General features: G+C 37.4%; 7 protein-coding genes, 1 long non-coding RNA gene and 3 pseudogenes across 22 annotated transcripts; 5 read left to right on the top strand and 6 right to left on the bottom strand.

Annotated features, from left to right (window-relative positions):
• Positions 1-2,996: 2,996 nt before the first annotated feature.
• Positions 2,997-18,233, bottom strand: LOC147508865 (flocculation protein). 2 transcript variants are annotated; one of them, XM_086601227.1, is made up of 11 exons: positions 17,856-18,233; positions 15,422-15,495; positions 13,661-13,776; positions 10,204-10,438; positions 7,848-8,000; positions 7,088-7,417; positions 6,663-6,735; positions 5,016-5,094; positions 4,105-4,211; positions 3,686-3,767; positions 2,997-3,604 (listed from the first exon to the last, which is right to left on the bottom strand). In XM_086601227.1, the coding sequence occupies exons 1-11, from the start codon at positions 18,061-18,063 to the stop codon at positions 3,262-3,264; spliced, it is 1,800 nt and encodes a 599-aa protein (XP_086457353.1). In that variant the 5' UTR covers positions 18,064-18,233; the 3' UTR covers positions 2,997-3,261. The 2 variants fall into 2 exon arrangements, with proteins under 2 accessions (XP_086457353.1, XP_086457352.1); XM_086601226.1 differs by having other exon boundaries at positions 3,686-3,774; positions 4,106-4,211.
• Positions 18,234-24,711: 6,478 nt separating this feature from the next.
• LOC147508864 (uncharacterized) lies at positions 24,712-31,265 on the bottom strand. 2 transcript variants are annotated; one of them, XM_086601224.1, is made up of 7 exons: positions 30,919-31,265; positions 28,606-28,671; positions 26,740-27,269; positions 25,947-26,646; positions 25,660-25,827; positions 25,160-25,580; positions 24,712-25,071 (listed from the first exon to the last, which is right to left on the bottom strand). In XM_086601224.1, exon 3 carries the CDS (start codon positions 27,265-27,267, stop codon positions 26,794-26,796), a length of 474 nt encoding a protein of 157 aa, XP_086457350.1. In that variant the 5' UTR covers positions 27,268-27,269; positions 28,606-28,671; positions 30,919-31,265; the 3' UTR covers positions 24,712-25,071; positions 25,160-25,580; positions 25,660-25,827; positions 25,947-26,646; positions 26,740-26,793. The 2 variants fall into 2 exon arrangements, with proteins under 2 accessions (XP_086457350.1, XP_086457351.1); XM_086601225.1 differs by lacking the exons at positions 24,712-25,071; positions 25,160-25,580; positions 25,660-25,827; positions 28,606-28,671 and having other exon boundaries at positions 25,835-26,646; positions 30,919-31,056.
• Positions 31,266-31,791: 526 nt separating this feature from the next.
• On the bottom strand, positions 31,792-37,976 carry PYR4 (pyrimidin 4). 2 transcript variants are annotated; one of them, XM_086601222.1, is made up of 9 exons: positions 37,682-37,976; positions 36,193-36,250; positions 35,677-35,819; positions 35,395-35,576; positions 34,469-34,605; positions 33,348-33,513; positions 33,115-33,231; positions 32,395-32,555; positions 31,792-32,057 (listed from the first exon to the last, which is right to left on the bottom strand). In XM_086601222.1, exons 2-9 carry the CDS (start codon positions 36,241-36,243, stop codon positions 31,857-31,859), a joined length of 1,158 nt encoding a protein of 385 aa, XP_086457348.1. In that variant the 5' UTR covers positions 36,244-36,250; positions 37,682-37,976; the 3' UTR covers positions 31,792-31,856. The 2 variants fall into 2 exon arrangements, with proteins under 2 accessions (XP_086457348.1, XP_086457349.1); XM_086601223.1 differs by lacking the exon at positions 37,682-37,976 and adding an exon at positions 37,401-37,542.
• A 13,492-nt stretch (positions 37,977-51,468) lies between these two features.
• Positions 51,469-58,095, top strand: LOC147508862 (adagio protein 1-like). Of its 2 annotated transcripts, none has more exons than XM_086601219.1 (3): positions 51,469-51,850; positions 54,785-56,408; positions 57,384-58,095. In XM_086601219.1, the coding sequence occupies exons 1-2, from the start codon at positions 51,612-51,614 to the stop codon at positions 56,391-56,393; spliced, it is 1,848 nt and encodes a 615-aa protein (XP_086457345.1). In that variant the 5' UTR covers positions 51,469-51,611; the 3' UTR covers positions 56,394-56,408; positions 57,384-58,095. The 2 variants fall into 2 exon arrangements, with proteins under 2 accessions (XP_086457345.1, XP_086457344.1); XM_086601218.1 differs by lacking the exon at positions 57,384-58,095 and adding an exon at positions 56,642-57,087.
• Positions 58,096-58,572: 477 nt separating this feature from the next.
• LOC147508861 (hydroxyproline-rich glycoprotein family protein) lies at positions 58,573-71,464 on the top strand. Of its 2 annotated transcripts, none has more exons than XM_086601220.1 (4): positions 58,573-59,117; positions 59,202-59,299; positions 70,953-71,018; positions 71,103-71,464. In XM_086601220.1, the coding sequence occupies exons 1-3, from the start codon at positions 58,865-58,867 to the stop codon at positions 71,004-71,006; spliced, it is 405 nt and encodes a 134-aa protein (XP_086457346.1). In that variant the 5' UTR covers positions 58,573-58,864; the 3' UTR covers positions 71,007-71,018; positions 71,103-71,464. The 2 variants fall into 2 exon arrangements, with proteins under 2 accessions (XP_086457346.1, XP_086457347.1); XM_086601221.1 differs by having other exon boundaries at positions 58,731-59,117; positions 70,953-71,022.
• A 3,546-nt stretch (positions 71,465-75,010) lies between these two features.
• On the top strand, positions 75,011-76,874 carry LOC147508860 (G-type lectin S-receptor-like serine/threonine-protein kinase At1g34300). The gene is made up of 2 exons (XM_086601217.1): positions 75,011-75,255; positions 75,383-76,874. Exons 1-2 carry the CDS (start codon positions 75,219-75,221, stop codon positions 76,570-76,572), a joined length of 1,227 nt encoding a protein of 408 aa, XP_086457343.1. The 5' UTR covers positions 75,011-75,218; the 3' UTR covers positions 76,573-76,874.
• Positions 76,875-87,217: 10,343 nt separating this feature from the next.
• On the top strand, positions 87,218-88,559 carry LOC147508859 (rust resistance kinase Lr10 pseudogene; annotated as a pseudogene).
• Positions 88,560-99,675: 11,116 nt separating this feature from the next.
• Positions 99,676-101,301, top strand: LOC147508858 (rust resistance kinase Lr10 pseudogene; annotated as a pseudogene). The gene has a single exon (XR_015218267.1). The product of XR_015218267.1 is annotated as a rust resistance kinase Lr10 pseudogene (transcript).
• Positions 101,302-102,153: 852 nt separating this feature from the next.
• Positions 102,154-106,093, bottom strand: LOC147508857 (uncharacterized). Of its 9 annotated transcripts, none has more exons than XR_015218266.1 (5): positions 105,605-106,093; positions 104,632-104,704; positions 104,387-104,545; positions 103,848-104,276; positions 102,154-103,064 (listed from the first exon to the last, which is right to left on the bottom strand). XR_015218266.1 is itself a non-coding variant. In XM_086601215.1 (5 exons), exons 2-5 carry the CDS (start codon positions 105,826-105,828, stop codon positions 103,997-103,999), a joined length of 741 nt encoding a protein of 246 aa, XP_086457341.1. In that variant the 5' UTR covers positions 105,829-105,859; positions 105,975-106,051; the 3' UTR covers positions 103,719-103,996. The 9 variants fall into 9 exon arrangements, 1 of the variants encoding a protein (XP_086457341.1); XR_015218265.1 differs by having other exon boundaries at positions 102,154-102,689; positions 102,864-103,064; positions 103,862-104,289; positions 104,387-104,704; positions 105,605-106,045; XM_086601215.1 differs by lacking the exon at positions 102,154-103,064 and having other exon boundaries at positions 103,719-104,276; positions 104,387-104,552; positions 104,634-104,704; positions 105,605-105,859; positions 105,975-106,051.
• A 14,922-nt stretch (positions 106,094-121,015) lies between these two features.
• LOC147508856 (putative serine/threonine-protein kinase PBL22) lies at positions 121,016-124,167 on the bottom strand (annotated as a pseudogene).
• A 2,858-nt stretch (positions 124,168-127,025) lies between these two features.
• Positions 127,026-128,018, bottom strand: LOC147508855 (uncharacterized). Its single transcript, XR_015216451.1, has 2 exons — positions 127,923-128,018; positions 127,026-127,804 (listed from the first exon to the last, which is right to left on the bottom strand). It is a non-coding gene; the product is annotated as an uncharacterized LOC147508855 (long non-coding RNA).
• Positions 128,019-135,854: the final 7,836 nt, after the last annotated feature.

The following is a 135,854-nucleotide window of genomic DNA, read 5'->3' as shown; positions in this document are numbered from 1 at the left end:
CACACACACACACACACTGGTCACTACACATCTGCACACACACACCAATCCACACAACACCCACGAGAGTCTGCACACACACTAGCAAGCACAAACACACATTCCTATAGTCATGCAAAATGCATAATCACATGCACGCATACAACCATACACAATCACACTGCCATAAACAAACCTATGATAAGAAAGAGAAAGGATCCTGGTGGATTTGAACCACCATCACCTGGGAAACATGAAGATGCACTCCAACTCCCAAGTGCTCTCCCATTTGAGCTAAAGATCCATTATGTACTTTCTAAGTTGAGTACAAAAACACACATACTAACCCAACAAGTGCTATTAGATAAATCCAGAACTGCATCTCACAACACGGTATGTCTGCCTCCCACCATTATGTTCACAAATCACACTTCACACCTCTCTTCTTTTTCTTCTTCTTTAAACCATGAGACCACCATTTAAGTTATTTACACCAAACCATACAATTTCTATGATAAAATTTAGCGACAAATAACTCAACGAATGTGAATCAAATAAAATTGAAGAAAAGCATAATAAAAGAATGGTCTGGGAAGTCACACGAGCTTGCACAATCTTTCAAGAATGCAAACGAATTCGTTCTAGAATACTAGATTGTCATTTTCACATAGATAGTCAATGACTCAAAAGCCTAAAGTCCACTTGAATAAACAATATATGTATATCTTTAGATATCAAAGACCATTAATACTGAGTAGTGGAAAATGCTCCCAGTGACCCACGTCAGCCTCCTTTTTTTCTCTGAGACTGATACATAAGATTTTTCATAAAAAAAGGAATTCTACGCTCTTTTTTGCCGATTTCAATTGTTCGTGACCCAAAATAGATAAAAACTTCTTTCCATACTCTTTTTTCAATTCTACAAAACACTCCCAACTCTCCAAAAAAAAAATTCATTTCAAACCCTCTCTTTTATTCTTCTCTTCTTCCAAAATTAAACTAAGGGTGTGTTTGTTAAATTTTAACTCATGGAAAGGAAAGGAAATAAAATGGGTGGTCCACTATGGAATGGAATGGAATGGAATGGAAATGAAATAATTTTAAATGGTATGTGTTTGGTAAACTGGGGAAAGGAAAGTAAAAACTGAGGAAAAGAATAATCATGTTTGTTTGCAAAAACTATGAAAAGGAATAATTGTATTGTTGGGTCATGGGTGTATTAGTAGTAAGTCCCTATCTATCTATTTTCCTTTCCTTTCCTTTCCACAAAATTTTCAGGGGTTAGCTAAGAACACAAAACCTTTTCCATTTGTTTCTATATGGAAAAGCTCATTTCCTTTCCATGGGTAAACAAACGCCTTAAAAACTATGGAAAAGGTGGATCACTCTTATTTTCCTTTCCTTTCCTTTCCATAGTGTTTCCATCATAACAAACACACCCTAAATTTACTAATATATACCGAGTGATCTCAACTTTTACTACAGTTTACTATTTTTTTTTCGGAAAATAATAGTAGGGCCTCTTTTTGGGGGGCAAAATAGTTTAAACTTAAATTACTACGGTTACTCGAGTTCTAGTTCTAAAGAATACTACACCGTATTCTATGTTCTCCAAAGATATGAGGCTATTGAAATGATCGATCCTATCACATTCTTCATATATAGAAGTACAAGCTGAACGTGCTGCTACAACCTCTATTTCGCTGAAAAGCGGCCGTGCAGGACCAAATATCATCGCATAATCTGAGCAAAGATCCTTTCAGTTCCAAATTTCCAATACTCTCATGCGCTAGCCCGAATTGAATTTGTTATGGTTTGGCAACTTAATTTCATCAACCTTTTCGCTTATTATGTCTATTGAGTGAACGACATGCTTTTTACAAAAAAATACCCAGTACACTTTTCCATTAAGCGCTACAATACCTTGCCACAACCATTAGGCATACTCACCTCTCTCCAAGACGTCGTGTCCTTGCAGCAATGACCTCCTAAGTGTCAACACTGAGCAACTTCCATCGTAAATCAAATCACGCTGATAATGTACATTGTCCTCCTCATAATCATCACTACCACTACTACTATCATCGTCCTCTACATTATTAATAATTTCCATTGTCCTCGTTATGACCAACGTTAACAATGTTCTGCCAGACAAAAATCTTGTATTGGTTTATAGTATCATCAAACATGCAGTAATTTACAATAATGATGAGAAATTGGCAATGGAAGAGAGGGAAGTTTGACTGAATATCGAGTAATAGGATTGCAAATACTATACTCATTGAAAACGCTATCTGAATCTCGAGCTGCCTCAACGACAAGTAAACCATCACAAGAGGCAATAATCTGCAAGTACTCCTCCCTAAAAATGTTGCTCAAGTTTATTTCAGAACTCTCTCCAGTCTTGTATATAGTAGCGAGAATGTGTTCCCTATTCTGATCTAATTTCTCCGGATGGTAAAGACTTAGAGATTTTGGCAAACCATGAAGAAGAAGCTGATCTGTTCCAGTGCTTGCATGCAGACTTGAATTCCTTGCGGAAGTACGAGTGAGTATCTCTCATCTGGTAGCTTGCCCTCCTTGTTCGTGTGTAGTAGTCAAAGTTTATGAGGAAAACTAGTTCATGAACTTTTGACTCCGAAGATTTTTACGTGAAAAAGAATATCAAATGCAAGAGATGAAGCAACGGAAATAGAATTATGAGGCAGCAGATTGCTCTAGGAGGACTCTTAACCACAGTGGTTCCATGAACTGCTTCACAAAGATTAACCCATTATTAGCGATGACCAACTGAAAACATTGTACAAAGATGGAACCCATTAGCCATGACCAACTGAATATAGCCATGACCAACTGAATACATTGTATGACCAAGTGAGTGAGTGTCTGAGTGAATACATTGTAGTGAGTGTCTGAGTTATAATATGATGATAGGATGGTAGATTATTCTAGCATGAACTGATTCGTTGAATTTGTTGGTTTCTGAACGAGTAAATATACCATAAGGGCCCAGCAAATTTTCTGATACAACTGAGGATATCGTGTCTGGCATTCACAAGAAAACAACTTTAATAGCACCAGTAAATCTTGAATAATGCCAAATTTTTACAATTTTCAGTAGTTGTAAAACAAGCCTAAACGTCTAGGACTTAAAATAGTTACAACAGAGCCAAGCTACGCTAAGGCCACTACCTTAAGTTAGGCATATTGAACAATGGCTCACCATCGCAAATAACTTACAATAACCTGCTCAAACGTCTACACCTACTCTAGAATTGTACATCAACTTACACATTTCCCTCTACCCCTACCCCTGCCTCTCCTACTGTTTCTAGCGACTTTCTTTTCCACTTGTTTTTCAACCGTAGTGTTAGACCTCTTTTTCACACTACGACTTGAAACTGATGAAGTATCAGGATTCAATACATCTCTTGAGTTCTTGCTAGAATTGTTTTGGGACCCACTGGGAATGCTATCAATTTCCTTGTTTACTGGGATTTCAACCGAAGCCTCACTTAGAAGCTCACAGGATCCTTCCAATTTGCCATCACTTGAGCTGATTAGTTTATGGGCCCCATCGTTGCTTGCTTCCGGGTTTGACGCTGCATTCACTCTGGCAGACAAACTAAAGAAAGAAAGCTTTATCTTTTAAATACAATTCAAACCACGTAGTAGGAAAAAAGAATGGAAACCTTTGAAAGCACACCTTGCTGAAGAAAAACCATTAGTATCAATTCTATCTCTCGATCCATTTAGTTCTTTTTGCAATGCATGATCTGCCTGTGAATCTGCAACCAGATTTAAAATTGGGATGAGTTAGCAAAAGATGACATAACAAGGGTAAAATCCTACATAATCACAAATACTTATATAACAAGCCCAGCCCTGTGAAATACGAAAATTGTAGTTTGTTTTGATAGGTCACACGGCGACTTACAAGGAGAGTACAAGTAAATGCATTTGTAAGCGGAGGGGGTAAGCCAAAATGGACATGGTCTGAGGTGGCGAGTGTACAAAATGGTGTGGGATAAGTTTTATTTGATTGATCCGGTTGAGAAGATTCTTTTGTTCTACAAGTAATCACCACTTGAATATCCAGTATACAGGCTTAAATGAATTACATACCATCAAAGGAATCTGCTTCTTTCAGACCACAACACTGATTTACTTCAGAAGATCTTGTCACTTTCATCCCCTTTGTGTCATTGACTCCAGTCAAATCATTGGAATCACTGCAATACAAGAAACCAATGAAGTAAAACAAAGAGTATACAACCACAACACAGCAAGAAAAAAAAAGGGGCGTGTGTGTGTGTAGGGGGGGAATCAAATGATAAATAAAAAGACCCTCAAGATTCAACAAATGGTAATGGTCTTTGTGTCAAGTAATACATTGCATTGACATTAAAAGAAGCTATCTGAGCTTTGCATCAAGTTCTTGCTTTCATTATTCAGCCCTAGAAATTTGTCGCATTTCAATGTTCTAGATGTCAATAGTGTTTGGTCACAAGTATTACTTCAAGTATCCAGACAAGAGTTCTCACAATTCACAGCCATGTTTTAGCCGTGGGACTTATTATGTCATTACTCTAGAACTAATACTCAACTGCGACAACCTTTTAGATATAATGCACTGCATAACAAAGTGGAAGTATTAGGGTTTAATTACATACGTCCCAAGCTACCTCTCATAAAAAAGATAGGGTGCATGTAGTCTTTCAAATTCAATACTGCTATGATGAGTAATTGCTTTTTTTTCCTTCTCCTTTTGCTTCTTTATAGCGTTCCTACGCTCTCTTAATATTCTTTTGTGGTTTTAGTAATATGAACTGTGGTGGGGGGATGCGCTAAAATAAACATTGTATACTTCGCATCCTTCGAAGTTAACTCAGAAAATCATACCAGGAAAAAGAAAAACTTCACAAAACATCTAAACTGTAGAAGAGAGAAAAGTAGCAGTGAAAAAAAAATGAACAAGCCCTAAACACAGTTAATCCGTGATTAGTGTGACAAGAGCTCCAGAATGAAGAACTAACCTTCCTAACGCAGGCTTGACATCTTCCACCACACCGGTTAAATGAGAGTCAAGCAAGAGAGCTGACTGGTCAAGAAGACCTAACATAATTTGTTCAAGAGTTATATGAAAAAAATAATGTAGCCAACAATTGTTACAAAGAGAAATAGCAACATAAAATATGAGATCTAGACCGATAAGCTGACAAAATAAGTTGTATGGTGGACAAAGAACAAAAATAAATGAAAAGGTCTGACTAGGACTGAAGACCCTGCTTGAAAGATTGAACCATATTTCACTCTGGGTAGGTACTATTGCTCATGAACCAAGTTACCACACTCTACATACAGGTTTTTTTTTTGGATAATTGCTCTACATACAGGGCTGAAGGGCCTCAAAAGTGGAAAATTCACTTCCCAACATTTTCCAACAATGTAGGGCGCAAAAGGAGATATACAACAATATATTGGTTTACTTATATACAACAGTGATGCTGGTTTACTTATAGACTTTCCTCCATCTGACTCCTAGCATTATACATTCTTCTTAATCAGATTAACGGTTACAGCAACCGTTTTTCAGAAGTTTGCACTCTACAGTCAGTTTTTAAAAAGTTGCATCGAGGCATTCACCTCAAGCAGGGGCAAACCCAGGATTTTCATCCAGAGGGGATCAAGCAAACAAACATGATTTTTATATTTTTAACTACAAGAAAACTTGGGCCTTGGGTAAGTGATCCACATATATATAGAGAGAGAACCAACAAAACCTACAGCCTTGGATAAGTGAGATTTAACTTTAAAGTGAAGAACACACTAATACAAACCTAAAAGACAAAACCTACGGCCTTGGATAAGTGAGATTTAACTTCTAAGTTGAGAATACTGATAGCAACCTAAAAGACAACTTATTTCATGGGGGTCTAGCTAATAGACTTGGTCCAAAAAACAATTCAACAACCATAATAATATTTCAAAACCCAACATAGGTCCGCCAAATGGCCTCGAGGCACGCTTCAGAGCCTCATACCAAACAATTGCACTAAAAGATACACCCTTACAGGTAATGCAATAGGCGTAAATTCTTCAAACTGGGTTTCAGAATTCATATGACAATTTCTATCTCATATTTAAACTTCTAATTTTATTTTGATTCGGTTTTCCGTATAACTTAATAACACATGTGCCTCATAAATTTTATATAGTTTATATTTTTATGGATTCCTTTAGGGTGCTCTTACACCTCAATTACCTCTGAGCTAAGTTACATGGACACGGATAGGTGCGTCCATATCCAACACCGTTACGAAGTGTTTGATATGGCGAAATATCAAAAATTGAGGTGCATCACATACAATGTGTCCGAAACAGACACGTGGATACATATCCGACACTGATTATTTTTGAAATATGACGTGTCCATGTTACATAGCCTCTGAGGCTCCCGGTGCCTCAAGCCTCTTGTGCATTTTTTTGAACAAACATTGTATACAGTATCCCAGAAACAGTTAAAAACACCAATAATTTAGACCAAGGTAAGTAATATAAAAACAAAAATAAAGCATTCCTCTAGAGGAGAGACAATCACCCTCAATTAACATTATCACTAAAATTAAAAAAAATTAAAAAATAACACCCTGAATTATGATTTTCATAAATTAGAGTACTACCATCATGTGCCTCAGACACTAGATCTTCCACAGCAGTCTTTCCTTCCAGGGATACCTGTGCACCTCTCAAATCCTACAAATGATTAATAAACATGTAAGTTTGAGGTTTACAATATACTTTGTTTTGCAATTAAAGAAATTAAACCAAACAACAAATCTGGACGGCCACTTCTAAAATTCATGCTATGCAATCAGAGGCATGCCTAGACTCTAGGCTCACCCCTTGAGCCTTGAGCAATTTCGTGCCTACCTCCTAGGTTACCCCAGCCAATGCACCTTTAACTGCCTAGGAATTGAGTGCAGGACATCAAACAATTCTTTTTTCGGCCATTAATACAGAAAACAAAAATTAAAATAAAGAACTGACTTCAAATGATATCGGAAACTGGTAAGTACCACAGTAACCAGGTACACCTGTGACCAACCTGATTTAGTTCATTACTCAGTATAGGAAAGCTGGTGCTTAAGGCTTCATTGCCTGATCCTTCATACAGCGGAAAGTCGCTAGTTGTAGCCAAAGCTGCTGACAAATGTGCAGATTGATTCACAGAATCTGTCAACGGTAAAGACTTTGAATATATGCTACCCAATTCCACATCTCTTTTCTCAGATGCTGCAGAGGTCTTGCAATCCCTTTGTGAATCATCATTCTCTGAAAGAGGTTGTGGAAAATCTTCTGTTGACTTAAAACGCACTCTTCTTGTTCCTTCCAGAGTATTCCATGAATCAAAAGCAAGATAGCTCCTTTTCAAACCCTGTAAATATGCTTTATAAATCAACGTTGGCTGTTGAAATAATGTAGTTGATAATAAGGAATTAAATCTACTCACAAGTTGAATTAAATCTGTGCTTTATAAAATATGTAGTTGATAACAAACAAGAGTTAATAACACAATACTGTCACTCAAGCCGCACCATTAAGGAACTCCCATCCAAAAATAAATTGCTCCCATCTATTTATTCAATTTGCTCCATTCATTCCTATTGTCAATATTTTAGTCTCTTTCCTAAACCAGACTGAAATTTCAGATGTTTCATCAATGGGGTTTCAACAAACCAACTACTAGTGTAACATAAATTGTTTGAAGAGGTGAGCAAAAAAACTTAGAAGTAGCAACCTAATAGAAAGAAAGCAAAGAAAGATTCAAAATAGAATATTAATGAGGGTAAAGCACGAGTACCAACCGAATATGGTGTCTCTTCCTTCAAAAGATGTGTCCCAATTGGTGATGATGATTGAAATCCAATACGGCCTATGGTTGGTGATGCCCACGGTGGGCGAGATTTCATATATGATTTTGCCATAAGCACAGGTGAACCTGATTCTCCTTCAGTAACCTGCAAAACAGCATAAAAACCATAATCCATAAAAACTTCCCAAGAGTCACCTAGTCACAGTAAGAATAAAGTAATCGCTAAAATTGCCTAAAACAAGTTAAATCAGGACCCATTGGATATGTAGGTGCAACTGTGCAAGTCTCAAAATCCTAGATAGAGAAATAACTCTAGCAGAAAAAGGTACTAACATAGTAACATGTAACTGCTTCAGAGTTGCTGGACAGTACTTTGTGAAAATGGAAGAAAGAACAAATACTGATGATTACTTATTTTGCCAAGCATGCAGTAAATGTATCGATAGTTTAGCATTTTAAAGGAGAATCACAGAATATTCTTGTCTATCATTACAAGAAACACATTTATGGGATCGAAGCGCTTATGTAGTTGTGCTTCAACAGTCTTGTCAATTACGTATGTGTAGTGAGTGCAGCAGAAGCAAGATTCCTCTTATGGCTGTGTTGAAAGACTAGGATTGATCAAAAGTGTCCAGCAACCCCTGAAGTGCAGGACCCAAGATCTTGGAACCCATCCCACCTTCACCTGGGAGAGAGAGTCAAAGGGTTTACCTAAGAAAAATGCCTTCTCTCAAAACTTCATTACATTTTTTTTTTTCTTATAAACATTAAAAAAAAAAGAAAAATACTTCTTTATACATATAGGTTTTACAACCCAAGCAACTAGGCACTAGAATCAGTAATATGTCACTACGCCACTTCAGTAGTCTCATTGCCTCCACCTCAAAGAAGACTTGTTTTCTCTCTGGTCCAGCTAGGCGGGGAACACCACTGTCTACCTGCCGCAGGGAAATCGAACATGGACCCAACTATTCAAAAACCTGGCCCGAAGACTCATCACCAGGCCTAAAAATCTTAGGGTTAAAACTCCCCAAACGACGGTAGTTACTTCATTACATATCACTTGCCAATCTACCATTAAACTCAAACTCCAAATAGAGTTCAACCTCTTCCTCACAATAGCAACATTGTGGGAAAATATATAAATTACTAACTTGATACTCTTCCTTGAGCACGAATTTGCTTACACTTAACAGTATGTGCAGTTAAATACTGATAGTTCAATAGTACCTAAGTTACATTGACACGGATACGTATTTCTGTCTTCGACACGGATACAAAGAGTCAGACACGGCAAAATATTAAAAATTGAGGTATATCACATACAATATGTGTCTGTGCTGTGTCCGACATAGACACGTTGAAAGGTATACAACACAGATTATTTTTACAAAAATGGCGTGTCCATGTAACATAAAATAGAACTATGGGGTTTTCTTCCATTTAACCGTTGCTGCTGTGAATCCAGAAATACTTATTTCTAGGAGTAAAATACCAATTGCTTATATACAAAAGAGTATTTAGTTGTATGACTACAAGGAGCAAGACATGAAGATTGAGTCCTACTTCTGACAACCCTATTTCAGTGAAAACACGCTACTGGGATTTTCATATCCTATTGATGGAAAAAATGTGTGGAGAACTTACTGAGTTATGGATGATTATCGTGAGGATAGTATCATAGTAGGATATTGTAGAGAATATACTGACATAGAAGAGTTTGGCTCAAACAAACACAAAGAAGAAGAGTGTTGCTTTTGTCTACGTGGGGAATTTATTGGACAGTGGAAACCAGTTTTCCGTACTATCACACACACCCTTATCCACTCCACAGTCCACACATGACTGAGACTGAGAGAACCAAAAGAAAAGGCAAACATCTTAGAAGGGTCTTGGAAATATGGAGCTAAATATAAAACTACAAGTTTGAGACTGAATACAACCAACCATATTCTGAAAATTAAGTTAACTTTGTAACTAGTCGTCATTACATTGAATTCAGAAGCTCTGCGAGCCTGTGATCAGGTGGTGTTGCATTTAGATTTGATGAAATTTTACATGGCTGAGGCATTAGTTATTGCTCTCCTGCTCAACACAAACACACAGACACCCACCATACCATATCACAATATTAAGAATATAAAGGAAATGTGTACGTAGTCTTAAAGATATATTGACCTATAATTGGGTGTCTACAATACCTACTGAATAAGATCATAGAAGTTACAAAATAATACAACTCTAGAGTAAACCACAAATTGAGAACTCACATTTGTCATAGTGGCACATAAAAAGACCAGTATATACACATGATATTTATTAAGGTTACACAGGAAAGGATTACTAACACTTGACAGCATAGCAGTATTTGAGGCGAAGGTTCCTGGGCTCCTATCCCACTGTGAATATGATTCCAACTTCTTCTCTTGCACCCATTTTTTTGCTTCCATAACAGCTGTATTGCACATATCAGGCGTGCAAACCCCTAATCCAAGAGCCCCATGAGAAACCTCACCCTCTTTCAAAGCAGGAGATTCCATAACACGAGATTCAACAATCTTCACTATTCTGTTGCATTCATCCCTGATGAAAAGGAAGTCCCATTAGCTTAGAAGTTTGAACTGTAGGAAAATAGATGGCTAAACCATAAAAATTTCAGCAATTTCCATTATTGATTAAAGACAAAAAGTTTCCGTATTACAATCTTTCTCACCCTAACTTAGCAACTAGAATATAAAAGAGACGGAAGTGACCGAGATCATCGCAGAATTACGAAGGTCCCACAGAGATTGAAAAGGTAATAACTACCTCAAATCCTCAATGCAGCAAAGACAGATTTGAACTTTTCTTTGGGAAGATAAAATAACATACGGCTTTAGATTAACAGCCATGACAAAAGAAACCATCATAACTATCATTATTATTATCATCACATCAACATCATAGTTATAGTTATAGTAACAATGCAACTCAATACAAAAGAAACTAAAAGATACAAATCTAAAAAAATATGAGATATAAGTACACTATGAGTTCATAACTAGATGTCGCTTAGGTTTCCTTTCTATCATTGCCTGAAAGGAAAGGTAGTTTTAGCAAAAAAAATGCAAAAATGTACTTCCTGTTTGCCTTTTCTTGTAAGCAGAGGTATGTGTGTTGCCTGCTTGTATTTTCCATTTTTTTAGGTGGGGGTACTTGGGTGTAAATGGGTTCTGGTCCTTGAACAATAGTTTTTACTAGCCCTTGGTGTGAATGTAACACACTAATACCTCCTACTTTATCAATGCAACACTTTTATCCAACAAAAAGAATGATGAAACCAAATCATTTATGAATAAATGTAGGGAACACAATCTTTTTGTAATACCGGCATTTGACCAAATTTTGGATTCTAAAAAAGAAACCTAGACCCACTTTAGAGCAAGATAAGAGCTTTTTACGGTAGAGATACAGATACAGACACTACTGACTAGGAGTCCTTTGTTTGGTTGCTTGCCCTTCGGTTTCGCTTTGTACTTGAAGGTTATCATGACCTACTTTATCTCGTGTAAGAATATCTCAAAGAAAAGAAATAAATTAATATTAGTTCAAAAAAAAGAGAAAAGGAATAAACTTAGTTGTTTTATCAGTAAAACCTAATTCACCAACACAAACCTCCTTAACAAAGGCACTAAGATATGTTGAACACAAATTAAAAAAGAAAGCCTTCAAGCAATACAACCTGCTATAGAGGATAAGCAAATTTACATTCACCCAACCTAACATGAGGTCATCTAATCTAAGACCTTATCACCCTGACATCATTAGAATCCCAAAACCAAAGATACAACTCTACATTCCATATGATTTTCTGAATGGGCGAGAGAGTATCTTCAAGATCCTTCGGTTCCTCTCCAACTTACAGACCAGCACAAGGAATGAGGGAGCAACCTATATGACATTTCTCGTAATGAATACATATCCGGACGAGTTAGGATCCAAAACTATGAATCCAGCACTCACCTAGCTCTAGAAACTAGACACAAAGTTAAGATCTTGTGGGAACATGTATCTTTTATAGAAAGGGAAACCAGATTGAGACGCTTGATGAATATAGTATTTTCTCCATTAGGTGTCCAGATATTTTGTCCGGATATTTTCTAAAAGCCTATTTCTATCACCACAAGATTCATACTCCCCTCCCCACTTCCCCACATATTCCTTCAATCCTAACCATCACATTGACGCTACAACCTACGGGATAAGATATACTTTCAGTTATGGTTGTTTAATTGATAGTGGTGCCAAAAGATTAGAGGCCAAACTAACTAAAAGATAAGTATTTGTCAACAGTTAATCTCATCATCAGCAACCTGAAGCGACACATACAAGTAACACATCCGCACTAAAGACGCGACTGTGCTTAAAGCACGCTTTCAAATTTTGGAAGCCGCATTTTTTGACTTTGCAATTCGTTAGACATCAGTTTGTGGAGTTTTGCGCCCAAAAGCTTTTCTTCTTAATGTTTTAATAGATAAATAACCATAAGTCCATAACTACTGGACAACTCTACACTTGTACAGTCAAGGCCAATATTCAATGAATGTGCTATGATGTAGACATGTAGTAGATATTTGTCAAAAAAGTCTTTTCTTTCTAGTTCCTTATTCTTCCATTTCGCCATATGACATTATCAAGAACCCAGTTACAAATCAAGTCCATTTTTCTTATAAATTGTATTATTTTTAGTGAAATACACAACCAAATATACACAGCATAAAATAATTTATAAACAAATTCAATTTTACAAACGAAAAAAGAAGGTCAAGTATATATATATATACTTTGACGCTCTCGACACGCTTTGAATAATTGGAAATTTTCTTGTTGACACTTTAACGCTCGCGCTTCTGCCCTCACTCATGCTTTATGCTTTGGTTACTAAAATCTCATCCGTGAGACAGTCAAAGGCTCAATTGACAAATCAAACGAGACCAAAGCAAATCTTCAACAACAGTATCTATTTTGTAGGTCGGTAGATCCTATATTTGCATCCTTTAGCACAAAGAGAAAAGTACCAAAATCTGGTAGATGAACCATGGTCCATGAATCAGAACATAAATATAACTAGGGCCTATAATGTGGGTTCTCTAACTTGTAATAGATTGGTGTACTATAGAATAGATATTTTTCGGTTGGCCAATTTCAAGAAACAATTAGTGGTCAAAATGCAGTTCACAAGAGAAACACTGCCCAGTTTTAAAAATCTGTTTTTCTTCTTTTTTTGGAAAGGTAAACTATATATAATTTGATATAACCGAAGAAAGATTACATAGATCAATAGTCAGCAAAAATCAAAAGAAACGAAAATCCCAAAATCCTAAATCCCTAATACATAAATCTAAACTGATGCTTAAAAAAACCCCCAAACCCTGTTTTCCACGTACAGCTTTTCAGCCTCTGCAACCAAAGTTGCTGTCACCCATTACCCACGAGACACCCCTGACCAGATCCCTCTCCAGTCTCCACAAACCATTCTAACACATCCACCGATGAGATCCTCCCCTCTTTCTCACTGCCACCTACTCTTCTGTTTCCCAAACTCTCAAAAAACATTGTATACTTCACGTGTTTATTGCCCCATGTCTTTTACCCTCAATACTTGCCAAGAAAGGTAACATGAATGGAAGGGGGACATTTGAGGAGCATCAAGTATTCAGAATATTCAATATATAATTAAATAAATAAAAAATGACAAATGACAAAAACTAAAGATAAACGATCACAGATATAAAATGTGATGGGACTGCAAATATCCTCACCTACCTTGAAAAGGTTACTTGCATAAGTAACCGTTCAATGGCAACCTTGGTTTCATCCTTCTGTGCTATAAGTTGTTGATAATTCTCAGAGCACTTGTTTGCTTCTAAAGTTGCACCATTCTGCCAACATGAATAGAACAAACCCCAATTAAAATTGCTTTGACCACCTGAAGAGTCCATAAGTTGTTGGCGAAGTATAAACCGAATAGTATAATTTAATAAAATTCTGTAAAGATATACTATAGGTCATTCTGTTGACCACTCTGACTCTGACAAACATTCCCTTCGTTCTCAACACACTTCCTCAATTCTTGTTGAAGTTCTCATTGTTTTGCAGCATTTAAGCTAAGTTACATTGACACGGATACGAAGTGTCTGACACGGCGAAATATGAAAAATTGAGGTATATCACATACAATGTGTAATGTGTCCAATATGTGTCCGACACAAACACGAGGATATGTATTCGACACGGATTATTTTTAAAATATGGTGTGTGAGTGTGTCCATGTAACATAGCATTTAAGTAAAGATTCCTACCAAATTTCATAATCATTTCTTTCAAGGTTATATATTCACTGATTAGTAACGAGATTAACCACAACATAATTCAGGTTATTTTTTCACATCATAAGGATGATACCATATCCACATACATTATACCTAGCCTAGGAATGTGGGCATGGCCTGCATTACATACTAAGATAAATACAACAAACTAAAAATGTGTCAGTGCACATTCCATCTTGTTTATAATACTATGTCGTAATGCCTGTAAGACACAAGGCCCAAAATATCGATATCAATCAATATATCGGTGTACCCAAAAACCGATATATATCGGATATATCCATTATTTTGGTGACTATTCCAAACTATTTAAAATATCAAAAATATCAGATATATCGGACATATAATATCGGAAATATATTGGAAATATCGGATTTATATTAAAAAATGGTCAAAAAATCAACCGATATATATCGTAAATATCGGATATATCGATTATATCGGCGATATAAAGTTTTATATCGGAAATTCCGATATATATCGGAAAAAAAGAGTTCTATATTCGGTGGATATATGTCGGAAATATCGATGTCGGTGTACCAAAATACCGATATATATCGGATATATCGGCGATATTTTGGTCCATGGTAAGACATACATTTGTTTGATGGTAATGTGCTAACTTTAAAAGATGAAAAAAAAATTGACACTAAATGTTCATATAAAGCATGCATGCCTGGAGAGAGAGAGAGGGGTGGTCTGCACCTATCTCAGATCATGTCATTCAAATTATCTTGCACAGGTTATAATACTTATTAAAACACTTTTATTTCCAACAGAGAAGATAACTTGATCAAGGACATGTAAAATTGATGTTTTCCCTACCAAGTTCCGGTGACAATTTGTATGTTCACGTTCAAAATGCTTTAAGAGTTTATGTTAAATATAACAGCGATTTGAGAATATTGTGCTTCTGATTGGTCCATTACAAGTGAATCTTTGAGGGGAGGAGAAAAAAAATGGTTATAGAGAGAGAGAGAGAGAGCAATTAACAACTAACTTCAAAAGAGTTTAAGTTTAAAAAAGAAACGGGGGATAAATTCCAATTGAGCATCTATGACCGCAGCATTAAATAATTATCAAAAAGCCTAAACCAATCAGAACTCTTATCAAGTTTCCTGTCAATTAGCAGATGAGAACAAACAAGTCATAATAGAGTTTATCTTCGGAGTTTGTTCGGTAAGTAAACTCTTACCTGATTTGATCTATCTTTTACTTCAGTTGACATATAATCATCATCATCATCATCATCATCATCACTCTCATCCTCTGCATAACAGAATCAGATTAAAACATTAATAAACTACAAAGGAGTAAAGTAAAGCATCATATAAGCAACCGATTAAACTATCTGTATGCTCACTGCAAATGAACTAAGCCAACAGTGAAGAGTGTGCGAGTGTGTGTGTGTGTTTGTTTGTACTTTTATCTGTATAAATGTACTTAAAATCAAGGACAATGTTAAAGGGACTGCCAAACCTTTCGTGTAAAAAATCCATACAACAGAAATTAAGACAGGTCCAGTAAAACAAAACATGTTGAGAACTTCATTGCGTAAATCCTGATCATAAACCCATGCCAAAGGCACACATACCAGAGGCACATTGACCAAATAACCCGCTCTACCTTCTATACATGGCAACCAAACTTGCATCGTACTGTATTTCTTTACAAGCCATCTTTAAAATAGTTTCTTGCAACAAACCAACTTGTCACATAGCTTGATTTCGCAATAAATAAGCTCCCAGCTTCCCACAACAATTCTCATGTAAAGCTGACTTCCAAGGGAATGCTGTCAGCCTGTTGTAATCACCTTGCACTATCACTATTAATACGAGCTGCCTAATAAGAAAGGTTCATCTCCCTCAGTTTCTAGTGCATGGGCTACCATATCATCATACTCGTTAACTATTAGCACTCTAATCATCCTCATCCACAATACAGATCCAGGGGTTGTTATGTTGTTGTTAACATTGACCAATCCTTTAACTGCTTCTTGTTGTTCATTAGTTGTATCAGTTAAGACATCACTAACCATCACTTAAAAGAAATATTCTTCATCTCTACAGAACCACCTGAACAGTCTTCCTTGACTTGTAAGTTGTAACTCCTTCTAGCCATGTGTCGCATTGGTATTGATGGACTTCTCTTGACACGTGTCGTAGCATTTGGTGGTGATGATTATCTCCCTTACAGGCAGGTTGCTCTCCTTGATGTGAAAGCATGTTCATAATGCATAGCAATTTATTTGGCTCCCTTGATAAAACATTAGTCTCGCTTAAATCACATATTAACCTCGTGTAATGCATGAATCGCCACTTTTTAGAGTCTTTTCAGGTCAAGTTTTTGAAGGCCACAAGGATCAAAAGAGAGCTCCGGGCATCTTCCCACATTTTATGGAATGAGCAGAGGCCTGGTTAGCCACTGGACATTCCCTAAAATTTAATTATCTTAGAAAGAATTCGCAAGTCAGAAAAAACCCTTGAGCGCCATGTCATGCTTAATTTTGCCAATACATATCAAGAGCAATGCTATGAAATCACATTTTCCTACTACTCTTCTTTCTCTCCTCTTATAATATATTCTCCCATCTCGCTGAAGGTGACACATTACTACCTTAACTTCCATGAACCTGCACAACTGCCTTATCATTATTCCACCCTACTTAGGCTAAATCCCACCAAATCTTATGAAGTATTCCACACCCTAATTCTGTGGGGAGTTGTTTATAAAATAACCCATGTTCCAAAACCAAGAATAAGTGAATAACTATTTCTAGACAACATCAACTTGCTCATGTAAAGGCTGCATTCCTCTTAAACAACCAAGATAGCAGTAGAGCACTAAAACCAGCGGATCAGCAACCAATCCCACCACTACCAAAAATACCATTTCTAGAAATTTGCTCAAGGACACAAGATCATACATTTCATCTTGCTAGAAGCACATCCATTCATGACTAACTGCACAGAGACCCTTGATGAATCCCTTCTTGAGACACAATAGTATTTAATGCCAATAAAAATTATGCTTACTTTTTACTTTCTATTCTCCTATTGATCATTTAGCATAATCAATCCTTAATGTCTCTAATCATTTAGCATAGATCAATCCTTAATATCTCAACTTCAGACACCAAGGCAAGACCATCCGACTTGCATTTTTCTATTTCCCCTCTTACTATCAATCCGTAACACTAAATTCAATTCCTCCCTTCACTCCTAGAAAAGCACAAAAGCAAAAATTCATTCAAATCGACGATAACCTTTCCATTAGAAGTATACAAACAAGAAGCTCAACAGCTTAAGTAGGTCAATAATGTAAGATGACAAAACTTAGGTTTTCTCTGCCCACTAACTTTACCTAAACGATAACGAAACCAAACTTGATCATACCAAGACTGAAAGACATCTCAGTGATGAAAAGGAATCTAGCCCATACGTTTTCTCATTTCCCTATATACCCTTTATCTTACAGAGACCCTTGATGTCTCCCTTCAATGGCAATACGATTTATAATTCTCTACTCGAAATCTCTTCTTCCGACATCAGACTATAACATAATAATTTGTAGCAAAGTAAAAATAAAACATGCCCAAGTTACAGAAAAGAAAGTTGAATTATTATTACCTGAAGAAGAAGAAGGGGAATCAGGAAAGAAGACAGTGGAAATCATTTTGCCAGCACCAGTAATAATTCTAGAAGCGGGTGAAATTAAACCAAGTAATTTTTTATTATTATCAACGGGTGATGGCAGCTCAACTACTCTTCTTCCTCGTACCATTTTCCCACCAGATTTATTGTTTTCGTTTTTTCTCGCCCTAAAAATTCTTGACATGTTTGCTTTGAGGTCAAGACTGGAAAACAATGAAATGATTTCTAGATTCTTTTTGTTTTGTTTTTAGCGGTTTTTTATGGTGAAGTGGGTGTTTGTGATTGGTTGATCATAGATCTCGTACGATTTGTTCAAGTAGCAGTTATTTTTTATTTTATTTTTTCGATAATGGCAGTTATTTATTTTTTGATAATTGATATATATAGGTCAGTGTAATTTGACTGGTCAAAATCATTTTGGGCTTTTAAAACGAGTTTTTTCAGCATGATCATTGATTTACCATAGGCTTGGTAAAGTCTTGGAACCAGTGTTTATCCAAAAAAAAAATCCTATAACCTGTAGCGTTCTCTCGTTTGGTAGGCCCATGCACAAAAAAGATGATAATTTCAATTTCCAAAGTGGATTCCATCGGTCACTCATCAAATTGGATTGGCCAACCCCTCAAAAAAAAATTACAAATTTGCCATCAAAACCCACGCCCAGCAACCGATTCAACCGGTCTCGCCAAAACGAACCCTCCCGCCCGTTTCTATATACACTCAAACCCGTTTCTGTATACACTCAAACGACGTGACCATTTGAGTGTACATTCAAACGATATGGCCCTGTTGTTTTGGTATACATTCTAACAACATGCCCACGTCGTTTTGGTATACACTCAAACGACTGAGTGTATACTTAAACGATATGGCCAAGTCGTTTAAGTGGTTTGAGTGTATACTTAAACGATATGGCCAAGTCGTTTAAGTGGTTTGAGTGTATACTTAAACGATATGGGCACGTCGTTTGAGTGGTCATATTGTTTGCGTATACACTCAAATAACTTGGTCATATCGTTTGAGTATATGACCACGATATGACCAAGTTGTTTGAGTGTTAGTGTGAGTAATACTCAAACGATATGACCACGTCGTTTGAGTATATACTCAAACGATATGGACACGTCGTTTTGGTATACACTCAAACGATTTGGTCATATCATTTTAGTATACACTCAAATGATATAGTCACTTAGTTTGAATGTATACCAAAACGACGTGGCCATGTGTTTGAGGATACACTCAAACGATATAGTCACGTCGTTTGAGTGTACACTCAAACGACTTGGTCATATTGTTTGTGTGTGCATTTTAGATTTGGCTAATTTGGTATCACATGCAAGCGGTATGGCTGGGTCGTTTAGGACTTATATGGGGCGATATGGTGAAGTCGTTTGGACATAAACACCAATTACATTTTTCTTATACATAAACACTAACATTTTTCTTATAATACAAATAATTAATCGATCATAAGTGTATAATAATTTATTTAAACAATTATGTGTAAAATTGAATTAGTAATAATCAAATTATCAACACATCCGAATTGAATTAGGAAAATTGAAATCCGATTTAAAAAATTGGGTTAGAAACAACACAATTAGTTACACCAACACAATTACATGCACTTTGCACTCTTTATCTGTTATGACATAGTATCTATATAACCAAGTTAAAGCATGTAATCAAACATGCTAAAATCTAAAATAATAATTTGTTTTATATCTAAACTTGTTATTATTATTATTATTTTTTCAATTGTGAATCATAAACTAGTTTGGGATTTGGAGTTCAGGGTTCAGGGTTTAGGGTTTAGAAATTTTGTACCAACATATTTCACTTAATTATTTGAAATAATAATTTGTTTTATATCTAAACTTTTTATTTTTTATTTTATTTTTAAAATTGTGAATCATAAACTAGGTTTGGGGTTTAGGGTTTAGGATTCAGGGTTTACAAATTTCGTACAAACATATTTTACTTAATTATTCAAAATAATAATTTGTTTTAATTTATATCTAAACTTATTATTTTTTATTTTCTTTTTCAAATTTTGAATCATAAACTAGTTTGGGGGTTTGGGGTTTGGGGTTAGGGTTCAGGGTTTACAAATTTTGTACCAACACAAAAAAAAAAAAAAAATCAAACACATTTCACTCAATTAACCAAATCTAAAATAATAATTTGTTTTATATCTAAACTTGATATTTTCTATTTTTTTTTTATTCAATTGTGAATAGTAAACTAGTTTGGGGTTTAGGGTTTACAAACATATTTCACTCAATTATTCGAAATATATCAAATTTTCAAATATATATAGAATACTCATTACTCCTCCTTGCTCATTTTTTCATCAAAATATTTACTCCTTACATAGAATATTCAAGTTTCTCTACATACTCAAGTTTCTCTACATATTAGAATACTCAAGTTTCTCTAAATGGAACATGAAGATGAAGATGAAGCATTTGAGGTAATGTTTGAGATGCAACAACAAATTAGAAAAGGAGAAAATAGAAGATATGTTGAAAGTGAAGAAATGGAACAAAATGTTGAAGGTCAAGGTGAAGAATTTGAAGAATTTGAAGATGTGACTAGTCGAGCAAATGAGATGTCGAGAAATCGTTAACAACAAAGTGCAAACCTAAATAATGAGGTAACACTTGATTAAAATGAATACAAAACACTTGATTGATTGAATAAATGAATGGATGCAAAACACTTGAATGAATGCAAAGCCTGAGTCCAAACGACATGGCTAGGTCGTTTGGAAACACTATAGAACGACATGGCGGTGTCGTTTGGGAACACTATAGGATGACATGGCTGGGTCGTTTGGGGACACTATAGAACTACATGGCCAGGTCGTTTGGGAACACTATAGAACGACATGGATGGGTCATTTGGGGACACTATAGAACTACATGGCCGGGTCATTTGGACCCTCTATGAAACTACATGGCTGGACCATTTAGACTAAATTTAGTTAAAAGTTCATTTTTTTTCTGTGACTTTGAAACTAAATGCAAATTTTTTGAGACTCTTGTTTTATTCTTCTATATGTAGAATTCTTTGCCGCTATCCAGGAACCGATCCTCTGCAAACTCGAATGATGTGGATTGTCAACCGATTTTAAGTGATACAACAAAAAAATTTACTACGGAAGAGGTATGATTGAGTAGGCATTGATTTTTTTTTTTTAACTTTCTAATTGTAATTTTATTAGTGTATTAATAATAGTTGTTGTTTTTTATGTGTTTAGGTCTTTCATACACGTAGAGAGGCAATCAGTTAGGCAACTGCTAGAGGAAGACAAGTTAATGTTATTGTGGTCATTGAAAAGTCGGAGTGTGCCAAGGGAAACCGAGCAGCAAGGTTGAATTTGGCTTGCGAGTGCTCGGGTGTGTATTGGTCACACAAGAATGAAGGTGAAGGGAAAGCTAATAAGAGAAGGCCGGGAACCAAGAAATCGGGATGTCCATTTAAGTTAAAAGGTGTTTTCCAACGCGGCACTGTTGATAGTTGGAAAATATAAGTTAGAAATGGTATTCACAACCATGTATTGGCGAAGACCCTTGAAGGACATGCATTTGCTACTTGTCTGACCGTTCCAGAGTTCGAGTACTTGTCAGAGATGAGTAAGTGTGGAATAAAGCCTAAACAAATTTTGGATTCCATCAAGAATAGGTATCATGATAACATATCTAGTATATCCCAAGTCTACACTGCAAGGCAGAAGGTGAAGAAATTGGATATGAACGGTCTCACACAATTGCAGAGATTGCGTGAGTTGTTAGCAAAAGAACATTATTTTAAAGAGTTGAGACAGGATGAGAATACCGAGGAGATAACGGGGTTGTTATGGGCCCATCCAGAAGGTGTTAAGTTGGCTCGGACTTTTCCAACAATTTTCATGTTAGACGCTACCTACAAAACTAACAGGTATCGGTAGCCTTTCGTACAGTTTGTTGGGATGAGTTCAACGTGGAAGTCTTTCACCGTGTGGTAGGTGCTGCTTCAGTCTTAAACAACAGTTGACTATGAGGGGGGCCTGCATCATTTTAGTGGCTTGCTTAGTGACATAAGCACATCCGTGATCGTGTCTGATAGGGATTTGGCCCTGATGAGTGTCGCTGACAAAATTTTCCCTAGCGCACACAAGCATCTATATAGATGGCATATCGCTACATGCGTCCTTTCAAAATGTTACGATATTTTTCCAATTACAGAACTTGTAGAGAAGGCCCAATTCTCGTGGAACACTGTAGTCAAATCAAAGACAAATGTTATTTTCCAGCGTAGATGAGATGGTTTGGAAAAATATTACAGGGTTGAGTACTCCAATTTTGTTAGTTATTTGCGAGAGACTTGGTTTCCTCACAGGGATCGATTCATATTTGTTGGACTGACCAACACATTCACTTTGGGAGTACAACGACCAATAGAGTTGAAGGGTCTCATGCTCAGGTGAAGCGTGTACTAGGAAATGCAAATTGTCACGATTTTTTGAGTATGTTTAGCTTAATCCACCCGATTCTAGAGATCTAGATGTCTGAGATTAGAGCTACATTCGAGAGAAGTATGATTGTAACTCAACACCACCACCGGATTCCTTTGTTTCGTGAACTTAGAGGTCTTGTCTCACGTAAGTGTTTGGACTTGCTATTTGAAGAAATAGATACCCGCGAAAAGCGTGTTAAAGATGGATAGATCATGTGTTGGTGTTATTTGCGCACGAGCCATGGACTACCATGTGCTCATGAATTAATTGAGTTTGAAGAGCAAGAGCGGTCCATCCCTTTGACTGCTATCAACCCCTTTTGGAAAACATTGTCTGCTTCTCCCAATGTATCAGTGGGTGTTGGTCCCGATGTTACACCTTCGGTGGACTTGTTCATGAATAGGTTTGCAATGGTTTCTGAAGAAGAGCAAAAGGTTATGATTAGGAAGCTTATGGAGATTGCCGTACCAGAAAGTATATGGCTAGTACCGCCTCGTGAGGAAGCAAAAACCAAAGATCGGCCGAAAGGTAGCTACAGCAGAAAGCTTCCAACGGAGGATGAGAACTCTTCAAAACGAGATCCATTTCATTTTGAACATTCTTAACGTGATCATGAGGAGTGGGTCTCGTCACAACCAAATACTACGCCAACTCAAAACACCCACACCACACCAACAAATAAGCCTTCTCCAAAAACACAAAAAACAACCACACCAAGAAATAAGCTAGCCTCCAAAAACACCAAAAACAATCACACCACGAAATAAGCCTTCTCCAAAAACAGCCACACCACGAAATGTGAGAGATGGGTTAGACTTTGGAAAGACGGGGGGTCCTAAGGATTATGGGTTGGATATTCCTGAAGAAATGCATAAATACATTGTTAGAGTCCATGACCCTGTTGGCGATGACAACTGCGGTTATAGAGCTTTTTGCATTGCATTAGGAAGAAGTCAAGAAGATTGGCTGCAGATGAGAAAGGACTTGTACCAAGAGCTTATTAACAGCCTCCTCCTTTATTGTACTTTGTACAGTCAAAGTGAGGTTGTTTATGCGATGAAGGAAATCCTACATTAAGAAGGTTACGCACCCTTAAATAAGTGGATGAGCATGCCCTTTGGTGGATACCTATTTGCTTCAAGATTTAATGTTGTCCTCCTGCATTTAGGAGCTCATCAGTGCTTCCTTATCGTGCCGCTAAGAACCCAAGCAAATCCTGAAAGAGTGACCCAAGTGTTGGGTAGCGCACATGTTGGTGAAAATCATTTTGTCAATATTGAACTTGTTGAAGATTGTCCGGTTCCTCCAATAATGCGCCAATGGCTTAGAGCTCGATATGATATTGCTGAAAGTTGGAATTTGGCATTGACAGCAAGGCAATTGCAATTTATGACATTGAACATTCCCAATTTAATATGGGAAAATGAGCCCGTTGAAGACCCAACAGTACATTTTATCGACTAAGTTGTTTGTATGTTGTCGATACGATATTTTGATGTAATTTGATATTTTGATGTAATTTGGAACAAGTGTAATTTGATTTGATTTTTATGTTATTTGGAAATAATGTTAGAGCTTTTATTTGATTTGATTTGGAAATCAAGTGATCAACTAAGTTGATTTGGACGGCAATCGAGTGATTTGGAAATCGAGCGATCGACTAAGTGATATTTTGATATAATTTGATATTTTGATGTAATTTGAAACAAGTGTAATTTGATTTTATTTTTATGTTATTTGGAAATAATGGTAGGGCTTTTATTTTATTTGATTTGGAAATCAAGTGATCGACTAAGTTGATTCGGACGGCAATCGAGTGATTTGAAAATCGAGCGATCGACTAAGTTTATTCAGACGGCAATCGAGTGATTTGGAAATCGAGCGATCAACTAAGTTGATTCGGATGGCAATCAAGTGATCGATTAGTTGATTCGGACGGCAATCGAGTGATTTGAAATAATATTCGTATGTTGTCAATAATGACCGAAACGACATGGTCAAGTCGTTTGACTTTTATACCAAACGATGTGGCTGGATCGTTTGGGCTTAAAGGCAAACGATCTGCCGAAGTCGTTTGGCCTTTATAACAAACGATGTAACTGGGTCATTTGGGATTAAAGTCAAACGATTTGCCGAAGTCATTTGGTATAAAAGGCAAACGATCTGACGAGGTTGTTTGGCCTTTATACCAAACGATACGGCTAGGTCGTTTGGACAAAAAAAATTTGAAAGTTCATTTCGTTTTTACAACACTTTCATATTCATCAAATTCTACTTAATCATCATTCAAAATCAATATTCCACTTAATCAAACATCATTCAAACAAATTACATCCATCAAATATCATATTCATCCATTCAAACATCAAACATCATATTCATCCATTCATTCCAAATCAAATAATCCATCCATTAGAAGTTAACAAAGTTACAAACCCTAAACTGAAACAAATTACATCCATCAAACTAAAACTGAAACAAAGTTTCAAAAATCCATCCATCAAACAAATTACAAAATTACAAACCCTAAACTGAAACAAATCATGAACTATAACGCCCACCACTGTACTTGCACATAGTCAAGTTGTACGCCCGTTCGAAGGAGGACCTTGCTTCCTCTGGCATATTATTCTCAGCCAATTGCAGACCTCTCTCTAGCAAACGACTGGTTTAATCGATGACGTCGTTCTGTCGAAAAAGGGAAATTAAGATAAGTTACCAATCGAATGCAAAAAATCACAGTTATAGAAACTCCATTAAAAATCACAATACTTACAATCGGTGAACAATTAGGCAGTGTCTCCAGGGAGGGATGAATAGGAAGATGCTCAGGGTTCACCAAAACTACATGAGAATTCATCGCATACCAAGTCATGTAGTTTTGATGACACTCCCATGGATAAGACGAGATATAGGTCCTCGATTGCAGGGTTGGATCACGTGATTCTGCCATGACTCCCAATAAAGTGGCCCAATATTGGTCCAGTTCACCTCATACCCGCGTCCTGCCACAATTCTTGTTCTCCAATTTGGTATTAGAGGATTTACAGGTACAAACTGCACATGACCCAACTGACGCACTACCCTTGCGACTGCGTAAAACTCGACAATGTTGAAAAACAAAGCAATCCCTCAAAAAATGCAATGTCATCGATCGGGTTTGTATCTCTGATATTTTTGTAGGGATGTCAATCAACCTGAAACAAAATCAAATGTGTCATTAACAACTCTAATGATCAATTACTAAAAAAAATATAAACAAACTTAAATACTTACATTGAAATAATTCAAATCATCAAGTATCGCTCGATAATACTGCAATGCATGCGTTGTATCATAATAGTATGGAGCGACTACTATGTGTCTATGAGCACGCGGCTGAGACGAGGTATAGTTGAAGTTTGGGACTGCTCTGAGTACCGAAAAATGCTCATAGATCTACGCCTAGATATACACAAATATTTAACATATTGATAGAGTAATAAAATTAACATTAAAAAAAAAATTCTAAAATACTCAAGTTTTATCTGTAGAAGAGTCATATAGTCTATAACCCCTTTCACCTTCGCACATGTAGCAGCCCCAAGACCTCTATACAAAAATGCCAAAATTGCTACACCTTATGCATACTCTTCTATCTCACTGAATTTCAACAACGGCCTCAAATAACATATAGGCACTCCAGTCCCAGACTTGTCAGTAAAAACGGCACATCCAAAAAAAAACAGGATAAAAGCTCTGACAGCCTGTTGGACTTCCTAGAAACTCGAGGCCTTCTCCACCACCTTCCCAGCAACGTCACGTATGGGGCTATCATGAACCTTGTTCGCAAAATGCTTCTGGATGAATTCTAGCCTTACTTTTGAAGTGAACCTGCTAGATTCCATTTCCGCCCTAATCAAATCAATAGGGAGCCCCAGAGCAATATGTAGGAGATTTACCGATTGTTGCAAGTTCAGCTCACTGTCCCCTTGCACCACTCTTCCTCTAACTGTGACTCTACAGATTTGGACAACATCGTCCAAAGTCACAATTATCTCCCCAATTGGCATATGGAAGGTGTTATTCTCCGGATGTCATCTTTCCACAAACGCAGAGATCAATGGTGGATCTATATGCTAGTGATAACCTTCCACGAGATCAAACAACCCAGTCCTTCTTAACTGTTGGGCAAATCTCGAAGACCTTTCACATTCATTCTTAAAAATCCCATTGGGATAACTTCGCTAAGTGTGAAACACACTTCAACGCTCCACAATCCTCCTGAAACAATTGGGCACGCATTAGATATATATGAACAGAAACAAAAGATTTTGTAAAAGAAAATCAAAGTACCCAAGAAAAACAAAATATTACCCTTATCTCCCAAACATCGCGAGCGACATGCACCGCATAGTCATACAACAACTCTTACTCATACGGGCCTCCCCCATACACACCTCTTTGAAACTCCAAATCATCATTGGATTTTCTTACGAAATCCAATATCGGAGGTGCTTCGTCCACTGGTGGTACGTCTTCTACCACATATTCTTCCACATCATCATCCTGCTCATCCTCCTCCTCATCCCCATCCTCACCCTCCTCATCACCCTCCTCATCATCCTCCTCACTCTTCTCACTCTCATCTTCCACTATACTCTTCCCTTTGTCCATATTTACATCTAAACCTACATTGTTATCACTATCTACACTATCTTCACTTGATGAATCAACCTCAGGAACCTCATTTTCCAAATGGTCCCCTCTACGTGCTGATGGCATTGAGCCCTCTGCCCTTTGTCTCTTTCTTCCAACTGCGTCACCACTAGAGGAACCGCCACCAAACAATTTCTTCACACCCTTGAATGTAGTTTTCGCTACATTCTTTAATCGAGGACCCATCGCTACAAAGAAAAATAAAACAAGTATTAGTATACCATATTTAAATAAACCATATTTAAAGAAACAATGTACAAAGAAAAACACTAAAAAAAGAAGATCATCCTAGTCGTAAAACTAATATACTTATAAGCTTGCTATGATAACTCCAAGTATATATAAAGAAATAGAATGAGGCGTTACGCTATCCAAATTCTATCGAATTTTGGGCAAAGTTTCTTTTGTTTGGTCAATATTTCGTATACTTAAATCTGTCATAACCTGGAAATCAATAATGACATCCTTCTAACAACCATATGTACATATAACCTAACTTTTACACGACATTGAAAATGTATATATATACAAGACTGTTTCTGTATGAACCGTCATTTATGTACATCAAGTATTATGCGTACACGACTGATGAAAGATTGTGTTTAAGATTATTCGTTCAAGATTATAATACTTAAACGACACACTTTTGATGCCCAGATGATTTTTTGATGAAGCTTGTAATTACAGCATATCAAGATCTTTCAAATGAAAATCAACTACAAGTCAATGTGTTTATAGGACATGGATATATGTCGGAGGCACGCTTCTGCACATATAAATTTGTTCTAAATATGGGTGACTTAGATAGATAAAGTTGTGACATGGGAAGCCACTAGCAATATAACAGCAGAAGCAAATGAAACATGTAAAGTTGCCAATAAAAAAAAAACATGTAAAGTTATTTTCATCATGTACGGCAACAAATGATCAACAAGCTAAACAGAAGGAGGTTAAAAAAATCATCAAGTTAAATAAGAAAGAATACAAGCCAAAATAGTTCGAATTTGACCAATAAGAAACTTGGATGGTAAGACATTAAAGACACAATGAAGCAATCATCTAGTCTTAGTGTAGTGTTTGGCATTATCAAAACAGAAGACAAGTTTGGTGCTCCGTGTCCCACTGTGACCTGCAGATTACGGGTTCGAAAGTTGCGTAAACAACCTCTCCACTTGTACAAATTGACTACATACCCTACCCATAATTTGAACCTGCCGAGCCTCATGTATCTTTGCCTCAACCGTTTTTGACATACAAAATTGTAATACATGTCCCTCCGAATTTCTCTAAAAAATTTGCTCGCTTGAACAAAAGGACATTTTAGATAGAGAAGTGTTATCGCACATTTTCCTTCAATTGTTTAAAAAAAAATCCATACTTTCGCCATATAGCAGCCTTTACTGCATTCATTCATCTCGTAACGATGACCAAATTTTCAAGAGAAATTCAACAGGAATTCTAGTGAAAAAAAAAAAGTTGTTCTACTTCTACCAATGTACTTGAGACACAATTGGGGCTTCTCACCTATAATGCTTTACCGCTTCAGTTTTGTTCCCCTGTATCCAGACCTTAAGCAAGTACTCGTAAAAGCTACATGTGATCAAGGTCATTACTCATTAGTCAAGACTCAAGAACATAAGCAAGATGAAAGGTGAGTAAATGAATGTACGTAAACACTAATCATAAAATGGTAAAAGTATATTCTCTTATAACATCAGGCCCTAAAGGAAAATACTAGGTATGAAAGATGAGCACTATGAAAGTTTAGCAACAAGATGTAAAGCAACTCATTTTTTAATTTTCAAACGGGGCCCTAAAGATGTAGACTATATTTTGTTGGCTCTACATGGCAACAAAATATATCTTACATCTATTTTTCTTAAGTTCTCTTTATGATCTTACAGCTATTTTTCTTAGAAATAACTACTTCATTGGCGAAGTTCCTAGTGGTTTTAGTTCATTAGAAGTTGTAGATTTGTCATCGAATTTGATTAATGGATCTTTACCGAAGAATTTCGGTGGAGAGAGTCTTAACTACTTGAATTTTTCTTATAACAAGATCAGTGGAGACATTCCAATTGAATTCGCCAAGAAAATTCCAGCAAATGCAAAATTGACCTATACTAATATCAAAGTAGCACAATTTGGCATGCAAAAGCCAATCCCTTGTTTTGATTCCCCTTAGGCCTATCGGTAAGAATTTAGACATCAGAGTAGTTATTCTTTGCCCCCACACTTCCTTCTCTTTTTTATTTTTAAGCCGTTGCGTTGCGGTATAATGCTAAGATTGCTAGGGCAATGACTTGTACGACAAAAAACAGGTAGTTCTAAGCTCCATGCTATACAAACTAGTAACGGCAGACCTAGTTTTATTACCAGATGGTGTCCCGGAGGGAGTGCTAAAAGTGCCTGGCTCAAAGGGGTGCAGGCCGCAAGGAAGGTTAGTCCCACGTAAGGTAGGTAACGCCCAAGACCTGGGGTACTCAAGTGACACTGACATCTTTACTTAGTACCGAAACCCAAGGAAAAACCTCAGAATGAGCTTATGAGCAGTGGTTATGTGGGACGGCGGTAGGAATGATCTAGGATTACTAGCCCCTCTTTCTTACACCAGGATTGCTAACACACTTGCGGTGGTAGAAATTGGGCGCAAGAAAGAGGGGCTAGTAATCCTACATCAAGGAGTCACATTGCACGCATAGAGATGAGCCCCTGCTTGTTCTTTGATCTACAAATGTGGCTGAAATGTTTCAGCTCATCAAAACAAATAACTATTTCTCAAACATCATCAGCTCAGGGGCACACTACTAGTATGTCATTCTGAAAGTGAACTGCATCATGTTTCTAGCTGGCTCCACATTTTAGTCACGTAGCCCAGCCTCGTACTAGTTGGCCATACTTCAATAGCTTATACCACCAATGAGTACAATGGGAAAAAAATAACAAGATAGAGCTATTGCAAAATCAGAGTCAAAATCTAGAAATATATATAGGAACACAGATATCAATCTTTGGATTAAACACCACTATATGTTAAACAAATTAATTCACAGCTGATATAGACAATGCATCACATATTATAAACTTCTATAACTAGAGTACCCACACTGACTACTGGATTTTCACTATCTCGCAAGGCGATGAGGAACTGCACATCAGACGACAATCAGGACAATATCAGTATCACACTATCACAAATCAAATAACCTAAGATTATTTGATTAGCATTGTGAGTATCAATGTTTACTTGTCGACACTAAGCATTGTGAGTATCTAGCTTCAGTAGTACCCCCTCAACAAAAAACGATCAACTGCCATTAACCTAAGATTAGCCTTTCCTTGACTCAACTTAATCACATACTCCACAAATCCAATCTGATCCTCCAACTCCATTGCTCTAACAACTTCCATTATCGACTCCACAGCCGCAGCCCGAGGTTCTGACCTCTCAGGAGCTCTACTAACCAAATACCTAGGAAGATACACAATAGCCTTCCTAACATAAACATTCCCCTTAGCCACAACAATCATCTGTTCCCTTACAAATCTTAACGCACACGTCCTAACTTGTGATTTCAACAAAAGAATGGAAAACATTAACGCCTTCAACACTTGAACAGCCGTATCAGTCTCATTACCATGTTCAGGCCTTAACACTCCACTCAATATCTTATATAGTCCTAATCCAAAACACATCACATTATATAACCCCCATCTTACAATCATACTACATCAATGAATGTCTAAAATAACTTCCTCCTATCTAAACATAATATATGTTTTCTATCCCAGAGCGCAATGTATATAAATCAAGCTTGAAAATTAAGAAGAACCAACCTGAATTTTAGAGCAATTGAAGAACTCGCAATGAGAATACTTCACTGAAATTGAATTGGATTGTCTCCCAACTTGCAAAAGCTTCAATGACCACGACGAAGGGTTCAATTTCGTGATTGTTTATGGATTGTTTCAATTGAACTGAAACTAAAACTGAACTGTTTCAATTGGATCGTCGAAGGGTTCAATTGGATTGTTTCAATTTCGCGATTGTTTATGGATTGGATTGCTTCAATTCGCAAAATTGATTTTGGGTTTTTTTTGTTAGGGTTTCGCGATAATTTTGGCAACGTCGAAGGGTTTTGCGCGAGAGAGATGACTGGTTAGAATAGGTTTCCCGGTTTCGCGATTTGGTGGGGGAAGGTGTACTGGGCTTTTGTTTGGGCTTTGTTGTTTGGGTTTGGGTTGGAGGCTGCCCAATCTAATTGTAGTGACGCCCAATACAGGACCCTTTCCAAAACTTTATAGCCGCACCCGATAATCAGGCCAGTGCCACTAACAGTTGAGGTTCTCCTAGCAAACTAATACTCATCAAAACAATCTACTCCAGAAGCAAATAACATTTCAAATTATCAGTACAACATTTACTCAAAGATAATTAACATCTCAAAACACCAAATTAACCAAACACATTCAAGTCGCAAGTAGGCCACCATATAAGCTTTTGTGGGCGTGTAAAAAATCCTTCCTTATCATAAGAAGCAATTCTTGGACGCTCAAACTAATATCTCTTGCTTGAACTCTTGAAGGGGCAAAAAAGCAATAATGCTAACACATTTTTAGGGGAGGGACATGTCCTGTTTGTTTTCTTCTCTTTTTTATAAAACTTTGAAGACGAATGAAAAATTTAAAGTATACCAATTGCAAAAGAGAGAAGAAAATAAATTATTATTGATCAATTATCGATTAATCATGTATATCAGTCGGATCCAGATGGCTCAAATGGCAGCAGCAGATGGATACCAGTCAACAGTTTCTCCTGCTAACATGGGTACAATTGTTCCAGAAGGGTAAGTGTAAGACTCCGGGATTTTCCAAGGGGCCTTGACCAATTTTATTTTGGACTCATTTCTTGGAAGACCATAAAAATCTGGCCCATTAAAGCTTGTAAACGCCTCTAGCTTGTCAAGTGCACCCGCCTGGAAACAATCAGCAAGACCTTTGTTTCATCAAACAATGTATAAAAATTTGTATATGAATCAAGTCAAATTTCAATGCTAATCAACCAACTCTAAAATCATGATATATAGGTTTAAGGAAAAGCATTTCCTATGAAGCCCCTGAAGAATGAAGGGTTTAGAACATGATCCCATTCTTTTATTCATGCAGTGCTTCTCTTAACAGACTTGAGGCTCACTACCATTAACAAAAATAGAGTCGGAAGGTCCAAGACATTGAGATAGGTCTACTATGGCAAACATTGAATTATGTATGTATAATAACCAGAGAACAAAATAAGCATGGGAGAAAGATTACCTCTTCGAATACCTTCGCGTAGACTGACAAGGCAACAGGAGCATTATACATACCCGCACACCCACAAGAACATTCTTTTCGTTGTCTCTCATGAGGAGCACTATCAGTTCCCAGAAAATACTGATTACTTCCACTAGTCACTGCTGATATAAGAGCCTTTCCTGAATAAGATGTAAAACAATATCTTAGAAGAAGTTACTGAATAGAAGTGTTCTTTCAAATTACTATTACACCTTAGTACCTTACCATATCATCCAAAAGAAACTATGAATATTCAAAAATATAGAGAGATAAATTATATTAGTATGAAGATGGTTGCAACTATTGGCAATGATGAAAAGAAGTAAGAAAAAATAACACCGAGCTCGAAAAATGTTGAATAGTACAAACTGAATATCAATGCTGCTCTCATTGACCTTAGCTGGGAACCCTATATACTGGTCATGTCAGCTAACTTATAAACCTTAAAATGCTAGAATGTTGAAGAGCATAACAAAAAGACTTCTTAATACGAAGTTTATATCCTATTACAAAAGCATATCATGTGTGGGAGCTGCGTCTATAAATTTTAGGTAAGTTTTTGTTCATATTCGACGACATATACTGCTGAGGCGCTGATAACATTGCAAAAGTATTAACTTAGAAAGTGTATCATGTAAATAAAATAAAATTGAAAAACTCCAGTAACTTGGTTCATTTAAAGAGATAGAAAGAGCATACGATGGATCTCTCTTTTCAGAACTGGAAGGCAAAAGTTATGGGGTTGTAATCCTCCTTGAAATAAAGAATTCCTATTCAGAAGAAGATGTTGTGGTGTCACTGTGGCAGCAACTGACCCTAGTAAATGCAGAATACAGAAGAATAAGTACCTAAGAATGTTTAGTATAAATACAGGTTAATTGATAACAACATATACATCAAAGATATGAGAAGTTGCACCGGCCTAAAATTACCTTCTTTACAAGATTCAATAAACCTCACAGCATCTTGAGTGGTAATATGCTCCATGACAACTTTCAAATCTGGAAGTTTCTTTATTAATGGCCTTAAAATGGTCTCAATAAAGACTTTTTCACGATCAAACATATCAACCTCTGGATCTGTAACTTCTCCATGGACCTACAAGGTAACTCACTTTATCAACTTTCCTGTACATGAGAACACAGTAAAGCATGATGGTGTTCAACAGTGAACATTGTTTGAAAGACAAAGTATATGTGGCTAATGCAGCCAAAAGGCTATTGCTTCATTAAAAACTGCCACTCTAGACTCTAGTTGATGTAAAGTTGTCTACTACTGGTGGCCCATTCCGGACATGTTTCTTAACTAATGAGTAATGACATCAATCTTTCAACATTCTGAACAAACTGTTCAAACTATGATATGCAAGCCAAAGGTTTTAGTTTCGCCTTTATCCTTATTAGAAGTAATTTGTAAACTACTAAAATACTTATTGTTTGTGTGTAAGAATCCTTATTGAGAAAGAGTGTGGGTTACAATTTGTGCTAGACTATTCCTCACTAATTACTAATAAAAGACAAACTGCAAGAGATATATAAAATAAGTTTGTTGGAAGAAACTTTTTCACTAGGGGAGGATCGAGGGTAACAACACTTGTGATCCCTATGAGTTCTCTAGATTGTGAATGAACCCCCAAAGCAAAAGACCTTAGGCAGTGGGTTGCCATCAGAAGAAGATAACAGTTGTTTTCTTGACTAACTGGGTAAGCCACAGTAGCACGGTTAAGAATATCCCTTTTTTCTTATTATTTTAACGGCTTAGTCAGACACATCCTAAATATAAGAATCCAGACATTTGTAAGCTGGGCTTCATTATGAGTAGATGGTTGTCAAATTTTGTGAGGAATCGGAGCTATTGCTCAAACCAACCTCATGAAGAAGCTTCTGCAGGATTAAATGCTTAGGAGATACTTACACTGTAACATGCTTAACCAATATAGTGGGGTATGAAAAAGATTCAAAAGAAGGATCAGCCACAACTTAAAATGATGACTTCAGATCCAGAAAACAAGTTTTAAGTTGCAAGTATCTATCTACGACACGAAAGAAATTACCAGCAATGGCATGTTCTGCTCGACCATCTCCTTAAGAACAGGCAGACAATTCCCAATGAGATCTGTGACACCATCTTGAGAATTTGTAGTTGCCCCAGCAGGGTACAACTTTACAGCGAAGACCATGCCACTATTCCCTGCCAATCAACCAGTACCTTCAGTTAACCACATAAATGTATATGATCTTGGTGCAACTCATAAAAATAGGGACCTAACACACAAGTATGACCAGCCATTAAATGGCTCCCACGTAGAAGAAATACAGGTCTGTGTTCTCTCTGTGTCTTCTTGAGAACCTGCATATTATGGTTTCATTGTTTACAAAAAATAAACAGATATAATAAATATCAATCAACTTATATACAAATAAAATTGACTCTTCAAGCAAAATGATCGAGTTTGTAATGGTTGGTGTGCTTAACAAATTGTATGAATGCATTCCTTATCCGAAATTGCCGTTTTTGTTCCTATTTTCTTTCCATAACAAATAATTAACTAGGTATATTGTTTACTTTACACTAAAAGAACGAGTAAAATACTTAATCAAGTATAAGTATTGACATTCTTAACTAAGTATGAAATTTCCTTTAGCAAAATGTTTGTTCTTCTATATCTTTGCACGCAAAGACACCAGATATTTCCTGTATATTAACAAATTTTGGTTGGGACTTTAGCTGTCAATGCACCGACCAAGAACTTGAAACTTTTCTTTATATATGTAAGACTCGCTATGCAAAATACAATATAGGTTAGTCACCACTCTGGCAAACGGTGCTAAACTGAAACATGGTTTTGGAAATGTGGAAGATCCAGTAAAAAAGTGATTACAAAACAAGAAAGCAGAAATACCAAGTTAATTGTTTGAGTGATATGCATTTCCAACTGAAGTATAAATCTAAAAATCCCAGATCGAATATTGGACTCACTGGCATGCTTTATCTCATCAGGGTGGGTCTTATCTGTCAGGTAAAGTGTCATAAGAGGCTCAAAATCACTGCTGGATGGAAGTGCTTTCAGTATGGATTCTCGATAAGCTAATGCAGCAGCTGTTGTTGTAACAGGAGGTTTTAAATTTGGCATCACAATTGCCCTTCCAAAATGACTTGCACTGCAGGTGGGAGGGATACTTAAAATTAACGATCGTGACTTTTAAGACTATGAACTCGATCAAAATTTAAACAATAATAAGCAAACAAGCAATGACTAACCTGTGAGAGACAACTGTTTCCAGAAGGTCACCATCACGAAGATGAAGATGCCAGTCATCAGGTTTTGTTAATGAAACTTCCATCCTTACCCGAGTGTTTACTCGACGAGGCCACCCAACCTTTCCATATGGAAAGTTCAATACCTAACAACAGACGCTTATCAGTAAGTCCTTCCAAAGAGGAACCATGTAACAATTTCTCCATGAAATTTTGATAGGAGGAGAAAAGGTATGTCTAATTTAACATATAAGAAGTCATTGAGTAACCAAACTCTAAAGGGAAATCATTGGCTCAAAAATTGGAGGGGCAAACTCATAATACATGGTGCATATATAGTAGCTCATTGGCGTCCATTTTCAACAAATACTGCTTCCAAAATGTCCACTAGCGCGTTTTTACGTATAATATGCATATTTACATGAAAACCAGCATTGTTCCTCTTTCATCCGCAACATTGAGAAACAAGAAACAAATAGAATAAAAAGGATAGCTCTAAAAAAGATAAGTAATCAGTACCTTGCAAGGATTTGGAGAAGCCGTCATTCCGAATGCTCTCAAACAACCCATAGTTTCTCTGTTGGACAAATATATGACGATTAAGATGTATGAGGACTACACTACTTCACCCAATTTGGGGTTAGGTTAGATCAATTGACAACCTAATTTGACAAAAATCAGCTCATTTCCAACTAACTAAAACACAGTCATGGAATTTGCTCACAAGCCTCTCATTCAAATAAGTCAAAGGCTTGACATGTGGAGAAAATTTTCAAGGTTTGCTTCTCTCTGGGGTTTGTGCGACAATACACTTTGGGTTGCATTTCACATTTCACCTTTATGGACCTGACTACAGAATGTGAGTCTGACTCCATCCATAGTGACAAATGACAACTGAAACTAAGAATATGGTGTTGCAAGGAGCCGAGTGTCATTAAACTTAAAAGGAACTTTATAGACAAGCTATGAATTCTGGGCTAATGAAATCGCATATAAAATAATTCAACTTTCAAAACATGAAAATATTAATCTATTTTGTTTTGATGATGATGAAAATCTTAATCTCAAAACATTATGAGCAGTTCATTTTTCCATTACAATAGCACTAAAGTTATATAACATTCCCATCACACTGTTACTCTTCACCATCATCATTGTCACTTGGTTCCTCATAGTCTTCTCCATGAAAAAACCAACAGGTGTAATTCTTGTCCATCCCGTATATGTCCAGATCATCGCTTACCTCGTCGATGGGCTTGTAATTCCTATTTTTGCATTGTTTGCATGGACACCTAGTCCTACCTGCTCTGTCTGTATGACCACGAGCAATCTCAACAAAATCTCTAATTCCTTTTCTATAGTCTAGCCAAAACCTATTCGGTGATTGAATCCAACTCTTATCCATTTCTAGGTAATCAAACAATGAAAGTGTGAATCGAGATTGTATTAGAGCAGGAAGTGAAATGTAGCTTCTAAAACTATTCATGTCGACTGATGTTCAGACGTTTTATTGAAGTATATGACATGTACAACTTTTTATATATACGGTAAAGGCAAACATACCTCGGCAAGTAAGCGAAAATAAAAACAAACTATAATCAATGTGAACGAGAGACCAATAAACTGATACAAAACTGAATGAAAGAAATGTTTATGGCCTCTAATCAACAAGACATCATGCCATCTTGGTTCCTCACAAACTAATCCAAAGTTCCCAACATACTTACACTGGTAAAAATAAGATATTTTAAATCGGTTACAAAAATTCCTTTGTATTGTTTCTTAACAAAACCGATGCAGGGTATCGATTGTAAGGGAGGAATGCCTCAGTTAAAAATTTGTCTGGGTTCATCATCTTGGCATTTAACTATGTATTCTGATCTTATTTTATTGATTATGTGTTTCCTCAATACATTTCTTGTGAATGAAGAAGGGAGCAAGTGCATTACAGCAAACAAAAACTCAACTTTAACTACGGATAATAAAAGAGAGAACATCATAAGAATACCTGAGAAAGCTTCAAGTTTATTATTTCCTTGGTGCGTGCGCTAATATATATTATACATACCCTGCTTCACTTTACTAGTAGAGAAAGAACAAATGAAAGGAAAGGACAGTAATACCCTACGTACACTCTTCCAGACGATCGTGTTATTTATTCGTGTGTGTGCTTCTGGTAATTTCCCCACAAAACAGAGTAATTATTCTAATTTATGAAGTATTGCGTTATTGTTTTCTTTTATTTATTTTTACTTAATAAAGACAGCTCTTTCTCTAATAACCCCAAAACCCCTTCCATCTTTGATTTTTTAAGATGTGAAATTTCTTTTTTATATATATGTATTCTTTTGACTTTCTTCCCCATCATGTGTTTGGTAAGCCATTAAAATTATGGTGATGTGTGAAAAAAAAATACCTTGTTTTTAGGCTTTTGCTTAAATAGTAGTATAGCTTTGTTTTCAATTTTTCATTAACTAATAATAAACGATTCCAAAAACATTAACATTTATAAAGTTACATATTAGAGATATATTAAGATAAAGGTGTCATAAACCTAATATAAATTACAACCAAATTGAATTTGGATCAGTAAATTTTAAACTCAATTTCGTTGAAATTATAATCCTATTACAAAACTCGAGTTTTGAATCTTACGCCACACATAGCACCTGATCAACGTATTGGGTGCTCAAAAACGCACTTCGTCGGAAGTTTAGTAAACTTTTAACCTTTTACCAATTTGTAGCAGTGTTCATTATAGTAAAAACATTACCACTATTGTTACAACATACTATAAAAATTAGTATACCATGAAAAACATATCAATATAACAAGGGAGGAAAGTTTTATGACCCACAGCTGGGATTTCATCCTACGGTGGGCTGAGTGGTGGTTGGGATTACATATAACACCTCGATTACTGTGTTGGAGTTTGATGGTAATTAAGACTTCCCATTAATTTAGCAAATCAATTAATAGTAATTAAGACTTTTATTTATTAAATCAATAAATAATAATAGTTAAAATTTTCTATTAATTAAGCAAATCAATAAATAATGGTTTAATTGGTAATTAAAACTTTTCATTCATTTATTAAACCAATAAATAATGATAGTTAAAATTTTCTATTAATTTCACAAATAAATAAATAATGGTTTAATTAGGTAATTAAAAAATAACTTTCCAATAATATCAAATTAATTAATGCTTTTAGCAATATTTCAAAAATTAAAATAAATAACTCAATTCAATCAAAATTTTCAATTTTTTTTTTTAATAAAAGTTGATATTTAAGGAATCAAAAATCCTACACATTGATTGTTCCCACATAGTCACCACAGTTGTCAGGAGGTCACCCGTCTTATGACTACTCCTACATGAGCAAGCTTCACTACATAGTTCCCACGAATCTATAAATCAGAAAAAAAATCTCTATGTTGGGATTTGGCGGATGAATTACTTATGTCTTAGATCTCAAACAACTTCATAAATGCTAGAATTCATACATGAGGCGACCCTTTCCCCACGGGCTAGGCACCTTTCCAAGTACATGTTTCAACCTCGCTTCACGGGCTAGGCGCTACAGTATATTCCCACGGGTCGGGGTATTACACTATATGTCAAAAATTTAGACTATCTAAAATACTAAAATAAAAGTAACAAATTATTTAAGATTTCTACCATTTTTCCAAAAGCAATTTACTAAAAGACAAGTCTACAAAAAAATAAAAATAACAAATAACAAATAACAAATTTATTGAGAATTTCTTATAGAGATGATCAACGGTTCAATGAGGCTTTTTCACGGGTATTTTAATTTCTTAATCGATAGCTTACAAGAATTTAAAAACGGATCGAAAAGTTATGATAAGTACGAATTGGATATTACTACAAAGTTAACTGGTTAAAATATGTGATGCATAAGACATACTCTAAAAAAGTAGGATTTCAATCTCAGTCAATAAGATACGAGGCGTTAAAATATGAGGACGACAAAACCATTATGCAACATTTTAAAATGGATAGTTGGTTTACATCGTCTCGATGAACAGTTGGAATTATAGAAAAACTATGAGTTAACGAAAATGAAATAAACAAAAAAGCAACTCAAAACCATAAAATGAAATCAAATTATGAAATTTAGGAAAAGTACGTACCTCCAGTGCATGTAGTCTTCGTTATATATATATGAATTAAGTTTCTTTTTATATATATATATATATATATATATATATATATATATATATATATATATATATATATATATATATATATATATATATATGAATTAAGTTTCTTTTGATCTACAAAATTTCATGTTCAGTCAATTGAAGTATGTTCAAAATAATTTTTGTAGAGTGAATTTGACACAAATCTTTTTCGATTTTTTATTTCATGTCTTATACTTCACCAGTTACGCTGAAGTAAGAGATGAGTCAGGTGTGTCGTCATGAGTCAAACAAGGGCAAATTAACATTTGTTGATATATCCTTACAATGTGCAAATGATTGTTCAAAATGTAGTTAACCGTTGCATTGAATATTCTCAATTATATAGCATGGTTCAATTACCTGACCGATAACTTTGTTATATTTGCAATTTGCATAGGTTTTTTGTTTACATTTTTAGTGTCAACAGTGGTTGTGTTACTTCATTCCAAAGTAACAAACACAATTGATGTTTTGCCAAAATTCTTTGCGACATGGCGTTCATGGGCGTGTAGAGATAGCACCAAAGATAAAAGACAACAACATGATTTGTGCCTTCATAACTAGCCATAGCATTTCATATTCATGTTTTGTATATAATATATATATATATATATATATATATATATATATATATATTTGTAGTTTTTTCTTTCAATATCGGAAACTAAATAATTAGGAGGGTGTATATACATGCTAGGGATACATATTGCCAAAGCATGTGTGATATATAAAGTTTGTGGACAAGCACGTTTAATGTATTATATTGGTCAAAATTGTTTCGGTGGGATGAATTTTTCACGAGTAATTTTTCTTTTTCTTTTATTTTTTGAAATTGGGAAAAATACGTGAATTAAAATATATATGTCCAAGACAAAAAAATTGTACCAAAATCATAAAATAATGTATCAATAATTATTATTTAAATAAGAGACGAACAGAGAGATAATGTTTGTTAAAACTGTGGTTAAGAGAAAAAAAATCAGTGAATAATGTTTGTTAAATAAGAGACGAATAGAGAGATAATGTTTGTTAAAACTGTGAATCTTGTGATATACCCCACACCAATTTCCTTTAGTATCTATTAGGTATTTTCTTTTATCAAGTCATTATTTGGTCAAATAGTAACATTTGTAAATTTCAGATTGACACTAGTGACTGCATATTGTGCATGTACCTTGATGTCACAGCTTAATGTCAAATTGAAGCCTGAACATCCCTCTTTACATGTTTTCTCTTCTTTGAAGGTATGTTCCTTGATATGAGCATCGAGAGCAAATAATTAATGAAGATGGATTCCCTCTTTGACATGCAGTGTTGGTTATCTGGTAAGTGTCACTATTTATCTCTTTTTCTATAGTTTGGTCGCTATGAGAAACAACTTGTTTCTAGGGAGTGACAGCCTGTGATTATATTTTGAGTTGATTGAAATATTTTCAGCATGTGATCTGGGTTTTTTTAGCACTAACAAGATTTGTTCAACTAAGATTTTGTGTGGTAACCATAATTTTCATTCCAGTTGAAAATATGTGTGACTTCACATACATTGATAATGTTGCATATGCTCATGCGTGCGTAGAGGAAGCTTTACGGTATAGGACTGCTTTCATTAACTATATGTTTGGAAGCAATACTCTCTACCAAGTCCTTTATAGAAACAATATTGAGTCTGAATTGATGTCATTAACTCGGTGAAATTTAGAGTTGTGCTAGAATTATTGGGTCTTTGGACTAGTATTTGAATGGTAGAGTCTGCAAGGTGACATTAACTCAATGAAATTTAGAGATGTGTTAGAATTCTTGGGTCTTTGGACTAGTATTTGAATGGTAGAGTTGAGGTGACGAGGTTCAGACCCAAATCCAGGAGTGAAGTTATTTAGGGTTGGATATTTTGGGGCAATGTTCTAATTGACCTACTAATCTGAAGTAACTCCAAAAGGCTAGTTCAGTGAAGAGAACGGCTGGTTTAAACTTTGTTGAGAAAATCTTAGTTGTTGTTGTTGTGGTGGTGGTGGTTGTTGTTGTAGTGGTTGCGGTTCTGATTCTGGTGCTAGTTATTGTGGTTGTTGATGTGGTTGTGTTTGTATTTGTGGTGCTAGTTCTTGCTCTTGTGGTTGTTGCTGTTGAGGAATGTCGAATGGTAGTTGTTTTGCTTGGTTATTTACTTGTTGGCCAAAGGGACCTTTATGACCATGAATAGGAGGACTTAATGGAGGATGTGCTGGTGATAATTCAAGTGTTCCTATAGATCCACATTTTTGGTTAAAAATCGGATTGTCGCTCGCCTTCCATTTAAGTTCGTCTTCCCACTACAAGAAAAAAGGTTTTATATCACTATTAAAAACAGTGACAAAAAGTCTTTTGTCACTATTTTTTTTTTTCCAAAACCGTGACTGAGTGAGAGTCATTTTTTTTTTCAAAACCATCACAAATAATTCCTCTAGATAAGCCTATATCCACCACATAAAATCGTAACAAACACTTAAAAACAGTCACAAAAAAGCATATCGTTTGTGACAGTTCTAACAAAACAGTAATATAATCGTCTAGTAACTGTCACAAAAAAGACAACTATTCATGATGGTTTGGTTAAAACCGTGATAAATATATATTTTGTTTAAAAAAAAATATCGAATACACGTGAAAACAGACCTCACATGGAATTGGACCTGAAATAAGCCACTATGAATATTATCCATTAAATTTCAAGTAGCATTCATAAAGTGTTAATTCCATTGAACTATCGCCCAATTCCCTTGGATAACCAATATATATTTGTATATTCCAAAGCATAATGAAGTAAATAAAACATTCCTAATGTAATACATATAAATTAAATCAGCCAAATCCAATTGAAAAAAAGAACCTAATCTTGCCCAAGACGGTCACCCACGTGTATGTTTTAAGCCTTGTGGTTGTTCTACATCTGGTTTTCATCTTGCGAATAGTTCATAATACATTCTTGGATGAACTGAACAAACTCTATTCGAACGTCACTCTAGTATCTCTTTGTAGGTGTAAGCCATTTTACGCCCAAGGTTCTTTATCTGAAATATAATAAACCAACTGTATAAAATAATTGGAAAAGTTATGTTGTGCTTCCTTACAAAAGATACATTGACATATTAGAATCTCCAAGTATCCAATGTGGTATTTCATAAAGTTATGCTAGAAGCAAAGCCCATTTCTCAATACCAACCTAATCTATGAATTCTTTGGAAGCAAGGTTTACAAGGTCTTACAGATCAATATGTCAAATCAACACCTAATAGTGGATGGTACAGGAGGCCATTATTAACATAGTGCCAACACCTAAATTATTCACAAACTAACATAATGTCATAATAGGTTGTCAAACGACAGTCTTAGAATAATACCCATGTGCCGCAAGCTCAAGGCTACAATTTGTATTGTAGTTGCAAACTACTATCATATCTATTTCCAAGGGGGGTCCAAGGCGAAACTATATAACCTAGCACCTTGCCTCACCCTGATCCGTTGTGTTAGAAAGCTTTAGGTCAAAGAGTAATCGTAAACATTTATTGAGAAACATGACACAACATTAAGATGTAAAGGAAAGATGGGCAGACGAAATGCATAAGAAATAAACGTACACAAGATTGCCTACACAATGACATTCACTTTATTGAAGTGGTACCTTAACACAACCTATCACAAACCTCCATTACTTAAGAGACAGAAAGGCATAAATTGCTTGCTTGTCACCAATCTTGTCAAATTTCTTCACCTAAACTCTGTTGAGCAAACAAAACATTCATGGAGTAAGGATTTAACATCATTTTCATAACAATACCACCTTAAACTCTATAAAAACATAGTGTTTCTACTAGAAATCTAGATTAACTCCTCAAAAAAAAAATTAATACCAATGGCAAGAGTCCTCACCTAGAGTAAACTTAGCATCTATGAAGAAGAAATGCTAAGAGAAGAAGTTATGGAATGACATCTATACAGAACTATAGCAAGTCATGTCAATGCAACCAAACCTATAAAGGGGTTGAGAGTACTTGTACAATATATATATGTTTAATTTACAAATTGTTCCAAACTCAACGGCATCTAATTAACTAAATCAGATCACAACAAAGAATTTGCATGGAAACATCAACCCAGAAAAGGCAATCAACAGCATAACACTCATTTTATTTTCTCCTAGAAACTATCATCTTCTATAAGAAGATATTTACCAGCTAAAAGGACTCCAATGAATAAACCAACTGACGGAGTGACAATCTTCATACACTACGCCTTGGTTCCTTATACAACACCCAACTAATTTAAATCTACAAGCTTCAAAAAATTAAATGGACCTAAAATGATAGCCTTCAATCACCCCACATTCCTGCCACAATTGAGGAAATCACTAAGTTAATTAGCAAAAGCTGTCATTCTTTGTGAAATATTGCAGAAAACAAACCCCTAAATTCAAAGAAAGAGTGAACATATACAAGTTAAGAAAACCTCATGTGTGGAAACGAACATCTGAATTGAATAAAAATATACAAGCTACTACCAATGGGTTAATTCTTTGAACAATAACCTACATGACATCAAATCAAGCAAGAATAGGAAGAATATATTTTTAAAAAACATTAATGTAACACTGTTTGCTTGGCAGCACTATATAAGATGAGTTAAGTTAGATTTTACAGTCATCTAATTAGTTTCCAATTTTTGAAAAGTCTTAGAGAATACTGAATTTATGTAATCAGTTTTGAAACTCAAACCAAACACCTGATCATATATCAGTGACTATCTTAGAGAACTGTGCTATTTAAACATGCCAATATATAAAATGAAAAACCAGAAGCTGATTTCAACATAACCAAAAATAAAATACCAAAGATTTGGCACTTCAAGACGAATAATTCCGGCAGTAGGCACATCAAAACTCCATTGATCTTCATGTCGCCAATAGCTATAATAATTTGGATCTTGCATCATGCAAGACCGATTGTTTAGGAGATTCACAGGACCTACAACTATAGAAATTAGTTAAAGATCTTCAACCATGAGAACTACTACACATGCAATCAGCACAATCAGTAGCAAAATAAAACCTAATATGGGACAAGAACAATGTTAAGTCACAACTAGAAGCATAAGTTAAGGTCCATAACTAGAGTTTGAGAACCATTCGTACTAAACTCATGTCTGCCTTTGTCACCATTTTTCCATTGCCTAAAATAAATGAATTACAAAGTGAAATTACTGTTGGATTAAACTACCAACTATTTCAGATTAAACAAAACCAAGAGTATGCATCCGCATTTTATAGTACTGTTTTAAAGAAAGCGCAAGAAGTACACCTCAAGCCAAACCAAAGTAAGATTTCTTGAGACATGCCTCAAGCATTATGGCCAGTAAGGCATACTATTATAGGCTTATAGCAGGCATTGATTTATTGTTTCCCTTTTTATCCTGTTCTTTGTTTGACTAGTACCATTCAACACGTGCACACAAAGCTAGTTGCCATTTAAATGCAAGTACAAAGAAAATATTCAAACAACTCAACATAGCCATGGAACTTGAATCTGCGAGTAACAATCAAAGATCATCACCGCTTATATCCTAACTTTCCATCTAACCAAGGTCTCAAACTATTGGAATCTAGAGACATTTACAGGACACTTCAACTACTCATACATTTTACATCTTACATTTTCTGGTGCTAGCAAAACCAAAGAATAGTAGTCTTATTATCAAACATCTTTGGAATGCAGTTGTAATTTATGGCATGAATGTATTGTGAAATCATACAAACAGAGTGGTCTTTGATGACAAATGTAACAACTCAAGATGGAAATGAATTGCCCCACTTTAGAGCATTCTGCAATCACATGCAGGTTCAGCAGTACAAATTTAAAGAAACACAACAAGGGACATAATAACGCAATTAAAACTATGGCTTCCATCTTAATAATGTGAAGCAGAATTACTAACAAAAATGTGCACATGCCCAAGGCCACACAAGAGAACAATATATAAGTTAAAAACAATGCAAATGAAACACCGTTACTAGATAACAACTACATGTAAGAACTCCATTAACTAGAGCAAGAACTGAAAATACATGGGAACCAACATTATAACTTCTATATTTCCAAAACAGGGCTAAGATGTAAGTTATTCTAATCAGATGAAACTAAACAAACTAATAAGTCAAGGCATTGAATCAACTACATACCTAAAATAGCAAAAAAATAAAGTTCGTTCCTTTTCAACCATTTTCAATTCAAGCGATGGCATCCTCTTCAATTTCTTATTCTCACAAATCCCCTGAGAAAAAGCTCATTCCTAACACGCGATATATGAAAATAAAAATCGAATATTTGCATTGAAGAACACAAGATATCAAAATAAAATAATCAAAATTTTCCATTGATGAATACAACTTATCAAAATGAAAACATACCTTTGATTATAACTGAAGCAACTAGCACTGAAATTAATTTAAGTTGTGGATTAAACACCTACCAAAAAGTCTAAATTAGCTGATAAAAATTATCAATCCCTAAATAAATTAGCTGATAAAAATTATCAACCCCTAACCTTAGAAAAAGAAGAAGAAAGGGAGTACTACTGGATGGCGGCGGATTTCGAGGGGATGAAAAACCGAGAGATATTTTAGAAGGGAGAAGAGTACGATCTTTTTATTTTTTCCCTCTCGCCAAAAATTCTAATTTTGGTGGTTATTTTTTTTATTTTCTCTTATTACCTTGACCTTTACGGTTTTCTGCCCAAACAAAACTTTTAAAATACGATACAAATTAATTCTCAAATCTGGAAAAATTAAAGTAACACTTTATATACAATGTTAACGCCCAAAAAACATTAGGAACGTAAGCTTACAAAACGTTAGGAACCTAAAAAACTATGCGTTACTAATATCCTATTTTGGTGTAGTGTCATGAAAGAAAACATTGTTAAGATGAGAGAAGGAGAAAGAGAAAAAATAGAAAGAAAAAAAAAATGGTTAATTGGCAAAGGCGGTGGCGGACGAAGCTAAGTGGGTGAAGGAGAAAGTTGGCTCATTTGGAACTGTCTAGTATTTTTTTTAAGTGTGTTTAGTGTTGGGATTATTTTAGACGATATTTTTTTCTTCTTCTGGTGGTACGTAACCACGTATGGGCTGAGAGTGTTTGTAGGAAGCGGGAGTCTGAACGTGGGCTTACTGGGGTGTGTTTGTGTATCTAAGTAGTTATTTTTAAGTGGAGTTATGGCGCAGACCGAAAACTAAATGAGGTCATTTAAGATGGTGACATAAAGTGCGGGAGTATATAACTATTTTGGCAGAATAGTCACAAATAATCTTCAATACACGAATTTTTTCCAATAAAAAAGGATTTGTGGCGATTCTAGATCCGACAGTCACAAAAAGCATTTCAAAACAGTCACAAAAGCTCTTTTTTGCAATTTATGACTATTTTGAACAGAACAGTAACAAATAACATTTTAAAACAGTCACAAAAGCCCTTTTTTCTACTAGTGAATTCCTTGTTCATTATCCGTATGTCACCAATATCTACCAAGACTAACGTCTGCATGTGAGCATCGTCGTCCTCAACATCCATATCCCATAAAAATATAAAACAAAGATAAGCCGTTGCATCCAAATATTATCCAAAGCAAGACAAAGTTGTTTGATGAAAGAATAAACATAACCAAAGTTCAAAAGCAAACAAAAAAACAAAGTGTACGTAGTTTACATATAAATAATATAACATAATACTAATAATAAGAAACTAGAAATTCGTCTAAATCACATAGCTCCACAAAAGCTCTCCACACCTCCAAACGAATTGCTTCTAGTGCCTTCAACTTTTTTAATTCTTCTATATTCATGTGCGCCATCAGCGCTCTTAAAGATCACATGGTGCACAAATAGAGTCTATAACAACAGTCAACAAACTATGACAACAATCAATAGCCCTATTGAATTATTGGGAATTCTCTTAAAAATCTCTTCATATTTAGGACAGAAAAATAGTAGTGAAATACTTATTTCTGAAACTAACAAAGCATAATCCTTACGAGATTTTTCCAAGTTCAACCGCAGAACACATGCCTGATGAGCCAATGCATTTTCTGCTTTTACAATATAAAAAACATAAGACATAGTACAAAAAGTTATATACAAATTTCCATATCAACCTTTTTACGATTAATTATAACTTCGAAGTTTGTATTATAGGAGACACATAAAGGGAGGAAAATAAAGGAAATGGAAGTGTTCAAGTGACAGGGTGAACAAGTGAGCAGCACAAACAACACCTCTGAATGGAAATGCAAAGATTCCAGTTTGAATGGAGGGTTGTTCATAACTCATTAGAAATTAGCCTCAATGCAAAAATCATCATCGATATCTGCCTTATTTGATTGTTCACTATACAAGTTCCAAACATTATGAATCCACTCAAAAAATTCCTATTGAGCTAGAAAAAAAATTACTTTCAAGGTTTAACGAAACCCACTATTCAAGATATTAAGTGATTGCAATTTAGGCCTAAAAATCTTCAAAACAGTTAAGACTTTTTGCAACAATCGAAACCAAAAAAATCTTTCAATCCCAGCCCATAGTAGTTCCCCTTCGTGCAAACGAGTCTCTTCATCCTACTGGTAATTCAAGACCGCTCGGTGCCGCCATTACTAAATCTCGATAGTTTGATGAAGAATTGAGAAGAGAAAAAAGTGTTTGAAATTTGAGAAAACTAAAAATAATGGGAGATAGAGAGCGAGAGTTTAGAGCCAATTTGAAACTTAGAACCGTATGAGAAAAGTAAACAAACTTTATGGCTAGTTTTCTTTCGGTTTTACCCTTTAAACATTTTCTCATCTTAAATGCGAAAGATCACAGATGTACGATCCATATATGAACACATTGGAATGCATTGGTAGTCTTGCACATTGTAGATTTGGTATTTAAACATACACAAAATATACTGTATAAATATTGCATAATAATTAACAAAATCTTTCATCAAGTTTAAATACAAACAACCTTGTCAATTCACTATAAACACATATTAAATGTTGGAAGATTTTACTATGAGGTCTCACCTCAACATATTTATTCTCAACTCAAATGACTTCAATTAGAGCTCATACCAATATAATGAAGTCACTCCCTCAAAACTTTTGTAGTAATTAATACAACAAATACAATAGAGCATATGCTATACAATTTCCATACGCAATAACTATAGCAAATGATAAAGATAAATAGGAGAAGATACTAAAGGTTTGGGGCTTGAAACTAGGGGTGGGCAATGGGCCGGGTCGGGCTAGCCTGACCCTAAACATTTAAAGCCTTTTAGATATTAAGGTCGGGTCAGCCCAACCCTAAAGTCGGCATAGGGTTGGGTCGGGCCGGGTTACAAGTCTAAATCTCAAGCCCTGACCTTACCCTAAACCCTCTTTAAAGGCTTTAGGGCCGGGCCTATATATTTTATTCTTTTTACTACATCAGTTTTAAAACTCATTTATATTACAAAAATATACAATGATCTACAAACTCAAAGTCCCACCAATCTAGTAATAATCATGGATAAGTCCAACAATTTAAAATGCACATCCATAATCTAATAAACTAAAATACATCGAAAGTTCGGAATTTGTTCTTTCTTGTACTCAAACCTCACTAAAATTACATTTAACATTGAAATATACATACAAATAATTATATTATCATTTTAAAGAAAAAAGTAATAGATATAAAGAAGGAACATAATAACTTTGGTTAAGGGTCAGAGAAGTTGTTAAACTGTTTCCAATATCATAAATTGTTTCTATAATATATTCAAACAAATATAATATTTTTTTTTATAATTTAAAAGTGATTCAAGCTTTGTATGTGAAAATGAAAATATTGGCTTTTGAACAAGTGATGGAGAAAGGTTTGAGATTACAAATGTCATTTTTCTGACAAAGGTTGTTTTTTGGTTTCTATGTTACAAATGTCTGCTCTGTATTTTGCTTTAATGGTGTGGAAGGAAATTTTTAGTTTTAGACTTGGCTTGGATGTGAATAAAAATATAATTTATAAGAAGTAAGTGAGAAAAGAAATTGAGAATAATAAGTTATGGACTTTGACTTGACGATCAAATGAATATATAAAAGTCTTATTTTTTATTAAGCTAGTGCTCATTGTTTTTCATGACTGTTAAGTTGACAAGTTTTTGTTATATAAGACAAGTTATTGGAAGTACCCTTTGGTGTAAGTGATAAATTACAAATGACAATATTATTTTAATTAAAAATATTTAACAAAAAGTTGGACAATTATGATATGTGTATTTATGGTGAAGGGCAAATTAGGGTTGAATTAGGGCCGGGCCTATGTTTTAGAACCTTAGCTCTAATCCTGCCCTAGAAGGCATTAGGGCCGGGCCGGCCTGCCCTAAACTTTGTGAGGGTTTTATAGGGCTTAGGGTCGGGTCGGTCAGGGCCGGGTTAGGGTCGTTAGGGCCAAATTCCCACCCCTACTTGAAACACACCATCATCAAAGAGTTACTAATCTTATTTAATCTACTCACTACAAACACCAACTCTACAAAAATTTAACTCATTTGGAAATCTCTAATATAGGCAAAAAATGATTGCAAAAATACTATTTTTCTGAACCGTTATATATTTGTTTAAATATGACAATAATTTTTATCTAAGTTAGAGGTTTCAAAATGAGTTGAAATTTTGTGGAAATGGTATTTATGGTGAGTAGATGATATCCACAACAAATTATTTTTGAATTCATTTTATAGGTGAAGTTTTACGTACGTACTTATTTTAACTAAAAATAAGTAAGTACTTATAAAATCCGAACTATATATATATATACAGTATTTATCTAAAAAATAACTACTTAAGTTAACTTAAAATAAGTACGACGCACGTAAAATTTCATATAGAAAATGAATTCAATCCCAATGTTTTGTGGATATGATATACTCACTATAAATATCATCTCCATAAAATTTAAGTTCATTTGGAAATCTCCAACATTGGCAACAAATTATTGCAAAAACTAGACATTTCGAGACTCTTAATTTTTTTTTAAAATATGACAACAATTTTTATATGTGTTAGAGGTTTCTAAGCGAGGTGAAATTTTGTAGATATGATATTTATTGTGAGTGCTTCAAAACCACAAAAATTAGTTTTGAATTCATTTTATAGGTGAAGTTTTACTTTTTTATATATATATATTTTCCAATAATATTTATAATAATATTTAAAAACTCGAGAGCTTCCACCGTTTGATTCCGAAATAGATATCTCAATTATAATCTCCATGGCATCATCTAAAAAATTTACAAACTTTCGGTAACGGTCCATTATATATGCGCGCTAACAAACCACGTCGACACTATTGTTCTGTTGTCGTAATAAAACCTGTCCCTACATCCTATTCCCTCCACCGTCCAACCGCATGAAATAACTATCTCGATGCATATAAACGGTATATGTGAACGGTAGCACACATCAAATCACTCAACCCGGTTTCACAATAGGCAATCCGAGTGTCTAAAAATATCAAAACTCAAAAAAGAAAAACAAAAAACATTTCTAATACCGAGCTAGTTTTGTTTGTTTCATCACACGCCACTCATTGTCTGAGAAACCAAATCTCTCAATTTTCATAAACTTTACTCAAAATTCAATCATCAAGTGTTTGTTTCTGTTCGTCAATGGGTTGAAATATCGGTTTTGATGGAGTGGGATAGTGATTCAGAAGTAAGTGGAGATGAAGGAGTTGAAATTGAAGGAGGGGGTTTTTTATTGAATGATGGGAATAGATTTCCATTTGCAATTGGGAGTTTATTGACAACTACACCATGTGGATTTGTTGTTACTGATGCTTTAGAACCTGATAATCCTATTATTTATGTTAATACTGGTTTTGAACTTGTTACTGGTTATCGAGCTGAAGAAGTTCTTGGAAGGAATTGGTACGTACTTGTAAAACCTTATTGTTGTTTAAAGTTTTGATTTTTATGTTTTCTACTTGTTTGTTTGTTGAATTGTTTACTTTAATACTTACTGTTACTGTTGAATTGCCTAATTCTTCTAAAGTTTGTGCTGTTAGGAAGAAGACTAGAAGTGGAGTGGAGCTATTATAAGTCTGTAGATATATTTATCAAAGCAATATGATAGTTTTTAGAGTGTTTGATGGTTTACATGGGTGATTTACTAGTTTCTTTTAGTAATCTTCGTATTGTATGAGATACTGGTAAATGAAGGATTTAGTTTACTGGGGTATTATAGGTCGGAGTGAGGAGGCGACTTGATTGCCATTGTTGCTTCTAGGAAATTATTTGATATGAGAACCAAAACTGTTCTTTTACTTTTGATCTCTGCAATAAAATTGCAATTATTCTTATGGGTTGAATATCACTTACTCTACTACGTTGGAATAGGTGGGCATTAATTGTTTGGTTTGATTGAAAAAAGTTATAATATCCAATATAAGAAGCAGCATCTGTTCTGGTGCAGAAAAAGAGTATAAAGAACAACAACCAGAAAGGTATTTGGATTAAGTCATTTGGATGGGAAAGTAGTGGGGAAAAATCAGTCTCGAGTGAAATAGTATAAAGGAGATGAAACACAAGGCACACTAATGAGGAAAAAGTACAGAATCTGATCTATGAGGAATTAGAATGCATTTACTGGACTAAAGGAGGCGTTCGTTCAACTCCTTTGAGAGATCTGACTGAGTTGTGGGGTTTGATGGAGTGACTAGTATATACTAATGCGTCCAAGTGATGCTGTTTTAATAATTGCATGGTGCATCGTTTGGTGAATAGCGGGTATATAGGCAGGAAGTTGTTAGACATGATTTTAAGGATTGCACCACTGTGGTAACACGTGCAAACTCTAAGACTTTGAGATACAGAAGGTTAAGTACACCTGAGCGAACCAAACAACTTGCTGAATTGCGTAAGCTTATTTTGTTCCGGTCCCTAAAGGCATGCACTATTATCTTGTGTCTTTCTTATCCCCATGCTGCAAACATGGTTGAAGGGTTACGTCCTGCCTTTTGAGAGTAGTTTGCTTCAAGGAGCGCTTATGGCCTGTATGGAGTTTTCGGTAGAGTTGTAAATAATGTTGGGAGCTTATAAATGTAATAGCCTATCACGTTGAAGAACAGTCACAGTTGGACATCTGTGGTACTCATCCTGAGAATTTATGGAGGTGAGGATAATTTGGAATTCAGACTGCCAAGTTTAGTGGTTCTGCATATATAGTTAGTTAGTTTCCATACATTTTGTATTTAGGTGTTCATGATCGAGTGACATTTTCTTATCTTCTTAACAAAGGGTCTCTGATCCTACATGAAATCTTGATTGTCCATAGAATTGTCAAGGAAAATTTGGGTGGCGAAATTAATTGTGATCTCTTGCGTAAGTGTTGGGTGCATGATTTAGTGAAGTGGATGATGTGGGTTTGGAGATGTGTAAGTGTAACTTCGGTTTTCAGTATAAATTATATGAATCTTTTCCCTATGAGTATCTATAGTTGTCGTGTCTCAGTAAAGATGAAGCGTAATTGCACTCCTTGGGATTTGTTTCTTGCAGTATTGAGTTTGTGAGATGTGTGCATGCACGTTTTTATTGTTTTAGATTTCTTTGTTACTTCTTCCAGTAGAAAACTGGGAGAATTCTGTGGCAAGGTATAATCGTTTGGCTCCCTATATGGGAAATATTACACTTAGATTATATGGGAGAAAGCAATTCTGGATGTGTAATGACTAATGAAAAGTAAGCAGGCTGTTATCAAGGTTAAAGCCTTATAAGTTATTATGGTGTAGTGCCGAACATTTTTTCTATTTGAGGGGTTTAATGCTTGAGTTGATGATAATCGATGGAGGAAATGTTGCAAGGCAACCGAGATCAACGGTCTCTCTGTCAGATAATATGTACAGTGAGCGAGTGAGAGCGATTACTTCACACGCTTTCATTCTATTACCGATCAAAGTGTGAGGAAAAATGAAGAAGAATCACGTGTTTCTTCCATCATCTCCTCAATGAATTCTGATTATAAAGACTACAGTGTGACTGTTTATTTTAATCTGTGCTTGTCTGCACCCTTTGCAATTTTTACCACTTAACACTGTATCTGTAACCTGAATATCTTACATGTTATAATTGTGATGAATTTCAGAATGTATGTGAATCTTGTGGTTCTTCTATACTTTTCCAAGTTCCAATTGTTGGCCGTACTGATTCTACTTTTAGCTGCTGTAATGCTGTATGTACAAGTGTTGTGCCCACTTCACACCCTTTCTTTCTGTTACTGATTGAAGTGTGAGGGAAAATGTAGAAAAATCATGTGGTTCTTCCTTTTGTCTTGTCAAAGAGAACTCGTATAATAAAGACTACAGTTAGTGATTGTTTATTTTCAACTTTGCTTGTCTGCACCCTTTGTTATTTTTACCACTAAAGTTTGTTTATCTGTTACCTGGATATCTTTTTATCTGTTACCTGGATATCTTCCATGATATAATTGTGTTGAATGTATGTGAATTCGTGGTTCTTCTTCTATAATTTATAATCTTTCCAAGTTCCATTTGTTGGTCGTACTGATTCTACTTTTTAGCTGCTTTATGGTTGTATGTGATAATTGTGATGTTGTAGGCCCCTGCTACTTTTTTCTGTTGATTAGCTGGACCTTTGTTTTCTATTTCCTCTTTACAAATTTTACGTTGGTAGATCTGAAAACTTCTTTCCATATTTCGGTCAAGTAGTATGTGTTGAATGTAGTTATCCATTCTTCTTTGTGTAATAGTTTCAGTAAGTTTGGCATAATCTCTATTTAAAGTTCTCTATGACATGCTTGTGAAGTCAGAAAATGTTCTAATGCCTTATTTTGTTATCTGCTTCCAGCCGTTTCTTGCAGTGCAGGGGCCCATTTGCTAAAAGGAGGCATCCTTTGGTGGATTCCACTGTAGTTTCAGAAATAAGAAGATGCCTTGATGCTGGGGTTGAATTCCAAGGCGACCTATTGAATTTTAGAAAAGATGGATCTCCATTGATGAATCATCTGCGACTTTCCCCGATATATGGTGACGATGATGTTATTACGCATATTATTGGCATCCAGTTTTACACTGAAGCAAATCTTGATCTGGGCCCGTTGCCTAAATCTTGTTTGAAGGAGACCGCACGTTCGTCGGATCGTTTCCACTCTGATCTTTCCTCTTATCGGCCTATTCCTGCTGGACATGGAAATACTTGTTTTGACCATTGTGCCATTTTCCAACTAAGTGATGAAGTATTGTCTTACAAGATTCTTTCAAGGCTAACCCCAAGAGATATTGGATCAGTTGGTTCCGTGTGTAAGAGGCTATACGAGTTAACGAAGAATGAGGATCTCTGGAGGATGGTTTGCCAAAATGAATGGGGTAGTGAAACAACTCGTGCATTAGAGGCTGTACCTGGGGCAAAGAGATTAGGGTGGGGTCGGTTGGCACGAGAACTGACTACTCTGGAAGCTGCTGCATGGAGCAAGTTAACTGTTGGAGGTTCCGTCGAGCCCTCTCGTTGCAATTTCAGTGCTTGTGCTGTTGGGAACCGGGTGGTTCTGTTTGGTGGTGAAGGTGTGAATATGCAGCCAATGAATGATACCTTCGTATTGGACTTGAATTCCAGTACCCCAGAATGGAGACATGTTAAAGTGAGCTCCCCTCCACCAGGGAGATGGGGTCACACTCTCTCATGTGTGAATGGGTCTTCTTTGGTAGTTTTTGGAGGATGTGGAAGGCATGGTTTACTAAATGATGTTTTTGTTCTTGATTTAGACGCGCAATATCCTGCATGGCGGGAAATATCTGGTTTGGCCCCACCACTTCCCAGGTCATGGCACAGTTCCTGCACCCTCGATGGTACTAAGTTGGTAGTTTCTGGTGGCTGTGCAGATTCTGGAGTACTTCTTAGTGACACCTTCCTGCTTGATCTTACAATGGAGAAACCTGTCTGGACAGAGATACCTGTAGCATGGAGCCCTCCATCTAGGTTGGGCCACACACTTACCGTCTATGGTGGCCGGAAGATACTGATGTTTGGGGGTCTTGCCAAGAGTGGCCCCCTTCGTCTCCGATCAAGTGATGTGTTTACAATGGATCTAAGTGAAGAGGAACCATGTTGGAGATGTGTAACAGGAAGTGGAATGCCTGGTGCTGGAAATCCAGCAGGTGTAGCTCCTCCTCCTAGGCTTGATCATGTGGCTGTGAGTCTTCCAGGTGGTAGAGTTTTAATCTTTGGTGGATCTGTTGCTGGTCTTCATTCTGCCTCCCAGCTTTATCTCCTAGACCCGTCTGATGAGAAACCAACCTGGAGGATATTAAATGTACCTGGACGGCCCCCAAGATTTGCTTGGGGTCATAGTACATGTGTTGTTGGAGGAACGAGAGCTATAGTTCTTGGAGGACAAACTGGAGAAGAGTGGATGTTAAGTGAACTGCATGAGCTATCTTTGACAAGCTCTATTGTGTAAATCAGATGTACAGTGGTAAGTCATGTGAAGAAACTATTTCTATAGCTTCTAACCTCCTTTTTCACTAGTATTTAGAAACGATGTCTTGGTCAGTCGTAAAACAAAGAATCTGATGACTACTGGGTAGGAGTGATTTATTTGTTTGTTGTACAATTGCCTTTACTATGTTGGTTTTCACTAGACCTCCATTATTTGTGTGTCAATAATCCTCAATTTATTGCTGTTAATGATGCAATTGTGTGTTACAGGTAGTTTAATGGGCGATCAATCTGTTAATGAGTGGTGAATTCTGACATGAATATTTACAAGTGCCCGTGAAATTACTCCAAAAATTCATCTGTTTGTATCGATTCCTATACTGAGTTCCCGTGTCTGTACTGGGTAGTTTCTAGTAGAAAGGTAGTGCGTAAATGCTGAGTTCTTGTGTCTGTACTTCGTAGTTCATAGTAGAAAGGTAGTGAGTAAATGCTATAATATGGGTGTATTTGTATTAGTTATTTTTGCTCTCCTTTTTCTGTCTTCGCTCCTTATATACTTATATATTGGAGAAAATGTAAGGTGCATGTATATATTGAGTATTCGAACTCCAAGATAGTCTTTATCATGTATTGCATGCCTTATCATCTTTTCTTCCCATTTTATGTATTGAGTAATTAGTTCAAATATAACAAACCATCATTTTTGTTCTTTATAATGGATGTTTCAAGTCAACTTGATGACATTGTGCTTATGTTTCTTTGCATCATGAAATCGTGAACTTTGAGTTGATTGAGAACGAAAGACCTTCATCTAGGTTTCTACTTATTGGCTAAGACTGAATTTTGAGATTAGAAATTAAACACTTGTTCCTGCATTCAGTTTTGGTGTAGCTAATCATTGAAAGAGCAAGCATGGAAACTTTTATATGAACCTGTTACGGCACTGAATGTCTGAATTCATAAAAAATATAGTTACACGTCTGACCAGATGTTAATACGATATCGTTTGTAGTGAAGCAGAGCCGAAATCTCGGCACACAACTTCGATCTTTTCCTTGTGGGGTGGTGTGGAAAGTTCCCATTCTTTTGAAAGTGAAATTCTTTTTCTGGGGCGCCATTCATGGGCGTACTTTGATTGCGGATGCTCTCATTCAGAGGGAAACAATTGTAGCTCCAACATGTGCTATGTGTAACCTGCTGGAGGAGAATACCACTTATGATGCAGCCTGTGCAAGTAGCTTTTTCTGTGGTGTCCTGTGCAAGTGGTTTTTCCTGTGGTGGCACAGGCTGAATCGGTAGAGGACTTGCTGTCAAGATGGCCAAGGAGGAGGGGTAATAACTTTGGTGCAATCTTATGGTGGTTATTGCCATATGCTGTGATGTGGGTGCTGTGGAAGATGAGGAATAATCTTATCTTTAAACACAAAACACCATCCATGACAAAAACGATTCTCGAAGTAAAAGGTTTGTTGTGGACTGGATGTCATCATCTTTAGATAGAAGGAAATATCATTTTAGGGATTTGGTTGTGTACTGGTCTAGGGTGATCTTGGGTCATTGAGTGATTCTTTGATGTAAGAGTTGTTTTTTGTGTTTGGGCAGATATGTAGTCTTCTGTGAGGAACTCACTCACTGCTGTAGTGCTACATATCACCCCTTGTAAGCTTGCTTCTCTTGTGCTTGTGCACTTTTTCTCAATAAAAATAACTTATCAAAAAAAAAAACGATATCGTTTGTAGAACTGTAGTGGTAGGACTCAAGAAGCAAATGAAAATGGAATTTGATGAAGAGGTATTGGGACTTGGGAGGTTGTTTAATGTCATACACTCATACTGGTGAAGCCTTGGGAGGTTGGATCCAAAGGCTGCTGCACTTCCAACAATGCTGATGACATAAAGTTGAACTGAGTGAAAACAGTTTGGTATTGTTGTTGTTTCACCACCACCCCATCATCAAAGAACAGAACAGAACGGAACCATTTGTATAAATGAGTGGTTTCGTAGATTAAGGTGTGCAAGGTTGGATTGAAGAAGAAAGGGACTCTTCATTCTTGGTTAATTACAAAAAATAATAGATAAACCTACAAAGACAAACAAGAAACAAAAAACCTAGAAGATAGTAGGCTCAAATATCAAGGAAAGTCAGAGCACGAAGTCCCAAATCCTGAATAAAATCATTCCTACTTCAAATTTTCAGTTGGTATAGTTTTCCATATTTTGTATTTAAAGTTAAACAGCACCAACGTTTTGAAATAATTTCAGCAACAACGATTTTATATGGTTTTTACTTAAAATTCAGTTGAAGTAAATATGAGAAAGAGGTAAAATAAAGAAGCTTTATTAAAGATTCCCATTGGACAAAATTCTCATGTCTCAAAAACTCTTTCCTTTTCACACACACTCTCTCTCTTTCTTCCATGGAAAAATCTTCTCTCAACATCTAAAAACTCTTCTTCTTCTTAAAACACTCTCACACTCTCTTTAACATTTAAAGATGCCCATCAATAAAGAAACAACCCCTCCACCAGTTATTGGTAAAGCAGGAAGGTACACTGTGTTTATAACTCCACCAACAACACCATCTCCAAAGCCTCATTTTGAGCTCAACTCTGAATCACCCAAGACCCCTGCCCCTCTAAAGATTGTTCCTCCACCTCAACAGTTTGAGAAATCAACCACTTTTCAGTCTAAATCTAGCTCATCTACCTTTGCCTTTTTCTGGAATGCTGTTACAAAAGTTCAAAATGGTATCTTTTTTAGTTTTAGTGTGAATGCAGTGTGGGTACTTGTTATTTTGTGGTTTTATTGACTGTTTTAATGATTAATTGCAGCGCATTCTAGCTTAGATGGGTATTTGGCAGAATGGTTTGGTTTAGATCATTCAAAGTATCAGTGGGCATTGGATGATTATTATGAAAGCAAAGGAATGGTGAGTTTTTATTTATTTATTAATTAATGTTTGGTAAAGTTTTTTCTTTTTGTTATGGTGTTAGATCTGCTGGTTGGATTGAGATGCCTTTGTTTATTTGCTTTCTTTTTGTGGAACATTATGTGATAGTGGTTGGTGGTGTCTTAATGATGTGAAGTTTGAAGGATTTTGAGTAAATCTTTGAAGTAAAAAGTAATAATTTTTTTACACATTGAAGGAAACAGTTGCCTATTTAGTCTGTTTCTTTATCTGAAGGCTGAAGCTGACATAGTGTTCTGTTTCTTTTACTTGGCTTACAATCTGAGGTATTGAAACAGAAAAACTTCATAAGAAGCAACTCTAGAAAGATTGCTTGTTGGCATTCCTCATGGACAAAACACATAAGGTTGGGTCTTAATTTCCCGATAAATTTTTGGAGAATAACAAGCTTCAAATGACATTTCCCGATAAATACCTATAAAACGTTTCTACCATTGTTAACGATAAGTCAATGTAGACTTTTGTGAAACAGGGATTCTTGGATCTTATCATTGAGGATACTTTACTTGTATTATGCTTTTATAATCGTTATTTCAAGCTACCTGAAGGGGAAAATAAAAGTGAAGGAAGTTCTGTATATAGAACCGAGAGGTGCTAGGTTTTGCTGAATTTGATGCTTTCTTGACACGCTGTGGTTGTTTCTTGTTTGTGCCTCTTAAATAATGAAACCTTTTGTTTGTCTTAAACTGTGAAATGGTAAACTCTTTAGAATATCTGTACGCAGCCAATTCCTGGAAAGATCTTATTTAGTGACTTTTAGTATATTTTGTCAACAATTGGTATTGCCCAACTTTATGTTAGTTCAGTTTAGTTTTAATTTGTACGTGTGCGTAATTTGTATTTTTGATGATAAACTTTAAAGCTTATGTGTAATAATAAGTAGAAGAACTGAAACTATGGCTCTGTTGATTCAATGAATTTGATTTACAGTGTGAATTTGTTTCCACTGCATTGAGTTTTTGCATGGGAGACATGTCATCTTTTGCTACATTGGACTGGACAAAAGGAACACAACTTAATTAAAGTCAAACTTGTTCTGATCAGATGGAATCACGTTAGTCCAATAGAAATTTAAAGATCACATTTTATCTAAGAAAGAAGAGATGATAAAACCAAATTGGACTTAGAGTTCGACCATTATCTACTTTATTAGTTGCTAGCTCTGGGGTCAATAGAGGAGAGGCACAAGCTGGCTTTATCTCAACTGCCACTGCTTGGTGGGGTTAAATAAATGTCAAATTATTTGACGAGGAAATTGACAATATGCCACAGCTGGAGCAGGGGAGATCAGCAAAATGTGGACATTTTTGTTATTTTGTATGAACTCATGAAAGTAGTGGTTTTCATTCTGAACCTGGAAGAATGAGTCTCTCAGAGTTAGACAAGATAAGAAGAAAGTGGGGTTAGTGGAGTTGGACCATGAAGCCAGAGAGGCGGAAGCACTGAAAATCGAGGGAGATAAGGCGGGGTATCCAGGCTTTGACCCATGATGTAAGAACCTATCAGCGCAAGGCGAAAGGAAAGAGGAGGAACAATAACTGGAAGGTCTGATGTCTGAAGTATGGAAGACGGTGCTTGACTCCATTAAACCTAAAGAAGTTACCTCAAAAACATAATGCGGGAAGAAGGAAGGCACCAAGGAAGGTAAGATAACAATGGAAGCAAAAAAGAGGATGAGCAGCTGTTAGACTTTGGAAATAGGTGGGGCGTGGGAGTTACTGAAAGGGGAGGAAATATTCAAGAACTAATTGACAATAGGAGAGAGGAAGTGGAGCTAGAGAACAAGAGGATGGTGGACTACTATGAAGTGTCTGAGGAGTTTGATGATTTGTACGATTTGGAGGACGAGAAGCTAAACTTGGAGCTGTCAGAGGAAGACAACAATAGGGAGAGGGCAAAGAGGGTTGAAGGAGTGGTTTGAATTGGGTGGTGATAAGACTGTTGGTGAGAGTGATAGGGTACTGGTGCTCAGGGGCGGCCCTCAGTTTTCGGGGGGACTAGGCGATTTAATGTGACCCTAATAAAAATTTATCACACACGATTTCATGGAGAAAATGGTAGGGAAGATTGAGTTGGTTTTTCTTACTCTAAAAGTCTAAAGAAATAAAACTTAAAAGTTGAAAACATTGTAGAAGGCAGTACAGGTACTTGGCAAGTTGGCCATATTAACAGACATAAATTGTAGATTCAATTGAAAGGTGGGGTGAGCAATTTACAATAATACTTACTTTGATTCGAGAATAGTTTATTCCATCTTACCTTGGTATCATAGGTTTGAACCTCGGCTAACCTTAGTAACTTTTACCAAATCAATAAACCATAGACATTGACTATGAACGTGGCTGAGGCTTGAGGGGATTTGGGCCTAAAAAGTATATGGAGGACTTGATTAGAAGTTACAATGGGCTCTTCGGTTGGATAGATATAATGGGACCTTGCTTGGCTGGGGGCCCTATCTTGGGCCAAAAGTTTGGGGGCCTCAGCTGACCTCCTGTCTCGCTTGTCACCAGGCCGGCCCTGCTGATGCTATTAACTTGGGTGGTCTTTGGGGGTCTTTCCTTAAATATATATTATAGCTGTACCCTCTTGGCTCTATTTTTTGAGCCTTCACAGAGTCTCCAATATTTGTAAAACTCTTTGGCTAATTACAAAAAAGTAGGAGACAAATAAGATAAAATCAGACAAATAAGGAATTTCCAACTTTGGAATGGACGTTTATACTCTTTTTATTTCTTTTATTTTCAAGATGGTTAAGTTGTCAAAGTTAAGAGCGTATCTCCTTTTTTTTTACCAAGGCAAGCAGCAAAATACTTTTCAAGACCAAAAGAGATATGTTCTGAGCTAGGTATCCTATGTTCAAGCCCTTCTATGCTAGAGAATATGATTTGAATGAACTCATATAACTATATAATCTTCATCAGTAGATTTAAGAGAAGGCATGTCCCACAACAAAAGTAGTAAGTAAGAATTTTTATGCATGCCCTTTGCTAAAAAGACCCTTAGTCCCGTGAAATAGACTATACATGTACATGAATTAATATTGGAGATTTATCAAAATAATAATAATAATAATAATAATACTGGAGGAGAAAAAAAAATCTTCTATTGACGGTTTGATTACCAAGATATTAAATCACGACAACAACAAACGTTTTGCAGTATTACTCTTATGGAAAACATGTTGAACTGTACAGATGCCTACATGGGATGATGAAAAGCCCCATTTTATATACAAAACACAAACTGTGGTTCAAGAGGCCGGTGACGATTCATCGTCTGCATTTTCAACCTCTGTGGTTTCTACACTCTTCTCTTCCACAATAAATCCATCCCTGAACCTATCGTAGTTTGTCTGCTCATCTGACTTTCAAGGACGTTCCCCCAGTACTCTAATTATGTCTTCTTGATGTAAAACCTCCTTCTCCAACAACAGCTCAACAATTTGAGCCACATACTCTTTATGCTCGCTCCTCTATTAGTCTTCATCAATAAGAAACCACTGAAACAGAAAATTTCACTGAAGAACTCTTATGAAGTTTTCAATCCTCTTTAGTTTTCTTTAAAGGGAGATGGTTGATTTGGTTGATTGCTTCTACACGACCATTGACTTTTCCGGATTTTGCATTGGTTGATTGCTTTTATGAAATAATGTTTATCACAGAGATAGGATTTGGTTAAATTTTATGAGTAATCACCTCCCTGAATGTTCCATGTGCTTATTAAAAATAGCCATTCTGAACGTATCCTACAACCATTGAGCTCCAGGAAATCACATCTCGGTACATAGTATCTTCGAAGACAGAAACAACATATTGAATTGAATAACATTTTGTGTAAACAGATACAAGAGCATTTCTAATCCTTCTTTCAGGATCCAATCTGTTCCTATAGGAGTAGCCATGGATTTTTGTATCATTTCTTTACAATTATCAAGCTATACTAAATATATTGCTCGCAGGGAGGACACTTGCTAAGGTTACGACATTCGGCTTCAAGCCTAGATCCAACATGTCAATGAAAATGCTCACGACATCACTAGACATAGTATATTGAGCAGGAGAAGAAACAACCCCACTATATGTAACTACATCTGCGTATATTGTATAATGTATGCTATCCTAAAAAAAACCGTTTTGAGCATAGCTATAAAATAGAGCATTCCACGCCTTATTTTATCTTTGGGCTTGAGATTTTTAGCACTAGATGTTGGTATTCTCCTCTTATAGAAGGCATCACAAGTACGCATAATTTGGTTCTAAACTTCAGTTAATAGTGAAAATGATTCATGTTTGTCGTCTTTACCGCTGGCCATGCATGACTTTATATTTGATGGGATTTGCTTGCTATGGTTTGAATAGATTTAATGATAGTTTTGGATGGATATCTAAATAGGACTAACAATATATTGTCAAAGTTAGAATCAGAACCCGCCCTTGACTTGCTTCAGCATGAGCTAGCAGCTTAAACGAATACCACAACTTCAATTATTGCAAGTAGTGAGCTTAGTGTGCCTGATAGGAAATTAACCGAAGCTATTGAATAATAAAAACACACGTTTATGTTACATTGTTGATTAATAAAGAGGTTTTGCCACATTGTTCATAGGCATTTGAAATATATAAAGCTCAATAAGGAGATGATGATTCAGTTGAGGTTGTCCATTTAGGCGTCTTCTTAAAGTTGTATATAAGAATTGAAGAAACGAGAAAGCTTTGGAGCAGAATCAACTGTCTCGTAAGGTATTTAAGAATTGGGGACCGAAAAGCTAATGTGCGAGAAGTTGACGTTAAGTTGGGGTGGTTTTATGACGCCATTTGTATAATTCTTATTAGCAAAACACATGAGAAGAGTATGGCTAGAGTCTAGAGCTATGACACTTATTGCTATTTTAGAGTCTCTCTATAACCACAAAAAGTTTCGAGCTTCTAAGAAGTGTCTTACAAAGGGGTTTGATTTATTTGGAGTGTTTACTTACAAGGTTTTAATCATACTAAGATTTGTGCCGCGAGACATTAAACTAACCTCAAAAAATAATTAAGTTAAAATTAGAAAATGGGTAACTAATATCAAAGAATAATTAACTGAAAATCGGAAACTGGATGCAACTACACTGAAATAACCTAAAAAAAAAAATTAACGGAAAATTGGAAACTGGATGTAAATGCATTAAATTATGTAACCTCAAAGAATAATTAACATAAAATCGTAAACTGGATGGAATTGCAGTGAACCTCAAAAAATAATTAATGAGAAATTGGAAATTGTATGTAAATGTATTGAACTAACCTAAACTAACCTCAAATAACAATTAATCGGAAATCGGAAACTTGATGCAAATATATTGAACTAACCTAATTAACGGAAAATCGAAAATTAGATGCAAACGCAACAAACTAACCTCAAAGAACAATTAACGGGAAATTAGAAACTGGATGCAACTGCATTGAACTACCCTAATTAATGAAAAATTGGAAACGGGATGCAAACGTAACAAACTAGCCTCATAGAACAATTAACGGAAACTTGAAAATTGTAAGCAAACTCATTGAACTAATGTCAAAGAATAATTAACAAAAAATCAGAAACTTGAAGCAACTACATTTAACTAACATCGAAAAATAATTAACGGGAACTTGAAATCTATAAGCAAATGCATTGAATTAACTTTAAAAAATAATTAAAGAGAAATCGGAAACTGGATGCCATTGTATTAAACTAACTTCAAAATATTACTCACAGGAAATCAGAAATTGGATGCAACTGCATTGAACTGATTTCAAATAATATTTATCGGGCAATCGAAAACTTGATGCAAATGTATTTAACTAACCTCAAAAAATAATTAACGTGAAATCGGAAACTGGATGCAAATGCATTGAACTAATATCTAAAAATAATTAATTGGAAATCGGGTTCAATATGGTCGCAAATGTATTGAACTAATCTCAAAGAATAATTAAAGGGAATCAGTAATTGGATGAAACTAACATTTTTTTTTTTGCATGGAACTAACCTCAAATAATAATTAACGAGAAATCGAAAACTAGATGCAAATGCATTGAACAAACCACAGAATATAGAACGGGATATTTAAAAATGAATGTAACTGCATTGAACCAACTTCAAATAATAAATAGCAGAAAATTTGAAACTAGACGCAACTGCACTGAACTAAGCTAAAAAAATAATTAATGAAAAATTGGTTTGGATGCAAATGCATTGAACTAACCTCAAAGAATAATCAATGGAAAATCGGAAACTGGATGCAAGTGCATCAAACTAACCTCAAAGAAAGTCGAAAATTGGATGCAAATCCATTGAATTAAACTCGAATAATAATTTACAGGAAAATGAAAACTAGATGCAAATACATTGAATTAATCTAAAAAAATAATTAATGGGAAATAAAAAATTGGATGAAATTGCATGGAACTAACATTTTTTTTTTCTTTGCATAGAACTAACCCCCAAAGAATAATTAACGTGAAATCGAAAACTGGATACAAATGCATCGAACTAACCACAAATAGCAATTAACGAGAAATCGGAAACTAGATGCAAATACATTGACCTAACCTCAAATAATAATTAATAAGACATTAGAAACTGAATGCAAGTGTATTGAACTAACCTTAGAGAATAATAATTAACCTATAAATCGTGACTGTATGCAAATGCATTAAACTAACCTCAAAACGAGAAATTGGATACTGGATGTAAACACAACGAACTAACCTAAAAGAATAATTAACAGGAAATCAGAAACCTGATATAAATTGAACGAACAAACCTCAAAAAATAATTAATGAGAAATTGGAAACGGAACACTAATGCGTTAAACTCAAGGACCAAAATTTCGATATCGGTTAATATATCGGTGTACTAAAAAACCGAGATATATCGGATATCTTGGTTTTTTTGGTGACCAGTCCAAAGTTTCTAAAATATCGGATATCTCACTGATATATCTCGGATATCTCGCCAATATATCTCGGATATATCGGATATTTCGGAAATTTCAATATTAAGTTATTAACAATTGGTCAAAAAGTCAACTGATATATATCGATTATCTCGGAAATATCGATTATATCGGCGATATAAACTTTCATATCGGAAATTCCGATATATCTCGGAAAAAAAGAGGTTCAATATTCGGTGGATATATATCGGAAATATCGATATCGGTGTACCAATTTACCGAAATATATCGGCGAGATATCGGATATCTCGGCGATATTTTGGGCCATGGTTAAACTAACTACAAAGAATAATTAATTAACGGGAAATTGAAAACTGGATACAAATACATTGAACTAACCTCAAATAATAGTTAACGGGAAATAAAAAACTGGGTGCAAATTCTTTGAATTAACTTGAAAGCATAATTAAAGGAAAATTAGAAACTCGATGCAACTTCACTAAACTAACCTAAAAAACAATTAACGGGAAATTGAAAACCGGATGCAAGTATGCAACTGCATTGAACTAATCTCAAAAAATAATCAACGGAAAATCTGAAACTAGATGCAATTGCGTTTAGCTAAACTCAAATAATAATCAACATAAAATCAGAAACTGTATGCAATTGCATTGACCTAACTCTCAAAGAATAACTAATGAGAAATCAGGAACTGGAAGAAATTGCATTAAACTAACCTAAAGAAAATCACCGGAAATTCTCAGAAATTGGATGCAAATGCATTGAATGAACTAACCCTATTTATTTATTATTATTATTTTTTGCATGGAACTAACCTCAAAGAATAGTTAATGTGAAGTCGAAAACTGAATGTAAATGCATCGAACTAACCTCAAAGAATAATGAACGGGAAATCGGAAACTGGAAGCAAATGCATTGAACTAATTGAAAATAATAATTAAAGAGAAATCGAAAACTGGATGCAATTGCATTGAACTAACTCAATTTATAATTAAGGGGAAATTAGAATGGATGCAAATGCATTGAACTAACCTCAATAAATAATTAACGGAAAATAAAAAAATTGGATACAATTGCGTTGAACTAACCTAAAAACATAGTTGTATTATATGTAGTTGGAATGTTCGACAAGTATAATTTTGTATTTAAAATAGTGTTTATCATATATATCTATTTTCGTATGATTGGGAATGACTTGGTATTCAAGTAGCTTAAGTATGATCTTTGCCAAATTGGACATTCTAACAAAAATTTAATCAAACTTCTATTATGTAACAACAAATAGAAGTCGGAAGATTTTATCAAAGTTGTGCTCTATCTTTTTATAGAGCATGGGGTTTTCACGTTACAAGAAATTTGGATGTGTGATCAATATAACATTTATATATCTTATAACTTTGCATAGTTACAAATATTTTTCAGAATAATTTAATATAGTGGCACTTGTTCGTAGGACAGGTTCGAAAGCTAGTGTAATTCTTGTATTGTAACCTCTCCTCTTTTATGTTTTGCTTTGATGGGGTGGGGTACTCTTCCCTTCCCTGGTTGGATGGATTTCATTAGGGGTTTACAGTAGCTGTGTGGTATACTGTTATGGTAGTCTTGGTTTTGTTTAATTAGCTACTGGCTAACTTCTTAAGTGTTAACGTAACCTCTTTTGGATATATTATGGTTTAACTTTTTTGGATGAAAAAAAAGAAGAGAGTTAGACGAGAAAAAATAGGGCGGGTTCAGGGAAGATAAGGGTGAGGTAATTAGGGTTTTGATTTCGAGAAAGAGACCTACCGGTTCTGTTGCTCTTGCTATTGTCTACACCGATTTGAGAGCCAAAAAGACGTGGGAGGATAAAATGAATCATATCTGGGTGTGGGTGTGTCTTGGAGATGAGGGAGGAGAACTTAATTTCATAGGAGCAGCAGGGAAGTGTTATTCTTTTCCTCATCTGTAAGACAGGTGGTATGTCACGCCAGGGCCAAAAATATAGACCGATATATATATCGGTTTTTGAGGTACTCGATATGGATATATTACGATATATCGGATGGATATATTGACACATTTTGGATCCGATATAAATCTGATTTTCCGATATATTGATATATATCATCTGATATATTTGATATAGTGTTGACTTTGACCCATCTTATCTTTGACCGATTTTTATTAAGATATCAACAATATTTCCGATATATGTCGGTATATGTGGGTGATATTTCAGATATATCGACATACAAAACAAAATTTTGACCGGTCAACAAAAGGATATAAATCCACTGATATATCGATATATCCAATATTCTGATATATCACCCGAAATCAAAATATTGGGCCTTGTGTCACGCCCTTCAGATTTTTATTTTCCACATTTTCTAAGAGTTGTCAAAGCCCCTGCATTGCCAGGGCTGGAAGTATCCCATATCTAGGGCTGGCTCAAGACAATTCAATGCAGAAGTATAAAAATGGCCCCTTCTAATAGGGAATGTAGTATTAAATGTGGCTGCATTTTTGTTAAGGATAAAAGAGGTCTCTGGGTTAAAGTAGGTTAAAGTATAACTAATGAGTGTTCAAAGGTTCATAAATGAGTAAAATGACCAATTAATGCTAAATCACAATTGTTATAATAGTAAACAGATGGATTGGGCCTGAAGAAAAATGTCCTAGTGGGGTCAAAAAGGAGGAAAAGAAGAGGAGAAACATTACCCAAAACAAAGTTAGGCTGTTGGGCTATACATTGTGAGGCCCCCTTTCTGGTAAGGCCCTCACCAGCTTATAGGGTGAGCTGGCCCTGCCCATATCTCGTTAGATAGTACTGGTCATATAGTTTGGAAATTTGGGAATCTGATTCTGATATTTCTAGCATATTTACCGAATGCATGTTCTTTATAATTGTTTTTGAAAATTTGCGTTAGTCTTGGATTTATAGTTTGGTACCCCAATATCCCAATATATCTTTCTTTGAGGGTCCAATATAGCTGATGAAACAGATATGTGGGCCCTGTGCACAGTAAACCATTTGCTCCCACCTTATTGTGAACACTTCAAACTTAGCCTATATGTCAATGTTCTTGACCAAATACCTACTCAGCATCAAAATAACACATCTATTGTGAATGGTCATATGGGTACCTAAACAACCTCGAAATGACAGCTCCGTGAAAATAGTTATGTAGAAAGGTTGCTCATAGTTCCTCGAAAATGAAGATAGCTCATTAGATGTGTCTGCATGGTGGAAATAATGGATTTTGTAGTCAATGTGCTCATAATAGCAAGTGCTATGTTTGTTTTTTTTTTTATCGGTAAAGTATAGTTTATATATATATTGAAAAGAAAAATGATGAGATATCCTATAGTACAAGCTACAAAATACTAAGAAAAAAAACATAGAGTGTGTGCAAGTGTTACTTTTTTGCTCGATAAATGGAGTGTGTTTGATATGACATCAACTGCTAAATGCCTTCAAATGATTTCTTATGTCTGTCTTGTAATAATGCAATTGGTTTTTCCCGTTGTCATCACCTTCTTTTACCTCTTTTACCTCTTGTACATGACTCTCATTGGATTCTTCTTTTTCTATATGACGTCTTCATTGCTACATTTTAGGAATATGTTATGAAACCCATATATATGTAGTGATTGATCCAACAATTTATAACATGTTTTCTAAGTTACATTGACATGGATACATATGTCCCTATCCAACACAGATACGAAGTGTTTGACACGGCAAAATATCAAAACTTGAGGTATATCACATACAATATGTGTCATGTCGTGTCTGACACAATATTTTTACAGTATGGCGTGTCCAAGGTACATAGCATATTTTCCAATCGTTTCCAAGTCTGAGTGTCCGAGTAGTAAAAGACCTATGTTTAGTGCAACTCCTCCAAGGAATTGTCAAAACTAAGAACAACCAGAGCTTTTGCGGATGTATAGCGGGTGTGTTAGTGTGTGCTCTCCTGGCCAGTTTCTGTATTCCCCACAGCTGGACGAATTAGCTTATTCATGACTGTTTGATAGATTTGTAGGAGAACCTAGATTTGTTTTCAAGGGAGATGGTAGATTGGTTAGTAGTTTCTTCATTCTAAGTTTTGAAGACATCCCATACGAGAAACAAAGTGTTGTACTGTCAACTAGAACAGAATGTGACAACTCTAGACTAATTGGGCAAGGTTTGCAAAAAATAATTTACATGTTTGAAAAACTATCGCACGCTACTCTTTTATAGATAGAAAATTAATACATTTCTGTATTGCTATTTGCTGAGTTCTTTATTATATGTTCGCATTAGACTTGGATTGTTGTGGTTCTAGCGCCCACCATAATTTCTTAAGAAAGCCTGAATGATAACTAAGTGTATGCATACCGAATACATGAATAACACGAGAAGTCACTTGCGCCTCTCTGTTAATAAAACCAATGCATCTCTAGGGTTGAGATTATCCGTTCAGGTTTTGTCATGTGACCTGAGGTTTTCTGCAAACATATGATCTTGCTTTCTTTAAGTGTAAAAGAATATGTTTTTTTTTTTATCTTAGTTTTTAACATTAAGGTCATAGATTAGAACCTGCATCTGGTCATCTTATTCCCATCTAGTATATTGATATTCTTTTGTTAACTAGAAACTGATGGTGATGATCGTAACCAACTTTTTGGCATGATGGAATACAGGTGAAGGGAGAGACCAACCCGAAAGAAGTAGCTAGCAAAGGACAAACTGTATAACATTCTCTTAAGGTAGGTACGTCTCCCATCAGTGCATGTATTATGCTAACATCACAGTTGATGATTTTTTAATTCGGATTTTTGTTGGGTATGCAGGATGTAGCTAAGAGTAACAGTTCTAAATGGAAACCTGCATTGTTTGATGTTGTTGTTGCTGTCATTGTTGTGACTAGCTAGCTAGCTAGCTCCAGCCCCAGCTGAATTGGCCAAATTGAGTAGTGTATTTATTTGTCTGCGAGCCGTGTCATACCATTGCAGATGACCTCTGTGCTAAGCATTTTGTGCATGTCCTTAGCCAGTCTATATAGTTTTAAGAGTTTCAGAGAAGTTGTTGTATCTTTATTGCTTTTTAACTATTATAAGAAAGCAAGTCAAAAGAAAAGAATGGTGTCTGTCACTACTTTCTGAACAATGTGCAAGTGTTGGGTATTCTAAATTTCTAACTCTTCTCTTGGCTATGCTTCCTTCTCTGTTTTCTGTTAGACTATATTATCTGTCATTGATTTTAGGAGATCTATTAGCCCACCTATTAGCTGGATTTAAAAATCTTTGATCAATGGCTAAAGTATAAAGTTTAATCATGTGGACAAATAATGGAATTGCAGCCAGTCATTCTCAACTTTCACTCAGTAATAGGTATTGACACATTTTACCGAGTTATGCGTTATATGTAGGATTTTCAATTTATATCTAATAAATGAACTTTCACCTAAAATAAAGAATTTATTATATTTTCATTATTTGTCCACATGATTAAGCTTTATCGTTTTTTAGTTATTTTTCCCTAGTTGTAGGAAGTGTAAATCTTATTATTTTAATGGGTTCAGCATTCACAAAAGTCTGCACAGAACCTGATCCAACGCCCATGATGTTAGGCCGCCTCCTGCCAATGACTAATTTCCTGAAATGAGGCTGTCGTTTTTGTCCAAGCCTCAAATAAGATGATTGTAAGTTCATGGATATTTGAATGTGTATGCTTGAGAATTGAGATTGTGGGGAACCCTTGAAATTTGTCCTGGGAGACGGAAAAAGCGTATATGCGCAGTACTAGTTTGCTACTGACCTACTGTTACTTAACTCTGCACACATATGTAAGGCTGCAAGGAATTGCCCGACTCATTTACATAAGCTTACAATCAGAGGCAAGTTTTAATTTTGGTCGAGCTGTCTTTGGCGTCACAAGGAAAATTTGTCTGTTGCATTTACGTCTTCTTGAAGTGGAGATCCAAAGCTGGCATATCAATCAGTTTGAGTAATTTATAATTATATATTCTTTCGAAGATCTTGTACCACATGTTTACGAAAATAAGATGATCCCAAATCGTAGCTGTTAATTTTGTATCGTTGCTTTCTCAACTTCTATTTGTTGTAAAGTTTGAAAGGTGATCCAAATCATTCAGTGCTTCATCATTACTAGTAGAAAGAGAGAATCTCTTGTACAAGTATCGGCCTTTTATTATCAATGTACGTAGATGTGTGGGGCTAAGAACGATAAAAGATCGAGTTGTTGTTTTGCACTAGGCAAATGTCTCTTTTGGATCTTTCGGGGGCACCAAAGAAAAATTGTGTGGGACTGGGAGACTGGGAGTTGAGGGAGAAAGTTGAGAGCAGCTTTTGGAAAGATGCAACACCACAATGCTTCAATCTTATGAGATTTCATTGCGACTGCATGGGGAATGGCTTAATAATCTTCATTTATGGGGAAATATAGTGCTAATTATTATAATAGTGTGATTAAATGGAATGAATTACATTAACAATGAAGTTTAGTTTTGTCAAATGCCATATAGCCTGGATGAAGTGTACTGAATGCCATATCATAGCTGATTAGGGAAGGCCAGGGACGGAGCCAGGAATCTGACCTAGGGGGCCAGTGTATATACACAATCAAAATACAAGACGGCCAGACTGAGCCATAAATTTGACCTAGGGGAGAGTGCTTATACTATTTCAGAAAATGAAATAGCATGAAGCGTGTTTACCACTTTGACCATGTAATTAACAAGGGATAACAAAACGTATTAGTAGATGAAGTAAAACATTCAAATTATGAACATACCCCATGGATCTCGAAAAGGAACAATCAAGGCAGACTAGGAGAAAGCAAAGGCTTGGCCACTTTAAGCTCCCCACAGTCACTTATATAGACTATTTTAAGAGGTTTATTCCATATATTACGTGCACTCTCAGCTTTTTCGTCTCCAAAAACTAAGCCAAATCGTTGAATTGACATATCCGATCGGATGGTTTGCAAGTAAGTATAATAACTATGGTCACCACCACATTAAGGCCTGAAAACAAAAATTACCACATCCCCCCCAGATGAGCCAATTAGGATCCCACCCGACACTAGATGGGGAAATTAGGGTCTCCCCAAGGTACACAAAAAAAAAAAAAAAATCCTAATTGGCTCATCTAGGGGGAGAGGGATATGGTAATACTAGTTAACCCAAATTTACCACTTATATTTTTTTCATTCTTCTACTACAAATTCACTCACGCTACACTATAGTCCAACATATAAATTATGCATTGTACATATAAATTAACCATAAAATGACTTATACACTATCTATAGTAATAGACAGTAAGTGAACAACACCACAATTGGAATGATAGTTTCTGCATACATATATTTGTCATCAAAAAGTATGATTGCAAAATCAAAGAGGATATACAATTAATCATGATCAGTTGTATCCACATACCACATTTACAAACAAAAAGAAGCTATTGGTTTGTTAGCCTATATCCTCCTATACAAAAAGATCGAACAAGGAGCTCAAGTAGCCAAGTCAGGCATTTGAAGCCGCTCTCGCCGAGTTTTCTTCAAGACATCAAAAGCATCTATGATAGAATCTTTATCAAATTGTCTAGCAATATCTTTCTCAATAAACACAATCAAATAATTTGCTAGATAATCATCTTTCATCATCTATTACGTGAGCCCGGTCTTTACAATCCTCATCGCTGAAAATGCACGCCCGATGTAGCGGTTGAAACAGTAAAGTCAACACAAGACGAATCAGAATCAGTCTATCTATAAGATGATAAATTGTTGACTTTCCTGTTTCTATCAAAACTTAACACAACTTGAAAATGGGTAACAAATTTTGAAACTCAGAGTGTGTGAGAATGTCATTCTCATAGTTTTGCAACTGGTATCTCAAATGAAAATTTTCTTGCTCGGTGAAATCCATCGGATAATAATTATTTGTAAACTCGCAAATATCATTAATTTTGAATGATCTATAATTGTTCATGGGATCTAAAGCCGAGCTAAGAACAAGCAATATCATTACATCCTCCTTAAACCTGTGATTTAATTCTTGCAGCTGTGAATCAATTGTATCCATTAAAATTTCAACTAAAAATGATGTCCATTGGTAAGGGAATCTTGAATAGATTAATAATAAAATATTTGGGTTTGATATGGCGCTCCTACACTTATTATAAGAAGACTATGTTGTGACTTCACGTTTAAAAAACAGTCAAAAATTTTGAGAGGCGGTAGTAAAATATTTAAACTTATTTTGAGGGACCAACCTCTATGTATTCAAAAAAATTCATACTGATAATACATAAATCTATGGGGAAGGCTAAATGGCAAGGAGAATGAGAATAGTAATCGGGAGACATCCTGCTGCATTGATCAACAGCATTATGGATTCCCCACAGCTGACAGAAGCCAACTTAGTTTGGAAGTTTCGGAATGCTTGGAATTTGATATTGTAGAAAGGGCAAACTTGAATTTTGTGTTCATAAGATTACATTTGGCGTTTGTAGCAGCATGATCCAAGCACTTTTGGTACGAATAGTGATCTTGAAATTTCACTGCAAGTATGTATATCAGTATCACCATATATATTTTTTAAATGTTGTGTTGATGAAGTGTCACGAAATCACAAAAACGATGATTATAATAGATAAAAGTCAATGTTTTAGCCGGCTTCGCAGTCTTATATTCAGGACGAATCATATTGATTCATTGGTTTCATGGCATATTTCTTCGTAATGTCCTCAATGTTTAGATACAAACAAAGAACCTAGGAAAGATTTTAGTAACTTCATATCTAGACGTTAAAATAAGATTAATAATACTGATGATAGACTCGATCAATAAAGCTACATTTTCAGTATATCAACGTTTCTCTTTGATATAATCCGTTTCGAGTTTTTTCCTTCAGAGGTCATCCTGTTTCTCTTTTGTGGATGGCGGGTGAGGGAATTGTTGTTGCCTTTGTCTTGGGTAAGTTCTGTCTCAGGATCTCAAATAGTTTTTATTCAACTTTGTTCCTTAAGTCTGATAGCTTATAGATTATTTACTTCAGCCAGTATTCAATTTTTATAGTTTTTTTAATCTGTTTCGTCTGCAGTGGTCATTGCAATAAAGATCGGTATTGTTTTCTGGGTATGCCACAAAAGGGCTAATAGAGCAAACGATACTGTTGTTCCAGACTCGAGGTTTCAGACACTTTCCATGGATAAGTTCTTACTTGACATGGAAAGAGAAAAGCCTATCAGATTTTCCTCCCAGCAACTAAGGATTGCTACGGATAATTTCACCAACTTGTTAGGCGCAGGTGGTTTTGGGGCAGTTTATAAAGGGATTTTTAGTAATGGAGTACCAATAGCAGTGAAGATTATCAATGGGACTTCTGACAAGAGGATCGAGCAGCAGTTTATGGCAGAAGTGAGTACCATTGGAAGAACTCATCACTTGAATTTGGTTCGACTCTTCGGTTTCTGCTTTGAACGGGACATACGAGCTCTTGTATACGAATTTATGGTGAATGGATCACTTGACAGGTTTCTGTTTCAAGGGAAAAGGGCAATAGAATTTGAGAAGCTTAATGGAATAGCTGTGGGGACGGCAAAGGGAATTGCCTACTTACATGAAGAATGCCAACAGAGAATTATCCACTATGATATAAAGCCAGGAAATATTCTCTTGGATCCAAGTTTCATCCCGAAAGTTGCTGATTTCGGATTAGCAAAACTCTGTAATAGGGACAACACACATGTAACCATGACAGGAGGAAGAGGGACTCCAGGGTATGCTGCACCCGAGCTATGGATGCCGTTTCCAATAACTCACAAGTGTGATGTTTACAGCTTTGGAATGCTTCTATTTGAGATCATTGGAAGGAGGAAGAATCACGACATCAATCTACCAGAAAGCCAGGAGTGGTTCCCCAAATGGGTTTGGAACAAGTTTGAAAAGGGAGAAACAGTGGAGCTTATGGTGGTATGTGGGGTTGAGGAGAAGGATAGAGAGATGGTTGAAAGGATGGTCAAGATTGCTCTTTGGTGTGTTCAGTATCGACCGGACTCAAGGCCGTGGATGAGCCTCGTGGTGAAGATGTTGGAAGGAGGGGTGGATATACCACAGCCGACTAATCCATTTGCACACTTAGTTATGGGCACTCCTCCAAATCTGATTGATTTTTCTACCTGGACACAAAGCGGTTTCGGATCAGCTTCATCTCAAATGCTTACAAGATCTCCTCTAATAAACACAACACCTATCATGAGGAAATATCAAATTGAAATGGTTTCTGCATAAGGTTGGTAGAGAAGATATTTCTTTCAGAAAGTATATGTATGATCCTTTCTTATACGTGAGTCTTACAAAAGGAAGAATATTTTCTACGTACACCTGTCAAAGCAGAATCATCAAGCACCTGTAGCCACTGTCACATGTTACTTTTTTAAAACAAGAAAGCAACGATGTTGATTCAAATTAATACTAGGTAATGTAGTCATCAGAACGAAATGTTAACCAGATACAAAGGGAAGGAGAGGCACTGTTTTTCTCTCGCGAGCTTTCACTGGTGAATACAAGGATAACATTGTCTGTTGCGTATCTGTCTCAGCTCGTTAGTACGGACTTTACAAAGTTTCATCCTAAATCCTGGTTGCTGCTTTCTCAACTTCTAGCTGTGTCCAAACGAGGAGCAATCTTCCTGAAATTTCAATGTAAATTCACGTCGGAATTAAGAACTATATAACCAGAATTTGTTTATGTTGTCTTGATAATGATTGGCACCATAAATCTAAGAAAACGATTTAAAACAACGAAAATTATGAATGATAGAAGTCAATGGCTTTGCCGGTTTTATGGTCTTGTCATAAGAAAATGATCAAAGACTTGTACAATATTCATTGGTTTCATGGCATATTTCTATGGAAATGTTGCAACTTAATATGCTTTAAACTTTGACATGTCTTAAACTTTAGAATAAGATCACAATTCAAAAGTAATGATGATAGAGTAGTTATTCCCGACCAAATGGCCTTGAATGAACCGAGTTACATATTCATTATATCTGCATATCTCTTCGAAACTGTGCGTGTGAGCTTTTGGAACACAGATCATCTTGTTTCTCTTTTGTGGAATGGCGGCCGGTGATCCAGGAACAGTCCTTGCCGCTTTCTTGGGTAAGTTCTCTTAGGATTTCAAGTTTCCTATTAAACTTTTTTTTTCCCGAAGGTTAAGCTAGGGTTAGGCAGACCCTCACCAGATTTTATTGAACATGTCTGGTTTACAACCTATTCAGTTTCTCCTCTGTTACAATATTGTTCAACTCATCCCCAGAGTAGGTACAAAGTTCACTACACTTACATCAAAAGAACTGTATAGGGAAGCCAAGTGATCACTGATCAGCGACCCTATTGGTTTCCCTAAAGACATGACAAAATGAGATAGACTCAAAAGATTCACTAATACCCTGTATCACTGTAACCAAATTCAGACAATACCAAGGTGGAGCCTCCCTGTTTTTAATGCAATTGACTGCGTTGAGAGAGTCAGATACCACATCTAACTTCTCCACACCCATCATGTTGCAGGCATGTAACCCAGCTCTTATGGCTTCCAGTTCTTGAACTAGGATTGATTTGCTTGGGTATGCCAGTTCTTGACAGGCATGTAACCTGTGTAGGCGAGAAGAACTTCACCTGTATGGTTTCCTATTAAACTTTGTTTATCAACTCGGATTGATTATATAGGTCAGTAGGTATTCATGTTTTATTGTATTTATTCTGTCTCCCTGCAGTGTTCATTGGAGTGGTCATTGCAATAAACATTGGTATTTGTAAAGGAGCGTTTTGGTTTTCTCCTAATTACTACTAGGATGAACGGGAAGGGTTAGGATTTTTGATGTGACCGAGGTCGCTGTGAGCGAACTGCCTACGTATCTTCTCTCGTTTTTCCTTTTTCTGGGGAGAGAAGAATCAGGTCTGACGTAGTTCCAGTAGGTGGTATTTATAGAGTTTTGAGAGAGGAGATCCTTCTGACACGTGTATTCTTTTGTACAAATGTAGGGTGGAGATCGCGGATGAGTGTTGGGTTGGATCTGTTATGATTGGGGGTAGATGCGGTAGTCCCTATTTCCCGGTGTTGAGATTACCACTAAGATATTGGCAATCATTACCCCAGGTGGGATGTGTTTCTATCCGAAGCGTTCTATATCCGATGAAGTGTTCGTGACGAGATGTTCGTTCGCACCACCTACTCGAGCTACTCGCAGTCGGTCTTGGAGGTCGCCTTTGATTAATCTATGAGTGCCCGCTAGAGGCTGTTCTCGTCCGTCTTGGAGGTCGATATCTTCGGTTAAACTTATGCTCCACGCGAAAGCGATGCCCTATGAGGATATCGCCCCTACACAACCCCTCTCGATGCGTTGGTGTAAGGGAAACGCTACCGGTGAGAAAGAGTCGGACGGCGGGTGGAGCGTGGAGCTTAACAATGAGTGGATGAACCGACCGGTAGAGCCACTTTTGAATATTGTGGCCCGGTGAACTGGCGGGAAAAAGGTAGTTGTATCTTACGTGCACGCGATGTAATCGAAGCGCTGAAAGCGAACGCGTCAACGCAACGTTATGCGGAACTGGCGAAAAGAACGATGCCTTGGAACACGTGTGCGGGCTATAGCGTAGGATGTAATGATTACTCCTTGGTAACTGAACGGGCGGTTTATACAAAATCAAATTTGGAATACGAAAAAGTTACTTCGTGTTTTCTTCTTCTTCCGCAAAAAACGCCAGACTAGGGTTTTCCAGTGAGTGCTCCCCGCCGCCGTTTCCCATTTCCATTTGCTTTCCTCTCTGTCCGGCTCGTTATTTTAAGTAAGTAGGTTATTGTAAGGCTATAGGGTTTAGAACTGAATCTTTGATAGAAAAGGGTTGTTATAATGTCTGATTCTGATGACACTCGGTCGGAGGAGGTCCGAGAGATATCTTTGAGTTGTGGAGAGTATGAGGATGAAGAATCGCCGAGTGTCGGGCGGGGGTTGAGTTAGAAGAAGAAGAAGAAGATAGGATGGGCGGGGGTAACGCCCGATCTCGGTCAGGAGATGACGTGGCTAGTACGTCAGGTCGAGGGGAGAGGTCGGCATCAAGCGATGTGCCCCCTAGAAGAGTGAACCGTCGTGCTGCTAACTCTTTCCCCGAGCTGAGGGCAGCGTATGGGATTAATGTCCCTGACCTGGAGATATACGAGCCACGACTGAGTGAAAATGTTCGTAGTGAGGAGTATAACCCGCCGAACGGTGGAGTTATAATCTGTGAGGGCGGTACCGAGAGCGCCAGATGCACATACCGTTCTCGAAACTGGTATGCGACTTCTTGGCGCTTTGTTGGAAGTCGCCCTGTCAGTTCGTGGGTAACACCTGGCGATTATTTAAGGTGTTCGACCTGCTGAACGCGAGTGGGGAATATGACATAGGTGTATCTGATATAGTGGAGCACTATGTGATACGTCCGATCGGGAACATGAACTTTAGCTTGCAAACCATGACGACGCCGCTCGGCAGGTGATCGATGGAGTAAGCAATGAGGCCTGGACTAAGAGACCGTTGTTGCTAGTTGGCAATTACCGTGTGAGCGGGTGTATACCGCGAACTAGGATTTGTAACATATCCGTGGGTAGGAATACTTTTTCATTGTTATTTTTCTAACGCGTTTGATAGCCGCTCTAACAGTCTTTTTGTTTTGCTTTGGTCTGCAGAGTTTTCTCGTGAAGCGGCTTAACCGATCGTGGGGAGATAGAAAGATTCGCCCGGTGACTCGCTGAAAAAACAAGCGAAGTTACCCGAGGTCGCTCATTTCTTTGAGGAAAAGGGAGGGGCTGCGATCCGGGAGAAGAGGAAGGTGCAAAAGGAGCGGGCTCTAAGTCGAACGACGCCGGGCGGTGATGGAGAAGCGCATGCTGATCCGATAACACGAGGAGGAGAGCAGCTGGTGCGGGGAAGGCGGCCTGCGAGGGGAATCCTCGAGAGCCGGAGGATCGCAATCGGCCCGAATGGGGTTCGATGGAGGCTCCCCGTAGAGTTGGAGCCAGTGGTTTTGACTGCTCGTGCTAGGGGCAGGTCGGAGAGGAGGCCCCGCGACGTCTCTGAGCAGGACGCTGGACGAGCTGCGAAAGTAGCTCGACATGCTCGTGGAGATGGTGCTAGCACGGGGGGCGGATCTGATGGTGGAGCGGCTGGGGCCACGGTATCTCGCCGTAGTGGGGCCCGACCTGAGCAGGTCATGGACTTGGCCACTTTTGGAATGGGGTCCGGCGCCTCGGACCGGACGCCGATCCCATCCGGTGAAGAAGGCCAAGGCTCCACGTAAAGGCGAATCGGAAAGCGGTGGCGTCTTCGGACGATCCGAAGGACATTTTGTCTATCCGACGAGAATGGGGCGCAACAAGACCGCGGAAACGGCTTTAATCGGCCGCTTCAGATCCAGTAAGATAGCGGGTTGTTTGCTAGAACAAATAGCTCTGGATGGCAACCGCAGAGAGCTAGATGAGAAGGGGTTAGCTGACAACTTGAGACGAATGGAAATTGCGCAATGCGTGGTATGTCTATAACTTCATCTGAGGTACTTGCTTGCTTATGCAAATTGCTGTTGTGCTAACCATGTGTATGTTCGTGCGCGGTGAGAGCGGATTTCGAAGTTGAAAGAGATCGCCAGGTTCCGTAATCGATAGGGAAATGGTCTTTGAAGGCCGGGTGAGGAGCTGAAAAATGTCAGGGCGCCGCAGATGGAGCGCGGGAACCGGAAGACTTGAAGAGAGCCCATGAAGCGTTGACTCGCCAAGCCGCTGAAAGATACGGCGGAAAGAGTGAGGCAAAAGCTAGGAGGAGTCAAGATAATGTGCGCAAAACTACCGTGGAAATGGAAGGTTGAACGAAAGTACGCCTTGACCGCAAGAAGGTTGCTCGACGCGCTAATCGCCTATGACACACCGGACGCAGACTTCGTTGAACCGAGACCGACTACAATGCCTTGAAGGAGGAACACGCCACGCCGTCGGCCCCCGCCCCTCGCGGAGGAGGTTCCGTGGGATGCCGGTGGCGATTGCCTCTTCCGCGTGGAGCGTGCGGCCGGGGGTTGCTTTCGAAATAAGCCGCTGCACCCGATGCAGTGATGAGCTTAGAGTTGGATGGCATAGCGATCATTGTGGACGGGAGAGAGGCTGAGGTCGATGAAGCGTTTGAGCGTGGAGGAGTAGTTAATGTGGCGGGAGATGACGAGTTGTAAAATTTGTTCTTTGTCTGTTTATCGCCTTATATGTTTGTGGATACAATAAACCGGTTTCCCGGGTAACCCGGGGCGATTCGCCTTTCTTATGTTTGTGTACTGTAATCCTGAACAAGTAGGTGTTTCTTGCTGATTCGGGGTAGCCGAATGTGACGAACTCGTGTGGGGCCGGGTTGGATTTCCGAAAGTAATCTCAAAGAACTCGCTCAACACCGAAATGTATGATAAAGCTATTAAACCAGATTTACCCTTGTTTATATCGCGATGGTAAATAGTTGTGTTGTGGTGTATGTCCGAAAGTCGTCCCGCCCACTCATAGTGATGTAGGATGACACGGCTTAGAATGGAACGCGGGTAGGCCCATTGTGGTGACGACCTCCTTACTTATGATTGGTAAAATGGGGAGCGCCCCGTTGTTGAGTGCTTGAGATTGCGGCGCGCGACGCCGCTAACGTGAGCATCGATCGCCGAATCCGCTCGAGCCGCAGTCGAATTGCTCGATTCATTGCCGCCAACCGCAGTTCCGCCGCTGCGTCGCGACACGTGTAGGAGACGAGCGGTTCATGGGACATAATGATGGCGGGCGATGGCGTTTGGCGCCTCAAGGTGATAATGAGGCACTTAGGAAAAGACGCTTTCCTAAGGAATATAAACCGCCGCGCATTATATCATCAAGAGGTTCCGTCATTGTTTCGCCTAAGCTTTCCTTCCTCATCGCTGCTCGCTTTGCACCGCGGCTTTTTTCGTCAGCCGCTTGTTCATCGTATGTGGCTTCTTCTATCGCGTGTTATTCGGTTTGAGAAATACCTAGAGTAAGTATTAACTTTGGCCGGCTGCAACTTTGCCGCTAGGGTAAGATGGCTAGATGTCGCGCGCTTTTGAGAGAAACGCCCCTCTATCAATGGAGGAAATGGAGTTTGAGCCTCATGTTCATGGCGATCGAGGGAAGAGGGAAGGTTGCCGATGGAGAAACAAAGGGTCATAAGCGAGCAAGGAGAGATAGTCGCCTGGCCGGGCGAATTGTCTTCGTCGCCACCACGAAAGTGGGCGAAATGATCGGTCGCCGACCGAAGAACGAACGAAATGGGGCAAGGTCGCCCGCCATGTGAGAGTTCGCCCCGCCATGTAAGGATGTGGGGAGCTTAATTCTACTACCCGGAAAAGACGGGAAGAAGCGGATGGTGAAACGCCGGATCAGAAGCTTCCACTCGGCCCCCCATAGCGACTAGCGCTCAAGGGGATTGTGCTAGATGGAGATAAAGCGAAGTTGAGGGACGAGGACATGGGGACACTCACCGGGACGATGGATATGGCCGCTTGTTTGGTGAGTTCCCGAGCTTAAATCGTTGTCTCGACCTCCGTGGGAGGCCGGTGTTCTAATGATGTTCATGCAGTTTCTTGCGTGGTATGATAAGTCGAAAGAGGTCGTGCGCCGCTCGAGATCGGTGGTAACCCGCACGCGGAGTCGGGGTTGATGCGAAGCGGGGGGGGTGGACAAGAAGAAACTGGAAGTGATGTCCACCAAGTACCAGAACGTAACTGCTGAGAACGCTGTACTGGTGACGGATTTGACGGAGCTGGAAAAGGAATTGACGGCCGGATCGCTTATGCTAAGAAATGTCGGCGGTGGCGCCGAAAAGCCGGGCATAGGCGATAATCGGCCTCAGACGCTTATGCCGCCTGGACGAAAAGTATGACGCTACCGAGGAGAACGAAAGTCGCGGCGAGGAAGAAAAGCCTGAGATGCGTGTGATGCTGAGGTCGGCTCGGCATACTGCTTCGACTAGCGCAGCCCCTGAAGACAAGCACGTCATTACTGAGAATTGATAAGGTGATCGTCCTGTGACTCTGTTAAGCTGAAGTTGTGATTGTAGTTTACATTTCTCTCTTTATACGAGAGCAAACAATAGAGTCTGTGTTTTCGGGCTTGCCCGAAAGCGTTCGACATTTTCATTCGGCTTAACCGGTTTCCACGAAAGTGGCGTTCAAGACTTGTTGAATTTTTGTAATGATCATCGATCTGGATTTCCTGGGTAATCCCAGCAGATCGGTGGACGTAGTTGTGATGACGTATTGTCATGTAACGTTGTTTTGGATGTGTATGCATGCTGCCGTGTGTTTGTGTGTAACTAATATCTTGATCTTAGAAATATCGTCCCCGTTAAGTAGTCAACCCTAGAAATATAGGTCGCTGATGTGACAGAACCGGATGGGTTATGGTGCCCGTGGAGCTCCGGAGAGCGCTTTGCTTTCGAGGAGAGCGCTCTCGTATGGTCGACCCTAGAAATATAGGCCCCCTCGACGTAACAAGAATTGTAGAGGCTATGTAGCCGCAGAGCTTCGCAGAGCGCCGCCGGCGAGAGCGTTCGCGTAGTCGATCCTAGAAATATAGGTCCTCGTCGTAACAAGAATTGGAGAGGCTATGTAGCCCGTGAGCTCCCCGAGAGTCGCGCTTTCGGTGAGCGTTCTCGCAGTAGTCGATCCTAGAAATATAGGTCCCTCGGCGTAACAAGAATTGGAGAGGCTATGTAGCCCGTGAGCCCCGAGTCGCCCGCATTCGGCCGAGGCGTTCTCGCGTAGTAGTCGATCCTAGAAATATAGGTCCTCGACGTAACAAGAATTGGAGAGGCTATGTAGCCTGTGAGCTCCTGAGAGCCGCCCGCGCCGGTAGCTTCTCGTGTAGTCGATCCTAGAAATATAGGTCCCTCGACGTAACAAGAATTGGAGAGGCTATGTAGCCCGTGAGCTCCCCGAGAGCGCGCTTTCGGTGAGGCGTTCTCGTAGTCGATCCTAGAAATATAGGTCCTCGACGTAACAAGAATTGGAGAGGCTATGTAGCCCGTGAGCTCCCCGAGCCGCCGCTTCGAGAGCGTTCTCGTAGTAGTCGATCCTAGAAATATAGGTCCTCGACGTAACAAGAATTGGAGAGGCTATGTAGCCCGTGAGCTCCCCGAGAGTCGTCCTCATTCGAGAGCGTTCTCGTGTAGTCGATCCTAGAAATATAGGTCCTCGACGTAACAAGAATGGAGAGGCTATGTAGCCCGCGAGTCGCACTAATACGACTAACCGGAGTAGATAGTATCGGTCGGCCTGCAAAACTTGTCTTACATTAATGAAAACAAAAGATTTACAACATGAATGGCGCTACTGATAAAAAATTTTTTTCAGTAGATAAGTATTCCAAGGTCGAGGCAACATCTTCCCCTCTTGGGTTCTTATCCAGTATGCTCCATTGCCAACGACGCGTTCCACGATGTAGGGGCCTTCCCATGTGGGTGCTAACTTGGAGTCGTCCTGCGTCTTTTTGAGCACTAGGTCACCAGGTTGAAAAGACCTAGGATGAACTCGCTTGTTGTAGGAGTTCTTCAGAGTTTGCTGATAAGAGGCGACTCTGACGGCAGCTAAGTCCCGCTTTTCTTCCAGCAGGTCGACGTCTCGTGATAACACGGAGTCGTTATGCCCTGATTCGACAAGTTCTGATCGAGTTGTAGTGACGGTCAGTTCGGTGGGAATTACGGCTTCTGTGCCATAACATAAGGAGAATGGCGACTCGCCGGTACTGGAGCGAGCTGTTGTGCGGTGAGCCCATAGAATGTTTTCCAACTGATTTGGCCATTGGCTCTTATTCTTCTCAATCTTTTTCTTCAAATTTTCCAAGATAGCTTTGTTAATCGGGCTCTCGCTTGACCATTACTCGAAAATGCATCGCGGAGTAGAGAACGCATGAATGATCTTCCACTTGGCTAGGAACTCTTTGACTGTTCGGCCTTTGAATTGAGGCCCATTGTCCATTACCAGTGTATGTGGTAACCCAAATCTGGTGATAATATGAGTCCAGATGAAGTTGCGGACATGGGACTCTTTGACGTGTGCGAGGGGAATGGCCTCGACCCACTTGGTGAAGTAGTCGGTGGCAGCTAGGACAAAGCGGAAGCCGCGACTCTTCCGGGGATGAATGGTCCCATAATGTCCATGCCCCATGTGAAATGGCCACCGGCTCGCTATCTTGACGGTTAAGCGCAGTTGGATGATATTGTGGCGACGCTTTGGCATTTGAGACATTTGAGGACGTATGCTTTAGCATCGATCTGCATCCGGGGCCAGAAATATCCTTGAGAGATGGCCTTGTGAGCTAATGAGCGGCCGCCGGCGTGATTTCCACATTCTCCTTCGTGGATTTCTGCAAAAATTAATTGACCCTGTTCTGGGGTAATGCATCGTAGGTGTGGGCCACCAGCGGATTTCCTGAATAACTTGTTTTGGACTAAACAATAACGCCGAGCTTGATAAGAGACCTGCCGGGCCTTCATCAGCGACCTAGCAAGGTCACTGTTTCGCACTCGGCAAGCATTAGAAAAAAAAGGTGTGGCGAAAAGATTCTTTCAAGCCACTTTCCATGCACGCCAGCCTTCGCCTTGAACCGTCCCTAGGAATTCCGCGAATGGTTTAGCCCTCCTTGAAAGATAATTGAAACAGAGAATCAAGATCGCCTTCTTCCGCTGTTGTGGGCGCATCTTGGCCGGGCGAACAAATCGATGAAAGCGCTTTCGAAGGTGTTGATAGAATCAGACTCCAGTGAAAAGAACCAATCGAGAGCGCCATCCTTGAGGCTGGCTGGAAATAATCTGCAGTGGAGATAATCAAACTCAGGTGAGCTGTAAAGTGCCAGACTTTGAATATAGCGAGCCACATGCTGACCAGGGCAGGTGCTGCCGTCGTACATAGGAAAGCGTGGCTGGATGAAGTCGTGTGGAGAGGATTTGCTGAGGACCTCTGCGGTGAACGGAGATGCGCGATACGTCTTAAGCATCTTGTGTACAATCTGTGTCGAGTCCTTCTTCGCAGAGGTCTGGCCAATCCTTTGGGACAACTCGTTAAGCTGCTGATTAACGTCATTGATGCTGTGTTCAGCTCCGTTTCCGACTTGTTGTTGCTGATAACTATCCACCTGAGCGCGTAACGTAGCATTTTCCTCCCTGAGCAAGGAAATGCTCTCATTCGTTACTCCCAACTGGTGAGCAAGGTTTTGAACTTGAGCTTCTATGCTAACCATGCTTCGTGGGCTGGAGAATTAGAGATGATCTCAAGTGGCTCTCCAGTAATCGAAACCACAGACGGCGCCAATGTAAAGGAGCGTTTTGGTTTTCTCCTAATTACTACTAGGATGAACGGGAAGGGTTAGGATTTTTGATGTGACCGAGGTCGCCAGCGTGAAGCTTAATCGCCTACGATCTTCTCGTTTTTCCTTTTTCTGGGGAGAGAAGAATCAGGTCTGACGTAGTTCCAGTAGGTTGGTATTTATAGAGTTTTGAGAGAGGAGATCCTTCTGACACGTGTATTCTTTTGTACAAATGTAGGGTGGAGATCGCGGATGAGTGTTGGGTTGGATCTGTTATGATTGGGGTAGATGCGGTAGTCCCTATTTCCGGTGTTGAGATTACCACTAAGATATTGGCAATCATTACCCCAGGTGGGATGTGTTTCTATCCGGCGTTCTATATCCGATGAAGTGTTCGTGATCGAGATGTCTTCGTTAAGCACCACCTACTCGAGCTACTCGCAGTCGGTCTTGGAGGTCGCCTTGGATTAATCTATGAGTGCCCGCTAGAGGCCGTTCTCGTGTCCGTCTTGGAGGTCGATATCTTCGGTTAAACTTATGCTCCACGCGAGTCGCGATGCCCTATGAGGATATCGCCCCCTACAAGATTGTTGTGCGGGTATGCCGGAAAAGGGCTAGAGCAAAAGAACTGTTGCTCCGCACTTCGAGGTTTCGCACACTTGCCATGGATAAGTTCTTACTTGACATGGAAAGAGAAAAGCCTATCGATTTTCCTCCCAAAGAACTAAGGATAGCTACCGATAATTTCAATCGCCTTGTTAGGCACAGGTGGTTTTGGGGCAGTTTATAAAGGCATTTTTAGTAATGGAGTACCAATGCAGAAGAAGATTCTCAATGGGAGTTCGACAAGAGAATCGAAAGCGGCAGGTTTATGGCGTAAGTGAGTACAATTGGAAGAACTCATCACTTGAATTTGGTTCGACTCTATGGTTTCTTTTTTTTTTCTAAGTAAGCAAAAATTTGTATTGATGAAAGGTGGTTGTGGGGGGGGGGGGGGGGAGTACATGAGGAGCTACTTACAGTCTACTCACACAGTAGCACTATAAGAACTTAACAAAACCTATAATAAACATGTTCTGGAACCTCCCATTTGGTTCGACTCTATGGTTTCTGCTTTGAATGGGACATACGAGCTCTTGTATACGAATTTATGGTGAATGGATCACTTGACAGGTTCTTGTTTCAAGGGAAAGGGGAGATAGAATTTGAAAAGCTTAATGAAATAGCTGTTGGGACGGCTAAGGGAATCGCCTACTTACATGAAGAATGCCAACAGAGAATTATCCACTATGATATAAAGCCAGGAAATATTCTCTTGGATTTAAGTTTCATCCCTAAAGTTGCAGATTTCGGATTAGCAAAACTCTGTAACAGGGACAATACACATGTAACTATGACAGGAGGAAGAGGAACTCCAGGGTACGCTGCACCCGAGCTGTGGATGCCGTTTCCTATAACTCGTAAGTGTGATGTTTACAGATTTGGCATGCTCCTATTTGAGATCATTGGAAGGAGGAAGAATCTTGAAAGCCAAGAGTGGTTCCCCAAATGGGTTTGGAACAAGTTCGAAAAGGGAGAAACAGTGGACCTTATGGTGGTATGTGGGGTTGAGGAGAAGGATAGAGGTATGGTAAGGTCGCTCTTTGGTGTGTCCAGTATCGACCCGACTCAAGGCCGTGGATGAACCTCGTGGTGAAGATGTTGGAAGGAGGGGTGGATATACCCACACCCACTAATCCATTTGCACACTTAGGCTATGTTTGATAGGAGCTATGGCAAATGCAAATTTTGTCACCATTTGCCACTGCCAAATTTGCTATGTGACAATTGTAAATAACTTGTGGCAAATTTAATTTGCCACTGTTTAATGATATTGTGGTAAATATCATTTGTCCTGATTTGCAACCATTTGCTGCTGTTTGATTGTCCAAATTTGCCGCGACAAATATTTCATTTTTTTTATTTTTGTACTTTTAAAATATTTAAGATTAAAAAATTATAGCTACTCTTATTTGTAAATTTATTTTATTTGTATATGGCTTCACTTATATAACACTAAAAAAAAAGTATAAAGACTTGCCACAAAAACATAAAATGTACCAAAATCTCAATTTGGTTGAAGCCTACATTTGATGATTCGGTCCCTCTAGTAGTCTAGTGTATGTCTTGTGTGGTATGTTCAAGACACGAATCTGGTTATGCATGTTGGAAGGCATAGAGCTAAAGCACTTGAGAATGTGACATATTTTTCTTTGAGTTGTTACTGAATTATCCAATTTAAGTGCAACTGTGCAAGAGGGATGTAGTTCCAGAAAGCAATTGTAACGAAAATAATGTAAAATGACATGTTCTCTGAGTGGAGTCAATAGATGCTTGCAAAAGCTCGGGATGTTACAATAGAAATGAATTTTAAAGAACTTCAATCAGTGTTCTCTACTTGAAGAATCTCAAGAAAATGACAAATGGGTTTAGCACCTTCTGTACTATATTGAATTACAAATGGAAATTAATAAGACTTCCAAGAATTCTATGATCTCATAATTATTAGACCAAAAAATTAAAGGTAGTTATCTTGCACTCAGTTTATGCTGGAGCCAGAGGAAGAAGCTGATATACCCCTCCCGGGTACTTGCAAGAAATTTGGATCAGCTGTAGCAGTAGCAACACTTGGAACCACCATCACCAGCAGCAGCGGCACTGAACCACCATCACCAAAGCACCAGCGATGGCGGCACTGGAACCACCATCACCAAAGCAGCAGCAAAGAATAACAACAATCCACTGCACTACCAAATACACCATACACACCACCACCCATCATCCTTACCACCGGTGACACCACTGCACACCAGTCCACACACACTAGTCATTACACCACTAAACCACCTGCCACCTCCAGCACGCACTCATCGCATTACCACCACACTCACACACACAACACTACAAATTCACACTCACCACACTACCACCACCAGCACACACTCACCACACTCACCACACTCACCACACCACCAGCACACTCACACACACGCAACATCACAAAACGCACGTCCCACTCACCACACTACCACCACCAGCACACACTCACCACACTCACACTCACACACACAAAACCACAAATACACTCACCACACTCTGCACACTCAGCACACAACACACTCTGCACACTCACCACACTCAGCACTCTGCACACTCTCAGCGCTCAGCACACTCAGCACACAGCACACTGCACCACTTACCACACTCAACACACTCTCTGCACTCACCACACTCAGCACACTCTCTGCACTCATATTTCAAGATGATAAGATAATATAGCTATGAAAGGGAAGTCGACAAAGGCTGTTTTGAAATAAAGCCCACTATCTAAATGGTGTCAAATATGCAGTTTGCAACCTAGATAACAAAGTTCGAAAGCAAAATGGTGTTGTTAGATATATTTTACGATATATTTTTCATTTCTACATGGGGGACTCTGGACTTATTATTGGTTTATTTAGTTTCAATTTTCAACTCAGATATTGAAAGGTATAAATGGAACTTCTTTTGTGGTGGATTAATCAAGCTAAGGCTGCCAAGCCAATCAAAATCAATGAGGAATATGCTTTAAGCTAATTAAAACTTATAAGCAAGCCAGAAGCCCAGAACCAATGAAGTTGATCAATGCCAAATGTGAGACAATTTTGAGCATTTGATAAGCTATGTCCGTATTCCCACAATTTCTCTCTTTGTTATTTACCTTCCACCCCTCAAAGGTTCAAACTGCTCTTCAAGATCTTCGGAATAATAAAAACAGAGCCAAATACTCAACAATCATGCACTGAATTAACAATCTAAATAAACAAAAAATGATAAAATTGAAATCATTATATATACTTGAACCCTAACCCTAACATAAAAGTATTAGAGGATAAAAATTAACATGCACACACATGAGAGAGATTGAGAGAGAGAAAGAGATGAACAAACCTCCTCAGTCGAGTTATGCAAGTCGATGATTATGTTGCTTGTCTCCAAATCGATACACAACTGTGCGAGGAGAGAAATTAATGAGAGTGTGAGAGAAGAAGAGGTTAATGACAAATATGAGAGAAACTAATGAGAGTAGAAGGAGGGATTGAGAGAAAATGGGAAGAAGGCCAACCTGGTTGAGCGCTCTAGTGATTGAGAGTTTTTTTTTTTTTTTTTTTGTCGGGCTCTTTTTTTTTTTGGTGGCAAATCCATTTATTTTGGTTGCAAATTTGTGTACAAATTTCTCGTTGCAAAATTTACTCAGCTCCCCCCAGAGTAAATTTTGCCACCAAAATCATGGCAAATGACAACTTATTGCAAATCCAAAAAAAATTTGCCATGACTCGAAAAACACATCAAACAGTGGCAAACAAGTGAATAGTGCTATTTATTTGCATTTGTCATGGCAAATGGGGATATCAAACACAACCTTAGTTATGGTTAGTTTTGGTGTTTGTTACTGCGGGACCCCATATTGTGTTGGGCAGACCCCAAAAACAAAAATAATTACCAAAAGTTGTTTTGTGTTGGGCACCTCCTAAACCAAAGTGAATTTGACTTGTTGCAACATTTTCAGCCCTTCTATTTTATTCTCTTATCTTTCACCATCAAAAACCTTAAACCCTAAAGAAAACTGTATCTTAACACTAACACTAAACACTAATGGAAAAGCCCAACCCCATTTTAGAACATGAAGATGAAGAAGAAAATGTAATGCATCATGACCCCATTCAAGAAGAAAATGTAGAACAAGTTATAAGTGACCCCATTCAAGAAGAAAATGTAGAACAAGTTCCGAATGATCCTATTCAAGAAGAAAATGTAGAACAAGTTCCAAATGACCCCATTTAAGAAGAAAATGTAGAACAAGTTCAAAGTGAAGAAAATAGAGGAATGGATGATGATGCATTTAATAAGAATAAGGTAAATCTAAATTAAACGTAATTATGCATGTAGTAATTCTACATATAGTAATTATTCATGTGTATAGTGATATATAGGACTGAAAGAGAAAATTCGAAGGCTTAAACGACCCAGCTAGGTTGTTCGTATTGCACACAAAACGGTGTGGTCACACCGTCTGAACTGAGTCCAAAACGGTGTGGCCATGTTGTTTGGGATTTGGACTTAGAAAAAAAAAACTTACCGGTGTGGTCACACCGTTTGGACTAAGTTCCAAACGACATGGCCACACCGTTTGGGACTTAGGCCAAACGGTGTGGCCATGTCATTTGGGATTTGAACTTGGAAAAACATAGAGTTCTATTTTTTGGCCTCTTGACCAGTGTGGCCACACCGTTTGGACTAAGTCCCAAACGACTTGGCCACACCGTTTGTACTGAGTCCCAAACGGTGTAGCCATGTCGTTTAGGATTTGAACTTAAAAAAAATATGAAATTCTATTTTTTGGCCTCTTGACCGGTGTGGCCACACCGTTTGGACTAAGTCCCAAACGACTTGGACCCACCGTTCCGTTTGGGACTCAATCCAAATGGTGTGTCCAAGTTGTTTGGGATTTGAACTTTGAAAAAATATGAAGTTCTGTTTTTTAGAATCTCTAACGGTGTGGCCATGTCGTTTTATGATTTGAACATAGAAAAACACAAACAGTGGTAAATGGTGTGTTTGTGGCATTTGGTACTTAAGCCAAACATCAATTAACAACTGTTCTTCATTTAGGATCCTTCGGTGTGTTTCGAGAACTCTGGAAACTCGAATGAATTGGATGATGTTCAACCGCTTTCAATGGATACAACAGAAATATTTACTATGGAAGAGGTACATAGTAGGCATTGTTTTCACTTGTTTTTATTTTCTAAATGAAATTATATTAGTTTATTGATTGTTGTTTTCTATCATATCTTTAGGTATTCCATACACGTAATGACGTAATTGGTTGGGCAACTGCTCGGGGAAAACAATGTAATGTGGTTGTGGTAATTGGGAAGTCGCAGAATGCTAACGGGAACCGAGTACCAAGGCTGGATTTAGCTTGCGAGAGTTCGGGCGTGTATCGTTCACACAAAAAACTAGAGAAGGCTAATAAGAGAAATATGGGAACCAAGAAACGTGGATGTCCATTTAAGTTAAGATGTATTTTCCAACGCGACACTGTCGATAGTTGGAAAATTGCTGTTCTTAATGGTGTTCACAACCATCCAATGGCGAAGACCCTTGAAGGACATGCATTTGTTACTCGACTGACCATTCCACAATTCGAGTTCTTGTAAGAGATGACTCAAAATGGAGTTAAGCCTAAAGAAGTTTTGAAGTCCATCAGACATAGGTTTCCTGATAACCTATGTAGCATATATCAAGTCTACAATACCAGGCACAAGGTGAGGACATTGGATATGAACGATCGCTCGCAAATACAGAGATTGCGTGAGTTGTTAGCAGAAAACCATTATTTCGAGGAGGTGAGAGAGGATACGAATACGGATGAGATAACGTGATTGTTATGGGCCAATCCGGATGGTGTTAAAATGGCTCGGACTTTTCCAAAAGTTTTCATCATAGACGCCACCTACAAAACCAATAAGTATCGGTGGCTTTTTGTACAGTTTGTGGGGGTGACTTCAACCTGGAAGTCTTTCACGGTCTGTCAAGTGTTGCTTTAGTCCGAAACATCGATAGACTATGAGTGGGCTTTGCGTCAGTTTAATGACTTGTTGGGTGAAGAAAGGCCATCTATGATCGTGTCTGACAGGGACTTGGCCTTGATGAATGCCGCTGATATTGTGTTTCCTGACGCGCACAAGCATCTCTGTAGATGGCATATCTCTATGTGTGTCCTTCAGAAATGCAATGATTTTTTTCCCACCATAGAACTTGTAGATAAAGGCCAGTTCTTGTGGAACACTGTAGTAAAATCGAGGACTGAGGATATCTTCAACCGTAGAATTGCTGCTTTGGAAAAACAGTATAGGGTTGAGTACTCCAATTTTGTTAGTTACTTGCGAGAGACTTGGTTGCCTTACAAGGATCGAAGACATTCGAATATGACTATTGTTTTCGTACCAACTCATGTATCTACTAACACACTCCCATGGATAAGACGGAATGGGTCCTTGATGTTCAAGTTGTATCAAGTGATTCTGCCATTTACTCCAGTAGGAAGACGCAATATTAAATTTCACATCGTACCCGCGTCCGGAAGTAGTTCGCGTCGAGGTCTTTGGTCTTGGGGGATCTGAGGGTACAAACTCCATATGACCCAACTGACGCATAACCCTTGAAATATTGTACTGCTCGACATTATCAAGAAAGCATATAAATCCATCGAAAAATGCTATTTCATCCACCGGCCGTGTAGCTCGGACTTCAACATAGGGATACCATTCAACCTGTCAAATAGCATATGATCGAGAAAATTAATCATTAACCACATACTAATAATATCAATTAATAAATAAAACTATTTACATACAAAAATGCTTACATCGGTACAAGTCATATTATCAATCACCGCCGGGTATGCTTCAATGCAAATTTGTTGTGCTAGCATAAAAGATCGAAATGGCGAAAGTACCTATGAGTACGCGACATGCTCAACTGATAGTCCTCATTTGGGAATGGCCTGAACACCGGGAAGTACTCATAAATCCATGCCTAGATTAATATAGACACCCAGTTAATATTGTAATAGATAGATAAAATTGACATTGAAAAGAAAAACAAAAAAACTAATACCTGTAGGAGAGTAAAATAGCCTGAAACACCTTCACCTTGGCACTTGTGGCAGTCCCAAGACCCCTGTACAAGTAAGCTAGTAAGGCTGCACCTCACGCGTAGTCTCTGATCTCGGTAAATTTCAAAAGCAGTCTCAGATAACAAACGGGAACTGCAGTTCCAGACGTGTCAGTGAAGGCGGCATATCCAAAGAAAAATAACAAATAAGCTCTCACAGCAAACTGCAACTCTTTTTGGGTTGATGCCTTCTTCACAACAACCACATTTTCATCCCGTAAATCTTCATCCGTTACTTTCCCAGCAAACTGTTTCATCAATAAATCCATCATAACTTTGGAAGTGAACTTATTGGATTTCATCTCTGCATCTATCTTGTCCATGGGTATGCTAAGACCTTTGTGGAGGAGTCTTTTTGTCTGTTCCAGGGTCAAATCAGTGTCCCTAGTCACTGCATTGCCTCTGATCGGAACTCCTAAGAGTTGGGAAACATCGTCCAACGTGATTGTCATCTCGCCCCACGGCATATGAAATGTGTTGGTCTCTGGATGCCACCTCTCCACAAATGCAGAGACCAACATAGAATCCTGATGCCTGTATACACCTAAGACCAGAGCACATAAGTCGGTCCTTTGAAGCTCCTCGTGAAAATTAGAACAGTCTGAACACTCTCCGACGATATCCCATTGTACCAACTTGTTTAGGTGCCCATGGCACTTCAACACCCCTCGCTCCGCCTAAAACAACAAAAACTCAGTATTAATATATGCACAAGGTTTTGTAATACAAAATTTAAATACTAATAGACACTATATGATAATATTACCTGCCCCTCCCAAACATCGCGAGCCACGTGCACCGCGTAGTCATACAACAGATGTGGCACACGAGGGCCACCTCCATAAACACCTCTCTGGAACTCCAAGTCATTGTTGGACTTTCTCATAATATTCACTGGAGGTACAGGTACAGGGACTTCCTCGTCATCTTCCTCCTTCTCCTCCTCTACGTTCTTCTCCTCCTCGTCATTCTCCTCTTTTGCATCATCAACACCCTCTTCGTCATCTTCTTCACTATCATCATGACTTACAACTACACTCTTTCCACGATCCATATTTATGTCATCGTCATCTACATCTAAATCTAAATCTAAATCTAAATCTACATCTACATCTACATCACTTAGAACTGTCCCCTTTCTTCTCTTTTGATTTCCTAACTCTACACCACTTACAACATTACTGGGATCATCCGCTTTCTGATCCCCTCTACGAACTGATGCCGAGGTGGTTGTTCCCCTTCCTCTCTTTTTCTCAGGCTCCTCATCGCAACCCGAACTACTACTCCCCCCACCTAACAACTTCTTAGCACCCGTGAAAACACTTTTTGCTACATTCTTCACATTCACATTCTTTGTTCGAGGCATTGCTACAAAATAAATAGGAGTTAAAAATAAGACATTCAACTAATTCAAATTATTTATTAACAAGCAAATGCACAACTGCTAATACTAACAAGCAAATGCACAACTTCTAATACTAAGACATTCAACTTGTAAGTGTTTATTAACTTTGGAGTTCACTAACTAAAGTCTAAAACATGCATATCCATAATACATTCAACTAATTCAAATTGAAAACAATCAGAACATATAGTAAGCTCAAGGACCTTAGAAAAAGCTGAAACGTCAAACTATAAAGCTTTCGAGAAAAAATATGAGCCCTTACAAAAATATGAGATCCTAATGTGTAAATTGATTGATTCTGTGTGCCAGACTATAGTCTTGTTATATCAAAAACCCCAGGTGCACAGATTTATAAGATTCAAATACACACAACAAGAAACAAATCCATAGAAGAAACAAAACAAGATGTTTTCATTCATTTCAATTCCACATCACCTAAGTCCTAAACAACAACACTACCACTACTACTTACTATATTAAACTCTTCTTTCACATTCAGAAATCTAAAAATATAAACCAAATATTCAAATCTTTACTCCATTGTACCATTTCCAAATTTCTCACCTTAGCACAAGCTGTCAATACATTAATCAAAGTAACCTCATTAGGCTTTACACTCTCATATTCCATCCTTTGAAACAACTCAACTGCTTCACTAGCAGAACCCCATTGTGCATAAGCACCAATCATAGTTGCCCAAGAAACCACAATTTTCTCAACCATTTTATCAAAAAACGTACTAGCCAAAACCAAACTCCCATAATTAGAATACATATACATTAATGTATTATGTATATAAGAATCCAAAAACAAGCCAAATTTCACACAATGAGAATGCAACTATTTCTTACACTCAAATTCCCACAAGATGATTTAAACAATGATGGGAATGTGAAGTTATCAGGAAACAGACCGTTTTGGATCATTTCTTTATAAAAAGCAATGGCTTCTTGATGTAAGGTTTTATTGATGTAAGGTTTTATTGTGTTTTACCAAGATGATTCTTTGAGCAAAACCAAATATTCCAGACACTGAATATGCACAAAACAACTACATAATTATAATCATATGAAGCAGAAACAAATAGCTCAAAACATATAACAAAATGGGTGTCTAGAATTCAAAAGAATTGAATCAAACATAACATTATAAAAAAAAAGAAAGATAGAAAAATAGAACAGTTACCTGAAACAGAGCTATATAAGTAGTATAGTTTCAAAGACACCAACAACTTAAAAACCAAAAATGGATATTGAAATCCGTCTATAAATGTCTGTACTCGTTTTTTTCCTTTCTCTGTGCTTGAGTGCTTGGGCAGTTGAGACTCTGTTTTTTGTCTAAACAAGAAAGATTATTAAGAGAGTTTAATTAAGACTTAAGAGAGTGTTTGAAGAGAAGGGAACGAGAGTTTGCTTTTGTGGGTTTTTGGGTATTTGGGATCGAGTGTTTGTGAGAGCAGAAATTGCGAAATCGAGGGTTTGAAGGATGAAGGGTGGTTGCCGGTTTTTTGGGTATTTGGTTGGGGGTGTATGATTTGAAGTTGTGCCTAACACAATGGGCAAACCCCGGCCCAACTCGGGGTCTGCCCAACACAATATGGGGTCTGCCAGTAACAGGACTCTTAGATTTTTCTAGCTGGACACAAAGCGGGTTCGGGTCAGCTTCATCTCAAATGCTTACAGGATCTCCTTTGATAAACGCAACCCCTATCATAAGAAAATATGAAATTGAAATGGTTTCTGCATAAGGTTGCTGGTAGAATATATTTCTTTCACAAAATTTGTGCCCTTCTTGTGGGTTTTAGAAATGGAAGAATATTTTCTATACCTGTCTGTCAAAAGGAAATCATTGAGGATTATAGGAGTAGCCACTGTCAAGCAAGCAACAATATTCATTCGCCAGATTGAACTGTCAAAATTTTATAGATGTATCTTTTCTAATTTAAACAACAGACCAAAAAATAAACCGGATGATTCTGTAAGTGAGACGGTTTAGGTGGAAGGCTAAATAATGTGCCCTTCATCATCCGGCAGTGTTCATGGACGGTAAACAATCAGTAACCCTTTACATCCTCTAGTACTTTGAGATTTCATGCAAGCATGATTTTCTACTAGCTGTTCCAGTTGCAACATTGTGTAGCCTTTTGGGTTTGATTTTCTTGTTTTTGTTGAATATGTAAAAACTAACCCAGGGGAGGCATTCTCCATGTATTTGTAAGCAAGTATACTAATTGAGTTATCAAAGTTCGAACCAGGTTAATCTGGCGAGTTCTTGAAGGTTACTTACTTTCACTTGAACTATTTCTATACACTCATTATTGCGTTCTTTTGTTTAGTACCTATACAATTCCATTTTGAAACTCTCGGCAGAAATTACTCTTCGTTTATTTGGTCATTGAATCTCTCTGATAACGTAGTAAATAAAATATTATTACTACTCCTTTGGGCAGGAATATAAGGGGACCTTCAGCAGCCTTATTTACTGATTACAGTGATGTATTTTCGCTCTTTCAAATGTGAGGTGTCATAGTTAGTAATTTATCTATATCTTTAAACCTCTTATATGTCTCCCAAATCTTCTGACACGTTTTAATCGCCCCAGAAATTTGTTTAGGCATTGCAAGCTTTTTTACGAACAATACCCATTTCTGATTATATTCATGTATGCCATTCACCACAACAAATTCCTTGTGCTGCATTTCAGTCCGAAGTACAGATGAAAATTAGCATGTACGAAGTCAGGGTTCACTTCTCTTGCTTGTTGGGAATGATGATCCAATTGTGAATACACAAATTACAAAACATGTAACAACCGGCAGTTCTATCGTAAAACCCACCTTGTTTCAACCTTTGATACTTATTCTGCTTCTGTACCATGCAGTTCTATCGTTAAAATTTTTAATGGTGTAATAATTTATGCTCTGAAAGTCAACGGGGAAAATATATTTATCTTTTTTTTTGACATTTTTTGTTAATAAGATTAATCTGTTGGCCTGAACTGCCTCATGTAATGTTATTGTATCATTTGTATCAAAACCCAAAATATCTCTGATATATCCTATATATCGCTGATATATATTATTTTTTTACACCGATATATCTTATATATATCCACCGAATATTGAATTCTTTTTTCTCGATATATATTGGAATTTATAATATAAAACTTTATATCGCCAATATAACCGATATGCGATATTTACGATATATATCGTTTGATTTTTTGACAATTTTTTAATATAAATATCTGATATTTCCAATATCTTATGATATTTTTTGACCGATATTTACGATATTTTAAATAGTTTTGACTGGTCACAAAAAAAAAAGATATATTCAATATTTCCAATATATATCGGTTTTTAAGTACACTGAAATATTCACCGAATTCGATATTTTGGGCCTTGATTTGTATGACAGAGTATTATTATGTACATCCTATAATATGAAGTCGAGATCTCTACAACCGGTACAGAGATCATCTCTGTAACTGTGTTATCTCGCCGTTGATCCGAATCCGAAATATGTGTATGCCCCGATACCTGTGTGTGTGCTCCGAGATGTGTGTGTACGCCGAGTATGTGTATGTGTGGTACAAAGATTAATCTCTATACCCGGTTATAGAGGAACCGGTCTCAATATAAAGGCGCGACTGTCACACATCTATTATTGCAACTTCAAAAATTAGGTACACTAATAAGATTGTGATTTTACATAAAACGAACAAAATCAACGAGCCAATTTGAGACTTAAGGTCGGTCATGCATTGTGGGGCCCAAGCCAGTTGTTTGTGTGTCTTGTGTTCAGGTCCCACTGTTGATTTAATGTGAAGGACTCTAGCCATGACTTTAGTAACTTCATATGAATTTCATCTCTTGTCCAAAAATAAAATTAATAATAGTGATGATAGACTAAGTTATTGTAAAAGTAACGTCCTTCAATCAACCAAGCTACATTTTCAGTATATTGATTTTTTTGCTTCAGAGTTCCTCTTTTGTGGATGGCGGGTGACCAAGCAGGAATAGTTGTTGTCTGTGTCTTGCAATAAAGATCGGTATTGTTTTCTGTGTATGCCACAGAGTGGCTAATAGAGCAAAACAAATTGATGTTCTAGACGCGAGGTTTCAGACACTTAATGGAGCAAACGAAACTGTTGTTCCAGACTCGGGGTTTCAGACACTTGCCATGGATAAGTTCTTACTTGACATGGAAAGAGAAAAGCCTATCAGATTTTCCTCCCAGCAACTAAGGATAGCTACTGATAATTTCACCGTCTTGTTAGGCACAGGTGGTTTTGGGGCAGTTTATAAAGGCATTTTTAGTAATGGAGTACCAGTAGCAGTGAAGATTCTCAATGGGAGTTCTGACAAGAGAATCGATCGAGCAGCAGTTTATGGCAGAAGTGAGTACAATTGGAAGAACTCATCACTTGAATTTGGTTCGACTCTATGGTTTCTGCTTTGAATGGGACATACGAGCTCTTGTATACGAATTTATGGTGAATGGATCACTTGACAGGTTCTTGTTTCAAGGGAAAGGGGAGATAGAATTTGAAAAGCTTAATGAAATAGCTGTTGGGATGGCTAAGGGAATAGCCTACTTACATGAAGAATGCCAACAGAGAATTATCCACTACGATATAAAGCCTGGAAATATTCTCTTGGATCCAAGTTTCATCCCGAAAATTGCGGATTTCGGATTAGCAAAACTTTCTAATAGGGACAACACACATGTAACCATGACAGGAGGGAGAGGGACTCCAGGGTATGCTGCACCCGAGTTATGGATGCCGTTTCCAATAACTCACAAGTGTGATGTTTACAGCTTTGGAATGCTTCTATTTGAGATCATTGGAAGGAGGAAGAATCTTGATACCAATCTACCACAAAGCCAAGAGTGGTTCCCCAAATGGGCTTGGAATAAGTTTGAAAAGGGGGACACAGCGAACCTTATGGTGGTATGTGGGGTTGAAGAGAAGGATAGGGAGATGGTTGAAAGGATGGTCAAGGTCGCTCTTTGGTGTGTTCAGTATCAACCAGACTCAAGGCCGTGGATGAGCCTCGTGATGAAGATGTTGGAAGGAGGGGTGGATATACCTACACCTACTAATCCATTTGCACACTTTGTTATGGACAGTCCTCCAAACCTGATTGATGTTTCTAGCTGGACACAAAGCGGGTTCGGATCAGCTCCTTTGATAAACGCGACCCCTATCATGAGGAAATATGAAATTGAAATGGTTTCTGCATAATGTTGCTGGTATAGAAGATATTTCTTTCACGAAATTTATGTCAGATCCCTTCTTGTGGGTTTTAGAAATGGAGGAATATTTTCTATACATGTTAAAAGGAAATCATCAAGGATTATAGGAGTAGCCATTGTCAAGCAAGAAACGATATTGTTTGCCAGATTGAGCTGTCAAAAGTTTATAGATGTTTCTTTTCTAATTTATACACCACAACAAATAGTTAACCAGATGATTCTATAAGTGAAACGGTTTAGGAGGAGCTAAATAATGCGTCTCCTCATCAGGGCAGCGTTCATGGATGGTAAACAATTAGTAGACCGTTCACAATCCCTTCACGCTTTCAAGTTCTCCATGTCTTCCTCAATCTCATTATTGGAATATATAAATATATAATATTTCTTGATCTAGGCGGTTGATATTGCTGTATCCATTATATCTACTAGCATCATGCACGTGCTCATGCACGTTGTATTAAACAGTCAGAAATTCTAACAACAAACAAAATAGTAAGATACAAAGGGAAGTGAAAACAGCCATACATCCTAGTAATTTACTAAGAAAAAAAAATCCTGGTAAAACATTTATTTATATGTATGGTATTCCTGATTACATTGAATTCATTCATATCCATTTGAAAATTAAATGCAACTCCTAAACAATTGTATGGTTCAAAAAAAAACCAAAGAGCAGCGTTTTGGCTAAGTAATTGAACATTGTCCAAAATCCAGACTTCTTAATGACCAATCTTTCCTACATTCTCCAAAATAAGAAGAAAAAAGTCCAGTCTATGCATATAGGCACTCAAAAAGCTCTGGTTTTAGGCAATGGAACTTCTTGACTTCCTTTATTCTTGGAGAAAATTCCTCCTAATAATAAAGTGATCAATAGTTTATTTTTTTTCATTATTCAGTATAGGATGTCTCTCTAGCACTTCTTCACTATATTCTGTACCAATAACCTGAGCCAGCGAGGAGAGCTAGCAAATTTTACCTATTGTTTTTTCTGAAATTCTTTTCCTTCAGACAAAGATTCTAACAAACAAAATAAGATACAAAGAATGGGAAAGAAAGAACGGGTGCATCGTCAAACACAATATGTTATATTGACATGACTGTCCAAATATCATTACACTCATCACTTCTATATCAAAATTCCTTTCAAAAATACAATCACCAAAAATCAGATAAATGACACACGAACGTATTAATAATACAGACGTGAAAATACGAACTGATCATTGACAACTGACGTTATAGAACACATTCATATATACAAACAGTACAAAAAAAACCGAACATGCTGAGATACTGAATAGATAATGACCGAGTGCGAGCTGCCCATTTCCTGCAGAGTTCAGTTAATAACACTGATCGTTAGTGAATGGAGCAATGACAGTAAATAATTAATAAGAAAAAGAAGAGGAAGAAAAATAGTTCCCGCACAGTTCAGTTAGTAGCACTTATTGTATTGATTGAGGTAGAGGGCAACATCTTAAAAGATGCACATCTCATAAAAAAAGGTTCGATCATAGCATGCATTGGATATTGATTGCCATGAAGTTGTAATTTCAAAAGAATATATACCACGCTGAAAGTATTTCTCAAATATCACCTAGCTGCACATAGGTGTTAAACTCAATGAGATAATAAAATTGGCATAAAAAAAAAAGTAGAAAGTTATTAATAAAAGAAATGGTAGTTTAAGTCCAACAGTCAGACTTGCAAGAGACATGTAACTGACCAACAATGAGCAATAAAGATATACTTAAAGAGGATTTGGAGTTACTTACAGCAAAAAATATGACAATGCCCGAGAAGCATCGATGCGATTGGGAGTTAAATGAACTGAACACGCCAGTGTAAATCAGATTTCTTGTGAAAGTCCCCGTGTAACCTTGTTGATATCCTATTTTAACTAACACATTGGTAGTGTGTCTTTGATACACCTCTTGAGAGGGCCACGATGTAAGAAAACGGGAACGCCTGCAAAACTACCAAATAAAATAATAAATTGTCACAAGTCGGTATATGTTCGTGATTTTGTAGCTGTAAGCAAGCCATTTAGTTTTCATTGCTCTGTCAGTCTACGTTAAAAAGTTGGCAAAAAACGTAAAAGGCATATACAACACAGTAGACAGTAAAGAACACATAAAAAAACACTAAATATTACACACAAACACAGATGCAAAAGAGCATATACATTAATTAGTAAATAACATGTAAGAAAACACTTAATATCATAATATACATGTTGGATTTCAAAAGAACAAAAGTTAGTTACGTAGTGCCAAGTGAAGTTGTCTCTGTCTTATAGTAAAGTTCTTCATTGAAGCATTCAGTACAACAGAAGTATAGAGTTGATCAAGGCATACTATATTCATCAATTGAAGCATCATAGTTATAGCTAGTAGCGATAAAGGGTCCACCTGTAGTTTGCCCAAAGTTGGTTCCGGCATGGTACCATATAGTAATTATGCAATTAAGTATAAACTATGGGATATCATTTTATAAAATAATCAAGAAAATCAATTTCATATGCGCATGCATATTACCATCCACTCTTGTTAGAATTCAGAGTAAGCTGGTAGTAGTAAAATCCGTTGCACGTGTGAATATGTAAGACTTTGTTTTTAACATCAAGATAATTATCCAAAAAAAAGGTATATTAGATGGAAAACAGTTCGATAGAATGTCCAATGACCAACTCATACTGCATACAAATATTTGATAAGTACATCATAATTTGAATGGGACTAAAAAAGAAGCGAACTCACTATTGGCACATTACCCATTGAACTCCTGTCTCCAAAGATGTCGTCATGGCTACCGACCAATTTATATGGGGCTTGGTAGCAGACTTATATGAACCCTGGACATTTTCATACTCATTTTTAATCTGCCACAAAGCCCAAATCACCAAGATTCAGAAGGCAAAAACTTTTGACTTCATTTTACCCATGTAGGCAGTGTTTTCCCCAGAGTAATATATATATATATAGGTAAAGTGAAGCCATTTTTCCCTTAACAGAGGACCATAAGAATTTGCAAAAGGTGGTATTGCCATTGCGTGCCAAACTTTTCCAATTGCATTGCGACTGGATTTCTTTGAACCCAGCTCCTTATATTCATACTGGTCTGCTGCCTCCCAAAATTTCTCTTCCCACTCAACACCTTTGTCAATATTGGCTCCCCTAGTCAGTGTCCTGCCAATAACATCTTAAAGCCTGACTATTTAAGACAATGCCAATATATAACTAAGAAAAATAAGAAAAAGAAAAGGCAGAAGGAAAATAATCAGAAATAAGGAAATTACCAGAGAAGAAAAACAAAAAGAACTTGTTGTAGAAATGAAGCTAAGCATGCAATCATGTTACTGTTTAAGCACCCAATGGTAGCTGCATATCGATGGAGATATGGAACCGTTTCTTTTTGAATCTCTCGTTGTTCCTCAGTCATCATCTCACGACACTCTCTATACCGAATTCGCCAAACCGACTATCAGCTACTTGATGGGCAACAGAATTAGTATCCATTTTAAATCAAATAGGAGTTCCTTACCCAAGATAATGAATCTCCTGCTTTAGAAAATTCAGCAACAAAATAACTCCATATACTCTTATCAAAGCACAACCTACATGTTAATTAAGCACACTCTTAACACATTTGGCAAGTAGCAACATATATAATTTACAATTTACTACACTCTCATTCCAACCAAAACATGAACAATACACAAGAATGATCCGGGTGATAGTCGGAGATTGATTAACATTGATTCCAACCAAAATCATAAACATATACATTAATGGGAGGACTGGAAGTTGTATAGATTGCAGGCGCTTTAGAAGGAGGAATGACGGAGGTAGCACCCAATCGCTGATTAGTTTTTTTTTTTTTGCAATTATCACACACACACACACACACACACACAATGACCAAGAATGAGCATTAGTATAGGCCTTTTCAGCATAGCAAGCAGTTTTAATGCATCCGTTCTGATCTCCGTGATATTATGCTACAGAAGGAAAATGAAGTCTAACCATATCATTGAGGAAGCAAACCCAATAATATACTAATACAATGTCAAAATTAACTGATCCATCAATAGCGCCCTGATGATGGGTGTTGGGCAAAACAGAAAGCATTCTCATGTATAATGAACTATAATAACGCACTCGAAAACCAATGGCTGAGAAGTCTTACTTCCATTTGGAAAATGATGATATATCCAATGGTAATAATTGTTATTTCCCCTTCATTTCACAAACAAAAATGGTCATAATGTCTATAAGCAAGTTCTCAACAATGCAACCATATATAACTTTCTAACTTTTCGACTTCTACATACCATTAGAACTAAAAAAGCAATACGAATTTCATCAAATGCCTAAACACACAGCCATTGAAAGTATTGAATCATAAGCAAAACTATCAAAAGCACTCCAATACATAAGTTCACAAAATTCATAACCACTAAACAAATTCAATCACAAATAAACCATATTTACAACAATAAGTGACAAAAGGGTACCTGTAAATATTGTAATTAAGATCTTTCGAGAACAACAAAGGCATGTCTTCACGAAGTGTCCTTACAGCTAATCCCAAATTAACATAAAAATCATTTCTTTCCTGTTTATTAACATCTTTTTTCTCTACTACACTTGAAAGTAGTCCACCCTTATCTTGCAAACCTCCCTTTGGTGGTGTTTCAAGCTTTGTAAGTGGGAATGAAAAGATCCGAGACAACCCCATTTGCAGTTTGGCTATAATAATTCACCAAGGACTGAAAGAAAATGAGGAAGTATTTCAGTGTATGTTGAGGGAGAGAGGCAACAAAGAGTTTATCTTTTTTTATCAATAGAGCACGAAGAGGGAGAAGAGAAGCCAGAAGTAAATACCTGACTGGGAGAGAGAAGAAGAGAAGAAGAAGAGAGACCGGTTGGTTTCTTAATTTTAATTTCAGTATAAAAGGTCATTATTTGCAATTAATGAAGGTAATTCGCGAACAATTCAATATGGGGCGTATAGTTGATTTCCGACTTGAATTTACACATGCGTCCTTAAGTTACTATATAATTTTAAGGGTATAAATGGTATTACATTTTGAAATGACTAAGTAGTCCTTCTTAAAGGCATTGAATATTTGATTTTAATTTTTTATTAAGGGCATTTCATGGTAGAAAAAAAGTTGGTCTAATTTAAAGGTCCATGTTAATTATGGTATACTATACTAATAGAGATATATATTTAAGCTAGTTTACACGCAAGATGAACGTGCTATGCACGCGATGTCAAACAAAACTTACCGAAGAGTGTAAACATATATAATTTGGGTGAGCACACTTACAATTGACATTATGCTTGAGCAGTGATAAGCACCCAAAACTGTAATATTAAACCCCGAGAGACATAGCATTTTGGTCAATTATGTGTTTAATAATCATGTAATAATTATATTTTCGTACTTTTGCAGGTTTCCGCAATTAAAATGAATATAGTGATAAAACATCGTCAAAAAGAGGAATACGGGAATACTTGGAGTTTCCCACTCGACCCGCGGTGAAGCGAAGTTTCCAAAAGATGAGAACCGGTCGCGGAACGGGCCCACATATAAAGAAGCGAGGAAACTTCCGCTCAAATCGGATAAATCTAGGTCTTGAAGCGTTGGTGGCTAATTGAAGCCCAAGTACAAGAATCTGAGGAATATTTGGAATTTCCACTCAATTCCCCGTGAAGCCCAACAAAGCCCGACTAGAGCCGAAGTTTCCAAAAAACGAGAACCAGTCGCGGGGCCGGCCCACATATAAAGAGGCGGGGAACTTCCGGCTCAAATCGGATAAATCTAGGTCTTGACGCGTTGGCTAGTGAAAGTTCGCCATAGCATAATCGACGATAATTTAACTTAACTCGCAGAGACAAAAAGTCGTAAAACGCGCCAAAATCGGTAGCACCACTAGACACATTACACTAAGTGGACCCACTCTAAGGGGCCCAAAGGCATGACGAGTCGGCATAAGCGGTGGCAAGTGATGGGTTCAATTTGGTGCCACCTTGCGAGAGGAAAGACGCACCAATTCAATGTTTGAATTGAATTGGGCTAAAAGACAAAAACCAAAACACAAAAGGACAAAAACCTTAAATGAAAGTTTTGTTTCGTAACAAAACTTTGAATCAAATTGATTTACATGGAGACAAAACTTTGTTATTCAAAGTTTTGAATGTCTAAATTAGCAAACAGACGAAACCCAATTAAAGGCTTCACGAGACATCAGCCTATATATATATGAGGGGTCGCGCCATTATTACCTCTTCAAAGATATTAATGCTTTAGCTACGTTTAGTTTTTCTTCAGTACTTACCTTCCGCCATTTTTATTTCAGCAGCTTAATACAGTAAGTTATTTTACCCTTAATAACAGTCATTTCTTTTCTTGTTTAATTTACGTCCGCATTTATTTACTTAATGTATACAAGTTTTATTATTCCTTCTATGATGATGAGCTAATCCCCGCCGGGGAGGGTTATCTTTTCGTGTGAAAATCCGGATTGACTCGTTAATATTCTAGAATCACTACTTAGGAATTAGGCATAGAATTAACATCCGGTCCCAAATGATCGGGAGGCCGCAAAAGTTAGATCTTCGATGCTCGGATCGATCTCGCCGACTCTGCGGTGTCGACGACTCTCCAATTCGTCCAAATTTGATGTGAACTTGTGCCGAGAGTGAAATAATATACCGGAGATGAGGTATTATCGAAACTCCTTATGCTAGTGAAATCGACCTAGAGATGTGGGCATGCACTAGGGATCAATACTTTCGGCGTCGTCTCCTAAACGAGGCGAATTAGAGATGTAGTGATTTAGTAATAAAAGCTGTTGAAAAATGATTCTTGCATGAGCATGATTAACTCTCTCCCGTTTCTCTACTTTTGTTTACCTATATATAATCACCGTAGTAATTTATTTTATTTGCATTACCGTTATTTTAATTAGAAAAAACCAACTAAAAAGAAACCTAAAAATCCTACTCACTTAAAGTGTAACTCCGGTTAATGACCTATCCGAGCCCTAAGGTTTGGGCGATCCCTTACTCGACCTATCCTACCAATCCCACGTGAGTAAGGTAACTTGACTAAAACGTCGACTATCACGGACGTTGGACTTTGGACTTTGGACTTGGGTGTGGACCTCGGACTTTGACCGTGGACCTCGGACTTAAGGAAATAAATGGCGAAAACCAATAAACGTGTGTAAATTTGTGTATTTATCAAATGGCGCATTTGCAAAGGACTCTGGACTTAACGTAATAACCGGAATACATCCATAAAACCCTCCCTTACCTCATCATCTTTTAATTTTCATTTATGTTACAATACTAACTCTTTACCGTAATTTTTATACTAACAAATAACCGGAGCCAAGTTGTTTATTTTCATTAGCACGATCCCAAGTACTCGTAGGAATTTGAAGAAATACTAAACAGACAAAAGAGTCTCCGGACGAGGCTGAATTAGTAAGCAAAGCGAAACTAACACGGAGTATCAACACTCCGGTTTTCAGTCTGAACCACTTTCCTTTTCGATTACTCTTTTGGGCTCTTTGGTCCTTTTTTTTTCTAGTAAGCATAAGCTTGAGTAGTCGACGCTATCACGAGGAATCGCGGGGCCTTGGGTTTCAAACTCTTAAACTCCTCAAACTTTGTCGAGGATATTATTTGCTATAACCTGTTTTACCTCGTATATTTGTATGTTGGCATGAGAACTCGTGCATGTAAAGGCGGTTCGTCATCATATATTCACGTAACACAATTAATATGATTCAATATATTTTGATATATCGTGGCGTCAAACCACCTGCTTAGAATATTTTTGTATGTGTATGTTACATCAATTCACGTCAGCGGTATTCAATTGCATGAGTTCGTTCTCGACATTCCCCTAGCTCATTATAACTTACACATAGTTGCATTATAGGTAATATAGATTTGCATGGGTAGACTTTTCTGCGTAACTAGTATATGTTAGTTAGTTTTATTTTAGCATCTATCGTTTTAATTGCATATTTAAGTAATCACGTCTCCATAATACACTAATTACGTAAATTAAAAAAAAAAAAAATCATAGTAATTAAAAATTTCATCTAAATCATCTTAATAACACCCCACATAATACACCATCATAAATCATCATCCTATTCCATCGATTGCCTAGAAACTTGAGAAAAAAAATGAGGTTGCCTAATAATTAAGGAACGTGCTAGCACGAACAACCTCCCTCAATTCTCTCGGGTAACCCTCTTTGGAATATTCACACGCTATCCTAGCTTCCCCTTTCGAAGTTAACAACAACTTCGGGAAGACGTGCTTCAACTCCTCCTCCCTAACTTCTAAAAACTCCGGTCATTATTCGTTCCTTATGAGCACTAAATTAAAATCCATATTTGTATGAGACTACGGTCCGGTAAACATAAGGAATTAGAACTTACATATCATCGTCGAAAATACAAGAAACAATCTGTTTATGTTATCTCCTAGGCATAGTTCCTCCTCCGTAAATCAACCTCGTCAAACATCTCCGTTTCCATTATCCCTTTAATTATGGTGAAGAAAATCTCACGGTCGAAAACCCCTTCGGTTTCTATCTTGCCTTTACGGGAAGGACACGCTTCCTGCATTAAACTCGATCGCGATTGTAGGTGATTTTTCAGTATTCCGCCAAACATTTTCGGTTTGTTACCTGTTTACCATGGTTTAGACCATGAAAAACCATACAATCATCTTCGTCGGATGCAACAAGTAGTCACCACTTTTAAGCCATCCGACCGTTACTAACGAACAAGTCTTGCTTAGGTTGTTTCCCTTCACCTTAGTCGATAAAGCTTCGGTTTGGCTCGCCGGACAAGCGCCCAATCCATTGACACATGGGCCAAACTTGTTCAAGCATTCATGATAAAGTTTTATACTTTCGAAAACTACGAAAATGCTTCAAAAGATTCAATTCTTTTCCCGGACACCCGTGAATCCTTTTCGAAGCGTGGAGCGATTTATTGATCTACTTCTCGAATGTCCCCATCATCAACTCGACACCGCTGTATTAGTCCGTTCATTCTTTAATGGTCTCTCTGACCATCAAAAGGAAACATTAGATATCATGAACGGCGGTTGTTTCATGGACAAGGGCGCTACTGAAGCATACACTTTTCTTGAGAAACAGGCCTCACGAAGCACCCATTGGGGAAACACTGATTCTTCTAGATCTTCTAAAGACACTCCTACCAAAGTTACGTCTATGTTCGAGGTCAAAACCGATCCGGAATTAAAAACTCTAATCGAATCCTTAAACAAAAAGGTCGATGCTCTTTCGGTACAAGTAAATGAACAAAAACCAAAATGTGTCATGGCCAACGCTTCCCCATGCCCTCTTTGCTTAAGTCCTGAGCACGCCGATTCTTATTGTCCTTTGGTATACGAGTGTCCTCCCCAACCTGCTGAAGAGGTTTGTGCTTTCAACATCCCTAATGCACCTTGGCGACAACATCCGAATTTAGCTTGGGCACCCCCTGTCCAACAACAAGCTCCTTCAGGTGGCAACAACGCGTTCTGTCAATTACCACCCGAACTACAATTCCTATCGTCAAGGAAATCCTCCACAATTTCAGCAAGGGCAAAGTAATTTTCCCAACAACGCAAATATGGGATACCAAAACAACCGCAACCTTGTTCCCGCTAACCAAGGATATGGCTACCAAAATCAACCCGTGAATAATAACCGAGAACTAGTTCCTGCTGCTCCCTTAGTACAATCCACAGCCGATAAAACGGCTGAAACTTTCCTGACATACATGAATCAACAGAATCAAATCCTAGCTTCTATCCAATGTCTCTTCACCAGCTCGGGGATAAAAGTCAAAGTGGCGTGTTCCCCGGCGGCGGTTCAAACCCTAAGCCTACAAACACGCGCTTTGAACTCAACAATGCACCGGGACCTAGTAATCCAAGCCGGGTGAGGTAAATGCCATTACCACTCTTCGTTACGGCCGGAACCATCGACAATAATATCATTATGCGCGACGAGGAATCGACGGAAGCCACGACTAACGCCCTTCCAACTCATACCTCGCAACCTATAACGGACGGTTGTACCATCAAAATCTACACCTACGTCCCTAGGAAAAGATACCATTGATCCTTGTCGCGATTCCGTCAAAAGCTCCGTTCCCCGCCCGTTTGGTAAAGAACAAACATGACGAACATTTTGATGAGATCCGTGAAACCTTCAAAAATTTGACCATAAACTTACCTTTCCTAGATGCGCTTAACGATTTGCCCAAGCATGCCAAGTTTTTGAAGGACATGTGCACCACCAAACGACGTCATGAATGTACCTCAACAAGCGTTCCTCATCGGCGGTTTCCCTCGATTACCACTACCAATGGTGTGGTAAAAATTACAAGGACCAGTCGACCAACCGTACCATGCGTTGCCATGACAAATTATACCGCCATCGCTTTTTAGACCTAGGTGCCAGTGTTAACCTACTTCCCTACTACTTATTTAAGCAGTTAGGTCTTCATGAATTGAAACCTACCAATATGACTCTGCAACTCGCGGATCGCTCCATCAAGTACCCAAAAGGCATAGTAGAGAACATTATAGTAAAGGTCCAAGATTTTTACTATCCAGTTGATTTTGTCATTCTAGATACTGAAGTAGCCTGTGACTCCATCCCTATCATCTTGGGACGTCCTTTCCTTGCAACTGCCAACGCTCTTATAAATTGTCGGGATGGTTCAATGACATTGTCTTTCGGGAACCTTTCTGTCGAACTCAACGTGTTCAAATTAATGAAACAGTTTCCCGATCCTATAATAGAGGGCGAGATTAGCTTGGTTGATAGTCTGGAGCATGATTATTTCGCAAACTCTTTTCCCCCAGACGAGATACACCAATTTCTTTCTTTTGATAATCCGAGTTTGACGATGACTTCGTGCATAAAGGGATGTCCATGCATTATTAGAGTCGGTACCACTATTTGACCCTAACGCTTCAAATCAAAAACTAATTCAGAAGGACCGGATTCGCTCTTTTCCATTGAAGAGATGATCCCTCACGAATCCTTGATCCCCAATCCTCCAACTCCGGATTTAAAACCTCTACCCCCTGATTTGAAGTACGTACATCTCGATTCCGATGGTAGTCACCCTATAATAATTTCGCTCACTGACTACGCAAGAGGCACGCGTTTGATTCATGTCATTCGTGAACACCGCTCGCTATCGGATGGTCCTTAGATGATATCAAGGGAATATACCCTAGCATATGCACGCGATCGTATACATCTTGATGCGGCACAAAGACATCACGAGAACCACAACGCCGCCTTTAATCCCGCCATGAAGGAAGTAGTGAGAGAGGAAGTTCTACGTTTATTTGATCGCGGGTATCATATACCCTATCTCGGATAGTGGATCGGTTAGTCCCATCCACGTTGTTCCCAAAAAGTCCGGCATTCAAGTTGTGCAAAATGAAAGTGGTGAGTGCATCTCCACTCGCATTCCTTTGAAATGGAGAATTTGCATTGACTATCGCAAACTTAATGCCAGAACCCGTAAAGATCACTTCCCTCTCCTATTCATTGACCAGATGCTAGAACGTTTAGCCGGTCATGCCTACTACTGTTTTCTTGATGGCTATTCCGGATACTTCCAAATTGTCATCGATCCCGCCGATCAAGAAAAGACAACTTTCACGTGTCCCTTTGGAACCTTTGCATACGCATCGCGAATGCCTTTTGGTCTTTGTAATGCCCCAGGCACTTTCCAACGCTGCATGCTTCACATTTTTAGTGATATGGTGGAACGTTATATGGAAGTCTTCATGGACGACTTTTCCATTTACAGAAATTCCTTTGACGACTGTTTATCCAACCTTTCTAAAGTATTAACGCGTTGCGAAGAGAAAAATCTGGTACTCAATTGGGAGAAGTGTCATTTCATGGTTACCAAAGGACTTGTTCTAGGTCATATTGTTTCAAAAGACGGGATAGAGGTTGATAAAGCTAAAATTGTTAAAATTTCTTCGCTACCCTTCCCACGTACAGTTCGGGATATCCGTGCCTTTTTAGGCCACGCTGGGTTTTACAGGAGATTCATTCAGGATTTTTCTAAAGTTGCTCGACACTTAACCAATCTCCTACTTAAGGATGCAGTATTCGATTTCAATTTCAATTGCAAACAAGCTTTTGATACTCTAAAAACCGCTCTGACTACCGCTCCTATCATTCAACCCCCTGATTGGTCTCAACCATTCGAACTGATGTGTGACGCTAGCGACTTTGCTATTGGTGCCGTGCTAGGCCAACGACGTGGCGACAAACCCGTTGTCATTTACTACGCTAGTAAAACTCTTAACGGCGCCAACGTAATTATACCACAATTGAAAAGAGTTCCTAGCTGTTGTCTATGCTTTGGATAAGTTTAAGCCCTACCTAGTTGGAACATCGACCATAGTATATCTTGACCATGCCGCATTCGGTACTTACTTTCGCGAAAAAGGACGAAAAACAACGATTGTTCATTTGGATCCTTCTCTTACAAGAATTCACCCCGGAAATCAAAGACAAGAAAGGAACCGAAAATGTCGTAGCCGACCATTTATCAAGGCTGGTTGGTGACATCGATAGTGATTACGAAGCTATCGGTGATTCCTTCCCGCATCGAATACTTGTACTCTATTTTCTCATCCCCATGGTAACGCGGATATCGTTAACTACCTAGTTCTTGGGGAAGTCCCCTCCTTTTGGTCACGTCCCCGATCATAAAAGTTCTTATCCACTCAGTAAAATATTATTTACGGGATGAACCCTACCTCTTTAAGTATTGTTCCGACCAACTCATTCGGTTTGCATTCCCGACCGGGAACACACCGACGCGTTTTATCCTTTGCCATGAACAATCTTGCGGAGGTCATTTCGGTGGAAAGAAAACTGCGGCCAAGGTGTTACAATGTGGTTTTTATCGGCTACCCTTTTTCGCGATGCACCGCTAACATTGCGTAGCTTGCATTCGTTGTCAACACCTAGGTCGAATTACCAAAGCGAAATATGATGCCCCTAAATCCTATATTGATTGTGGAAATTTTTGATGTTTGGGGCATTGATTTTATGGGACCCTTCCCTATTTCTCAAGGTTTTCTATATATTTTAGTCGCTTGTAGACTATGTGTCCAAATGGATTGAGGCACTTTCGCATGTCGCCGAATGACCATAAGACTGTCGTTGAGATTTGTAAAGAAAACATTTTCTCGTTTTGGTGTTCCCAAAGCTATCATCGATGATGGGGTACACATTTTTGTAACAAATTTTTGGGTTTTAATGAAAAATATGGAGTTACTCACAAGGTTGCTACTTCATACCACCCACAAACGAAAGTGGCCAAGTGGAAGTCTCCAACAGAGAGATAAAGTCTATTCGAGAAAACTGTCAACCCATCAAGAAAGGATCGTCTCTACGCTTATCGGATGCCTTGTGGGCATACCGAGCGAGATTTAAGACACCTATAGGGATGTCTCCTTACCGCATTGTTTTTGGAAAACCTTGTCATCCTGCCCGGTTGAACTTGAGCACCGTGCCTTTTGGGCCATCAAAAGCCTCAATTACAATATCATCGAGGCAAAGTGAAGCTTAAAACTGCAATTAAATGAACTGGAGGAGATTCGAGTGATGCTTATGATCTCTCAAAATCCTACAAAGCTAATATGAAAAGAGTGCCGCAACAAGCACATTTTGGCGTAAGGATTTCAAAATTGGCCAAAAGTTTTATCTGACAACCCGTTACACATCTTTCCCGGTAAATTGAAAACACGATGGTCCGGTCCTTTCATTGTCAGGTTTGTGAAACATTATGGGGCAATCTCTTTGCTTAATCCAAAAGATAACGAGTGAATTTCAAGTCAATGGACAACGCCTAAAATATTACCACAATTACGCTCACCGGATGTTGAATGTGACTCTTCTTCGAATCCAAAGATATACATCGACTAGATATTTCGCCCCAAAGCGTGCTTTCGATCCTGTTTCTATAGAGGGTAATGCCATTTTGGTAGCCGGGCATCTTCTATCTTATGATCTCCAAAGTTCTTTGAGGTGTGTGGTTGCAAGCGCGGGAACCTTAGTCCACGAAAACTCTTTTACGTAACCGAGTATAAATGTCTTCGCACCACGAAAGCAAACGTGCTTTTCGATGAAATCCGATGGGTACCCAAAATTTCACCTCCTTCCTTCTCTTCCCTTTTCTACTCTCTACCTCGCGAACTTCAGCTAATCATTTTGGTGTAAGTCTCACTCATCACGAATAGGAAATGGTCGGTTCTTTTGCTCGTAAAAGCGGCGTCGCTGAAGGATGGGCCGGGTGTATGCATTGCCAAACACCCTTACGTCTAGGCCCGGACTTCCTATCCGATACTAGCCAGTTTAAGGTATACTTTTGTCTAACACCAACACCAGCCGCGGGATAATCTTCGTCGCCCGCCGCCGTTTCTCCCACGGGATGGGATTCATCTTGAGAATCGACATTAAAAGACTTCGATTAAATCTTGAGGATCCGGCGTTAAAAGACTCACCTTGTACATATGTTTATTTTGTTACCTTTTTCCTTTGCATTAAGTTTTGCACAAAGGGATTAAGTGTTAAACCTTAGATGTTGCATACTTGGAACACAAACGGGCAATGGATTCCACCGCACCAACCCTAGAATTGGTTACTTTGAGTCCGCTTTGGGGGCGGTTTGAGGATAACCCGTGTATGTAAAAGGGCAAATTTTATTAGACCGTAAGCGCGCCGCGATCCGGGATGGTACAATCCTGCCCTAACCCCATAATACATAGAGGTGAAGCCACAGTCGGGCTGGATTGGGTTAAACTCGAGCCGACATGACAGTTGTCTATGATTTAAGATGGTGACTCCACGGACATCCGGTGTTTTTCACGATATCTCCCTTGTATGTAAATAAAACCCTTAAAAAATGTGACTTTCAAGAATGACTCATACAATTGGATAGAATTTTTTTTTTCTGCCGATCGTTTCGATATCTCATTAGTCCAATTCGAGTCCAAACGAGTTGTGGATGCGCGATTTAGATTTTTAGGTTTAAATCGGGCTTTAGGCTTGATTTGGGCTTCGAGAAAATTTTTGGCCCAACCAAAATATCGATTTCTCGGTCCATTTAAACCCAAAAAACCCGATAACACGCGTCACAAATACACGATTCGTCTTCCTAAAAACCGGATCTTGCCCCTCTCGAATCGGTCGCGACGACAGAAGCCCATTACTAAAACCCGGGTCTCACGCGAGACCCTTACAGCTCCGATCAAGATTTCCTTTCGTCAGATTATCCTGGTTCTTCTTCTGCAAACCCCGAGGATTCCGCTACAGCACCTGAGGATCATCAGTAGCTAGATTTATTTTTTTTTCCGGTTTTGTATAATATTTATATCAGATATTTTATTTACGTGTTTGCAATTTCCAGCTTAATAGTAGATGTATCATAAATATTTCTATCTTGATATATTAGCTATATCTAATATTATATAGGTAGGAACATATATTGGTAATAATAAATTAGATACATATATATAAATATATATTTTATATGTCATACTTAAAACGTTTTATAAAACGTTCAGAAAACGGTCATGAACCACATCTAAAAAACGGTCAGAAAACGGTCATGAACCACATCTAAAAAACGGTCAGAAAACGGTCAGAAAACGGCAATTTTCTTTCTATAAATAAGTTCAACTCTTCCTCCATATTCACTCATTTCACATTCTTCCCTCTACACTTCTTATTCTAAAAAACGTTTTTCGATCACTCCAAGTTCAAGATTCATGGATGCACTAGAAAAGTTTGAGCAGCAGCATATTGAATATGCTACTCAAGTCTTCATGCTCGGTTGTTTTATTATAGTCATGTTGTTAATGTGGCATATAGTTCTATCTAATATTTAAGTTTGTATTTAAGTCATCGTATCATTATGTTGTGTTTCCATACCGTTGTACGTTCTCACATCTATTGTGATAGTAAATCTACATTTTCCTTGTCCTTCTACTTACACTTATTTAAAAAAAAAAAAAAAAAAAAAAAAAAGGAAGTGGAGTGAAGTCTGGAAAGCTATGATAGATTGGCGGGATGCAAAGGAATGACATTTCTACAGGGACGAGGCAAGGATGGACTATCCCCCAGTTCAAGGTTGGGGCAATGTGAGTTGATGCATGTACATATTTGTTTTATGTTTTGATGTGAAATAAATAAGTAACCTAACAGTGTGCTACTCTAACAGTGTGCTTCTACTTTTATGATGTATAATATATAGTGTGTTACAATAAATTTCTGTAGAAGATGTCAGCTTTATTTTTGCTCAAAGCCTCTCAGGTATACTCTTTCTTCCTCTTAACACTTTGAGGACACAAGGTCCGACTGTTTGGGGTGGTGAGAACCTTTTGCAAAAATTAGGCATGCATAGTTGTATATAGTTACTTAATGTCTAAATAAACGTATTTAGTGACAAATTCTCGTTTCTCTTTCTATGATGAAAAATATTTAGAAATCTCACCATAGCATCAAAATTAGGACTTGTTCTTAGAAACTTAATTTAATAATGTGATACAATAGTTTTTACATCTTTTCATGAGCATTCATGCACTGACTATCATGAAATGTACACAACAGTAAGTTTCTGGGACCTATGATTAGACAACTTAGTTTCCATATCCTGTAAGAATCTAACCAAAAGCCTCAAAATGTGTGATATATGAGTAATGACACAGAGGAGGAGTTCTTCTTCCAATAGAGAAGTTCACACGCCTACTTACTTGATCACTACCCAAATCCTAGGCGAAATTTAGGCCTTCTTTGGATCGATATAGCCAAAAAAATAAAAAACACCCAAAAAAAAAAAAAACCGCTAGTCGCCCACAACCCTTTCATTAATCCTTTCTACTTCACCAATAAAATCATTACCCATCTAGTAACCACAAATAAATAAGCCTACCTAGATGATGAGTATGAGAAATAGGATGAAGTCTTGAGAAAATGAAGAGAAAAACCTTGTCACAAATCAAAATCAGTTACCTGTTTCAGAAGAAAAGAACAAGAAAATAGAAATATGTTTTCAAAAATCAAAAGAAATATCAAGGTTAGAATTTCCCCCAAAGATCAAATCAAAAGGGAATACAAAAGCTTGAAAAATCCAAGTATGGAAACCATGTTAGAAGCAGGAAAGAAAAAAAAAAAAAAGGGATTTCTCTAGTATAAATATCTCGAAGACCTTATTCTCTCATACTTATCATTTTTGAATTTTCCATTCCAGTTTCTTTTACACTACCACCTAAGCCCCATAACACCTAATAAAGACCTCTAGCTCAATTAGGGATAGGATAGTGTGATAATAAGTAGTAGTTGTGACTTCTCGAACTCGGCTCCTTTGACTGTCATTGAGTATGTGAGGAAACGTGTGCCCACCTGCCGGAGATAGCAAAGCTTGAGTGGAAAAATAAGAGAGAAATTGTGCTTCGACACATACCTGTGAGAACCTACTTAAGGACGCTATCCAAAGGATCCAGAAACAGCCCTGCTCGTACATTTCATTATTAGATCACTACATGCATGCTCATACGTAGATGTTTCGATTATTGTATGTATATTAACTTGAATTTCGAAAGAATAAAATCCTTGTTTCCCTTGCTAGTGAGATGTCTAGATACCTGAGATTAATTAAAGAAACAAGCCTTTGTTACTGAGTCGTTGTAGTATAAATGAAGTTTGTGAGTATCTTCTCTGGAAAACTCTCACGAGGCTATAACTCGTCCACTAGGGAAGAACTAGTGGTTCAAGGCCTTGTTGCATACGGTCAATGCAACCGCACTCTGCGAAATGAGATTTAGCTTAGGACAACACATTTTTGATCACTTATCGTTTTAATGTCTCTTCTTTTTGCTTGAGGACAAAGCAAAGTCTTTGTTTAAGGGGTGGTGTGATAAAAACTGTAATATTAAACCCCGGAGACATAGCATTTTGGTCAATTATGTGTTTAATAATCATGTAATAATTATATTTTCGTATTTTTTGCGGGTTTCCAATTAAAATGAATATAGTGATAAAACATGCATCAAAGTACAGAATACGGGAATACTTGGAGTTTCCCACTCGACCCGCGAAAACCGGTTTTCCAAAAGAACGAGAACCGGTCTTGAACGGCGGGCCCACATATAAAGAAGCAGGAAACTTCCGAAGCTCAAATCGGATAAATCTAGGTGCCGACGTTGGCTAGTGAAGCTGCCAAGTACAAGAATACGGGAATATTTGGAATTTCCACTCAATTCCCGTGAAGCCCAACAAAGCCTGACTAGAGCCGAAGTTTCCAAAAGAACAGAACCAGTGCAGGATGGGCCCACATATAAAGAGGCAGGAAACTTCCGAAGCTCAAATCGGATAAATCTAGGTGCCGACGTTGGCTAGTGAAGCTGCCATAGCGACCCGGGCGACGAACTCTGCGCAAGGACAAAAAGTCGTAAAAACGCCAAAATCGGCGCAGCCACTGGACACACTAAGTGGACCCACTCTGCGGGCCCAAAGGCATGACGAGTCAGCATAGGCAGGTGGCAAGTGATGGGTTCAATTTGGTGCCACCTTGCAAGAGGAAAGACACGTACCAATTCAATGTTTGAATTGAATTGGGCTAAAAGACAAAAACCAAAACACAAAAGGACAAAAACCTTAAATGAAAGTTTTGTTTCGTAACAAAACTTTGAATCAAATTGATTTACATGGAGACAAAACTTTGTTATTCAAAGTTTTGAATGTCTAAATTAGCAAACAGACGAAACCCAATTAAAGGCTTCATGAGACATCAGCCTATATATATGAGGGGGTCGCCTTCATTATTACCTCTTCAGCATATTAATGCTTTAGCTACGTTTAGTTTTTCTTCAGTACTTACCTTCTGCCATTTTTTTATTAAAGAAATTAATACTGATAAGTTATTTTTTACCTTAATAACAGTCATTTCTTTTCTTGTTTAATTTCTGTCCCGCATTTATTTACTTAATGTATACAAAGAAGTTTTATTATTCCTTCTATGATGATGAGCTAATCCCCTCGGGGGAGGGTTATGCTTCGTGTGAAAATCGGATTGACTCGTTAATATTATAGAATCACTACTTAGGAATTAGGCATAGAATTAACATCCCGTCCCAAAATGATCGGCTATCGAAAGTTAGATCTTGATGCTCGGATCGATCGGGCTTCTCTCTGCGGTGTCGACAACTCTCCCAATTCGTCCAAATGATGTGAACTTGTGCGGGGAGCTGAAATAATATACCGTAGAGATGAGGTATTATCGAAACTCCTTATGCTAGTGAAATCGCGACCTAGAGATGTGGGCATGCACTAGGGATCAATACTTCGGCGTCGTCTCCTAAAACGAGGCGAATTAGAGATGTAGTGATTTAGTAATAAAAACTGTTGAAAAATGATTCTTGCATGAGCATGATTAACTCTCTCCCTGTTTCTCTACTTTTGTTTACCTATATATAATCACCGTAGTAATTTATTTTATTTGCATTACCGTTATTTTAATTAGAAAAAAACCAACTAAAAAAGAAACCTAAAAATCCTACTCACTTAAAGTGTAACTCCAGTTGTGAACCTATCCGAGCCCTAAGGTTTGGACGATCCCTTACTCGACCTATCCTACCAATCCCACGTGAGTAAGGTAACTTGACTAAAACGTACGACTATACGGACGTTGGACTTTGGACTTTGGACTTGGACTGTGGACCTCGGACTTTGGACTGTGGACCTCGGACTTTGGACTGTGGACCTCGGACTTAAGGAAATAAGTAACTGAAAACCAATAAACGTGTGTAAATTTATGTGTTGGGCAGTACTTAGGCTCTAGTCATGCCCCACGGGACATTGTCCCACATCAGAAGTATAAACTTTAAAGTCTTGCATAATAGCATATGTGTTCCTGGGTCGGCTCCACTCATTGCCAATTGATATTGAGCTAGATGTTCCAAAGTTTAATACACTTACATAATACTCTATAAAAAAAAATGAGAACACAAAAAGCTCTAAATATTCATTTTAAAGCACTGTATTATCTGATCAGAGGAGGATTTATCTAATCCACTTAAGATCAATCTTTTAAGAACATATAAGAGCATTGTATTAAGAGTTTAATTACCCATTCAACCAAGCTTCTATCAGATTCTGAAGACTTAGATTGCAAAGCTTCTCTCCCACATACTAACTCCAATAGGAATACTCCAAAGCTGTATACATCACTTCTATTTGAAAATCTCCCAAATTCTTTCACCCTATAATCAGTAAAAGGAGATAGATAAACAAAAGCTATAAAGAAAAAATGATTTTGGTACGTGATCACTTATTCACTTATAGTAAAAACATAAGACCGTAATGATGTTGCAATACTCGGAAACCAATTTCATGGAGTTGAACTGAGTATTGGTTTAAACTTTAATACCTAATGTACTGTACTCACAACGCCCAACTAAGAACGAAATGTCTCAAGGCAAGCGCATACTCACCGGGAGCATTTATCCAATCCCAAGGTACAGTTAACTTAATTTAAACAACACACAATGTTTTTATTATTTGAAAATACAAATGATATAGTAGAGGCAAATAGGCAATGGCCTTTCAGACTACAAGATACATGCAGAAGCTTGGGTGTACTGGTACTTGGGCGGACTGGGGTCTGTGGCAAATTAGCTACTTGCTATCACCCGTATATAATCTTCTTGATGTAATTTCCAAATTATATCAATTGATACAATTTATCTGGAAAAAAAGTCGGGGGAGGGGGGGATTAAACTGCATTATAGGTGCATGCAAAGAATGTTGCAAATACTGAAATATTAAGCACGCAAATATGATCTAATGCATGGAGAATTTTGTAGAAAATAACATTACTCAGGAGCAAAGAACACATCTTCATCCATTGTTCGATGAGATGGACCCGTAACGTTAACTCAACCAAGTACATTGCGAAGCCCTACATCTGCAACCTTAGCAATGAAGTTTTCATCAACAAGGACATTGGTCGTCTTAAAATTCTTATGCACCAAAATAGGAGTTATGGCACGAAGATGAGCCAATCCTGCAGGAAAATAAAACAGGGCAGCATCATTCAGGTAACAGCAGTTTAAGACCTTTCAAGTCTTAAAGAGGACTTCAAGGAATATATTATATGTCTTGCAGGAAGCATACTAAAAATTTGGTGAGATCCACTAAAGACTTTTAGATATTTTAGCTTACTAAGACTATGAAAAGTGAAAACTAATACCAGAGAAGCAGGCAATGCGCTCTGTTTTGCATATGATCACCTTTAGCTGCACCAAGAGCTATTGAAAGTCTATTCTTGAACTGTAGTTTTTCATTAGAAACCTGACCTTAAAAGAGAACCAAGAAACTTAAGTGACTGACTTTAATTTAAAATTCGAGGAGAATTTGTATATATACTATATTTCAGAAGAACAGCTGCGAACTGCAGTAAACTTTTTGAAGTTTGTGATGATTAGAAACAATTAAGTATCCACATAAATATACCAAATGAAGCACAAAATTCGCAAAATGATTAGATCGAATTCTTAATATATGCAACCAGGATATATTACCAATTTATAAGCTATAGTAACGCATAAATGGCTGGACAATTACCATATAAGTGACTGGAAATACTTCCATTAGGTATATACTCATAGATAAGCATTTGTTGACCATTTTCCTGGTAGTAACCCAAAAGATTCACAAGATTCCGATGCCGAATAGATGAGAGATAGCAAACCTGATAGAAAATCGAGTTTCAATCATTCAAGCGTAAAAAGAGAAAGGAAAAAAAGTGACGTAATTGATGTTACATTAATATATAATACATATTACTTGTCAATTATTTATAACTTTTGTTGACTCCCTCAAACAAACAATTCATTGTCATTATATTACGTTGATTTGATTTTTAAAATTTCTAGGAAGAATACAACCTTATATTGATACAGTTTGTTATTTGATGGTCACGTGAAATCTGAACATACTCTTAGAAAAGGAAAAGAAAATAAGAGAGACATAAGAAATGTATCAAACTTCAAAACCTCATACGTATTAAATAGAAACTTGAGTTCACACTGGACACTTTGGAAAGCTCAAAGGAATCTAGTCTTTCCAAGACAAACTGGGCAAGCTGGAAAATTGCACGCAGTCTGGAAGATGTATAGAAGCATATACTTTAAGAAATCAAATAATAAGAAAAACATATGTAGCACAAGGATAGTTGCACTCCCAAACCAGGAAATGCCATTTTAAACCGTTAAAATTGAGCATATTGTTTCTGGCTAATTGTGAAGTATATGCTTTTCTAAATCCCAACTCAGAGTAGAAATATTTATGGTTTTCTTAACAGTTTTCTAAACCCCACCCCCCCACCCCCCCAACAAATTTTCAAAAATTGTTGGGAAATTTTAAACATATTTCTTCACAGATTCCAAGTTAATTATAACTAATTGTACCCGGAAAGTAACATGCACTACTTACCTCTATGATAAAATCCTAGTTTGGTGCACCAGCTCACTTTTTAATGGCTACAAACAATCCATCGTGAAGGAGACCCTTGTAAACCTCCCCAAACTTTCCTTCACCAATCAGATTAATTTCACTAAAGTTCTTTGTAGCTAAAACCAATTCTTCAAACATGAAGCATCTAGCATCTCGTTAGTCAGAAAGAGATCTACCTTCTGCTAAAGACAATTCAACCCCAATGTTTCTTCCTGCTGCATATAATTACAAAAGGTGAAGATCAACGTCATATTTCCTTCATTTTATAGTAAATTAAGATAGAACAGTAGTTTTCTTATATTCCTTTCTCTTTACATGTCTTATCAATCAAAATTAAAGATTCACACTTGCCTTGAAAAGATGGATCAGAAGAGCCATGCAGTCTCGGAAGTTCTTGAAATGCTCTTGTTATGAGATAAGCAGAACCATAACTGTATAATAATAAACCCCACAAATGCCACCATAAGAATTAGATATAGCCATAAGCGGAATACCTGTTGAGCACTCGAAATTATTCATTTTATGGTATTGAGACTTACAAAAAAAGAAGCCATCGATTCTTGTAAATACATATTCATAATACAAAATTGAAGGCAATGAGACGCACTCAACATGAAAATACAGAGCTTTTAGACATGTTATGACAAACTCACACAAAAGCAGCAAGTAGTTGATTTGAACATTGTAAAGTTACTTGGAATTTGTTTCATACCTTTAAAATTAGTTCATTTAGTAGTACAACCCATTATCAACTTGTCCCTAAAAGGCTAAAACCCACAATCTACCTCTCTTTTCTTTATACGACTATAAGTTTCTGAAATTTGAGAAGTAACAATTTGACAATATTAAGACATGTACCTCTGTCTGCTAAAACTCTGAAAAACAAACCAATACTTGACAATACAATTTCTTTGCGAGCAACGCAAACAGTACGTATATCATTCGAAGAATAAACATCAAATACAAAACTGAATGAAAGATTGACTACATACCTTCATATTTACCGTTACGCAAATAAGCCTCCATAAGCTGAGCACACAAACGACAATCTCCATCCAACCCAGAAATAAAGAAAAATTCTTGAAGACTCCTAGCGTCTCTAACTGGCCCATGTGCCAAAACAAACCTTCAATAGCTAAATATAAAAAACTGAAAGCCTACAAAACAATGAAAAACAAAAGGATCTTAAGCAACCTAAAGCTCAACATATAAAAAAAAAAACAACAAAATGAAAGAAGACTTAACACATTACTGGAACATTGCATGAACTACGTAAGAATGTAAAAGAAACTATCATTTATGGCTTGAAAAATTAGATTTGGACAAAATAGATAAAATTCATGAAAAACATACAGCTTCTTTGGCTTGAAGCTTCTCTGCCCATCCATTCATAACGTATGGATCATTCACAGCTACACAGCTACACAGATTACAGAATCAACTCCTTTGGCCTTAAACTTATCGATGTTGTTTTTGTAGCTAGGAACATGCTGTGATAAACAAACTCCAGTGAATGCACCCTGCGATGCAAGGAACAGGAAAACACACATAGAAATAAAACAATAGTCAAGTAGTCAACAATGATTCACAAGCTGCATTGCCTAAACCAAATGATACAATATGCACACTGAAAAGTGGAGTCAAATAATTCATATTCAATAGTCCCTTAAGAATGCTCCAATATCAATCACAAATATAGTTAGATCACAAGCTCCCTGCATACTTTTTTCTGTCTTGGAGATTTAAAAAAAAAAATAGTGTTGATCATATATTATCACGTCAGTAAAGTAAAGTTTCCTCTACTGGTCTAAAAGAAGTCAGAGGTACAGATAATTTAATAGTTAATAAAAGATGTTGAGGTACATAATACTGATTATATGGGACATCCAACAAAATGTAAGACAGTAAGAGGTAAGCTGTTACTTCCTCAGTAAGAGTGAGGTACATATTACTTAATAATTAATTGCACACCTGAAAAATGTTTAGCCAAGCCCCAATTGTTATAGAAGCCACGAGGGTATAGGCCTTTTCAAAGATAGCAAGCGGTTTAATGCATCCGTTCGATCTCGTGATATTATGCTATAGAAGGAAAATGAAGAATTCTACTCTTTTTCTTTTCTTTTTTTGAAAAGGATACAAGCTGACATATAACTCAATAAAAATATTTAACAAATTGTACCAAGGCAGCAAGGCAGAACGCGAGCGGGAATGCACAAGCAAACATCATAATCATTCCAAACTGTAGTGCCATCTCTAGAAAATCTAAAAAGCAGTTTACAAATTCTCAGTAAATGTACACAAGTCATTACAGTGAATTGCATATTTTTTTTAATTTCAAATTGAGACGATTGCCTCGCCGACATTGTCACAGCATCCACCCAACAACACTCCCACTTGGAAAATCCTGAGATTGTATTGCTATACATCTCAAGGACACTCACTGCTCTAAGACTAAATTATCATATTCCAATTAAAGACAAAACTAAACTAATCACATAAACACAAAAACCAAACATGAAAGAACTAAATATGAGGATAAAAACTTACCGGGAGACCAAAAATGACAACGTTCTTGTCCTGAAAAACAACAAATGAACAGAAAGTAATCATTATTAGAAGCTTCAAAACCAAAAACAAACACAAAGGAAATGAAAGAAACAAACCTTTAATAGCCAAAGTAGGGATTTCTATATAATAAAATTGGTTTTTTTTTTGTTTGTTCTTGATGAAGAATTCGGATTGTTTTGAAGAATTATAATATTTTTTGGTTGTTGAGAAACAGGCGAGAAGAGCAAGGGGTAAGTTGTTTTTGTTCTCTCTCCAGTCTTTTCAATTTCTATACGTCTAATTACGTCTAATTAAATGGTATTTATGGTGTGCGTACAATTCAAATGTGGCGTGGATTTGGGAATTTAATTTATCACCACTGGAAATGACCGATTACTCCCATTCAAAAAGTGTTAAGCAATACTTCAATGTGAAGGACAATATAGGTATCATAAATTTACAAAAAGCCAAAAAGACCAATTAGTCCTTATAAATGGAATTTTTGTGTTTTGATTTAAATATTCATTCAGGGGCATTATACGTAAGAAAAATACCCGGATGAATTTAAGAGGCCACGATCATTATAGGATATACTACTAGTAGAGATTTAAGCATTTGCTTTCTCAATGTAATCATTCTAATTATTAATCAAATATTATTTATCTATATTTCTGAAAAACCTAGTGACTTTTTAACAGTAACATAGTAATATGATGAATTCAAAGTTAAAAAACAAGACAAGACACATAATTTTTTAACGTAGTAAACCCAATCACTGAAAAATGTCCACGTCACTACCTATCTCAGGTAGTGAGATAAAATTCACTATATAAATCAATCGGTTACAAAGTAAGAATACTCACAACGTCACAACGGGATCAAGTCCCATAATTACCCGAATATCGTAATCCTCAATATTGCAACCTTTCGCCTCCTTTCGCAGGAAAAAGAATCACTCCTTTCGCAGGAGCCACTAACAATAAACAAAGGAATGGAAAATACTCAACTTAGTGATCTCATGTCGTCCAAACAATAGGAACACTAAACTGGCAAGATGAATGAAGTCTTTTTCTGAACGCACTTGGGAATCTCCAGAATTATTCTATTGAAAAAGCTTACCCCGACTATCTGCGTTTCTTGCTTTATATCACCACTCAGACTTCCAAGATCAAATCAATTTTGATCACAATCCCTCAAAAATCGGTTTTGATCGATATCCAATTTGTTGTTGTTGATCTCTCTTTCTTGCAAAGTTACATGGAACTGCTCTCTGACTAATGGACCCAAAATATGGTTAGTCACGAAATGGGCCAAACATTATGTGTGGGCTTTTCAATCTCCCCTTTTTGCCGATTTCGTGACAAAATCTTACAAACAATAACTAGAAATTACATAAAAAAAACTTCCCGCTAATGGGGCAATGCTAATTATAAAGAACCAAAAATACAAGGTTCCGGTTCTACAAAGAAACACAATTCTCCCCCTCACAGTAGCATACACCTCTCTTTTCATTTGACTTCATCTGTAGCTGCACATGGAACAACAAAAGAAGTACTACTCCCCCTTTTTGTCACAACCGGTCAAAAGGGCAAACAAAATAAATGTGAATATATGAACATATACAAGCAGCAACTATAGAAAACAGCTAAACAAGAATAAGCTAGGACTGTACCTAAGAGACTTAAGCAGAGAATCAGGAACTCCCCCTCACAAGAGAACCATAAACAACGAACCAAGTAGCTATAGGTGATAGCTTATCGGCGAGAATGCTCTTCAAATTAATTAGTTCATGAGACGACCAAATTTTAACACATTAACAAGAAATGAAGTTTGAGCAAAATAACACTCATTATATATATATTATCGAGTAATCCCAAACAACCTCCAAGTAAGTAGGCCCATGTGACAGCAGGTGCCGACCTTGACAAAGAGATCAGGCAAACATAAAATGCAAAAAAAATAATGAAGATGATACTGCTGACTCAAAACAAGCATCTGTTAATGACAAGCTCTTACAAAAGAAAACATGAAGACATAGAGATGTCAGGATGGCCAGATTAAAAAAAATATTGCAGTAAAACTTCCCGCAAGCATTTTCAAGGATTAAGCACACTTGACAGAGACTACCTTACACCATCCCAGAGTAAGCGAGTTGAAGGATAAGGAGCCAAAAGAACAAGAAGAAAATCACAGAAAATAGATATTAATCATGCTGAATCTTCACCAAACGAAGGACAAAAAACACTCATGTACACCAATATTCGCAACCTCCAACAACAAACCAATTAAATAGAGCAAAGGACTAGGGCATGCACTTCTCATTGAATAGGCATGAAAAATTTGCTTAAACATCACTCAAAACAGATGCCCCCAAACCAAAATTCCCATGTTCTTGTCCAACACTCGACAAACATCAACGTACCGAAAAAAAATTATGCACCTTAATCACAACAAGCCTCCCCTTCAATAGCCAAAAACAATGGAAGAGGTGAAAGTGAAATGCAAGCATGCATTAGAAGAAGTTAAGCACATTCATAAAGAACCATTCAAAAAATGGCATTGGTAAGACTAAACTTGGAACTTTCTACCACACGACATGAGTTGCCATAACAAAAAATCACAAGTCATATAACGCATTGAAAACAAAATCACAATGCTCATTTGGACCGTAATGCAAGACTTATAGTGCAGACTTTTGTTTGTGTAAGAGATCGATGCTCAACACACATTTGTGAAACATAGTTTCCATCGGCCTCCATCGGGAATGATATAACAGAACCTAACTATATGAAAGTGAAAACCGCAACTCAAGAAAATACAAGAAGAAACATTATTATTATTATTATTCTTTCGTTCTTTCTTTCTTTTTCCTTTCCTTTTCTTTTTTCTTTTTCTTTTATAATATATATATATATATATATATATATATATATATATATATATATATATATATATATATAGATATATTGAAGAGGAACCATCCCTTATAATAGGCTTTCGATTGGTAAGTTCAGACTAGTTAGCCTTAGATTACCAGGTGGAAACCCCTACGAATCTACCAACCCGAGTGGTTATATACCTGTGCTCCAAAAGAGAGAGAAGAGTTTATATATTGGAGAGGAATCATCCCTTGTAATAGGTTGTCGATTGGTAAGTCCAGACCAGTTGGCTTAAACCCCTACGAATTGAATCTACCAACCTGGGTGATTACATGCCTGTGCTCCATAAATTAAAAAAATATATTATGTTGAGTTGTGTTGGGGTTTATCCCTCACATGAGGAAGAGGGAGAGAATCCGGTGATGTTCGAGTGAATACGTTTGAGCGAGCGAAAGCTCGGAAATGGTCTTGCCCAAGGGAGCCTTGGAAAGAAAAATAAGATAGTTTTTTTTCTCACTTTTTCAGAAACATCGGTACTGGACTTTTCCTGTGATTTTTGAAGAGGGCGTGCGCGCGCTATAAATGGCCTTGCTGAGGGCGCCCCCGCGCTCAAGGCTATTTTCGGTAGAATTCTATTTTTGCAGAACTGCGAGTTTGCCGTATAAGGTTTAGGTTTTTGGCAAAACCTAAGACACAAGAAGCCAACACGACAGAAAAAAGAAACCCAATTTTGAGAGAGATCAAGATTGAGAGAGAGAGAGAACCTTTGCAGAGAGAAAAACCTGTAAAAAGAGAGGAGTGATCTAGTAAGGTGGAGAGACTGAGAGGAGTGATTGTAATCTTCCTTTCCACGTTATAAAATGATTAGCTCTTGTGGAAGTAGGCATCATTGGCCGAACCACGGTATATCTTTGTGTTGTGGTATGTTTTACTTCTTTGCATTATTATTTGTTGTTAATAGTTGTTTAGAGAGTTGGGCATGCTAGGTTGGTTATAGTGGATATTTAGAATTTGTTTGGAGTAGTAGTTTGTTTCATTGCAAGTTATCTTAGTAGGGGATTGATTGGTATCGTTGTCCCTAACAAGTGGTATCAAGAGCCAAGTTAGATTAACCTAGGTTGTTATCCGAATTTTGCTCGGAAGGTGTTTGACAAAATTCCTGAGAGAAGATTTGAGTTTAAATAACTTGTAGAGATGGACCATTCAGTGAACACTCACATGACTAGTCTGAATAGAGCGAACTACACTATTTGGAAGGCCAATATGGAAGACTTACTCTATTGCAAGGATTTGGCACAACCCATTGAGAATGAGAGAGAAAAACCGGAAGCAATTTCTCTGGCTGAGTGGACCAAGCTTGACAGAAAATCAATAAGAGACATTCGACAGTGGATTGACGATAATGTCTTCCACCATGTATCTCAAGAGACTACTGCTTTTGGCTTGTGGAAAAAACTCAAAGACCTCTATGAGAGGAAGTCGGCCGGAAACAAAGTGCTGCTCATTAAGAAGTTTGCCAACACGAAGTACAAAGAAAGTTCTTCAATGTCTGAGCATCTTAATGAAGTACAGAATACCATTAATCAGTTGCACTTGATGAAGATTGATATGGGAGACGAAGTTGAGGCTTTGTTTCTATTAAACTCTCTACTCGACAATTAGGAGACGTTAGCAGTTTCTCTTGACGGAGCCGCTAAGGATGGAGTTATTTCCATGGATATGACTACCGGGGCATTGTTGAATGAGGAGACAAGAAGGGGTTCACGAAGCAGCTCCTCTAACTCAGAGATCCTTGTCACAGAGAAGCGGGGGAGAGGTAATAGCAGAAAACCATTTCATTTTAGATAGGTAAACTTATCTTATTTCCTAAACTTATCCAGATAGGTAGGCTGATTTTATTTTTTATTTTATTTTATTGGGTAAAGGATTTGTGGTTTGTGAAAAAACTAATGAAAGGCTCAGTGGGGCGACTATTGGATATTAAATTTCATATAGGTGTGAATTTCTGGCTATATCGATCCAAAGAGGGCCTAAATTCTCACTTAGGATATGATATGGTGATCAAGTAAGTGGATGTGTGATTTCTCTACTCGGAATTGACTTTTCCTTTGTGTCATCACTCAGATATTAATTCATATAGGCTTTTTGGCTAGATGCTCACAGGATATGTATTAAGTACTCTAACCTAGGTCTCAAAAAAATACTGCCAAGTACAATCATAGATGCTCATGCAAGATGTTCATGAAAAGCTAGATGCAATGACCATTCCCTACTATACATATTAATTTAAGAGCATGTCTTCGGTCTTGTGAGTCGTATGGTGCTTGGTAATTATAGGCCTTTGGATTCAAAGATTTCGCCATTAAATACACACGCACCCTTGGTATGAGTGGCCGAGATGTAATGGCGCACCATACATCTTGCGCACCATAGATTTAGCCTTAATTTAAGTTTCAAAAATTAAATCCTAATTCAAGTACTACGTGAGATTTCTTGACTAATATCATCATGGAGAAGGGAACAATACCATTATCTCTAAGTGTATAGCATAAACTATATATATATATATACAACTATATATATATATATTTATTTATTTATTTTTTCTAACTTTTATAAGACAAATAAATAATACATAATATACAACCTAATATGTGCTTAAACATTTACAACGCGTTTCTATACCACCCCAAAATAGAATCATGCTTTGTCCCCAAAGTATAGAATGAAAATAAAGGATAGAGAGTACCATAGAAACGTGCTTGTAAATGGGAGCACCTGAAAAAGAAGTTTAATCTATACTAATATAAAGAAATAAAAACATACACAACTCCTATATGAGTTCCTCCCGTTATGGGGATAACATGAAATAATAAATAGTGCTTAGGACATAAGCGGACTCTAACAGAAATAAAATAATATCATACGTTCACAAATCAAGCATGCGCCTATCATGGCTCCTATCGGATTAGCTTATGAAATTATGTGAAATAGTGAATTTCACGAAATTAAGGTACCTAATTACATTATGCATCCCAATAAAATCAACAAGGCATATGGATTATATATTTCGATATGTATACATGCAATTTTAATACGTGAACGTACAATGTGCTAAAATTAAATATACCACCCCCAAACAATTTGGGAGAAGGGGGTTCATGAAATAATTCAATAGCACAATTAAATTATGTAACTAACTAATTTTTATGATTTTTAACATTTTATAAAGAAAAGTGCATAATTTACATCCTAAAACTGCATAATTTTTGCAAATGTTTCTATCTCCACCCCTAAACAATCGAACGCTTTGTCTTCAAAGTGTAAAGAGATAAGGAAAGAATTTACCATAGAAACGCGGCAAAAATTAGCAGTACCTATAACAGAAATATTATAAAGATGATATTATAACATGAAACACAATTAAACTGTTACATACTAACTAATTAACATGGACTCTACTAGAGTAAACATGATAGGCAAAGGGTGGCAAAAAGATTTGAAATGAAATACCAAAATACGCCACCCCCAAACAAAATTTGAAAACTACTTTTAAGTTTGAAAATTTTTATGGCCTATACTTCAGAAAGGTAGTATTGTACAAAAACTTGGGTATTTTAAAGTCAGATACTTGAGACTTTATCTAATATATATGTACAATGCTCTTACCAGATATCAACAACCAAAAAAGTTGAGTGGAGCCAGGGACATCGTTACCTCCCTAATTGTTGTTTCTCTTAGATTGATCTTCTAAGAATTTATAAGGTTCCAAGGCTCCTTTACTAAGAAAAGTACCCCCATTCATGATATCTAGAACCTCCTTATGATGATGTGAAAAGCCCTTGAAAAATGCGCGGACAAACGTGTCATTGGCAAGATTATGATGCGGGCATTTAATGAGAAGATCAGTGAAATAATTCCAGGCCTCTGAAAAGGATTCATGAGGGTTATGGTGGAAGAAATGAATCTTTTGAAGCATTTCATCTGTCTTCAGTGGTGGGTAAAATTGTTCTATGAACAACTGAACAAGTTTAGCCCATGAGTTCACGGAGTTTGGCGTTTGGGAAGTTAACCAAGATGCCGCCTTGTCGGCCAGGGTGAATGGAAACACCTTAAGTTTAACTTGATTCGGACTTACGCTAGGATGATGGAATGTAGTGAGAACTTGTTCTATCCTACACATATGTTGATAAGGTTAAGTTTCTCGTGGTCTAAACCATGGAAAACTGGTAATAAGTTAAATATATTAGGGGGAATTCAAAAATCCCCCACTAGGTCTACAAGAACGATGCACGACTTAGGTCTATTGATCAAGACTTTGTAAAAATTAGAGAGAGGAGTCTCTGGTTCTTTAGCCATTATTGCAGGTGTGGTGTGTGATATTCTAGATAGGCGTGTGCATTGACATTTACGATATATAACGTTAGATGGATTTTTCTTACCAGACCTTAATCTCAAGTAAGGCTAAGTCTAATATGAAAGAACAAGAATAATAGTCAAACAAGCCTGATTATACTAGAATTAAACTCCTCTGACAGAAGAGACGAGGAGTGAAAGAAGAACCTGAATGCCTCCTTGCTACGCTTATGAATAGCGTCTTCAATACGAATCTCAGTGTCCTGTAGAAGCTTGGAACACCGAACCAGCAAATATTTCTAACTAAAATATGACAAGTAACTAACGTGTAAATCGAGCTTACTTCAGATGGCACGGGCGCGCTCAAATATAAGGTAACTAGGGCGCGAGCGCGCTGTAAAAGAAAATTGAAGAAAAACGCAAACTTAGGTTACTGGAGGTTAGGGTACGGGCGCGCTCAAATATAAGATAACTATGGCGCGTGCGCGATCTAAAAAATTTGAAAATTTTACAGTAATTTGCTAAGACGTTCAGCAAGTAGCCTGTAAAATTTCAGAATAATCAGAGTTATTAAAGTCCTTCTACTTCCCTGCAAAGTTCATGAAATAGTTTTCAGACACAATACAAACAACTGAATGGTTAACCAATAAAAACAGAGCCAAAAATCTCCAAAATTTTACTGTAGACTCCTGACAGATCATGCATGTTTTTGTAAAACGTTTAGAGTAATTGGAGTTCTACAAACCCTCCTTATTGGCTGTTGTTCCAGAAATTAAGTGTTGCAAAACTGCAGAAACACACTGGGAACAATCCACTAGTTAGGTGGTCAAAACAAAACAAAACAAAAACTCTTCAAATTTTTACTACAAACTCATGACTTATGATAGATAATCTTGTAAATTTTATTGAATTTTTGGAACCGCCTAAGTAACCCTACTCGTCTGGTTTTCCAGAAACTTATGGTGTGAAAACTGAAATACAGTAGTGTAAAGATGGTATTAGTTCACTAGGTAAACCAACTAGGAAAAATTTGAAAACATTCCAGTAAATCAACAACACCTTAAATATTATTCCTGAAAATTTTTAGAATTTTCGAAAATTTAAAATACCTTTACCGCAGTATTCTTCACTGTGTGTCCACAGTTTTAAGGGAGGGCGGGTGCGCTCTGTGCAAGGAAAAAGGGAGGGCAGGCACGCTCTTAGTTTAAAACAGTGAATATCAAGTTTGAACAGTAACGAAAATATGAGAAATAAGAATGAAAAATTGAAAGGGTGGGTGGGTAGAGAATGGGGGATTGCCCCTTGGATTCAACCAATTGAATTATTGTCTTGAGTGAGTTTAAGATGGCAGCGGCGCCATTTGATAAACAATAAAAACGCAACTAGATTTCTCTAATTTATTCTTACGTTATAAATTATTTATTTTCTACTATCACATGTATATTCATGTACTATATAGAATACGGAATCGTTCCACTCTTAACTTTCTAGACTTAAACGAATTCAAGTAATCAAACACAAAGAAACAGTAGTGAGAGTAATATTTATGGATGATAATTTATACTACGAAACTAAATATATGAATTTAACTTATAATAATTTAACTAAAACAATTGAATATAACTTGAATAAAATATGGAGAAGAATAGAGAGATATTGAAATCCACTTTTTAATTTCTTAACATGCTAATATAGATTTGTATAGAAAACCCTAGTCTAGATATTCTTATACAAGGTTAAAATATAAAGACTAGACCTTTAATGATCCTTAATTACTTTATACTATCTCTAGTCATAAACTAATTAGCATAAGAGAAAGCTTGTTCCCATTCTCATGGCAAACTCACTATTAGCTAGTTTAGGTTAAACTCTTCTTATCTTTAATTAAGTCAAGAAAAACCTAAACTTGAAACCCTAAACAACAAATTTATACTAACAAATCAAGTCCTCTCAAAGCTTCATTCAAACTCCCTCTAATGGGAGTTTAGCTTTGATTCATGGGACTATCATGAACAGAAGAATGAAAAGAAGACATAATAGAAAGAGAAATAATTGAATTGAATAATAACAATAACTTGAAGGTATTTTAATGGAGGTTTTATGAAGGCTATAATTATAAATCCTAATTACTTAAACTATATTAAACTAAAGAAAGGGGAGAGAGAGAGAGCTAAATTATTCTAACTAATGAGAGGGAGAGAGAATATAGTTTTGCCTTCATCCTCTTTATATAGGAGAGGGTTAGGTTTACAATTTCGTGCATGGGCTTTGGAGCTGTGTTTTGGGCCACTAAATCAAGCCCAAAACCTAATTACTTAAGTCCAGAAAGGGTTTCTATGCTGGAATTTATTGCAACACCTTTTTAGTCC

This window comes from Coptis chinensis, chromosome 3 (assembly GCF_015680905.1).
Source record: "Coptis chinensis isolate HL-2020 chromosome 3, ASM1568090v1, whole genome shotgun sequence".
In the NCBI taxonomy this organism is placed as follows: domain Eukaryota; kingdom Viridiplantae; phylum Streptophyta; class Magnoliopsida; order Ranunculales; family Ranunculaceae; genus Coptis; species Coptis chinensis.
This window is presented reverse-complemented; position numbering and strand designations above follow the sequence as displayed.

What these genes read in the sequence shown, in the direction of transcription:
- LOC147508862 (XM_086601219.1), top strand. Translation starts at nt 51,612, where the DNA reads ATGGAGTGGGATAGTGATTCAGAAGTAAGTGGAGATGAAGGAGTTGAA. An exon ending in GAAGTTCTTGGAAGGAATTG is followed by an intron (nt 51,851 to 54,784) that starts GTACGTACTTGT and finishes ATCTGCTTCCAG; the next exon opens with CCGTTTCTTGCAGTGCAGGG.
- LOC147508861 (XM_086601220.1), top strand. Translation starts at nt 58,865, where the DNA reads ATGCCCATCAATAAAGAAACAACCCCTCCACCAGTTATTGGTAAAGCA. An exon ending in TGTTACAAAAGTTCAAAATG is followed by an intron (nt 59,118 to 59,201) that starts GTATCTTTTTTA and finishes GATTAATTGCAG; the next exon opens with CGCATTCTAGCTTAGATGGG. An exon ending in ATTATGAAAGCAAAGGAATG is followed by an intron (nt 59,300 to 70,952) that starts GTGAGTTTTTAT and finishes GATGGAATACAG; the next exon opens with GTGAAGGGAGAGACCAACCC.
- LOC147508864 (XM_086601224.1), bottom strand. Translation starts at nt 27,267, where the DNA reads ATGGGTCCTCGATTAAAGAATGTAGCGAAAACTACATTCAAGGGTGTG.
- PYR4 (XM_086601222.1), bottom strand. Translation starts at nt 36,243, where the DNA reads ATGGGTTGTTTGAGAGCATTCGGAATGACGGCTTCTCCAAATCCTTGC. An exon ending in CTTCTCCAAATCCTTGCAAG is followed by an intron (nt 35,820 to 36,192) that starts GTACTGATTACT and finishes GTCTGTTGTTAG; the next exon opens with GTATTGAACTTTCCATATGG. An exon ending in TATTGAATCTTGTAAAGAAG is followed by an intron (nt 33,232 to 33,347) that starts GTAATTTTAGGC and finishes TGCATTTACTAG; the next exon opens with GGTCAGTTGCTGCCACAGTG.
- LOC147508857 (XM_086601215.1), bottom strand. Translation starts at nt 105,828, where the DNA reads ATGGGGTTGTCTCGGATCTTTTCATTCCCACTTACAAAGCTTGAAACA. An exon ending in AGCAGGAGATTCATTATCTT is followed by an intron (nt 104,553 to 104,633) that starts GGGTAAGGAACT and finishes TTTGGCGAATTC; the next exon opens with GGTATAGAGAGTGTCGTGAG. An exon ending in CTTTTTGTTTTTCTTCTCTG is followed by an intron (nt 104,277 to 104,386) that starts GTAATTTCCTTA and finishes TGTTATTGGCAG; the next exon opens with GACACTGACTAGGGGAGCCA.
- LOC147508860 (XM_086601217.1), top strand. Translation starts at nt 75,219, where the DNA reads ATGGCGGGTGAGGGAATTGTTGTTGCCTTTGTCTTGG. An exon ending in TGTTGTTGCCTTTGTCTTGG is followed by an intron (nt 75,256 to 75,382) that starts GTAAGTTCTGTC and finishes TTTCGTCTGCAG; the next exon opens with TGGTCATTGCAATAAAGATC.
- LOC147508865 (XM_086601226.1), bottom strand. Translation starts at nt 18,063, where the DNA reads ATGTCAAGAATTTTTAGGGCGAGAAAAAACGAAAACAATAAATCTGGT. An exon ending in TGAGTAATGAACTAAATCAG is followed by an intron (nt 6,736 to 7,087) that starts GTTGGTCACAGG and finishes AATCATTTGTAG; the next exon opens with GATTTGAGAGGTGCACAGGT. An exon ending in AATGGTTTTTCTTCAGCAAG is followed by an intron (nt 3,605 to 3,685) that starts GTGTGCTTTCAA and finishes TTCTTTCTTTAG; the next exon opens with TTTGTCTGCCAGAGTGAATG.